We start from the raw sequence: 144,179 nt of genomic DNA, 5'->3' as shown, positions 1-144,179 counted from the left end.
GCAATTTTGAAAGAAAATGGTGTACTACAATAGTGAATAGTCAGAAAAAAAAAAAATTCTGGTTTAAAATAAAATTTGGTTTGAATTGACAATTTTCTCCGCCAAAAAATATAGCTGTACTTAATAGTATTGAAAATAGCATTTTTTTAATTAAATTATTTAGTTTTAAAACATAGTACTCCTCTGGTCCTTAATATAAGGCCTATTTAACTCCTTTGATTAATTAAAAAAGTTAGTTAAATGAGGTAATAATCATAAATATGACATATGTTTTCCAAAATACCCTTAGTTGAAACTTCTTTAAAAAACTGACATTTTAAAACATATTTTAAATTATTTTATTAAAATATAAAACGGTAGAGTTGATGTATGTGTGGGATTAATGAGTAATAAGTACTTACTCACTTTATAAAATATATAGGTGTGTTACTAATGAGTAATAAGTATTATTTTGCTATTTAATTATTCAATAGCAGTAATTTAGGTAAGAATTAGTAAATATGTGAAATAGGTCCTATATTTAGGACCAAGATCAATCTTCTAATTAGGTCTTATACTAAGGACCGGAGAGTAGTAATATGGAAATATTTTTTTACAAAATAATGTAATTTTAAATTATTTGATTATATTAACATTAATTTGATTTTTTATTTTGATATTTAATTTAATTTTAAACTTAATATATTTTTTGTATATGAGTAAGGATGTTTTAGTCATTTTGGTATTTGTTCTTTTTCTTTTCTCTATATTTTCTCTCAACCATTTAAATATGAGGAGTGATAAGATTTTCTCTCCAGTTGTCTCTTTCCTCTTAAATTTTTCTTCCCACCCAAAAGGAGCATTAGCCAAAAATTAGAAGACAAAATATAAATTTAGAATTTGGATTATAAAATAAATCTAGCAAAAGGGGATTATGTGTTCCATGGGAACCAGTTTTCATGTTGTGATGAGCACTATAATGTTTATCGAATCTCAACCATTTAAAGTTAAAATAGACTGCTAAGATTTAAATTTTTATATTTTTAAAAATATTTTTATTTAATATGTAGATAATTCAAAATAGATATAATCTTTTAACTGTGAGTTTTTTCAAAAACCATTTTTTTAAAACAAATCATTAGTTGAAAATTTTAAATTTAAGCCATTAAAACGTCTAAATAGTGTGGATTTCAATGAACATCACCACGGATGGTTTCGTGGTTGGTGGTTCCAAGTAGATGCAGAGAAAGGTGGAAGAGGAAAACTTGATTAAGGATGTATCAACCTTAATTTTAATATCATTTAGCTAAATATTAAAAAAAAAAACCTCTCCCTATATAAAAGAAGTATCCTTTCCAACCTTTTCAAAATCATACCAAACAAATTTATTCTGAACAACCTTTTCATTCTATACTATCCTACTTTATTTCTACGCTTTCTAATAAAGCTAAAAAGAAAATTAAAAATCTTAATAAAAAATGAATAATTGTGACTATGATCCATTAGAAAAATATATAATCAAAAGTTCAGAATCTTGATGCTCATATCCTTTAGATCAGCCTTAGTCAGTTACAAAACTTGGTTATGCCCCGGGAATTTAAATGTCACACACCTATAAATATTAATCCGTATCAGTATTAAAGAACAATAAACGATACAAAAATCAAACATCATTATTTAGGTAAAATAGACCATATGTTGATTATTAATTTATTATTTATTACCGTAAATGGACATTGAACACTTTGATATGGTCTGATGGGCCGGGACTTGGAGTATGAAAAATTAGTTCCAATTTGATTGAGGCTCGACAACCCTCAAAAGATCTGAATAAATGTTTTTGAGGATCATAGTGGGCAAAGAATGCAGGAGGATCGTAAATCAAAATTTCAGGATCAGCGGAACCTATTATTAGCCTGTATAAATGTGGCCGATTATTTGAATCATCGTGATTAAATTAATTTTAGAGTTTCAGTCGAAGATTGGCGAACACCATATGATTTCATAGTCCGAAATTGTAAGACACTTTGTTCCTGGATATCGACAACATATGTAGGGACTTTCCTTTCATTCTCCAAAGCCAATACGACTTCTATGGTTATTAACTTGTTTTCATAGTCCCTACAATTATGTAGGACTTTTGTTCACTTGCTTAAATACAAGTGTTCATATTTCTTGTAAATTGCTAAATTTTGGGTGTAAAATTACTGAATTTTTATTATAAGTAGTTGAATTTTACTTGTTTATTTATACCTAAAAACTTATATTTGGGGTTGTTAATTCCCTCATGTTTGTTGTAAATCACCAAGCCAACCAATCAACTTAATTATGTGCGATGCAAGCAAAAATATATATATATATTAAAACAAAAGGAAAATCTCAAAAATATATACAATAAAGTTTCATGTGATGCCCGACGTGGACGGGTTTTAATGGCTACTTACAGCGTGCCTCTGACCAGCCGCCGATATGTTAAGGTTTGAACAAGATAAACCCCTTCCAACCTACTTCGTCAACGAGTTATCTGCTTCTTCAACCCCCCCAACCATTTTTCTTTCTCTTATAGACATGTTTCCACTTTCTCTTGACTTCTCATTAGCTCCAACCACGTTTCCCCTCCCGGGGAGTATCTCGTCCCTGTCATCCACCTCCCACTTCATGTCTTTTGCTTCTATGCTTCTAGTTGTTCAACCGTTGCTCCTTTTTGGCTTGTTCATTGAAATTGCGGATCATATGCTAAAGAAACCAGACGCGTGCGGGGAGGAGGAGAAACAGGTAGCTCTTGAATTTGTGATTGTGGTGTTCTCACTTGCTGCATTCGTGCTCCCTTTTCGGGACATACATGCGGACCACCGAAGAGGCACGATCCATCATGGCATGGCAAGTTTGACAGGTATTTGGTTGATTTGCAAACCACGAATAGTAGTTCAAAATGCACAAAGGTACAAAATTGCTCTTAGAGACGTTTTGCACGCCTCTTTGTGCACCTTAATCTTCTTATCACTTTGCTTCTCTCATGCAAAGGTCACTCATTGTCTGTGTCCTAAAATAAAAGAGAACAAACTGGACTATTTGCCTCTATACGCTTACGGTATATCTATCCTCATCTTACTTATCTGCCCGGGCAAGAGGAGAAGAATTGTATTTCGCGCCACTGAGATGCAAGCAGTGACTCAAGGAATAGACGAAGCAGGGGAAGCTGTCATGTATCAAGCAGCAGGTGAAGGTGAAGGTGAAGGTGAAGGTGAAGCTGTAGTTGGTGTCAGTAGTGAAGTATAATAATATACTAAGTTGGTTGTATCAAAACAAAATAGTATATTAAGCTCGTAGAACAGGACATTATCGCAATGGCTTCTGGGTTTCAGTGACGTTAGTTTTTTTAGAATTAGTTGGAAGTTGTCTGTCTCATAGAATTTAATCGTATTTTGTTAGGCTGGCTCTGATACCACTGAGGGGTGTTAGCTTAAACAAGACCGAGCTAACATAGTCTGATACCCAAAGCTTTAGTCCTGGTAAAGCCATTCATTCTCAACTCATCAACGGGCCACATTAGGACTTTCAACTTTGAATATCATATCTAAGATAACTAGAAAAATTGTCACTAAGCACTCCTTTACTGACTGTGGTCAGATTCTATTTATGATGCACAGGATCCTCTTAAAGAGGCAAGTGCATAGCATACTCAGAATCTCTAGCTACAGAAGAAAGACATTATAAGTGAGGCTTTCAGAAGAAGAGAGAATTTATGAGGAAAGCACACTAGTATTATACAAGGAAGTCGATACAACTCTTTCTGCTTGTAACTGATGGCAGAGTGGGGTTTATATGGAGGCGTGGAGCCACTACATGACAAAGTCTTAATAGTATACACCATTATATTATGACGGGTAGATGTAATAGTAGACGTCATTATGACCTAACATTTAATAATGACAACGGCTCACAACTACTAACTACTCTCATAATGATACAACTACTCCACTGATTACAAAAAGACGAAATAGACTACAGAACAAACTACTTTAATAAAGCCAAAGTAGATGGCGACACGAAGTAGGATTCTGACAGATTCCCCTTATCTTCAGAGTACCACAAAAGGAGATTTTCTGATGATGGTGTTCCCTAGTCTTTGTAGATAGGTTCATGGCTAGAGGACAGGTTCATGATGCCTTCTGTCAGGATCATCTGAGTCATAGTGCCTCCTTGTACAGTAGAATTCTTCAAGTTTTGGATTAGGGTCATCTTGGTTAGGATCCTAGGATTCTCCTGTAAGGAATGGAAGCTGTAACTGGAGACTTGGCTGAGGGAGATGGAGTCCTTCAGGCTGAGTGAGTTGAATTTGTAACTCTCTTTGATAAGGGTCTTGGGATGCTTCTGCTGGTAGAGGGACTTGTGACCTATTTGGTGGAGCTCTGACAGCACTCACTATGAAATCTTTCTGGAATTCTTCAAGTGTAGTGCTGCTGGCTGACGGTGAACTTGGAGGGGAAGGTCCAAGAGGAAGACATGAAGTGTCTTCTCCTGTGTCTGATTGATTAAGTGCAGTTAATGTATTTCCAATTTTCTCCATTAATAACGTTTCCTTTTCTGGCTATGAGTGGGTGGTGACCTGGAGAAGCAAATGGTTGTCTGCCTTTGGTTGGCATCTGTACCATCTCTATTATGTAGATCGGTTGTATGAAGGAATCATTGACTTGCAGTCAAGGTATAATACCTACTGTATCATCTCTATTATAATTTTTATTGACTTCGAAACAATATCTTCCTGATTTTCCACATGTCTACGTCCTTGATGTATACGTTGATATATCTGACAACATCTTTATTCAGAATCATGGAGTCCTCCTTTCAAGGCCAGAACAAGCCCCGAAAGCAAATAAACAAGTCTGTGGAACATGAATCCTGGACTGCTGATGGCAGGAAAGCCCTAACAAAACGTGCTGGTGAATTTCTTCAAAGTATGGAGCAAAATCTAAATGTGATTGCTGAGGAGTATTCGTCTTTCCAGGAGGAATTTATTTCCCAGTTGCCCGTACAGCAGCATGTTGACCTTAAGTTCCTCTTTTTCCGTCTTGACTTCAATGAATTTTATGGGCGATTGCGGCCAAGCATATAGGAAGTATATGAACAGCTAGAGGTTCAATTCAGAACGCTGTTTCTATAAGAAGACGAGCCATGAAATATATGCTTTGCCGCCTGCTAGCCGCCATTGTGATTGACGGAACAACTGTATCAGTACTAACCCAAATTTTTATTGTTCGGTATCGGATTATAGGTATGGCGGATACTTCTCCTTTATAATATGCTAAATCCATTAGAACAATTTATATGTAGGATCTGACTCTCTCTTCCTGCAGATGGTTTTCACTCCTTTCTGTTGTTTGCGTGGTAGCTTGCACTGGATATGAATGTATCAGTATTCTGAGTTGGTGTGGGCGGCGGGCAGCAATATGCACACTATTATCTGATATTTTATGATTTATCTGGCATTTCCAGCGGGTTTTGCATGCCAGGCAATTCAGTGATTGTACATCTGTATCATAGTTTTTGGTTGATGAAAAGAATGCGGGAAAAAAGTCTATTCTTTGCATTACCTTCTCTCTCTCTCGTCGCGGTGGCACTAGCTCCCAGCTCTTCCAAGTGCTTGGGTTTTGCTGGGGGATTAAAAAGCAAGCTATATGTGGTGCAGAATCAAAGTTATTGCCTCGCACTGGCAGCACCTATTTGCGGAAAAAATGACCAGTTGTTTTTGAAGAAAACATGAATACGGTTGCAAGTCAAGGTGCTTCATGCATGTTTCTCAATATATTGACGGAAAATGTATTTGTATCGATGTAAGCTGAGGGAATCATAGAGCGGAATTCCCTGCCCTTTGGTCTTCTCAACCGCTGGCTTTCTGAAGAAACGGAGTAGTTTCATGCTGCCGCATTTCTTTTAACCGGGGATTAACGCCTCATTACATGGATTAAAAAACATAATTTCACAATTTCTTGTAAAATAAAGCTTGATATTTTTAAAATTGAAATTACAGGATAATATTATGACACGGTCATTTTTGGCCTCGTATGATAATGAAGAATAAATAATTCTAATAAACTTTGTTCTAATATATGTAGGATATAACGGATGCCGTGAAGAAAAACTAGCAGGGCATAGGAATACAGCGATGTACAGTGATTGTGTGGAGGGCTTGACTTTCTTCTGTGGAGGTTGTAAAAGTAGTTATCCCTTCAAGGACATTGTTGATAACGTTATACTCCTGTTTCACAGGGATTGGATAGTTATACTGATATATTCTCTCGAGAATTGTATCCTTATTGCTAATCACTTAGCTAAACTCTCCAATCATATGGAGAATAACTTTTGTATCCTAAATCCACCGCATTTTTTAAGTGAGGGGGACGTTATAAAGAAAACTTGATTTAGATGATGCTTCTTTGATGTAATCTTTGTACTCAGTCTTTGATTTTTTTAAAAAAATCAATAGAGGTTATTTGGGAAAACAAATTTTTATCCTCTATATTGTTAGGGTCTATTTGGATTAACGATCAGTTTAAAAAATTGAAACTTATTTGAGTGATTAATAAAAAATAAATTCAGTTGCAAAATGACTTAAAAAGACAAAAATTTTATGAAGTAATATATATAATGTGACTGTTTTAAAAGAAGTATTGAAAATAAAATTATTAAAAATAAAGAAATTTAATTTATTGTTAGGAAGAAATAAAAAAAACTAAAATACTTAATTAAATATATTTAATGGATAAATATATATTTATAACGGTGCTGTGCCTCTGTTCTTCTCGTTTTTTAAGACTTCCCAGCTGGAAAAAAAATAAAAACTTTGCGATCTTTTTTTATAATTCTTTATTATGATTTTTCTCCTTCATCCCTATTCAATAATGTTATATATAAAAAAGTAAGAAATATGTGAAAAATAAGAAACTTACTTCCTGTTCATGTTTCAGATAAATTTTAATGAATTTTAAGCTTTTCCTTGATTGTAATGGGCAATGTGGGAAAGTGGCTTATAGATGAAAGGAAATGGAGCATATTATTTATGGTCCCATTAATTGTATCTCAAAGTTGTGCTTCGCATGAAGCAATTGTATAGATTGTGGTGTGTATTGGTGCATTTATGTTAGCACTAATGAATATTGTAATCGCAAATCACTCACTGAGAGTGCCAACCTCCGGTTAATTGAGTGATTCACTAATTAGCCATAGGTTTCGAGGCGTATAATGATTAATTGCAGGGACTTTGACAGCTTTCAAAATTTCATTTTTCCTGTTCCTGTTCAGTATCACACGCACAAAACGTGCTATCTATAATCTATAATATAGGAAGAATACGATGTCCTACATAACTATTTACAAGATATATGCATGAAGAACTTAAGCTGAAGTTCCTTAAGTTGTTAAAATAATGAATAAGAGAGCAATAACGATAGGCCACGAACGATGGATATTCATTCTGCCAAAGTCAGTATCCCCAATCCCACAATAATAAAAATAAGTTTGAAAAAAATAAATAACCCTGTTAAGCCAGAAATGAAAAATAACTTGACAACCGATAACAGTGAAGGAAAAAAAACAGGAACATCAAACATAGGATCTAAACCGAAAATAGGCAGTTGAAGCTCAACATTATATAGTCCACAAAGTTTACTTAATTGAGACAAATTAGTTAACGATAACAATAAATTTCATCACAAATATGAGTGTCAAGTATCAACAATCAAAAAGATAAGGAGCAAAGTATCAAACCTTCTTTTTTCACTTTAGGAGACCTTTAGTGAAACATTTCATCCATTAGATCCTTTGCCTTATCATTCTCACCTTTTTCTAGAAGAGGTCTGATAATTGTATCAAAAGTTACAACATCAGGTAAGCATCCTTTCTCTTTCATCTTAATCAGCAAGGTCTTTACTTCATCAAACAAGTCCTCTTTACAGAGTCCATAGATTATTACATTATATGCTTGGACGTTCAAAGGATAGCCATTCACCAAAAGACACTGAAAGATTTGTCGTGCATCATTTAATCTACTAGCTTTGCACAAACCATCAATAGGTATGATACATGTGTAAATATTGGGCTGAATTCCTTGGTCAACAAGTTGCTGAAATAATGTAATAGCCCGATCAAGTTGATGACTTTTGCACAATCCATCTAACAAGATACTATAAAATATTATATGAGGCTTGACCTTTGTTATGCATCTCATAAATAATATCATGCACATAGGACATTTTTCCTGATTTGCACAAACTATCAATAATAGAGCTACAGGTGACAATATTGGGAGTCAACTTTTTGTGATGCATTTCTTCAAATAAATCCATGGCGTCATCCACCATGTTGATTTTGCAAAGTCCATTGATCAAAATACTATAACTAATAATATTAGGAGCCAAACCAACTTTGACCATCTTATTGAATAATTCTCTTGACTTAGCAACATTATTGACCAAACAATAGCCATCCAATAAAGTGTTGTAAGTTATTTCATCAGGTATTATACCAAACTTCATCATCATGGCGACAACAGCTTCACCTGTGGTGACACTTCCTTCTTTACAAAATGCATCAACCAATATATTAAAAGTATAAACATTAGGGTTGATGCCTTCAAGTCTCATTTGATTAAATAATCTTACAGCTTCTGGCAATTGATCCATAACGCCAAAACCAGGCATCATAGAGTTGTAGGTGACAACACTGGGAGATATTCCATGATGAATCATCTGATGAAATAAATCAAATGCTTCTGCTACAAGGCCTTCTTTGAAAAACCCATCAATAAGTGTATTATACATAACTAAATTAGGCTTAACTGGGCCTCTGACCATCTTTTGGAACAATATAACCGCAGTTCTTCTGTTTTCAGCCTTACATAGTCTAATGACAAGTGTGCCATAACTAACTACAGCCAGCTGAAACCCTCTTGCAATAAGTTCATCATGAAAATCTAGGGCCTTTCCAACGTCATTATTGATGCAAAGGCCCTTGATCAGCGTGGTCAAACCCATCTTAGAAATCTTGCCTAAGGGAGAGAAAGCAAAATCCATTCGACCCACATGGCAGTAACAATTAGTGTAACCAAAGATGGCACGAATCCCTTGGATTCCGCTTGTGCGAGAAGGGAGAAAACAGTTCGATGGTGTTTCAACTTTGCAACAGATCCTAAGATCTTATTAATTTGGATTATAGAGGGTGGGGGCCGCATATGAAGCAAGTGGTTAAAAGAAGAGAGAGCCTCTTTAATACTCTGAGGATTTGAGCCATAAGAAGAAAAGCTGAACTTGCGAGTAAAAAGCAAATGGAATTCGGAGAACGGGATACCGTGAAGCAGCTCTGCGAAACGACATCTTCAGTTGGATTCAACAACTCAGATCCTTCAACATTAGTTTGGGAGCGACCTTGGGGGCAAACGTCCACCCTCGCTTGCCTCTTGAGAGAGACTTATATTTATTAAGAAAATAAGATAATTATTTTAGTTTTATAATTTCGAATTCCGGTCAAAAAATAATTTCGAAGCCGTAAATAATTTTTATGTACTTTTTAAATTCATATACAGATACAATAATTCTTTTTCCGCAGAGATGAAGAATAGAAATTTTCAAGCAACAATATATTTTTTTATATGGCTTTACGTTACTAAATTGAAATGAACCTGTTTTTTTTTTTTCCTTTTTACTCTAATCTAATGGGGGTACAAATTAATAGAAGTTAAATACTGAGTAAATTTTATTTCGATAGTTTTACAACAAATAATAATGTTTGAATGATACAAAATGAATTTTATAAGTAAAGTAAATAAAAATAAATAGTTACAATTTCAAAAGTATAAATGACTAAATTTTTTTATATACTGAGCATAAATAAATATGAAAAAAAAATTAGCTATACTTTTTTTATGGGTGTGCATGTTTTTAATGTCCAGAACGAACAACATTTTATTTGACTTTAGAATTTTTTATCCATGGTTATACTTAAATATAAGAAATAATTTATTTTTTCCACAAACAACTTATTTTATTCTCATATAAATTACTTTCCAATTCGTTATTTCAAATAACAAAAAAAAATTATTCTGAACTTTCTTACCCATTGGAATTAAAATTTAAACAAGATATTCAATTTTAGAAATTGTCAGCAATAAAAAACTAATTATTTTATGTTACAATTTGTCTCCTTTAGGTAAGTTAAAAATCTAAATAACCAAAATAACACTCCATGTTGATTTGAATTCAAATGGTATAATTTAAAACAAGTTTAAAAATCAAATTAAAAGTTAAGTTGGTTTGGTAATACGAAATTTCGATATAACTAAAAAGTAATTCAACAAGTTTTTCAGTTTTTGAATTTTTGTATTAATCTTAGAAAATAATTATTGTATTTGAAAACTTTGCACTTCGAGTAAATTAAAAATCTAAGCAGTTAAAATGATATTTTATGTTGATTTAAAAGTTACATAAATAGAAATATATTAATTTCAAAAGCTGCCTACTTTCCATAGCCACTTGAGAGTTGAGACGCAGCAAACTTTATGAAAATATGAAAATTAGGATAAACATTTTGAGTAAATGACCTTCTTATGTTCCACAATATTTTATTAAATTATTTTGAGTAAATTAAAAATCTAAACAATTAAAATAATATTTTGGAAAAAGTTACTTTAAGCATGGAAATTGGAAAGTAGAATGCTAAAATTGTTGAACACAAAAAAAAAGTAATTACAAAAAATTTTTACTACTTTTTTGCTGAAACAGAAAGGACTTGATTAAGGGTGTGTTTGGGTTACACCCCAAACCATGGTTTGGGGACCCAAACCATGGTTTAGGGAATAATCTACCCAAACACCCCCTCCAAAAACCAAAACCATGGTTTTGGGTCAAAACCATGGTTTTGACTCCAAAACCATGGTTTTAGAAAAAGCAAAATTTTTTTGCTTTTGGAGAAAAAAGGGAGAGTGTGAGGGCCTATATGATATGTATCTTGTTATTTTTTTTATAAACATATTTTTTATAAATATATTTAATCTTATATTTTATAAATATATATACACATTAATTATTTATTAATTATATTATCTTATGTATTATTAATTATCTTGGTAAAAAACATATTATTAACAATTTTATTCATTCAAATTAAAATATATCATAAAATCTATTTTTTCTGTAATTATCATATTAACTTATGTCTTTGTTTTAGTAATTTGTATATATAAAAAGTGCTTCTGATAACAACTATCCAAACACTCTCACTTCTCAGAATCACTTTTTTACAAAATCTATTTTTCACAGAATCTATTTTCCCCAGAATCTATTCTCCAGAATCACTTTTTCAAACCACGGTTTGATTTCATCCAAACACACCCTAAGTACCAATAAAAAAGGAGCACTTTTTTTTTGGGAATGTGCGGAATGGTATTAATAAAGATATTTACAGGGTTTGGTTGAAGAAAAGAACAGAGTACAATAAAACAGCAAAACTCAAAGATCTCCAGTCGTTGTTTCTGAAGTCTTGCGTATGTGTTCGGCCAGAGCAATAACTTCATTCACAACATGGTAAGCTTGAAATTCTTCTTGAGCATGATTCAAAAAAAAAAAAAAAAGATTCAACAAAAAAGAAATTCTTCTTGAGCAAAAATCCTCTGGTTGCGGATAGACCACAATTTCCAACAGAGGAGGCCAAATGTATAGTAGTCTAAAAATTAGGATCCATAATAAAAGCTTCACACGTGGATGGGAAAAAGTTACTTGAACGTGGGAAGTACAATGCCAAAATTGTTAGACAAAAGAAAAGAAAACTATTCTTCCAGTCCTTAATATAGGATCCAATTGTTAAGTTAATTTTAGTCCTAAATATGAGACCCATTTCTTATAGTTATCAATTTTCTCTAAATTACCCTTATACCCTTAACCATAATCAAGTAGAAGAGAAATAGAGGGTATTAAGAAAAATGATTATGGTATTTTAGGAAAAACATGTCACATTTCTTATAATTAACTAACTTACTTAATTTTCTTAATCTAATCAAATTAGTTAAATGGATCTTATATTAAGGACCGGAAGAGTACATGCATAAAAGGAAAAATTATAATAAAGTCCTAAGGGAAAAAAAATTACAAAACAAATCCTAAAAATTATCATTGCCTAGTTTAGAATTTGTCACTATAGGTTATTTAGGTTGTTATAAAGATTTGTTGATAATTATTTTTCTTTCTTGAGACTTGATTGCATTTCTCCCTACATAAAAAGGTGACTTTTGAGGAATTTGACATGCGCTTTCACCTAAACTTTCTGCTAGCACTTGCATACTAAAATCTTTTAATTAATCTTCACTACTCTTTTATTTATATCTTCTCTTTATTAAAATTTTAAAATCCCACTTGTTCAACTTTTTAAATCGAGCTCATCAAAAATTTTCCTCTTCTCCCTTCTATTTTCTTCGTACCAAACAGGGCAGGACACAAACAAAAAGATCATCCTATTGACATATAGACACATTGCGCCAAGTTGAGGCATCTAACTTACAGTACTTGTTAGATTAACAATATGATGATCCTCGCTGCTATCATAGACAATTAGACTTGTAGATACATTCCTCAACCTTACCTAAACCAAGTCACCTATCAGAAGTTATGTAAAATCTGTAGCCACAGACTCTACAACTTGGCTCATGCACAAATAATTATGTCAACATGTCTAATGCAAGTATTAATGAATGACTTGGATCATTATACTACCTTCGGTCCTAATTATAAGACCTCGTTTATAGTCTTATAATTAGGACCGGACGACCGTAGGATGGTTGTAGACGTCAAGGACATGGTCTAAAATTAGGATCCTTAATCTTCTGAAGAAAAGGAAGGTTCTAACGGGACACAATGGATTGGAAAAAGTTACTTAAGCATGGAAAGTAGAATGCTAAAATTGTTGGACAAAACAAAAGCTAAAATTGTTGAAGACTTGTGTGCTGTCACAGAAAGGACTTGACCTAATCTCATGAAAACTTGGGTTCCAAAACACCCTTATTGCAGAAGCATATAAAATACTGATATAAGGCTGATCGTAAACAACACTGGCTGCAATGAATAAAAAGAAGGAAAACAACAAATATGAAAATACAGATATAACAGCAGAGTATGAGTCAACCATGATCTGTCTTCAGTAAAGCGAATTGAATCCCTAAGACCAGTTTTTGCATGTAAATGTAAGGCTGGTATTTAGTCCATGCCTTCGTAGCATAATATCCAAACAAAACATACCTTATTCTACTCATCCTACATAATAGATTGACTTAGACGGTTCAGTATAGAAGGAACCCACAAGCACATTCATGCATTACTACTTTAACCCATTTGAAAAACCTGAATAAAATTCAGAAAGGAAAGAAGATAAATAATAAAGTGGTTTCAAACCAGAACAAAGGCTTGGTCATGCTCTACTGTTTTCGTAGCAGTGAAGCCTTGATAAGGCTGTTCAACATTATGTAATCCTATTTAGAGGCCCAGAAGTCAGCTCCCTTATTAACCTCTCTATAGACATGAGCAATTTCAACGGACCAACAATTTTGATTCTCTGAGTTCCTTCCATAAGCAATCTTCCCATGTTGCATTACCAGACAAACACATTTTGCAATCCATACAATGACAAGAAGAATAAATTTACAGGAGAAACTATGAGTAATGATGGCACTAAATCCTCAAAGTGTCCAACAGAACAGTCTCACAAATAGGAAGATTAAAACTCCACATTTCACTCCAATGAGTCATGCAAGAAAAAGAAATGAACACCTTTCAAAGCACCAGCTCAAAAAAAGAAGGTTTCATGCAAAGTTTTGGCGCATCCATGTAGACTATCATCAACATGATATATGCACAAACCACAAATAAGAAAATTAATAACAAAAGTTCTTTCATAATTTTATTTGGTATCTTAAAATGCTACAGACCAAAAAAATATGGCCAATGAAAACAACAACTTCCTAGATTTTATTTTAATGTTAGGTTTAATCATCAACATTTCATAGAAGCAAAGTGCAAAATCTCTAGAAGTTACAGTTCAAAAACTAAAAAGTTTCTTCAGTTCAGATATTTATGGGAAGGGAAAATAAACTGAATATGAACGTGCCTGTGGCCCCTGAATAATCCCTTGTGTTGAGAAAAGATCACTGGTAATAAATTGACATAGACCGAGTGAACTCCGAGGATAAAACAACCAGGGCCAGAAAGAAATTGGATAGATTATATAACAATATTCAAGTTGAATTATATAAAGTGTTGTCATTACTTATGTTATCACAAGAAAGAAAGCTAATGCATAAATGAAAGGTTTGCTCCCAAGTTCTTTCAGTAATTCGATGATACTACTATTCACGTGCCACTAAGAAGGTCAGGCAATCTTTTTCACTGAAGCAGTCTAACCTAGCAAGATATCGTGGTGATATTTATAAAATGGTCATCGTTTTAGATCATGGAATCCAAACAACCGTCACCTTAGCCATAAATACCATAGGAAAAAAACCCAACCCATGAGCAAAAACAAATTAGATATGCCTAAGAATTGATAAATCAAATTAGTAACTAACCACAAAGAAAGAAGAAACAAAGTCAAGGCCAAAAAGAAAAAATGACAGCTAGTAACAACAAAAATTCAAAAGCAGATAAATATCGAACATAAGATTTCAACAGAGCATCTTAAATTACAGTCAGCCATTATATAGTCCGACAATGTTTAGTAAAAAGAAACCAGAATTTCACTGTTACAATAAAATTCATCACGAACATGAGTATCAACTATCAAATACATGTGGAGCAAAGTATTTATCCCTCTTTTATTGCTTTAGGATACCTCTAGTGAACATTTCATCTAGCAGATCCTTTGCCTTATCACTTTCACCTTTTTCCAAAAGAGGTCTAATAATTGTATCAAACATTACAAAATCAAGTGAGCACCCATTCTCTTTCATTTTATGAAGCAAGGCCTTGACCTCATCAAACAAGCCCTCTTTACAGAGTCCACTGATCATTGTAGTATATGCTTGGACATCCAAAGGATAGCCATTCACCAAAAGATACTGAAAGATTTGTCTTGCATCATTTAATCTACTAGCTTTGCACAAACCATCAATAAGTATAGTATATGTGCAAGTTGTAGGCCAAATTCCTTAGTTAACAATTTGCTGAAATAATGTAATAGCCTGATCAAGATGATGACTTTTGCACAATCCATCTATCAAGATATTATAAAATATTATATTTGGGGCCTGACCTCTATCATACATCTCATAAATAATATCCTGAACATGGGACATTTTTCCTGATTTGCACAAGCCATCAATAAGAGAGCCATATGTAACAATATCAGGAATCAAATTTTTGTGATGCATTTCTTTAAATAAATCCATGGCATCATCCACCATGTTGATTTTACAAAGCCCATTGATCAAAATACTATAACTAATAACATTAGGAGCCAAACCAGCCTTGACCATCTTTTTGAATAATTCTCTAGACTCACCAACATTATTGACCACACAATTCCCATCAATTAAAGTGTTGAATATCGATTCCCCATATGTTGCCTATTCCCTCAAAATGTGAAGAACAAAAGAAGTCTTTATGCAAAAGTGAGAAATAATAAAAAAGCTAGAACATAAAACATTTCAAGTTGTTCATATAATTAAAATGACGAGCACAAATGAAAATTCTTTAATTTGAAGACAACATAGCAATACGTGCAAAAACTACTAAAATCCAATTTCAATCCCAGAAATGAGAAAGTAGCTTTCACTTATTTGTAACAATACAAAAATAAATTTTAAGAAAATATGCTGTCCTCGGAATCAAAAGATTTATTCTTTTTTTTTTTCTTGAGAAATTGAGAGATGATCAAATGATGGCTTCTCTTGGGAACATAAGTGGCACAGATTTCTTTCTTATTTATTTTTTTCAAAAGAAAAAAATGTATTTTCTATTTTTAAAAGAAAATTTAGTTAGGAAAATATTGTAATTTTACATGTATATTTTGGTATTTGTTCGCCTCAAACAATTACAATTTTTATGGTCCTCCTTAATAAATATCATTTTATGTAGGCCCTTTAGTCTAATATTCCCTATATTTTTTAAAATAATTTTTTGTCTTTCTTATTTAAAATAATTAGAATTAGACTATATTAATAGTAGTACCGAATCTTATCATTCATTGACCATGATCATTTTGATCAGTAAACGAGTATCTCATTTAGTTCCATGGCTATCTGATTTTAAAGGCATAGCAGAAGTATCTCATTGACCATATATAGGCGTGCACGCATATATGGGTGTCTTTTTTTTTTGGATGAAAATACAGGGCCAACACCCAATCTATATACCATATTGCGTGGGTGTGCAATCCCCACAATATCAAAGAATAGGTACTTATACAACTCAGGAGGTGGTTGATCAAAAATAACAGACTCCTCCTCAAGCTCAAAATTGAGATTTGCTAAGAAATTAGCCTGAGAGTTCCTTTCCCTATACACGTCTTGAACTCTTGTATAAGAAAAAAGACTTAGCTCTCTCTTAATTATCTTTAACAGACTCGAGATTATGTCTAGATCATCATCTATATTCCTCAATATATTTACAACAGTACTGGAATCACATTCAACTATAAGCCTTTGTATACCTAACTCAAGGGCAATTTGTAGACCAGATAGGACTCCCTAAAGCTCAACTTTAGCAGCAACGGAACTTGCAAGCTTCCTCGCATACTCTCTTATCCATCTTCCATCACAGCTTTGTAAGAGCCCACCACATCCAGCTTTACCTTGCAGGCCCGTTGAAGCTCCCTCTAAATTCAACTTTACCCATCCTACCAAAAAAGGTTGCCAACTAATAAAGACTTCCTCTCTTCTCATTCCCAGTGTACCCTGTAAGCTGGTTATATTAAGAATCTCATTAACATGTTTCTCAATTACCAACTCTGGCTTTTCAAGATCAGCAAAATTCTCTTCAAATAGGCACTTGTTTCTCCAATTCCAAAGTTTCCAACATATCACACCATACTCCACTACTTCCTATAGTTTCTTTTACTTAAGTCCCATTTAAACCACTCAAAACCTTCTAATTCCAGAAACTTCCTATCCTGTAGCCATTTGTCACACCTTCTCCAAACTTCCTTTACAAACTGACAATTTCTTAAAACATACATGACTATCTCCAATTCACCAACACACTTTGAACACATAGGACTTCCCCTCATCATTCTGCTTCTTCTTTCAACTGTTAAAAATCTGTTATGTGTTGCTAACTATAAAAACACTTGAATTCTCTTCGGACCTTTCCATCTCCATATGTGGCTCCAGACAGCATCCCTCACACCATCATCATTCCTGAAGATTTCATACATTCAAACCAGTACCCTATTTGATAACATCATTTCCAAGATCAGAACTTGGAGAGGGTGTAGCCAGTTTAAGAATTTTAGAATTAATTGGCCTAAAGGTAATTAAAATAAAATAAGAAAAATTATAAAATATTATTTTAAAGGCTTAGAAAATTTATGGTATCAGAGCATTAATTCAATCTAGAACATTCGCTCTGATACCATAAATATAATACCTAACTTTCTTATATGCTAATTCCAAAAACTTTTAGCAACCCAAATAAGGGAATGGGAGTAAAATCTCTTCTACCCTCCCTCATACCAAACAAGCCCTTAAGGGGGAAGGTCCTAAACAATTAGGTGCAACTCCACAAATGCAAAAACCATGGACTAGGAAAAATTAAAGTGGGGACACATTTAGCAGAATATTTTGTAACCAAAAAGTAGTCCAGTTTATAACTTTCCAGAGTTCTTATCCTCTACAATGTTTAGATAACATCAAAACAATTTCGTAAGCAATGAAGATACAATTGATCAATATATGTATAAGTTATACATGTAATCAGGAGAAGAGGAAGAGTTAAGAAGTAGGGTACAGGATCAAAACTCCATGCTTAAAAGAACAAAGTGTTTGCAAAATTTCATAGAAGTAGACACAATTTAGTCATGGCCGGTTAATAATTTGATCTTGATGGCAAACAAAAGGAAAGATTTCAACAAGACTGGGAGGTACATAGTCAAGTTTAATTATAGGGATTTTCTCTTCACCCCAATGCTTCCATTCTTGATCTCTCTCTTCATCCTAACAAGCAAAACCTAGAACAAAAGTAGCCAATTCTTTATCAAGTGATACCAATGAATATACACCACAAATAACCCTTTATAAAATTCTACAGCCAATTCTATAGAAAAAGTATAAATATGACAAGAAAATTTGCGGAAGCATATGAAGTTGCAGGGTACAACAAAAGATGCAGTACTCAAATGCATGGTAGAACTTAAAACATTTCAAGTTGTTCATATAATCAAAATGACGAGTACAAATGAAAATTCTTTAATTTGAAGACAACATAGTAATACGTGTAAAAACTACTAAAATGTAATTTCAATCCCAGAAATTAGAAAGTAGCTTTCACTTATTTGTAGCAATACAAAAAAAAAAAAGAAAAGAAATAAGCCCTTGTCGGAATCAGAAGATTTATTCTTTTTTTTTTCTCCGAGAAATTGAGAGATGGTCAGATGATGGCTTCACTTGGGAACATAAGTGGCACAGATTTCTTTCTTATTTATTTTTTAAAAGAAAAAAATCTATTTTCTATTTTTAAAAGAAAATTTAGTTAGGAAAATATAGTAATTTTTCATATATATTTTGGTATTTGTTCGCCCCAAACAATTACAATTTTTATGGTCCTCTTTAATAAATATTATTTTATGTAGGCCCTTTACTCTAATTTTCCCTATATTTTTTTAAATAATTTTTTGTCTTTCTTATTTAAAATAATTAGTATTAGACTATATCTATAGTAGTATCGAATCTTATCATTCATTGACCTTGATCATTGTGGCTAGTAAACGAGTATCTCATTTAGTTCCATAGTTATCTGAGTTTACAAGCATAGCAAAAGTATGTCATTGACCATATATAGGCATACGCGCACATATACGGGTGTCTTTTTAAAATAAAAGAGGGGTGGGATATTAAAATCTCATAGGACGGACTAGACGAATAAACTCCTTGAGTCACATAAATTTCATGATCATAGCCTCTACAATTACGTACCTATCACCACACAAAAAACAAGCAATTAGCAAAAGAATTTTTATTTTGGCAACAGATTTGCAATGGAATCATATTAATGACAGAATTAGTGACGAAATTTATTCTGTTTCCGTCATTAATTTTTCTGTCACTAATTAGATTAACAACAGAATTTTAATTCCGTTGCTAATGAGCGACGGATTAGTGACGAAATTTTTCTGTTTTTAATTTTTTTTAATTAGTAATAAGCTGTTTTTTTACAGTGCATCTGAGTTGAACTTGAAATCAAAATCACCCCAGCAACAACTACAATGTTCCAATCACAGCTTAAGAATTAATAATAGTCCTTAATGAGTGAGAATGACCACAAGGAACCTTTGAAACTTGTAGGTTTCCATAGATTTGCATAGCTCATTAACACAACATGAACACCAAACAACTCCTGGGTCAAACGCATCAACAAAGAATAGAACCAAAGTTGGAAATCCAGCAAACGAGACATGAAGTTCCATGGAACAATTGAACAAACATATGGTTGCACTGTAGAAGAAGACATAAAATGCATCTTGATTTCCGACGTCACAGGTCGGTGCTCCTCCCTATATGGAGACATTGTCGGACGATGGTGACCCGGTGGAGCACGAGGCTTAATGGAACCACCTTCATCACAATGACCTGCAAATGAGAGCACTGATACAATACAAAATGCTACACAAATCAGCTAAAGACATAAAATGCGTCTTGAAGAAGACACAACAAACTCCACACCCCAACATAGACCCTAATGGCCATTTTTATACCTAAAGATGTCTCATAAGTCCAGTTGAAACCTTCGGCTCATTTCCCCACAAGCTGCCGCGTACATAGTCCAAGTCTATACCAAGATAAAGGCCATTCGTGACAAATTGACAAAGACATCATCCATCAATTCAAATTTCTTCACAACATCAAACACAGAGTTACTTTGATGCAAATGCAATAAATATAAAGGAGAAATTGAGAGTAATGAGAACATTAAATCCTGTAAACATCAATCAATCTTAAAACACAGGTTTCAAGCAGACCTCTACCCCTTAGATACAGCAGCCTACATTTAATTATCTTTAAGTTCTGGATTTTTTTTTTTTCTGGAACATACATAATACTCAAAACTGTGCATTACTTATGACATTTGTTGTCTTATTTTCTGCTAATGTCTTTCCACTAGACTTAATATCCCTAATGGCCAGTGAGAAGAAACCACAATTCAAACTTCATACACCTGCATTCCATTAAAATGATACATTTTAATAGCAGTGCGCCCACTAGTCCTATTTATAAGTCTCATTTTTCTCATGGCCTTTATTTCAAGTCTCTTTATAAAAAGGAAAAATTACTTTTAAAAAAAAACCATTGCAAAATTTATCACCCAAAGGTATCTAAGGACGAGTAGGCACAACATACCTTTAACTATATGCAAATGTATTCCATTTTGTACATAAAAAATAGGTTGTGCACAGTTAAAGAAGATTTGCATTTATTCAAGATAGGTTCTACCTAGGTCCTTAAACAAATTTCAAATACTTTTGGGCAATAACTTTCCCTTATAAAAGTTAAGGAAACTTTTGACTCACTTCTAGAAATATCCTTCTTTCACTCCTCTTATCATTTGTCTCATCACAGCTTGATTAAATGTGAAATCAGACTAAAGTCTTGTGTTACTATTTATGATAGGAACACAAACTAACGGATACATGAAAGGTCTATCGTCGAGTTCTTTAAGTAATTCAACAATGCTCATACTCTCATGTCCCTGAGAAGTTTGGGCATTCCTTTTCATCTAATCTTGCAAAATATCATTGCGAACCATACAAAAAGAAAATCATTTCATATGATGATATCCAATAATCATCCTGATAGCTACCGTTGACATTTAAAAAAAGCAAAAAAGACAATGCATGAGCTACAACAACTAAGATGTGTCTAGCAGTTGATAAACCAAATAAGTAATTGAGCATAAAGGAAGAAGGCATAAAGTCATGTTAAGCCCCAAAAAACTTGAAAACTAGTACTCCTCTGGTTCTTATTATAAGACCCCATTTGATTTTTTATTTGGTCCTAATTATAAGACCCCAATCCATTTTGTCTCTTATATTTATGCATTTTTTTCCAAGATAATCCTTCTAATAATGATAGTTTTAGCCAATATACTTAATTAATAAGGATATTTTAGGAATGACAACACTTATTTATTATAAATAACCAACTTAACTTACTTTCTTAATCTCCTCAAATAAGTCAATTGGGTCTTATAATTAGGACCGGAGGAGTAACATTAAAAAGTTTCAAACATGTGATTTGAAAAGAATATCTTAAATTACAGTTAGTCATCATATAGTACAACAATGTTTACTTTAAAGAAACCAGAATTTGTTAACTGTCACAACAACTTTCATCGTGAACGTAAATATCAATAAGTAGCAAAGTATCTAACCTTCTATTATTGTTTTAGGATACCTCTAGTGAACATTTCATCCAGTAGATGCTTTGCCCTATCATTCTCACTTTTTTTCCAAATGACGTCTAATAATTACTCCGAAAGTCACAAAATCAGGTGAGCGCACATTCTCTTGCATTTTATAAAACAAGGCTTTTGCCTCATCAAACAAGCCCCCTTTATAGAATCCATTGGTCATTGCATTATGTGCGTGCAAATTCAAAGGATAGTCATTGACCAAAAGACGCTAAAAAATCTGCCGTGCGTCATTTAATGTACTACCTTTAATCAAGCCACCAATGAGTATGGTAAATGTGTAAGGATTAGGTCAAATTCCTTGGTGACCAAGCAATATGTGTTTGTGTGTATATAATTCATAATGGGAAATATTTATATATCAATCTGAAAATGATTCTAATTTTTATGTTTTTGCCTTTAATCATACAAGAGAATTATTTTCATTTATGTCTCACTTTTATTTTTTAATAAAAATACTTCTCTTATTAAAGGCAAATTATATCTATTTTCCCGGCACTTTTATTTTTGACGGGGTAAAAAGGGAAAAAGAGAACTCAAGGTTTTATTTTAAAAAAAATATAAAATACTTGTCATGTCTTTAATATAAGACCTAATTAACTAATTTGAGTAAGCTAAACTATCCATTCAGTCCTTTAATTTAATAAAGAGTTTCAATTTAATCCCTTAACTTTAAAAAGTATACTTTTGATTTTTTTAATCCTAAAATTGTCAACAAAAAATACGATCCTGATATCTTAAATGTTGATAAAATATTCTCAAATGCTAGCATATGAATTTTAATTTTTAAAATAATCATGATTGTTACAAAAAAATACCATTTAAGCCTTAACCATCTTAAGACTAAAGGACCAACTGTATGCTTTTTAAAATTAAAGGATCAAATTAAAACATCATATAAAGTTAAAAGACCAAATGTATACTTTAACTGATTAGTTAATATGATATAGTTTTTGAAAAATATTCTAAGCATCTTCTTTAATTTCCTCCCTCCCTCTCCTACTAAATTATTGTTAAGAGAATATCAATAGAATTAATTTTAAAAAATTATAAAATATATAAAATAAGTCTTATACAAAGGACTAATATTTACTCTTCAAGGTCCTTCTATCTTTTCCGGTAAATATTATCCACAGTAAGTCCCTCTCTTTAATTCTCCCTCAACCAGTGATTGGAAGGATGGGCCATGCTAACGATCCGACCGTCAGCCTGCGTCTTTAACAGCTCATTTTACACGATCAGACTATTTGTCTGGTTGAGCCATTCTGGAGGGCGGGAATTTAAGCTGGAAGCCGTAATTAATTTGATATATTGGGGTGTTTTTAATACTTTGAGATTTTTTTTTTTAACCTATATATCATTATATATTTAATATTATTTTTAATTATTTATTATATTAAAAGTTCAATTGACAGCATAACTAATTAAGCTATAAGATATCTGCACAAATAACATTTTACCAGATTTGTACAAACCGTCAACAAAAGAGCTATAGATGATAATATTAGGAATCAAATTTTCACCCTTCATTTCTTTTAAAAAAATCCATGACCTCATTAACCATCTTGATTTTACATAATCCATTAATTAAAATGTTATAACTAAAAACATTACAAGCCAAATTACTCTTGACCATTTTATTGAATAATTTTCTCAACTCACCAATATTTACTTTTGAACAAACAGTAACCATCCATTAAAGTGTTATAAGTAATTTCATTAGGCTTTACACTCTCTTATTAAGCAACAACAGCTTCAGCTTTAGTGACATTTCCCTCCTTACAAAATGCATCAACCATTACAGTGAAAGTACGAGCATAAGGGTTGATGCCTTCAAATTAGCTGACAATTGTAATAAACTTTAGTTGAAATGAAGTTGTAATAAGGACCAGTGTGACAATTGTAATCTCGTTTAAATGTCTAAAGTAACAAGCATGAATCCTCTCCTTCTGTTTGAAATTTTATTAGAGCTGGTATGCTCCCTCTAATCTTCATTATAAAGCACATGCAACCAACTCATCAAAATCAATGGCAGGTGGTTAAATCATTAACTTCGTCTGAAAATAATATAAACTTTCAAATGCATTTAGTACTATAATTACATCCAAATAAGTCCTAAAAATTGCAATTAATGAGATTTTAAATACAAATAATCTTAAAAAATATAATCAGTACCTCACTTGATGATTTGTAATAAGGATAATCTATTTCTTCTAGAATCGAATCTAAACAATCCAAATTTGCTGTTCAGCTGCAGCAAACAACCCAGTTCCCTTCACCTCTTGAGTTCTATACTACTAAGTGCAACAAACTTCAAAAGCATAGGCCAGGGAAAATCAAAGTAGGGACGTGTTTAGCAGAATACTATACAACAACCAGTACAGTTTATGATGCATCAGGATGTGACAGAACTTTACAAGATGAGTTAATAGCCAGAGGAATGAATTACATAGCTGTTATAGCTATCTTCCTATTTAAGCAATGAAGATTCAAGCAACATGTTTGACAAGTTTTAGATATGGTGCTTAGCTGCCTCTTTTAACGAGAATCCATAAAAGAGATCTCATGGTAATTGGTAAGCTTCCTAAAAATGTCGCAACTTACAACCTTAAAGAGTAACAAGTGTAAGAGACAATTCATACAAATTGCTGCAAACTGGCTTCTCTATTCTTTCCGACTCCTCTGGCTTTGGACAAGCTAACAAGGCCTAATGCTTTACAATATTCAGATTAAAATCACATAGCAGCACAGACGCATGCCAAAGCCAAGTAAACCATCACAATCTCAGCCAAGAGAAAGAATTGAACTTTGCAGAAACACATTCAATTCAGATTAAAATCACATGCCATCGAGTATCCGAAAGCCTAGAAACATCATGATCCAGCTGAAATCCAGAATTACAACATTTGATGAGAAAGATGCCACAGACAACAAACTACCTTAGAAGTTGACTGTAGAACCCGATGAAGAAGCTATGCTTGATACCCTCCGTAGCATCACTGAGTAGAAACAAACATAAACATGCACGGACTACTGAGTTTTCTTGCAGTAGTCCAGCTCAGATACAGTTGAGTTCACTATTTTCTTTCCAAATCAGGGTATCAGCGATTGTTTGTTCAGGAGGGAAAAGAAGAAACTCAAAACTGTACATTACTTCTAATTTCTATTCCTTTGTTTACTGGCGATGCATTTCTCGTGACACAAACTTAAAAACTAAACTCCAGAATATGCTTTTACAAAGTTGACTATTCACCAACAAAATGGAAGATTGCAGCAAGGGGAAGGAATATACTCATGCTCAGCAATAAATAGGCGTCATTTTAGTGATAGATGTGGTATGACTCTTTGCCAATCTAATGAAAGCTGAAGAGTTTACTCTTCATATGCCCTCCTCTCCAATATTTCCATTCTCAATCTCTTCTTCACTGTAACACAGGCATAGCCACCAAAAGCATCCAATGAAGCATCAATGGTTCTCCCATATGCTACTTTGCTTTCAATGACTTGTCCGCTTCTCAAACAACTACCGGGCACATAACTGAACCGCAATGGCCATGCCTCCTCGCAACACAAACAAGCCCTGATAAAGGTTTTGCAAGACTCGTTCTAACATCGCCTTCATTTATGGCACATAATGCTATAATTCCTTCTTCTTCTTTTGTAAACCCAGTAATGTTGGCAACAATCATGGTTGATGCTGATATAAAAGAAAAATAATGTGAAAACAATGTTAGCATTCAAGAACACTAGGATATCGTATGATGGGTGAACAAAAGGGGAGGAGAGGGAAATCATTGCAGTTGCTTTCAATCCCAATTTGGATTTACCTATCAAAGATTCCAAAATGTTGGGTAGAAATATCAAGATAAAAAGAGAACAAAAAATTAATATCACACCGATATGCTACCCTTGTTAAAGAGGTTTCCCACCAATTTGGATTGGATTTACTTATCAAAGATTCCAAAATGTTGGGTGGAAATACCAAGATAAAAAGAGAACAAAAAATTAATATCACACTGATATGCTACTCTTGTTAAAGAGGTTTCCCACCAATTTGGATTGGATTTACTTATCAAGGATTCCGAAATGTTGGGTGGAAATACCAAAATAAAAAGAGAACAAAAAATTAATATCACACTGATATGCTACTCTTGTTAAAGAGGTTTCCCATCAACAGGCGTGGTTCACAATGTAGATTATTAAAGGGAATACTTTAGGGAAACTAACAAACACTTTTTACACCCAAAAAAAAAAAAAAATCTCAATATCTGTAAATTATTTATCTAACTTCTATATTTAGGATGGGAAGGATTAACTCAAAACTGTGCATTACTTGTAACATTTTGTGCTTTATTAAACGCAAACGTTCCCCAATGGCTAGTGAAAAGGGACCATAACTAAAACTTCCAGATACCTGCGTTCTCCCAAGAGACAACCAACTTTGATCAATAACAGTAATTCACAAAGCTCAATCCACCTTTTACTGAGCCGCCAAACTGTACGAGACTATTGAATAAGAAATCTTCATAATGTCCATAGGAAACTCTAACAGAGTAGTTTAAACTTCCTCCGACTCTTGTTAAGTATTCAAGAAGCATGGTAATATTTCATAATTCCATGGACTACACGGAGAAAGGAGTAACTCACAGCCCATATCTTTTAGAAATATGACGTGTGCTATAGCTCTCGCCAATCATACACACGTTCATTTATGTCCTCCCTTTTATTTTCCAATACAAGGGAAAGAAACAAAACAAAACAAGGCCAAAAAACAAACAAGCTAGGGTACTTCATTTATCTCTTATTCAACAATGTCAAATTTGCAAAAGACACACTCCATCAATAGAAAGGTTCAACATCTTAATTCAACAGGAGCGAAATCATGAATCGGCAAAATTCAGGATCAAGCTCACAGTGTTGCACAACTTCAAAGCTCAAATAACAACGTACAGCCAAAACCAACCCATGAGTAACATAATAGAATCTTTCCTCACACAATATTGATATGCTTAAGAGTCAATAAATCAAATCAAATTAACTAAAAGGAAAGAAGGAACAAAAAATGGTTAAATAAGACAACAAAAAATGAAAATACATCAAACATACCATGTAAACAGAACACAGGCTATTGCAGTCAGCTATTCTATAGTGCACAAAGTTTACCTTAAAAAAAGAAAAATCGTTAAACAACACAAAAAATTCCATCACAAAAGTGAGTATCAACCAAGAAAATGTGGGGCAAAGTGTCGAACCTTAACCTCCAGTGATCATTTCATCCAGTAGATCCTTTGCCTTGGCATTCTCACCTTTTTCCAAAAGAGGTCTAATAATTGCATCAAAAGTTACAAAATCAAGTGTGCATCCATTTTCTTTCATTTTATAAAGCAAGGCCTTTACCTCATCAAACAAGCCCTCTTTACAGAGTCCACTGATCATTGCAGTATATGCTTGGACATCCAAAGGATGGCCATTGACCAAAAGATCCTGAAAAATCTGTTGCGCATCATTTAATCTACCACCTTTGCACAAGCCATCAATGACTATGGTATATGTGCATGTATTAGGCCGAATTCCTTGGCCAACAATTTGCTGAAACAATGTAAGAGCTTGATTAAGATGGTGACTTTTGCACAATCCATCTAAAAAGACATTGTAAAATATTATATTTGGAGCATGACCATTATCATGCATCTCACAAATAATATCCTGCACACAGGACATTTTACCAGATTTGCACAAACCATCAACTAGAGAGCTATAGGTTACAACATCAGGAATCAGATTTTTGCGCTTCAATTCTAATAAGAGATCCATAGCCTCATCCACCATCTTGATTTTACAGAATCCATTGATCAAAATATTATAACTAACAATATTAGGAGCCAAACCAACCTTGACCATCTTATTGAATAATTCTCTTGACTTACCAACATTATTAACCAAAAAGCACCCATCCAATAAAGTGTTGTAAGTTATTCTATCAGGTTTTATACCAAACTTTATCATCATGGCAACAACAGCTTCAGCTTTGGTGACACTTCCTCCCTTACAAAATGCGTCAATAAAAATATTAAAAGTACAAACGTTAGCATTAATGCCTTCAAGTCTCATATCATTAAATAATTTTGCAGCTTCCGACAATTGATACATAACGCAAAAACCATGTATCATAGAGTTGTAGGTGACGACATTGGGAGATATTCCATGATCAATCATCTGATGAAATAAATCAAACGCTTCTGCCATGAGTCCCTCTTTAGAAAACCCATCTATAACTGTACTATACATAACTAAATTAGGTTTAACCACCCCTCTTGCCATCTTTTGGAGTAATTCAACCGCAGCTCTTGTTTTCCCAGTCTTACATAGTCCATTAATCAGTGTGCCATAGCTGACTGCATCTAACTGAAACCCTTTTGCTATCATATCATCATGAAAGTCTAAAGCCTCTCCAACGTCATTATTGAGGCAAAGGCCCTTCATTAGAGTAGTCAGGGTAATTGTATTTGGCTGACAGCCCATCTTAAGAATCTTGCCTAAGGCAGAGAATGCAAAAGTCATTTGTCCCACATGGCAGTAACAATTGATCAAAATACTCAGTGTAACCAAATCTGGCGTGAATCCCTTAGATTCCGCTCGTGCGAAAAGGGAAATAGTAGTTTGATAGTGTTTCAACTTTGCAATAGATCCCAGGATCTTATTAATTTGGATTATGGAGGGTGGGGGCCGCACATGAACCAAGCGATAAAAAGAAGAGAGAGCCTCTTCGATATTCTGAGGATTTGTGGAATGGGCATGGAAACAGAAGCGTAGAGTTAGGTTAAAGGTAGGAGGGGGAAAGAATAAAGATGGAGACGATGCAGGCAAGAAAGGAAATCTGGAGAAGGCATACCTTGAAGCTATACAAAACCCCATCTTTAGCTTTCAAGATCCTCTGACAAAGACTCGCGCTCGGCGGCGTGGAGGCCCATCGGAGGGAGAGGGATATGGAAATTGGAAAGCTTTCTTTTTATTTATTTATTTTTTTTTTTAGTAGAAAGGGCATATGGAAAGCTTCCCAGTCTGAGGAACCACCGCTTGTTCAAATTTTTATTGCCTCTCATTGGTTTTGTTAAATTTACAACAATGTTTTTATGTTTTTTTAAATGGATTAATGTAGTTTTTAGTTGCTCATATCCTTATTTTGATTTGGGTTAAGGTGCATCTAGTAATCTGAAATATCTTTTCAAAAACACCAAACATTTTTAAGTATTTTATGATAGACACAGCATCCTCAAATATCTTTTGTTTAAATCCGTCTAAAATCCTGAAGTATTTTTTTATGTATCTAATGTAAGACCCTTAACCTTTAAAACATTATAACCCGTCATAAAACCACTACTATGGTAGAAAAGGAAAGCTGTTACAATGAGCTACCATAGTAGAAGGAAAATTTCATATTTTTAGAAATTGACTTTCAAACTCGGGTCAACCCGTAAGACGTTGCATGCAACTGAAATAATCCATTCATATCCACTGGGCCTCCGAGCCTCCGGCCCGGGTAACACATACATCAAAATCAGCCCATCTAAATAGTTTTCAACCATATAATCCAGAGTTCATCAAACACTAGCAATGGCCTCCGGCCAACCAAAATAAGGAGATACATTCTCTCCAGTTTACAACAAGGCCGGGTAATCAAATATATCAAAAAGCAGTCCTAAATGTGGCAATATATACTAGTCATACATATACAAATGCTAGAGGCCTAAAGCTAACCAAGCTCAAGCCTCTGCGTCTCTTCCCGAAGGCGCACGCCCGGAACCTTTACCTGAAAACATTGTAAACCACGGGGTGAGACAAAGTCCCAGTAACCGACCTTTCCAATACTAGGTACTACTAAATAGGTGCTCGTGAGGTGTCAAGTGGGGCAGTTCACAAATAAGATATAACGATAGCCACAACAATTCATGTAAGTGCAATGATGCAATCCCATCAACCAAATCCCTCACTTTGGGGGATTTTCAGGAGCCGAAGCCGGCCTATCCCTCACTATGGGGGACGTAAGGAGCCATAAAAGGCCTATCCCTCACTCTGGGGGACGTAGGGAGCCAAAAGGCCTATCCCTCACTATGGGGGACGTACTAAGCCAACCATCATGCATTAATGGAGGCCTTACCACGTGGTAGTAACAGACAAACTCTCACCAAATTCCCAATCAATGCATCATGCTCAAATCATAATCAAAGAGTAATAATCATTTCACAATTAACCTCATTCAGTGGCATATCTTTCACAATTCCAAAATTCATTCATCATTAGTCAAAACCCCACAAGACGGTTTTCCGTTTTATACACAACATACGGTTTGAACATAATTACTACTTAGAGCACAAAGCATAAATCTACTCACAATACCACAGAAGCAAGTATTAAGGATTGGAAAGTGGTTACCTCTCGTCTGAGCAAGGAATAACAAACCAACAATGTGGCCCCGTGCACCACCGAGACGCACAACCGGTCTACACAAACACACAACCATCATATATTAGCTTTCAGACTAATAATGTGGCAAAAAACAACACTTAGGGACACAAAATTCCTATCTCCCATCAAAACTTTACCCAACTCAAAGGGTATATCTATCAAGGCAACACTCCAAAATCATACCAATCCATTAAAACCTCAATTCCTTTCCAAACATCAATTAAAATTCACAACCTCAAGGACCCACTATGGAATTCTACACCCAAACATTCCATTTGAGCAATTAAGGTTCCAACAACAATTCTAAACCGATTAAACATCCAATTTAACCCTCCTTAACATAACCCAATTCACAAAACTCAAAATCAATCTCTACATTATGATCCTCAATCCCAAATCATCCATCTCCATAAACCCTAGCTCCAAAAACTCAAGATTTTTTAAATCCAAGGAAACTACCCCGATTAAATACTTAAACTAACCCAATGCAATTAATTAAACTCAAAACAATCGGTCAAAAACCTCAGTTCTAACACAACCTAGAAAATCCTAGGATTTCACCATAAATCCTTATAAATTCCAATCAAGAAGATAGATTAGAGGTTAAAATCACTTACTTGAGGTAATGGATCCTTAGAAATGCCCCCTCCAAGCCAAAATACCGAAACCCTAGCAGAGCCTCTCTCTCTACCTCAGATTTTCTTATTTTTCGCACGCTGAACTGCTCCCGCGAATATATAGATTCGCGACCTTTCGCCACGGCGAACTCCATCTTCGCCGCGGCAAACTAATCCCGAGAGGGATTACTCGCCTGAAAACCTGACTTCGCCACGGCGAACCCCAATCTTCGCCGCGGCGAAAGCTTCCCGAGAGGAAACTCTCGCTCGCCCAGAAAACATTCGCCGTGGCATACCCCTACCTTCGCCGCGGCGAAACCTTCCCGAAAGGGAAGCCGCGCTCACCTGAACAACTTCGCCACGGCGTCCCCTAGACTTCGCCGCGGCCAAACCTTCCCGAGAAGACACTCCCCTCTGAAACTCCCGATGCGCCGCGGCGAACATACCCTGAGAGGGGTACGTTCACCTATTCCTCCAACATACCTCAAATTCAACCCAAACACCCAGATCAAGATTAAATTGCTAATCTATCATCAAAATCAACTCAAAAGAGGCTATTAAAACCTGATAAAACTCAGAATGTTACATCTAACATCCTAAAAAAAATTTTAGGCGTGTCTGACACCAAAAAGATTTTTTGATGCATCTAGCAACAAGATGTAAAAAAAAATATTTCAGAGTAGTGAATGTCTCTAATAAATACTTTAAGGTGCAAGATATACCACAAAATACTTCAAGGTATTGAATGTGCCTGAAAAAAATATTGCAAGTACCAGATACATTTTAACCTTTTTTATTTTGGTCTTTCAAGTTTTAAATCCTAGATTTTGGTTTTCCAAATTTTTTTATTAAATATTGATCCCTATAATAGTATAATTCAATAAAAATATGAATCATTTTATCTCTTGAAGGATCAAAAATTATGGTTTGAAACTTGAGAGGTGAAAACTAAAATGAAGAGAAACTAACCATTTTTAAATCTTCATTTTTATTTAATTTTTATTATCATTATAAAAATTCTTAATTATTATTTATTAAAAGTTCTATTAAAAATTTTAGAATACTTAATTTTATTATTCATAATTATGTTAAAAAATTTTAAATTATTATTTTTCCTTATAATATAACCGTGTACTGTCTCTCTAGTTTTTTTCAATTATAATTATAAATAATTAACTATAGTAGTATTTAATATAATAAAATTTAAAGAAAAATACACGTATACTATATTGAATTATTGACTGATTTATCCCCTATCCCGTTACATCCCTATCTCATGAAGTTTTTTAATACATGTTTCAAACATTATTTTATCCAATTTATATATTTAAACTTTACAAAAATCAATAAATAAATAAGTTTACATAACTAAAAAAACTTACAATTTGATGCCAATTCTCTTAAAAGATTAACTGTTAAAAAATTGATAATATTGTGATCTTCAATACTTTTTTTTTTGTATGAGAAAAATGGATGAGAGATCAAAATTTTAATGAGCTTGTTTTAAAAACCTGATAAAGTGGGACTTGTGAAGGAAGAAAATGAAAGACTTTATGAGAGTGTAGTTTTTCATTTTATTGGTTTCTAACAGACATAGCTTCATAAGTTCTGTGTAAAAATATTATCACTTCTCATTTTGAAATATTTTAAGATTTAGAAGCGCTTACTATATCAATATTATTTACCAACGGTTGACCGTTATTTATTCAGAATTTTAATTTATTTATTAACAAATTTATTCAAAGTAAGATACATTGCAAAGCACTTTGAAAAGTTGTGTATTAAATGATAATTTTGAGGGCCATGAAATGAATGAATTAGGGCTAAAGTATACATTTAACTTTTTGTCTTTAGACAAAGTTTTAATTTGGTTTTTTACCTGTAAAAAAACATATTTTTAGTTTTTTAATCTTAAAATCGTTATTTTTAAATGATAATTTTTTGTGGCAATCATAGTTATTTTAAAAATTAAACTTAATATCTTAGTATTTAAAAATATTTTATCAACATTTAATATCACAATAACATCATTTTTTATTAACAGTTTTAGAATTAAAAAACTAAAAATCTACTTTTTAAAATTAAAAGACTAAATTATGAACTACAAAATTTTGCGCATTAATTTTATAGCAATCATTTAGAATTGATGCTGGAAGTTGATTTTCGATGCTCCAAACTTCGATTAACCTTAAATAAATGCTAAAATATACAAAACCTCCTTAATTTTAGGTCAGTTACATATTACCCCTTATCTTTAAAAGTTTAAATTGAAGACTCTAATGTTTAATGTTTTGATTATCAATCTTCCTGCCTTAACAGTTTTGATCATGTCATTTAAAAGTAACACTTGTCATTTGACCAGTAATTTTAAGTAATTTACACTCTTTTATTTAAAAAGGATTAAATCAAATAAATGTTTTAAATAATTTTTTTGTAATTAAATATTTTATATTTTATAAAGTAATGAAGTATTTCATTTTAAGTATTTAAAAAAATAAAATTACATGTTCAATTGCAAGTGTTGTTTTTTTAAAATCATATAGCACATAATAAAAAAAAATATAAAAAGGTTGACATGACAAAAGTTAATACATGGCAAAAATCATTAACTTTAACAGTAATTTTAACTGTTGGGGTTGATAATCAAAACAGAAAATATTAAAGTTCGTCATTTAAACTTTTAAAGATACGAAAAGTTATGCACAACTGACCCAAAATTCAAGAAAATTTTAGGTATTTTAACCAGATTTAATTTGTAGTTCAAATTAAACTGCAAACTAGATATTATATTAAAAACCAAAGTAGTATATTATTTTCCTTTAATTTAATATAAATTAAGGACAGAAATTGATTATTAACGCAATTCTTTGGTTACATGCTACAAGATGGATAACAATGATTGCTTGGGGGTTAATCCCTTCTTGTGTCCTGTACCTCTTAAATTTGAAAAGTCTAGAGTTCAATTTAAACCGTTCAAATTTTCTGTTCAGCTGCAGCAAACTTCAGAAGCATAGACCAGAGAAAATTAAGGAGGGAACATGTTTTAGCAGAATGCTTTATAACAATCAGTACAGTTTATTTTATACAACAACCCTTCAAAGTTACAACCTTAAAGAAGGGTGACAAGTGAAAGAGACAATTTACACAATTTAACACATCAATTGCTACAAACTAGCTTCTCTATTCTTTCCCACTCCTCTGCCATTGGACAATCTAGATTCAGTTTTGACGGTCTAGACCTCTTTTTTTTTTTTTTAAAGTTCTGACATCCTTGTATGGGAGCATGTATAACAAAGAAAGAAAACCATTTGCCCACTGCCAATTTGGATTTTTTTTTTCTTGGGAAAAAAAGGAGTAGTGAAGTAATTGATGATGATCAATGGCATAAAGGAAGAGTAAAGAAATCAGTTCCCTACACATTCTGCAGAAAGTCACAGACTATAAATAACAAAGCAGAAGTATCCAAAAGCCACGTAAAGCATCACAAACTCACCCAAGAGGAAGAACTGAGTTTTCCAGAGACAAATTCACTCAGATTAAAATCACATAGCATCAAGCATCCGAAAGCCTAGTAACATCATGATCTAGCCAAAATCCAGAATTACGACATTTGACGAGAAGGACACCAAAGACAACAATTTACCTTAGAAGTTGACTGTAGAACCAGCTGAAGAAGCTTTGCTTGGCACCCCTGCACAGCATCATTGAGTAGAAATAGCAGATAAAAACAAGCATGGACTGCTGAGTTTTCTTGCAGTAGTCCAGCTCAGATACATTTGAGTTCACTATTTTCATTTCTGTTCGAGATATCGGCGGTGGTTTTTTGTTCTCGAGGGGAAAAGAAGTAACTCAAAGCAGTACTTTATTTGTAACTTCCTTTCCGTTATTAACTGCTAATGCATTTCTTGTAACATATAATGGCCAGTGAATTTGTAACCAACTAACCCTTACCTCAAAAGCTGGCTTCCTATGGCAACACAAGGGAACCATAGTTCTAACTTCATCTGTCTGGTTCCTACTAAAGAGACAGTCAACATTATAGTAAAATATATATTCTGACCACCAACAATAACATATATGGCTCCTTCCATTTTTCACTCAATGGTCAAACTCTATATAGAACTGCTGTGTTAGAAATCATCATGATGTCCAGACATAGGAAGCTTTACAGGGCAGCTTCCTCTGACCTTTTGATAAACATCATCATCGTGCATGTCAGCAGCTTCAGGAACCTTAATTTATATTTCATAATTGCGTGAAAACACAAAGGAAGGAGAAACTTGCAGCCTACATGTTTCAGAAATACGACATATGCATATCAATCAAATACATGTTAATCCATGTCTTCTCCAATAATGCCAACCATTCTAATAGGCAACCTTACATCTCACATGTTCCCTGCAAATTGTAATGACAGGAAGGTTAGGAAATATTGGGATTTCAAAAATTTAATCCTCCAAAAAGTTTAAGCATCTGAGTTCAAGAGAATAGAAAGAATAATGAGTCAGGAGGGTTCAGGACTGAAACCCTTTGCTTAGAAGAACAAAATCTACGCAAACTTTCGTAGAAACTAATACAAATTTAGTCCTGGCCTGTTAACAACTTGATTGAATGTCATCGTAATGTTACAAAATTGATTGATCAACAAGATGAAACACTTCAACGGGGAGGAGGTATATACTCATGCTCAATTATTGGCGTCGTTCGAGTGCCAGATGCTGTGGGAGCCCTAACATGGCCAACCATTGAAACCTGAAGGGCTTCCTCTTCATATGCCCTCCTCTCCAAAGCTTCCATTCTCGATCTCTTCTTTACTCTAACAAGCATGGCCACCAGAAGCAAACCGAGAAGAAAAGCACCCAGTGCAGCACCAATGGTACTCCCAACCGCCACTTTCCACTGACTAATTCGCTTTTTGAACTGCTCCGGAGGGGATGCAATAACCAAACCAAAATGGCCATGCCTCTTTGCAACACAAACATGTGGTGATGATGGTTTTGCCAATGTCATCCTTCCATCTCCTTCAAAACTCGCGCAGAAGGGTATAATTCCATCTGCATTTGTAAACCTAGTAATGTTGGTAAAATCAATTGTCAGGGGCTTTTCTCCAGCAACAATTCCGAGTTGAAAAGGGTTCATGGAATTTACATCTTCGTCAGCATTGTAAGCTAGGAGACCCACAACTGGCGAAACAAGCTCATATCCAGAGAGATCATAGTTAGCATAATAAATAGCAGACCAGTTATACCCCAAATTCTGCCTTATCAGCAGGACCCTCTCAATACATGGATGCACAACCACACCTGAACCCAGATGGAATTCCTTTAAGTGAGCACCATATCTCCGCAAACTGCCACACCGTAACCTTACTGTATCAACTCTGATGCCAGATAGGTTTGCAGGTAAATTCACCGATTGTATTACGCCTGTTCTGAAGTGTTTGTCCAATGACTTGAACGTGTAATCTCTGATGTAGAGATCAAGAAGATGAGCTGATTTGATACTCTGAGCTTTAGATCCCAGCAATGTTGATGACCCCAAGGTAACTACTATCAAAATCAGAGAAAAGATGGAGTCCATGAGATAAAGAAATGAACCTAGCCCACAACAAACTATCAAACAATGTGTCAAATTAAACGGCTTTTTTGGGTATTCCAAGGCTGCAACATCAAAAGAAGAACCTTGGTTTCTACATATTGAAGGAAAGATACCAAATCATGAGTCATAAGCTCTATTCTTCTATGGCATTGTGGTATCAAAGAAGATTTGAGACTTTAAGGCACTCAACAGATAAGAAAAGTCTGGGTGCGCACCAGATCAAGGAATTAGTTAAAAGGGGCAATGAGGTTTCTTGTGTTGCTCCTGTTGACTAGCTGTTCCTTTCAAAAGGATAGTTTGTGGTTGTAGAGGAGGCATCAAACATCAAAAAGTGAATGAAAAGAAGAAAAAACTGAAGCTTAAAGACAAGGGCAAGAACCTTTTTCATAACCTCCCACCGAAGGGAAAAAATTGAGACGGCAAAAGGGCTCGTTGCTCCATAAAGAACAATGAGGTGGAAGAAATGATTCTGGAGTGTGGACTGATGATGACACGTCATGGTGAAAGAAGAGTGAAAAAGAAAAGGGAAAGAGCTTAAGCGTGCTGGGGGAAAATATGAAAGAAAGAAAGAAAGCATACTTTTCAATGGGGTCCAATATACTAATTGTGTTTGTCATGTTAGGTCAATTACAATATGTCTCCCACTTGAAGCACTCATAAGAGGGTCATGTTGGTTACCAGCATGCATGACTTTCCCTTTTGTTACACCAAAATTAAAAAAAGAAAACGATAATTGATTAAGAAATACATCAAAGACAATAACTTTACCTTAAAAGTCACACATTGGAATGGAAACTTCCGACATCACATCATCGACCATAAACGGCGAAAGACAATGCATGGAGCTGTCTTCAGAGTCGAAAGTAACTAGGTAAGCTCTTCTCTTCTTATTCTGATTTGATTTTTTTAACCCATCAAGCTTAAGTAGCGAAATCAAAAGGGGCCGAACAGTTCGTCTTCATCAAACCGCGAAAGTTGATCACTTGAAATGCTAAAAGAGTTAATGAGAACATGAGGGTCAACAATGTCTGCGAAATTTTCCCAAAAAATCGAGAAGAAAGTGTTATTTGAAGTACTCTTTGGAGGTCATCGGTATTGGCGGGTTCCCGGGGGGGGGCACCCCTAGAACGCCTGTCGTTTTTAGTTTTTACCGAAAGATTCTTTTTTAGTGATGTTTTCCCTCGCCTAAACACAGAAAAGTACAAATTAATATAAGAAAAGGGGGAATCTCCAAACCAAAAAAAAAAAACTTTTAATTTTAAAATTTTAAATCAATCTTATTTACTATATTTTAATAATAATTGATAACATTTAAAAAGCAAATAACTAAATATTTTTACCATCATACTGATTTTAGGTTTTAAAATTTTTCCATAAATAAGATCTAATTAATTAATTTATCAACAAATTCAAGATTGATAAAACCCTTTTTTTTTTACCAAAGATTGATAAAACTGATAAAATTAATTTTTGCCATCAAATTAGTTATTTATTATTATATAAGAATGTGTGTCATTTTAGGTAAAATAATTATATTCTAATGAAACTATTAAATACGTGAAATAAAAAAGGTAAAAAACTATAAAAATAATTTGGATAATATGAATATACTAGCTCTTGTCCTTAATTTAAAACTCAGATAACTAATTTGAATATATTAAAAAAATTACTAAATTATTTAATTATAGCATATGTTATATAATCTCTTTAAAATACTTAAGTAAATCAATAGATCATATTACAATTTATAAGTGAGGCAAATTACTCTCAATAAAACTAATTAGCTAAAAGCTGGCAAAAAAATTAATTAGTGAGAAGAGTTTGGTTAATTAGAAAGAGATATTGTCTTCGATCCTTAATACAAGATCTTGTTTGATTTTTATTTTGATCTTAAACACAAGACCCCAATCCATTTTGTCTCTTATATTTATGCATTTTTTCTCAAAGTAGTCCTTCTAATAATGTTAGTTCTAGCCTATACACTTGATTAGTAAGGATATTTTAGGAAAGACAACACTTGTTTATTACAAATAACTAACTTAACTTCTTTCCTTAATCTCTTCAAATTAATTGACTAGCTCTTATAATTAGCACTGGAGATAGTATTAGGTGAAAAAAATTAATATATTGAAAAAAAACTACTCCCTCCTCTCTTTTTTAGTTTTTGCAAGAGTCAAATTTTTGAATGGGGGTATTTGGATAAAACCAAACCATGGTCTAAAAATAGATTTTTTGGAGAATAGATTTTATGAAAAATGGATTTTGTGAAAACGTAATTTTGACAAAATGAAAGTGTTTGGATAGTTGTTATTAGAAGCACTTTTTATATGTACAAATTACTAAAAAAGGCATAAGTTAATATAATAATTACATAAAAGATAGATTTTATAATATATTTTAATTTGAAGAAATAAAATTATTAATAATATATTTTTTACTAACATAATTAATAATATATAAGATAATGTAATTAATAAATAATTAATATGTGTATATATATTTATAAAATATAAGATTAAATATGTTTATAAAAAATAATTAAGAGGTGTTAAAGTCATATTATCATTGAGATATATTCTGACATGCACAATCACACTCTCCAATTTAAGCCAAAAGCAAAATAAATTCACTTTTTTTCTGAAACCATGGTTTTGAATCCAAAATCATGTTTTGGCCCAAAATCATAGTTTGTTAATTTTTCCCCCCTGTTTGGCAAATCTAGGACTCAAATTATGGTTTGGGTCCCAAAACCATGGTTTTTAATGTTACCCAAACAGACCCTTTAGTCCGATCCGTTTTACAAGATATGATCCGTGGTTGTTTGAAGATTAAATGTATTTTAACCAATTTTAGTTTTAATTACTTGCATTATATTTTTCTAATACATCTCCTTTCGTCTTTTTTCTCATTATTCCTCATCCTTGCTTCACCTTTTTATACTTGGACATGTTTGAAAAAAAAAGTACATCTTTTACATAAATATTACCTCCGTCTTTAATTATAAGACCTTGTTTGTAAATTACAAACAAGATCTTAAGGACCAAAAGTAATAATAATTATGTTAACAGATTTATTAAACCACACAATTTGAAAGGAATATGTTACAAAACACGTTGATAGTCATAGGAGAATAATTCATATGGTAATTTAGAACAACTACACTTTACAAGTCTAATAAATATCTAAGACGACATCAAGTCTAGCTGAAGAAATTAATCTTTCACAATATAATGAACTAAAATTTAAATTTTTGTTGAGAGATGTGTCTATATCCAATGCTCGTGTTTCAAATAAGATTACTTTTAATGAGAAAATATTATACATCGGGAAAAAAACTAAGACTATGCTGGGTAAATTGAAAAGAGCCTATCTCCATAAAGAATAGTCCAATTAGTAGAGACGTGATTCATACCCTACCAAATCATGAGCTCGGATCTCAATACTTATCTTAATATCTTATTAAAGGGCGGTGCCTAAGCATCTAATCCATGTGGAAGCTTTTGAGACGTTAAGGCATGTCTGCCCTTCATAAGTCCATAAAATAGAATTTATTTACGATTTTTTTTTGGGGGGGGGAGAGGGGAAAAGCAAAAATAATAATTAAAAAAAGCTTAATTATGAATAATTTGATATCACTCTCTCCTCGGTCGCTGACTTGTAATGCAGAGCCAAAAAAGAATTATGTGCTACGAAAATTTGAAGCCTGATTAAGAAAAGGCCTATAATGACAGACTTTAGTTGGCCTTTAGCAAGACAATTTTCTTGGAATTTGTTTTAAATTAGGGGTAGGTGCTAATAACTTAAGATTACAAATGAAACGGAACCTACAACTATTCGCTTATTGCGAATAATTTATACTACTAAATTACTACCTGTAGTCCTAAATATAAGAATTAGTTGACTAATTTGAATAAATTAAGAAAACAAATTAAGTTGTTGTCCTTCCTAAAATATCCTTGCTAATCAAGTGTAATAGCTAAAGCTACTATTATTAGAAGGACAACTTTAAAAAAATATAAATATGAAAAACAAAGTAGATTGAAATCTTATATTTAGGATCAAAATAAAAATCAAACAAAATCTTATATTAAACGCTAGAGGTAGTACAAGATTATTGACATTTTGTTAAAACTTTAATTAAAGAGTTTAAAGAATTTATCAACCCCATGTTGCATATAGAATGACTATTTATTATAACTAAGTATGATGATTCCAATAAGCATAATTATTAGCATCTCTAAACAAATAAGCAAAAGTAAGTTCCTAGTTGTATAATCAACTCTCTTATTTTAATGTTGATAATGATGAGTGGGTGAGAAGAAAACGAGAGAAAACAATTACTATGCAGTAATAGAATAGAATAAACGTTCGAAAGTACACTTGGTATGGATATTTTAATTATAGTATAGAAGTTTTAAGATATCAAAAGATAAAATCATCTTAGAAGGTATTTAAGGGGTGTTTGGATGGCAACCAAATCATGGTTTTATAAGTGTTTTTACGGTTTACAAAGTAAATATATGGAGGAGTTTACCTCATTTTGTAGAAAAGTGCTTCTGAGAAACACTTTTTGCGGTTGCCAAACATCCCCTTAGTCAGTTTAAAAAACTCTTCTTACTCACTTATTTTGTATGCTGTAAAATCATTTTTAAAATTATGATTTGAAAAGTATTTGGTATAATCTAAAAACACTTTTAAAAAGTACTTTTAAATAAGTCAAGACAAAACTTCTCCTACATACTTACTTTGTATACTATAAGATTGTTAAATTATGGTTTGGTTTACATCTAAACACCCTTTTAGTTTCCACCCAAACACTCTATTAATTGAAAATGATATAAAACCTGTTTGGAATAACCTGTAAGTAACTTTTTAATTATAATTTTTAAAATATGAGATAAGCAAGTAAAATAAGTTTTGTCTTAATTTATTTAAAACGTGTTTATAAGTTTTTTTTTCCAAATAAGCCCATAAAGTTGTCTTGTTAAAGAAAAACAAATCGCTCGTCTTTTTCTTCTTTTAACGCCAATTCCATACTCTTTGCCCTTTGGCAGTTGGCACAATGGTGACGACGTGTACGATTGTTGGGGGCATAGGCTTGGACAGAGACCATGTTTGGTAGGCTTCAAAAATAAAAACAACGGGCTTTGATTGCTAGTGGGCACTGATCGGCTTTAAGCTAGTTCATGTGGAAAAGAGGAAGGTGGGTATGGGCCGAAAATAGGGTTCAAAGTTAAGGGTATTTTAGTCACAAAGGATGGCTCACCAGTCAAAGTACAAAATCTGCAGCAAAGGCTTGATACAAATTTTTCCTTAAAAAAATGGGAAAAAATGTTGAAAATAAAAAAACTGTCAATAGAAATCCATTACAATATTAGCAAGGGTTTTAACAACAAAGCCAATTACAACAATTTTTGTGAATGGATCCCTATATATAATTTTTCAATTTTTTAAAGTTTTTTTTTGCGATTTTTTTAATTTTTTTGGCTTCAAGCTTGATACATGGACAGAGGAAATAAATAAATAGAACAACTAATACAGTGAGACTAACTAATGATTAATTGAGTGAAAAATAAAAAAACAAAACTAAAAAGTTTAGAAAGATTATTAACATTTCCTATAAATAAAAATATTCTTCTAATAAAAATTTCTTATGCATAGGATCGGAAAAATATATAAATATGCTCTCATGTGTGATTTGAGAACATGTACTCTCAACTTAATGGTTTTGTCAAAGATGGTTTCATGGAGACATGTTGTAGTTGTTTTTTAAATCTCTAATCTTTTTTTATGTTTTTTTTTATAAAAAGACAATTTGATTCAACATAAGTAAAATGATTACATAAAAAGGCTAACTAGTTATATCCAGTCAATTTGAACGAAACCCAAATGAACCAAATGTGAAGACCGGTCTAGAACATCTAAAACATGAAAATAGCAAACAAAGCAACCAACAAACAAAACCCAAACAGTCAAACAGAAAACAAATTTAAAAAAAAAAAAGTGCAACGACACATCCTGTAATAGCAACCTCATGATGCAAAGTCAGCAAAAATCTCCTATTTATGTTTTTTTGTTTCTCTTCTGAGAAAGTCCAAAAAAAAACTATTTGAATTTTAAAATCTCAAATCAATCTTATTTCTTATACTTTAATATCAATTAACTATACTTGAAAAGAAGATAACAATATATTGTTGTAGAAATTTTTGATTTGGAATTTGGAAATTTAGGTGTTATTTTCATTTCTTCAGAATTTTCCCTTTCTTTTTCATGTTTTTCTCATGCCGAATAAAAGTCAAACAAAATTTTATACTACCTCCGGTCCTTAATATAAGACCCTATTTGACTTTTTGTTTGGTCCTAATTATAAGACCCCAATCCATTTTATCTCTCATATTTATGCATTTTTTTTCAAGATAATCCTTCTAACAATAATAGTTCTAGCCAATACACTTAATTAGCAAGGATATTTTAAGAATGACAACACTTATTTATTACAAATAACTAACTTAATTTACTTTCTTAATCTTCTCAAATAAGTCAACTGGGTCTTATAATTAGGACCGGAGGTAGTATTTAGTATCGGAAATAGTGTGTCATAGGATGTGCCCGTGAGGTGGTTGGGATCTCCCTCAAAATAAATATCAACGAACTTCCACAAGATTCTACCAAATGCTTCTCGTTGTTGTCAACCAAAGCACAAAATGGAGAAGAAAACTGCACCAACTGCAGCGATGAACAGTCAATCCCAGAAATGGTTCCCCATCTATACACAGCGCATAGAGCTGACCCTTATGAATAATCATGTCATCATAATAGAAGGTCTCACCATTTATGATCAACAAATTTGGGAAATCCTATTTTTTCATTCCGGTGTACTGAAAAGAACACGCAGTTCTCTATCTTGGTACGAGCCAAACCGGGGACCGCTAATACTTTCCCACTCTCATGGAAATGAAACCTTTGACCAGAACCATGTAAAGAGATAGAACATGTTTTCATAAGTTCAGTGAACAGAAATTAAAGTTCAACAAATTCAGGACCTTAGGGAAAGAGTCTGAAGAGTACCTCGTATCAGAGCCCAAGAGTCTATCGATTGTAAAAAAGTTTAAGGTGTTTGGTAATCCAAAAAAATACTTTTGAAAAATATTTTTTTTCCGCAAACCGACACAAACTCTTTTATATATTTACTTCACATATTGTAAAAATATTTTTAAAACTATAGTTTTGTTTCTACTTAAACACTCCTAAAAAGAGGAATTCGGGTGCATTTGGATTCTTCATACTTGATCAACTAGGCTTTGGAGACGAGAGAGGAGTGCCTGCGGCCCTCCTTGCTTCTCCCTCATTTTTCCTTCCTTCTCAAATATCTTTTTCTTGTTTCTTTTGATTATTAGATTCTAGATTCAACGAATGACATTTTGATATCTTATAGGTAAAAAAACGGAGCTGTTTTCAATTATTTTTTTTATGATGTTTCAAAGATTTACATAAAAATCTGTGCTGTTTAGAGTATTTTTTTTCTTCCAAAATTCTTTGAAAAATCATAAAAAATTGAAAACAGCTCCATTTTTCGCTCATAAGACATTAATATGTCATTCATTGAATGTAGAATCTAGTAATCAAAAGAAACAAGAAAAAAATATTTGGAAAGGAAGAGAAAATGATGGGAAAGCAGTGAGGGCAGCAGGGAGGGGGCAGCAGACACCCTCTCCCGAGACGAGAGAGAAGAACTTAGAAGGGTTATAGCGTGATCAGAAGTTTCGAGTCGATAAATTGTGGAGCAGGTGAGGGGGCGTTTGCCAAAATGGGTGGTGATTCTTCCTGGGAACCTGGAAGAAATTGTACAGGAGGGAAAATCAGACCAATCTACACTCTCGTTCAGAAGACCTCCATGACTCGCAGATAGAGCGAAATCGGAGAACATCAATTTTACGTATCATCCGCCGTAGTTGCGGGGGAAGATCAGACCAATCTACACTCTCATCCATCGAAATTTCAGCAGCTGAATTGGATTCTCACACTCTCTGCTTGCGTTGCATCTGCTCTAAAGGATGATTCTCACAGACAGAGGCGCACACAGTTCTAAAATTATGCATACATATTTTTAACATGATGTTGTTACAATTACAATCTAATCCCATCAGAAGTTGCTGCGTAACTGTGTAACTGTCTTTTATATATATATATATATATATATATATATATATATATATATATTGGCCTGAGTCTCCTTATATTTCAAATGTCATCGTATCCATTAGTTGAAGAAGACTTTTTTTTTTTCCCTTATATTTGATGAGTATAGTCAAATACTAAACATGAACATTCTTTTTGGTGAAGATTATATTCAAATTTCACTTCGTCAGTCAGTCATAATAATGTGAGAAACTAACTCTTTTTATTAAAATAATTCCCATTATTGAGAATATCTTTTTTTTTAATGTGTGTAAATGTCTAGTAATGTTTAGTGTAATTTAATTTAAGGTGGTAACAAGAATAAAATGGAAATTATAATTTTTTGAATAAGTATGTTTCTATTTATAAGTTACCACTTGGAAATGTCTAAATATTTAATTTATTTTTTTATTTTTTCTAGACATTCTTTCTTATCTCTTTTTTTCATTCATTTTCTTCCATCCGCCTTTTTCATAACTAAGGGTGGTTTTGAAAAATAACTTGTATATTTTACATTTGTTACTTTTAAGCAATTTTAACTAACTTTTTTATCTTTATAATTTAATTAGTTATATGTTATAAAAAAAAGGATGGAGTAATTTTATTCCAAATAATATTTATACTATCTCCAGCTCTTAATATAAGACATCGTTTGACTTTTATTTTGGTTCTAAATATAAGAACATAATCCATTTTGTCTTTTATATTTATCTATTTTTTCTCAACATAGTTTTTCTAATAATGATAATTCTAGCTATTAAACTTGTTAATAAGAATATGTTAGGAAGATAATACATATTTATTACAAATAACTAAATTAATTTATTTTCTTAATTTACTCAATAATTAACTAACTCTTATATTTAGAATCGGAGGTTGTATAATCTTAGAACTTTTAAACATGTTAGCACATATTTTTATTCACATAACTACATAGGAGGCTTTAAAAGTGACCCATATTTGTAACATACTATAAAAAAAATTATAATTCTAAAAAATTGTTAACAATTTTAAAAATAAAAAATTTCAATTAAAACAATATTTTATTTTTTTTTTAAAAAGCCCCACCCCATCTTTTTTCACCGGCAGCAGAAAAAGGAGGGGGTGATTAATGAAGAAAAAACAAAAAGGGGAGGGCAATTGAAAAAGGAGGAGGTAATAAATGAAGAAGAAACAAAAAAGGGAGGGCAATTGAAAAAGGAGGGGGTAATAAATGAAGAAGAAACAAAAAAAAAAGAAGGGTGGGTGAAGAAGGGAATAGGATGAGATATAGGCAGTAGAAAATTGAGAAAGGGAATTAAATGCGAGAATACTAAATACCTACAACTTTTGTCTTCCTTTCATTACGTGTGAGAAGTAGAGAAAGAGAAAGCCAGAGGCAGAGAGGAAAAGAAAGCGAGTGAGTTGAGTTACAGAGGATATGACAGTTTTAGCGATCATTTAGGTACACAAGTATACTCTTTTTTTATCAAATTTTTGTTATAAATGTTTTCTTTATATTATCAATTTCATTATAATATTTAGAAAAAATGTTATTGTTTGAGTATAGAGTAAATATAGAGTTTTAATATTATATGACCGTAGAAATTTAAAGATATATTATTAAAAAATTTTAATCATTTTATATTTGTTTAATGATCATTTTGATAGTTTTAAATTAAAATTTTAGTTAAAAAATTTATTATTCAAAACATATAATATGTTTTTACTGATTAAATTTAAGTTAAATAATTTATTTAGATTATTTAATATATTATTAAGATTTTAATCAGTTTGAATATTAAATAGGTTAAATATATATTTTTGAAATAATTTTTGAAGGTTTGAAAAATTGTAAATTAAGAATTTTATGAAGTTAGTTAAAGTTATAGTTTATTTATAATTCAAAAGAGTTGTTTGGTTTGACAAAAATTTTAAATAAGACTATAATAAATAATTGAGATTTGAATATAAAAAATATTTAGATTTTTGGGTAATAAAAATATATTTACTTATGTTATTAAATTTAAATAGTCTTATGAAAATTTTATTGTCAAAATAATATTGTATCTATTATAAATAGCTAAATTTGGATGAGTTAATATATTTTTATAATTTTAGTTTAGAGGGTAGTCTTAGAATTTTAGAGTAGTTTTAATAATATTTTTGAGTTTTATATTAACAAATATTTATGTATAATTTTGGCAGAATCTTGAGAATTTTGAAATAATCATTCTATGATTATTTGTAAGCTAAAGGATAACAGATAACGCTGGAAATTCTTTCATGTACATGTGAATTGTGTATGATTATATTATGGATTTACTAATTTTCATATCCTACTTAAATATAATATTATGATTTTTTTAAATAAATGTTTTAATGTGTTGCTTTAATTTGTTAAAATTTATCGCTATCAATTATGATCAATATTTAAATATATTGATAGTTATTAAAAGAAATTTAATTTATTGCTATTTTATTTTTAATAATTTATTTGAGGACGTATTTCTGATCATTATTTGCATATAACATATACATTGTTGGGCTAAGGATACAAAGAGATTTGTAGGGATATAAATTACCATGTGGTATGTCATCACTCAGTGCATAGTGGATAGCACTTGTTAGGACCCCTTCTTCCATATTTTCCTTTGGCCGAGAATTCACTAGAGCTGTGAGACTTGTGATACTTCCTTATTTTATTTGCAAAGGCAGGGAGCCATAGTTTGAACTTGAGCTTTATATCTTTGACCAGATATATCTCCAGTATCAGTGATCTTGGAATAATTCAGTAAAATGGATTAGTTCCTATTGGACTATATGTTAGCCTATAGCTCTAGTCAGCGGTATAAAGGTGAACAACGATATAAGGGAGGCTGCATATTGCATTATTTTTGATATATTAGGAAAATGATGTTGGTATATTGTTGAATTAAAAATGAAATTGAGTTGAATGTATAAAATCCATAATTTTCATACATAAATATATACACACATATAAACGGATTTTTGTTTGTCATATATGGTTTGCTTGTATAGGTTAGAATTTCAGTAGTTATTGAGACGTTTGATCTTATCCCTTATATTGACATTTTCAGGTGAAGGATCTGGTAGGAATTAAAGGAAGGCACCGATAGAGTAAGCTGTGAAAGCTTCTATGCTCATCAAACACATGCTATGCTATATTTTTAATTACCATGATTATAAGACTTTAATGGTTTGTTTTGTTATGCCATAAAAATATTTTGAAATTGATCTGTTTTGAACGCTAAAAATATGTATGGACTTTTAAATGTATTTTATTGTGTATGTGCATATAATTACATGAGGTGTTACAATATTAATGAGCATGATTCGAAATTTTTGATTTTTTTCTATCGTCTCACAGTGAGGGTAAGAGGAGTAATTAATATTTTATTTAAAAGAAATTTAATAATTTTTTTGCAAGCCAAAGAAAATTAATAATTTTATGAGTTTGAACTCAATTATAGCTCAAATCTTTAACTTTAATTTAATGCAGTTCAATTCTTATAATTTTAACTCAATTGAAATTTACTCCCTAAATTTTAACTCATTGCAGCTTAAGATCTATAATTTTAACTATTTAAAATGTCGATTCCTCCATTTTAGAAAATTAAACTATAAGGATTGAAATTATTTTTTTAAAAATTTAGGAACTAATGTTTTAAATGCCTAAAACTACAAGAATAAATTTAAGGGCTAAATTTCAACTAAGTTAAATTTATAAAAACTAAAGTTCATCAAGTTAAAGTTTTGAGACTACGATATAATCTAAGCGAACATTTTAGGAACCGAATAATTAATTTATTTTTTTGCCAACAAAATAATTAATTTATTTTATTTAACATATAAGATGATTTCAAAGTGATTGCTGATTAACCAAGGAACAAAAAACCGGTCCGGACATTAAACCGGTCAAGACAGTGGGTCAAGGGTTACTGGTCGAACCGAGATCGAACCGGGGTCGGACCGGTTATATTAAAATAATACAATTTAATTCATATTTAACTAACTTACTTTTTATATTTAACTAACTTACTTAATTTTTTTAATCTAGTCGAATTAATTAAATAGATCTTATATTAAAGATTGGAGGAGTATGTTATATTGAATGAGATATGTTAATTTTGGATTCAAGAAAGAGAAGAATTAGCGAGGTCCATTATACAGATAGCAAGAACGGACAGTGAAGAATTATCTTGGCAGCAGCAGACTTGAGCGAATTGATCTTGAAGGCGCGCCTGTGACAGCAGCAAGAAATGTGGAGCAGAGCATATTATATGTTGCTAAGAGCAATCTAACCAGCGAGTGACCGTGAGCGTTAGGCTTCATGATTTTCCTCCCTTGAATCCAATTCAGGGATTTTCGGTTTCAGATCTACCGTAGACTGCGAGGACGTTGAGGAAGATCAGACTAGCTACGATTGCGATTTTGGAGCTCTGAGAAACAACGACCTCCGCCGGAGACTGTAGTGTCGTCGGCGATGCTAGGGAGTAGGGACTGATTTCAATTTGAGGGAGGGAGTCGTGTGAGCTGCCGCCAGGTTCAGTCTTCAGGGGAGGGAAAATGGGAATGGCCGACTCGCGAGCAGAAGGGAACCAAACCACCGAAGAAGAGAAAATTTGTTGTTCTTTAATAAATAAAACGACAGCGTTTTGGGGTGCTGACAGGCAAAAAAAAAAAAAAGGCCAACCGGCCAACCGGGAAATACCCAGTTCAATTCGGTTATGACCGGTTGGACCGGTTTTTTCCCGGTTCGATGGTTTCCCGGTCAAGCAGCTCATCCGAACCAGACTGGAGACCGGTTCACCGGTTTTCCGATCGAACCGGCCGGTCCAGTCCGGTTTTTTTTTCCTTGCGATTAACACTTATCTCAACGTAAAGTCAAATTGCATTATAATCATTGAAACATTACATAATCATCACATTTTTAATTTTTTACCAGTCTACAAAATCATTGCATTTTTTTTGGACGATACAAAACCATTACATGATCCTGTCATAATTTCAATATGAAAATAAAATTATCGCCAATCAATGCCAAAAAATTGTTGTGTATATAAAGGGGTGTGTTAAAAGTGGAGTCCCACATTGTCTAAGAAAGAGGGAGCTCAGGTGTATAAATCTTATCATATATTAGTGGGTTAGTGAATAGGCTTAGAGGAGAAGGAAGATCTCGTGCACACGACAATGGCCCACCGGAGGGAAACACAGTTGAAAACTGGTGACTTCTCCCCTTGCACGTGAATTAGAACAATATCGGGCACCTTTTAAAAACACTTTTGCAAAATTAAATTATAAAATGGTGTTAGGAGAGCTTATCAGAAAATCCTTCTTTTGACCGTTTATTTTTTGTAACAGCTGAAGGTTACTAAATGTTGGGAGTTTTTCAAACCGTGATTAACCCTCCATTAATCCTTAAACCGTTTTTCGTGGATTAATGTCTAGTAACGTCTGGAATTTATTTCTTAAACGTGCCCAACATTCATAACTGAAGGTATGATTACATATTATTGCAGTAACGTATGAAACTGACTGACTAATTGTGTTTATGGTGGTGCCCAACCGTCAGGTCCCGAGGCCTATATAAAGCGGTCCAGGACAGTATGTTCTGCACCTCGCTCTTGAGTTTTCAAGCATCTATTCTTCCTCTACTTCTCTTCTTCCCTCTCTGTGTTTTTGTGCTGCTGGGGTTATATTTTTCTGCTGTTCTATCACCATGTTTTCTGTAGGAAGGGTTCGTTTAATCCTAGAGAGTGCCGCATTCACGTTTACCTACGATGGTGGAATAATTCTTAAGGACAGTGTCTATCAGCACTACTCGGACCAAGCTGATATAGACTTCCAGTTTCCTCAACAAACAATGCTATTTGAAAATTTTAACTTATTTATCTTAGGGACAGTTTCAATTAGCCCTCACTAGCACAACATTATGATAAATAAGGACCAAAAGATTATGAAAGTAAATTGCATCGGGGACCAAAGTGAATTAATAATTTGGTGGTAAATGACCAAAATCGATTGATTTTATAAGCATACACATACACTTCAACCAATAACTATACATAAGCACAAATATCTATATGAAAATTTAGAAGTCCTTATTTTGCATTATAACAGTTAATACAAAAATTTACAATTATTTATGAGTGAATTTACAGATAAATATATGCATTTTAACAATTGATGATAGCAAAATAACAAGTATCTATATAAAACACCAAAATGACCAACTTTTTTTTTCTGACATCGAAATTGACCAACTATGAAATATGTCTAATTTAAAACACACGTAGAAAAAGTATTTTATTAATTACTAAAATATGTATCTGCACTTATAAATTTATTTATATACAATTTTTTTTTGCCAGAAAGGCAGAAAGTTATATACACATTGTTATTTTCCTATTATACAAAATGCAAACATAACACATGTCTAAATTAGAAATGTAACATATTTGCATTTTATATTATTTTTTTGCGTGTGTTTTAATATTTAGGGTGTGTTTGGCTCAAAAGAGAGAAGGGGGGAGAAGAATTTTAATGGAGGGGATGGAAGATAATGGAGGAGGGAGGTTTTAATATTATCTTATTTGGATTAATAAGGAAAATAAGAGGAGAGAAATTTTTTATGATTTGATAAGAGTGCAACAGTTATTATCCTTTTCTCATGTGATGTAAGATCAAAAGGGTAATATAAGGATATTGAAAACAATTTATAAGAATATTAGTCAGAACAAGCTAAAATGCTATTATTTCCTCCAAATCCCCCAATTTGGGTGAGGAGGGTTACGAGGAGAGAAGAGAAAAAATCTTAAAAAATTTTCCTCCATTGCTAAAAATTTTAGCAAAGCAAATAAGGGGAGGGGGGCAAAATCCCTTCCCTCCTACGCCCTCCCTCCTCTCCCCTTATATCAAACGAACCCTAAATGAAAGTAGAGTTAGCCATGTATAAAACTGTATGAGACAAAATATAATTTAAAATAAATTCTATTATTTACAATTTATAAATAGTATATTAATTATAAATATAGACTTGAATGAACTTTAATGATGATTTGATATCAATGTTTTAGTTATTGAGGAATTACAAAGATGAACATTCTCAACATTATTATACTTTATTAATGTTACAATCAAACTATTATTGTATTTTCTTACATTTTGTTATTAGTGATTAGTGATTATTAATTAGAACTGTCAATAAGGGCTAGCCCGGCCCTAAAAAGCTAGCCCTTGAAGGGCCAGGGCCTAAAAAGACCGGCCCTTTAAAGCCCACATACCTTAAAATTATCTAATTAATTAAATACCAATAAACTATTGTTTGAAAAAAAAAATCAAAATCTAACAAAACATGAAAAACAGAAAGATGAAAACCTAGCAGTTAAAGATTAACATTATCAACATCATTATTATCTCTATCTTTATTTTCACCAGTATCATCAAGATTAGCAATATTTGATTGTTCTTTACTACTAGTGAGCTCTTCTTCAGTCATAAAAATATTAAGGTTTTTGGTCTTCATCTATCTTATCTAAAATAAACCTATGCAGTAGTTATAAGTACAAGAGCCTAAACATTTGTTTCGATAATAAAAAGTTTTACACTTTGTTAAGATATGTAAACCGATAGTAAATGAAGATTTACTAACTATTGTAGTGATTAGAATGTTAAGAATATCAATTGTCATTCTTGAAAGAATTGAAAATTGATTTTAATTGTTCTTTCACAAATCCAAGACATCTAATTCTTTTAAATTATTTGACTTGAGTATTGGCTCTTCTAAATATTTTTTAATTCAAACTTGTTCATAAAAGACTAATCCATAACTTTATAAATATATTGATGATAATAATAAAAAAACAGGTGGGCTTAAAAGGGCTGGCTTTTGACCTTAACGGGCTGGTCCTTTTATTTCTAAATCTTATAGAGCTAGTCCTTTTAAACCCAATTTTTTTTAAACCACCTAAAATACAAGCCCGGCCCCCCACATAAAAGAGCTTAAAAAGGATGGCCCGATGGGGTTGGCCCGTTTTGACGGCTATGTTATTAATATTGTTATATTTTATTACTTTTAATAAAATTATATTATTTTAATATGATTGGTTTGACACAAATTAACCCAGATTTGATCAACTAACTCTTAAACCCCTAACCCCACTAATTTAGTATCTTGTCCGATTGTTTGTATTTTGTTTCGAAGTAATTATAATTTATCTTTCATATGGAGAATTTTATAACGAATTTATATTATTGTACTGAACTGCTGATTTGAAAAGAAAATGAATACGGAAAAGCTTATATATTTTATATACTGCGCATTAATCACAATTCACAGTCCAACCACAATTCAGAAACGATATTACTAGTGTTTGAGTAAAAACTAAACCATAATTTTAAAAATAATTATATGGTATACGAAGTAAATATGCGAAGGATTTTATCTCGATTTGCAGAAAAATATTTTTCAAAAGCACTCTTATAGTTTGCCGAAGTCTCCTCATTTTGTTCTATTTATAAGATAAAGAGAAAAAAAATTTTTTGATCTTATTTATAAGTTATTTCATTAAATTTTTAACATGAATATATTATTTTATTATTTATTTATTATAATGTAAATAGTTATTATTCTTAAAAGGTGTGCATTTATTAAATAGAGATAAAATTAAAAAGTTATTACATTTTAATTAACCACTTTGGTCCTTTTTAATTGTCACTTATAAGAGGAGATTTATCCTTTTATATTTGTCACTTGTATCCTTTTTGATGCTTCATTTTTAATTCTGTCTCTATTTATTAAGGGAGACAAATGTAAAGGTGAAGAGAAAAGGAAGGAGTGAGAAAAATATACTAACTATTTAATAAGAATAAAAATAAATTTTTTTATGTATTTAATGATCTCCTTGATATGTGAAAAATTACTGCAACAGAGTGGTGCATTTTAATATTTTTCTTAATTTATATAAAATATACTGAAAATAAGTTATAAATAGGATTAAGGAACCACACAACCAAATGATTACGTGACCTCCGAGAACTCGCTCTAGGCTTTTACACGGTTTGTTTTTATATAATTGTAAACAATTATTTAGCGTATCACTACTCCTTCCTTTATTATATTTAGAAATCAAAGGAAAAATATTTGACTATGTCTAAAAATATTAAAAAAAATTAAAATGTACCCATACTTAATTGTATGAATTAATTTAAAAATGAAAAAAATTATAATTGATGAGATTTTAAATAAAAATAATCTTAAAAAGATTTAATACTCCCCATCCTTTATTATCTGAAAAATTTGAATCCTCCGAGTCTTTTTTTTTTAAGACTTACTTTAGAGTTTTTTATACTTGACTAAGGGTATCTATTTTCTAGATTTAGAACGTTGCCTTTATCAGAATTTGAATTTGTGTTCTTCTTGGTTGCTTACCACTTCTAACAATATCTTGTCAGTGAGATTTACTTTAAAGTTGTTTCAGCATTAAATATGTTATTTTTTACTATTATACAATTTGATTATTTATGTCACATCATAAAAGCGGGAGGGTGCCCTTCTTATCAATGGCTTTTTTACCGACACGCTATAAACAGTCAAAGTAATTGCTAAGAAGCTTTGATTTTTGGCTATCTTTTATTTTAATTTTTTGTTCTTCGTATTAATTGAAATTTTTAAGATCCGTCTTAATAAATATTATTTTTCTTAAAATTAAAATATATATTATATAAATCTCTCTAATTATTATTGTATTATTGGTATATTGATCATGTCTTGTACAAGATGGGATGAAGATAAATACAAAATGGTTCATCAAAATAAAATTATTTTAGGGAGAAGAGAACAGGGGCGCGTTTTCTGGAAATCAATTAATAACCCAAAAATATATATAAAAAAAAAGGTGGAGAACGTAGAGGATAAAGGGTACAAGAAAAAAAGGAAAAATTATAATAAAGTATCAAATAGGGGGAAAAATAATTATAAAAATAAATCTTAGAAGTTTTCATTTTTTATTTTAAAATTTTCTATTACAAACTATTAAATTATTATTAAGATCTTTTAATAATTATTTTTTAAAAAATATAATTGTAATTCTCCCTGAGAAAAATGTGGGAGATGGCAATGACAGTAGGTGAGAGCTGAAGAACGATTTTAATTTTTTATTTTATTAAGAAAATAAATGTCAAATCACATGAGGCAAATTCATCTTCACTGAACGATTTCTCCTGCAGCATTTTGATAAAAAAAAATTTATATTATAATTTCTTGGTAATTACTTTTACTGTTTATAGCACATAGGTAAAAGGAGGAAAACAAAAAAAGAGCCTCTTATCAACTCTTTCCAGAAAACAATGAACAAATCATTGAATGGCCAAGAGAGCGAAACATTTCACCAAACCTTTTTGTTTTCTTCTGATTTTTCTTGTTCCTACGGAGATTCTTCTGCAGATGCCAATTATCTAATCCATCAGTCTCAAGCTTTAATTTTTTCATTCTTAATTACTAATCAGATAATATTCCTTTTTCAGTTGACGATTTTAATTAATTAGGTTTTTTTTTTGTCTGGTTTACTTGCATTGGGTTTTTGTCTTATATGCTTCTATTAAATAATTAATAGATCGATGAGAAGCAAAGTCATCCTACTCCTTTGATTACTTACTGTATTGGGATTTTTGTATTTTGCGATTATCGTTACTGGGCCTATTATTATTACTAGGTTACTGCTACTATTATTATTTCTAATTCTCAATATAAAAACTAGATAACTAATTTATAAATATTAAAAAATTAATTAAGTTAGTTATTTATAATAAATTAGCGTTGTTTTTTTTAAAATACAAAAATATAAATGTAAATAATTTTACTACTAATTATAGTTATACTATAATACTTATAAATTTTCTTTTTCCAGCCTTCAATACTTATAAAATCTCAATACACACCATCTTTTTCAAATTTTTAAAATTTACTGTTAAAAAAGAAATCATATATAGTCTTTAAATTTTATCATCATCATCATTATTATATATAATTTTTTAAGAAGCCAGTAGTTTATAAACTATAAATAATGGTAGGTTATGATAAATATAACTTATTTTTGGGTTTCCTACTTATTCATTCGTGTTCTTTATTTAAAATATTTATTTTGTTGACAGTTATGATTTGTCATCTCTTTTTTTTTTTTTGGCTTCTATGATTTGTCATCTAACTCCGGTTGGGATAATAATTTATCTTTCCTAAAGAATAATTTGTCATCTCAATTAGTCAAAGATCGATGGTTGGTTTTATTAGTGTACATACATTTTGATGGCTATGACCGCGCCCTTTTTTTTCATACCAAGTCAAGAAAAAGCAGGACACTAAAAATTAAATTGGCGAATAAACCGAGCGATTTAAGAGTTAACAAGTGACTAAATCAATGTCAATCCAATCCAGTGATAATTAAAATACACACAAAAGTATATATTTGATGATTTAATTTTTTATAAAGTTTTATTTTAATCTTTTAACTTTAAAAAAGTATATTTAATCTTTTCATCTTAAAATTTTTAGTCTTAAATTTTGATTTTTTTAACAATCATAATAGTTTTAAATATTAAACTCAATGTGTTAGTATATAAGAATGTTTTATCAATCATCAAGATCTCAATATCATTATTTTTTTCTCAACAATTTTATGATTAAAGAATTAAAAATATCTTTTTTCTGTCCCTTTTTACGAAAAACATTTGATTAAATCATGTAGATAAAAAAGTTAATTATAATTTTTTGAATACAATAAAAATGTAAAATTTTTTAGTTTTTTTAGATACCTTATTTATGAGGTAGTAAGAGTATAATAGAAGGAAGGAAGAAAATATTACTATGTAATAAAGAGAATTATAGAAAAGAGAAAATGTGTGATACAGAGAGATAATGATTTGAAAAATAAAATAATAAATATATTGAGTATTAAAATAAGTAACTAATGGGTCAAAATAGGAAATTAGCCAAGAAAATTTGAAACATCTTGCAGATGTTTCTTGGAAATAGGGACTAAGCGGAATTGGTTGTTGTTTCTTATAAAAGTTCTACAATATAAGTCATTTTTTACTAAGCATAAATATTGTCTTATTAAGGTGATACTGTTTCAAAACATTGTTTAGCAATAAATGTGTATATCTTTTTTAATGGGAATTCAAATTTTAATTCGTCATATTGTGAGGAACCAATTTTTTACGCTAGACCCAACCTCTACAATATAAGTTATTTTAGCAAATTAATCAATATTAGAAAATGATAGTTAATTCATTAAATATGTTTCAAATTAAATGAGGTTATGAAGAAGAGAGAGAAAATACAAGGAGTTACATTTAAGTATTAATTGTGGAGGCAATTTTTTTTCCTTTTGCTAACAGTTGAGAGGGAAAAATTGACAAATAAATATTAATTATTCTTCAAATGACTAATATTTTGAAACAAACCATTCTTTTTTGAAAGTAACTTGTGTATTGCAGATAGAAGGAAATATCATTTTCCTTTTTACGCATTGACGTAGATATAACAATATATTAATGATACATGATTTGACAAAAATGTTAACATACTGGCTACTATCTGAAGTGGCGGCTAGCAAGTTCTTTTTTGGGGATTATTAGGATGTCTTATAAAAGAGATTTGATCCATTCGTCATGGAAACAGATGGTTTTTCTCTTGAGATGGGATTGTTATGAACTTATGATGGCTTTTTGATTTCCCATCCTTTGTTTCCGACCACGTTATCAGAGTTTCTTCGCTTTTTAGCCATGATGACAGCGACGGCTTATGGGGTTCTCTGATTTTGACTTGGGCTTAGGTTTGTAATGGTGGCATCATTTTATTAGACCAGGTTTTTTTTTTTGGGTTCTGGTCCTTTTGTTTTATTGGGTCTTCCTTGAAAATGTTATGGATGTTTAGCATTTTAATAAAATACATTTTCTGGGGAAGAAAAAATCACTCAGTAATCTAGTATAAAAATTATATTTAGGACTGGAGAAGTAATAATTGAAGAATATTTTTTAGTATAAGAAATAATAACAGGTTCTGATGTTCATATGTTCGTTTATTATTGAGGTTTTTTAAGTAATTAAATTATTATTTTTTGAGACTCAGTAATTTTCCTTTTTTTTTTGAATTGTGAAAAATATGAGTACCTCATGAAGATTAATTTAAAGCGTTCTGTTCATAGTTTGTTAATAATTCATTAAAAGTACGGAAGTCAAAATAAAATTTGGGAATTTTAAAAGAGAAAAGAAATGATATTCCAATCTTGAATAAATTATCTACGACATTTTCTTAATATTCTAATCTAATGTCACCTTTTTGTAATTATATGCATTTAAATACCTTTTGATAGGAACTTTTTGTAATCAATACGGATTTTTTAAAAAAAAACTAAAATGAAGTCTTATATTATGATCAAATCTAACTTGCATTAACTCTTATATTAAAAACAAGAGATATTGAGATAATAAATACACGTAGATATATTTTAAATGAATATTATATATATTTTTGCCAACCAATGTTATTTGTGTGTATATATATTAATATATATATATGATAATCATAATGAACTGCTCTATTAAAAATAGGCATGTCTTCTTCCGGCGAAAATCTAAATCCTAGCTTCTCATGCTTTAGGGACTGACCTCTTCTCCCATTTTATCCTTTGAATAAAATTTTCTCTTGTTTTTTTTTAAATTATGAATAATGAAATACTAGTATATAATTTTTTTTCAAATGTTGATGTGATTTTATCATTTTTAACAGAATGTTAAGTGCTAGTTTAAAAAACAGACTATACTAGGTATTTTATTTACCCAAATTAAATATAACTCAATCGAACCATAAGCCCACAATCCTTAGGCTTACTATAAATACAATCACCTCACTAGAATTTAAAAAAAAAACGCGACTAACTTGTTAATTTTGTTTGAAAATATTTTGTTTTAACATTTACTCATATTTAAAATCACGAACCTTAGAGTCATATTGGAAGATCATATCAAATTTTTAAAGGTTAAGTTGCATTCTCAGATGTGTTTGGTATCACGAAATATTTTGTAATGCATTTAGCATCTCAAAATAATTTTCAGGAACATTCAATAGTCAGGAGTATTTTTTTCTTTGATACTAGATGCACTAAATATTTTAGGGTGTTGTCAGCACCAAAAAATATCTTATTTTTGCTCAAAAAAACTTAAGGGAGCAGATGCATCGCAGAATATTTTTACCTGAAAAAATATTTTGGATTGTTAGATGCATTATAACCCAATTTTTAATTACAACTCACTCAAAAACCAAAAACAATTTACTAAGAACTAAACTAAAACTCTTGATATGGCCGAGGCTCCCGAGTTCCAAAGGCTTCAAAAAGAACAATATTTATATTAATTTTTTATATTTATTATATTAAATTATTTAATTATGTATGATTACGTGTTTTAAATTCTTTTTATATAAACCTATAATTAAAATATTATTAAATATTAATATTTTAAAATAATATATAGCTATATGTAATTAAAAAATCTAACATAATAAATACAACAAACTGGAAAACTTTTTCCTTTTAAAAGCAACAACTTCTTTCTCACCCAATCAATCAATGTCAACTTTAATACACTGGCAAAGCTCTTCTAGTCCTGTAGATGACATTAATAAGCATGAGTGAAAGATTTGGAAAAAAGAAGAAGTCTCTTTCTTGTTTTTGATGAGTGAAAGAGAAGTCTGTATGCCGAAAATGGTTACGTAAAGCCACGTTCTTCATCAATTATAAATTTATACGGAAGGTCTATACTCCTTTTGATTATTTAATTCTCTTCCGCTTTTTAATATAAGATTTATTTAATTAATTTAATTAGATTAAAAAGATTAGATAAGTTAGTTAATTATTAAAAATATAATATATTTTTTTTAAAATACCATAATCATCTTTCTTAAGATCATTCCTCCTCCTCCTACTTGATTATAATTGAGGGAGTGTTTACAGAAGTAATTTAAAAAAATTGATAAATATGAAAAATATGTCTTATATTTAAGATCAAAATCAACTTAACAATTAGTTCCTATATTAATAAGTATAAAACCTAATTGATTAATTTTAAAAAATTATTAAATTACTTTAAACTATTTATATTTATCTTTTTTTAATTAATTTATCTTATTTTTAAATTAATATATAATCTAATGATATATATAAATATTTTACGACTATAATTAAAAAATTTAATAATTTCTTAATTTTTTAAAATTAGTTAATTAAATTTTATATTAAGTAATACTAATAGGGGCAATATTAATGTGGCTATTTAACGTATTCAAACTATCAAGGAACGACAAAAATCATAACGTGTGAGAAATAAAAGAGGAGGGAGAGAGGTGGGACAGACAAAATCACGTGTTTTAGTTCATCTTGGCCTTCTCTTCCTATTTTGATGAGTTTGGGTACAAATGGATACACCGAAATAATACATACTCTTCCGCTTTTTATTATAAAATCTTTTTAACTAATTTAATTAGATTAAAAAAATTAAGTAAATAAATTAATTATAAAAAATATAATATGTTTTTCTTAAAATATTATAATCATCTTTTTTAATATTTTTTCTTTCTCTTCTATTTAATTATGATTGTGGGAGTATCTACTGGGCTAATTTAAAAAAATGATAAATATAAAAAATTAATTTTATATTTAGAACCAAAATCAGTTTCATAATTAGGTCTCATATTAAGTAGGGAAAGAGTACATATATTTACCCACACGTGTGTGAGTGTAGATTCATGTACGTTTGGCAATTGGATCGTGACGGCTCGACGCCTGGACAAACATGTCAGTCTGAGCGTGAAATTGTATAAAAAAGTCGCCATCTTTGAACGTGATTCCGCCAATCGCCTTCGTTATCGTATTTCCTGTTCATCTTCAATTCTGATCTCATTTTTTTCCTTCACAATTTCTCCCTGTTCTTTTTCCCTCTCCACAAAAATTATATTACGAAAATGACCCGCATGAAGTTTCCTATTGTGTTTCTTCCCACAAGGCCTCCAACTCAATGCCGGTTTACTTTATGACGTGTGCAATGATGCTCTCTGGTAGCGTCTTCGTCCTTTTATAAAGGCCCGTGTCTGTAGCTGTTTGTTCTTCACTCCTTCGTATCTCTTTTCCGTTTCTCACCCTCAGGTCTTCTCCAGGAATTTGATTGTAAGTTTGCGTGTCTGTCTCAAGTCTTGATTCTTCTCTTCTGGGTTTTCAAAACAAGAAGTTCTGGTCTTTGACCTCTGATTCTGATTTTATTTTCTGGGTTTTGTGTTGTCTGAACGGAAGTACGTAAAGGGTTTATTAGGAAGGAGAATCTTGGGGTAGACAAACATGGCTTCCAGCAACGACGACACCAACAATGTCAATAACGATAATGATAATAAGGACAACGGCAATAGAGAGCCATTGCTGAAGAAGCATTACTATGAGAACTGTCCTGGTTGTAAGGTGGATCGAGCCAAAGAAATGACCCAAGGCGTACCTGTAAAGCATCTTATCAACATTTGGTTGATAACACTGTGCAGCTGTAAGTTTTTATTTTCTTCTCATGATTTTTTTTGAGTAGTAATTCATGAAACTTTTAATGGGTTATTTTATTTTGAAAGTGCTTGGATGATTAGTTCTGAGAGATTCATGCTAAATTGAGAGCTTAATTTTAATGAGTAGTAGAAGTACGATGGGTTTTGTATCCATCGTTAATTTTTCTTCCTGGGGAGCTTATTTCGTTTGAACTGTTCGAACAAACCATCGAATTTTCAACCGGATATATTTTGTTTAGCATCAGACAGAAATAGGTCCTTATGGAAGGAAATGAGCCAACTTGCCTCTGTTATTTAGTTGAAATTTTTTTTTTCCGTCCCTAAGACTAATCATTCTCAAAGACATCTTAGAATTGTAAAATATTGTTTCTTTCAAGTTCAACATGTCCTTTCTGGCTCTGGGCGGAATATTCTCTGTTCTGATTATAGTTGGAAAGCCCAAAATTAATCTAAATTACTGTTCTTTTTTTTTTCTTTTCTGGGTAGAAGAGCATACTCGGTGAATGATTCAGTCGTGGTCTCAAAAGACAAACATAAACTTCATGTTTTGTGGATGCAATTTAATGTATTTAAATGAGTGGTTGTCACCAAATCTTTATGTTACTTGTTTGTTTTTTTTGTTTTTGGAAAGTAGCTGATTTTACTTTCTCGTGCTTTGTGCAGCGCTGCCTATATCATCTCTCTTTCCGTTCCTTTATTTTATGGTGAGTTTGGTTTTCCACTTGCCTATGCTGTTACTTACCTTCTTCTAAGGGAATATTTTATTTGGATATTCCAAGTTATTAATCTCAAAAGAATAATTTTGTCGGAAATAAGTTTTAATGTCCGCATCTGGCCCTGAAAACGACTGCCACTTAATTCAAGATTAGAACTGAAACTCATATGGAGTTGGTTAAATTAATTTTCTTCAGGTTGATATTCTTTTATTTTCCTAATTAATTTGATCTCTTAATTATCCGCTTTTCTTTGAAATATATATTTTAAAAAATTGGTTCTGTTTTGTAGGTCTACAGTTGAAGAAACTTGTGCTCTTAATTCTTGTTCCAACATTGAAGTAATTTATTTCCCAAAAATAATGAACTTTAAATTCACATATCCGACTCTTTCTTCTTTTCCCTTTATTTCCTCTGCGACAAGATGAAAAGGTTTTTACTCAATTAGAAAGTAACTTTCTTTTCAAATGAGAAAGACTGCAGTAAACCTCAATTCAGGCTTACAAATAGTTGATAGTCTAACTAATCACTGACATGAAAGATGATTGTCTCACCTTCTGCTTTCTCATTCATTATGAAATAACTCAAGAAATTAAACCTTTGATAAATCTTCAACTTTATTACTGCTTCTAACTTTCTTAGCATCTAAGAGCATCCTCTATAATTCAAGCTTGTAAAATGACACAAGTTTTTACTTGCAGATTCGAGATTTTGGTATTGCAAAAACAGAAGCAGATATAAGTTACTATGCTGGTTATGTGGGTAAAGTTCCTCTTATTCCATCCATTCCACTGATGAGTATGATAACAATTTACTGACTTTTAAGTTAAGTTACTGACCTGATGAAATTACGTTGTAGGATCTGCATTCATGTTTGGCAGAGGATTGACATCTGTGCCATGGGGAATAGTGGCTGATCGATATGGTCGAAAACCTGTTGCAATTTTGGGAATTATTGCAGTGTAAGCAATTCTTTCACTGATTTGGATGGTCTCTTTAAGCTTTAAGATAATGTTTTTAATATTGATATCACTTCTTATTTGAATTCAGCATTGTGTTCAACACTCTATTTGGCTTTAGCACCAGTTTTTGGATGGCTGTCACCACAAGATTTTTTCTTGGTGGCTTAAATGGATTGCTTGGACCTATGAAGGTACCATTTATAGATGCACTGGTACTTATTCAAAAGTGAGTGAACTGATATTGTGGTCTTTCAAAAGTACACTCTGGCTCAATTTGGTCCTCCAAAGTTTTAATGGATCAATATTTGTCTTTAATACTGGTTTTTATGTAAAGCCTCTTCATAGAAAATTCATAAAGAGGTGTGAAATGGCTTGATGTAAAGCTGATGTGATCGCAAGGTGCCTACTGTTCATCATAAGATATGCTATGACAGGCGCCATCCTGTTTTTGCCATGGCAAATTTGAATGATCAAGGGGCGATATTAACTTTGTATTGGTCCATGTTACCCATGTTTAATAGTTATTTATTAATGGGCTTAAGGCGAGGCAGATATTGAAGATGAAATACTCTTTGGAAGACTTAAATTGAAAGTTCCATCTGAAGTTGAGGAGATCGAAATGAGACGACATTTTTAGTTGTCTTAAGTATCAATTTACTCTATAAATATTTCATCTACCAGGACCAGGGCACAATCAGAAGTTTGAATTGGTGTACTTGATGAGAAGTTAATCTTTTTGTTTGTTCTTTACAAGACTTATTTCTATTTGATTGTGACCTCCCCTGACATATTCACATTTCACTAGGCTTATGCTGTTGAAATTTTTCGAGATGAATACCAAGCTATAGGACTCTCAACTGTAAGTCTAATTTACTTTGATCTACGCTAAGTGTTTAGTAGCACATCTTCTTCATGGTAATTTGTTGGTGTGATTTGTTTTCAGATCAGTGCAGCCTGGGGAATTGGTTTAGTCATTGGCCCAGCACTGGGAGGCTATTTGGCTCAGGTACTTTTTTCTTTGCACTGGGCAGTAAACTATATGTTTAAAATAGGCTTTGGCATTTGCACATCATAAGATAATTTGTTTCATCCTCGTGAGAAAGCCATCTAAGTGGAACTCCTGATAGACCTGGTGTTTATCTTTATCTTTAAGGGTCGTTTGACTTACAAAAAGTAATAAAAATAAAAGGAATAGACAAATCTTTTGAGGATGAAAATGGTGTATGTACCTTACTTGAAAAAAATAATAACCTCGACTCTTTTTGTCCTATCTAGAATGGAAGGAGAAAACGATTTTGAGGAGAAACCTGACTCTTCTTTAAATTTTACATTTTGAAAGCTATTTGTTGCCGTTCCATGTAAATAGGCATATTTAGACAGCTGATCGCCTGAATCTCTGTATTTTCCAATAAAGAAAGGGATGGTATGTCAGATTTTCCTGGCACAATTAAACAAATACTCCTTAGGTGTTCCACGTATTTCAAATATGGAAGTTTTTGTGCCTATGTGTTTTTGCGGGAGGAGCATACTTATCGCTTGTTCCTCTACTAATTTGGGAAATTATGTATTGCAGCCAGTAGAGAAATATCCACATATATTCTCGAAAGGTTCATTTTTTGACAAGTAAGTGCACTTTTCCTACTTCTGGATAATGGTAATATAAAGTGTTCCAATTTTGGCTTCCATTGTTTTGTATTTTCCTTTATTTTTTTGTTGAGATGCTTATAAAGTTCCCTTGTGAAAATACACGACCTGCAGGTTTCCATACTCCTTGCCCAGCTTGATAATATCAATCTTTGCGGTTGTCGTATTAGTTTCCTGCATCTGGCTTCCGGTATGTATAGCAAAGCAACCTGCGTACCTATCAATAAGTGTAAACTATATTTATACTAAGGGTATCACAATTCCAAGCTCAAACTGATTAATTCTTAGCACATTTAATTTGACTATCACAAACCCACTATTCTGATACTAGGCTTCAAAGGTTCTTGATCTGCCTTGTATAAATATGTCCTCTTGATATTTTGAGACTACTAGTGTCCTTCAATTAAAAAATATGATTCCTATCTGGTTGTGGCATACTGTTTCTTGTTAAGTGAATTAGTGAATCTGCTGAGATATCTTTTTGTGTACAGAGCCTCATAGTTGTTAAAGCATTGAAATCTGTCTATACATTTTTAGCTTTTTCTATTGCTTATTTATTTTACAGGTCTTCACATGATTTACTATATTAGGCAGAGAATTACATATACTATATTTTGAACTGTTTCTTTTTGACAAATAAGAACCATTTTCAGATATCATAATACTATTTTATAAAATCTGTGATGCTGCAGGAAACATTGCACAAACACAACGATAGCAATGAGTCCCATCAGGATGTAGAAGCTTTAGAAAATGAAGACACGGTAAAGAGAGTTCAGAAAGATGAAAACCTCCTATTGAATTGGCCCTTGATGTCATCCATTATTGTTTATTGTGTTTTCGCACTACATGATATGGCTTATCAAGAGGTATGTTCCCTGCTTAATGACAACGCTACTTGTTTTTATGCATTTCCTATCAAACATGTGCCGTTTTGGACTCTTCTTTATTTTCTATCTTGTTATTTGTACCTATACCCTATTTTGATACTTGAACAATGCTGTGTTTAAATATGAAGTTAATTCACTGATGATTTTTTGTGTTACTTTAGTTTTATCATATTGCTCTTATTTCATTCTTCCAAAGGCAGTATCATACCTAAACAATACTATCCAATATTTCAAGGATCAAATATCTTATAGGGTTGAAATAAATCATATTCTTAGGTACTAAAGTGATGCCAAACATTCTTGGAATATTGAATTGAATATCTTTCAAGGAACATGGGGTTTCTATTATTTCTTTCTCCCTGTATGCTGAGTTACCACTATTTTACTTTCTGCAGGTTTTCTCGCTATGGGCTGTCAGTCCTCTAAGGTTGGGGGGTTTGAACTTTACAACTAATGATGTTGGTAACGTTCTTTCAATATCAGGTACATTCTTGACGGCTATGAATTTGTACATATAGATTAATGTTGTAAATTATGTGGTTCCTTTCTAAACTTTCATCCCTAGTTATTATATAAATTTGACTGCATTACATTAGGTCATATACTAACTTCCACTCAAGCTTATTCTATCAACCGGTCTTGTTAAGTAATTTGGGCAAAACTCTTGATAGGCACCTAGATGATTTCTGTTACTTGGTTTTGTGTTGGGGAAACTTAGATGAAGTCTTCTCAGTGTTTGTTTTCAATTTCTCCTTCGAAAACATAATTTGCGGAGTAAGTTTTTCAATTACTTAATTCTGCACTATGAAGACAGTAAGCTTTTGTTGGAGAACTTGATAGCAAACATAGAAAGACTGCACCTAAGTTCTGTCCTTTTTTATTCCGGGTTATGCATTTATTTATATGGAGTCTTACTCTGTTCGGTCGCCTAGTTACTGCTTCTGTAACCTTATACTGTTGTATGTTGGCATGCTTATCCCCACGTATCATCCCCCCATTTTAATAAAGTCTCTTTCACGTGCCAAGTTTTTTTGAGTCTCAAAGAATTTACTATTATTTCCATAATCATTTGATATCTGTTGAATGAAGTTGTTTAATAAAACGATTTTGTATTGGACTTCTTATATGAATTTAGATTTATTTAGTCTTCCTTGTTGTTCATGCAAGTAAAATAGCCAAGCACTAAGTAAATGAAATTTTCAGTTAGTTTTAAGACAGAACAGATGTGCATGGCAGAGATACAGCATTATGTCATTTTCTATGCATCAGTCTACCTCTCTGTGCTCAGCGATTATGCTGATTAATACTGACTTTGCTCAATTGGTTAGGTTTTGCCCTTTTGATGTACCAACTTTCCCTTTATCCTACGGTGGAGAAAGCTTGTGGAACTGTTAGACTTGCTCACATTTCGGGGGTCAGCTTTTGCTCTCAAGCAACAGTTCTATGATCTGGCATTTTCAGTGTTTGTTATTTTAACCATTCTGTTTTTTTGGTTACCATTTGCAGGCTATCTCCATACCCCTCTTGCAAAGTTACCCTTTCATAGCATTGTTATCAGGCTTCACACTGCATCTATTGATCACTAGTGCTTCTGTCCTCAAATATTGTCTCTCTGTGAGTGCATCTGTTTTTCAACCTTACCATTTGCGATAGTAACAAGGCAAAAGTATATTTTTTGATCTTTTAACTTTTTATAAGATTTCAGTTTGATCCCGCAACTTTAAAAAGTATTTTTTTAGTCTTTTAACTCCTAACATCGGTTGGTCTCAAATGATGATTTTTCATAACAATTTATTATTATTTTGAAAATTAAACTTAATACCTAAGCATTTGAGAATGTTTTGTCAACATTAAAATTTCAACATCAGAATTTTTTATTAATGACCATGAGGGGTAAAGGACTGAAAAGATGTTTTATAAAATTAAGGAACCAAAACAAAGTTTTGTGTGAAGTTAAAGGGCTAAAGGTATAATTTTGCCTAGTAACAGTGGGGGGTTAAGGTGAAGTAGAACAGCTGGAAAACTTTATTCTGTTAGATATGAATAGTAGCAATTGTCCCCATAACAAAATTATTGCAGAATAGTAGCTCAAATGTACCTTTTTTTCTCAACAGGCCAACAAGCTTTCTTTTCTGTTTTCTTGCATTAAACAAACACACTTTTAAGTTTCCACATTTAAATGCTGGAAACAGTAAACAGTAAACTCCATCATCTCCTTCATGTATTATGAGCTTGCCTGATTGTAATGTTTTTGGTTTTTGGCTGGTCCCAGGCAACCATTATTACTGGATTATTTCTTCTGCAAAACAGAGCAGTGGTAATTTTTTCCCCCCAGTTCAGTTCATTATTTATTACTCCATCCGTTCTTTTTTATATGTTAGTACAATGTTTTGAATATGTTTGGTCCTTAACGTACATTTTAGAGATGTCTAAAATTTTAATGCACTTTTTCCGTTTTTTCTGTTTTTGCCCCTAATTAATTTTATGTCTCTGCATTAATTAATTATAACGGTTTCCCACTCATTCTCTCCCTCACCCACCTTTTATATTTGGAAAAACAAATAGTACATTTGTTACTCATTTACTGCCTATCAATTTTAACTAACTTCTTAATCTATGTAATACGGTTATTTGAAACCTGTAAAAAGGACTGGAGAGAGTATTAGTTTGTTCTTTTTTAGTTGTGAGATTATCAATATTTTTTGGGCTAATACGGCATGTTGTTTTGGAAAAACAGGAACAACACCAAAGGGGAGCAGCTAATGGAATTGCTATGACTGCTATGTCAATATTTAAAGCAGTTGGCCCTGCTGGAGGTGGTGCAATGTAAGTGTGCCTGTGATTTTTTTTTTTTTTTAATTTTCTTTTGCATGACCTATCATTTTTTAATGAAAAATATTGCCTACAAACTTAGCTTAAATGATTGGATTGAACTTCATTGACTCTCTGAGTTCAATTTCTGCCATGTGATCCGTTGTTGCTACAATAATTTATCTAACTCCTAACTTTTTAAATTTTTTAAGGAAGAATTTCACAAGGTGATGTACATGTTTACAAGTTGTAAACATGCCTTGGTTTAATATGCTTGTTTACCAGAAATATTGTTAAACTGCAGTCCACTGATTTTGAACTTGACCAATGCAGATTAACTTGGTCCCAGAAGAGGTTAAATGCTTCTTTCCTCCCAGGTATGAACCTGTTTATGTCAAGTTCTGTTTCATATGAAGGGTGGCAACTAAGTAACTGATAAGGCTATGATGGATTCAAGTTTATTTTAAGAGATTTGTGCCATCCAAGATAAATGCGAGAAGAGTTTTATCTCGTAAAATGCAAAAGTAATCTTTTGAAGGGGCGCCAAACACCAAACGAAAATCAGAACATCCATCCCATGTGTTTCTAATACCTAGATGGATTTTCGTTTTAAGGCAGAGTTTGACGTGTAAATTGCACTGCTTATGACCTGTGAAAAATGTGACTTGGTATAGACTTTTTAATGTTTTACTTCAATGACCTCACTAACTATGGGAAATGTAACTGCAGGATCTCACTTGGTGTTCTTCGTCCTGAACCTAGTAGAAGCACTTGGAGTGTTGATGATGTTCAAACCATTTCTGGCCGAGAAAAAGACAGCCCCATTAGAACAGTTACAATGATATCAGTGATGACATAATGTTGCTGCTGAAACCTCAAGTGATGAATAATGAAAGCAACATCCATTAATTTTTGAGATGCTTTCGTGAAGGAGGCGACGATGACGACGATAATGATGCTTCGGCTGATAGCAGCCAGCAAGATCAGTGAGTAGACGAACATAACTTTGTCCAGCCTGCAGGCTTTCCTTCTTACCCTTCACAGACTTCTCTCTCAGAAGCCGGGAACAAGAAAACTAACTAAAAAGAGGGAGAGAAAAGTGGAAAGAGCAAGAAAATTAGATTCTTCATGTGGATTCTTGTGTTAGAATGGAATCATTTAACTCAGAAATGTTTGTGATAAGTTCATTGTATTGTTGTCTATTTAATTGTAATTTTTTTTCCCGTGGGCAAGGTAATGGTTATTTAATATTTATTATGGAAACAAGGTGGTCATTGTAGTATTTATCGTCTTAATATTATATTGAATGGAATTTGAGTCTCAGGCTAGCAATCTCCTCAAAGACCAAGTTATTTACCATAAATGAAGTAATTTAAGTCCCATTCCGTGCGTATGGTAATGTTTTGATAGATTAAATTATCTAGTTGAAAAAATGACAAAATTACTTACTAAATTTAAAACAAATAGATTATGCTGATTATTTTTGTAGTAGTTTGACATGTCAAAATTACTTATTTGTAGGTATATTTTTGGTTATTTTCCTTATTTAGCTACATGTCATTTAAATTTAAGATGAAATGAAGTACTATAAAATTTTGATAAATTAGAAGAATTAACTTTCAATAAAGTGAAAATTTGAAAGGCGAATAATTAGCTTTAAAAATATACCGAACTACCTATTATTCCTACGCAATATATATATATATATATATATGAAAGTTAATAATTAAAATATTTTTTTAAAAAACATTGCACAATTATATAATATAATTATTTTATTTAATTTATTTAGACTTCAAAAATATAAATCTCATCTAATGTCTCTGTAGGAGCACAACCTGATCATATGAGTGGCCCCGAAGCTATAACTTTGGTTAAGTGTTTTTTTCCAGGTAAGAACTTTGGCTAAGTTGATACTCCTTCCGTTCTTAATATAGAATCTAATTATTGAGTTAGTTTTGGTTCTAAATATAAGACTCATTTCTCATATTTATCAATTTTCTCTAAATTACCCATATGGATACTCCTTCAAACACAATCAAATAGAAGAGGGAGATGTGGTATTAAAAAAGATGATTATGATGTTTTAGGAAAAATATGTCACTTTTTTTATAATTAACTAACTTACCTAACTTTCTTAATCAATCAAATTAGTTAAATGGGTTTTATATCAAGGATACAATAACTTCTTACCATGGTTTGTTACTCTTCTTTATTTGCTTGTCGTCTTTTTCTTGTATAGAATGTGCGTTTCGTTTGATTTGGCAATAGTAGATGTTTGTTTGGGGGAAAAAAAATTCTGATAAGTGAGAAGTGACAATAAAAACCTTCTTATGAGTGAAAGACCGCGGATTCGATTCCGTTTATAATTTCAAGTTACTTTCTCAATCCTTATTTATATGTCCTCTTTTGATTTCTAATTTGTCTCCAAATGTAAATTTCAAAACCAATTTCTAAGAATAATAAATATTTATTTTAAAAAATCATTCTTAAAATATAAAAAATAGTTCAAGTTTAAAATATGGTGTCATTGAATAGAGAATGAAAATTTAAAAAAAATCTTTAAACGTAAATTTTTGATATTTTTGCTGAGTAAAATACAAGTTTTCTCCTTTTAATTTATATGAAGTTTTAGTTTAGTCTCTAGAATTGAAAAAGTTTTTTTTTTGATAATTAAGAATTTAAAAATATGTTTTAAAAATTTAGTTTATCAGTATTTTTTTGGGTGAAGTATCTCTTAACACCCTGAATTTATTTTATAAGTGCATTTAACACCCTAATCTTTTAAAGGATGCAATTTTACCCTTCATTTTTTAAATTTGGAGCAATTTTTGACAGATGCCTAACACTACTTCATCCTATTTTTTTCATATCAAGAGTCCATTTAAGACTTTACCTTGCGGCACCGGAGGAAAGAGAATAAGGTCACGTGTTTTCCTTTTATTTTAGCTGTTCAGTCATCACTTGACCTTGGCCTCTGATGCATTTACGACTTCGCGCGCCCGCAGACGTGAAGATGATATACACTAATTCTGATATTAAATATAAGAATTAATTAATTAATTTAAATAGATTAAAAAATAAATTAAATTAAATTAATTATTTACAATAAATTGATTTTGTTTTTTTAAATATTTTTTATTAGTTAGAAATATCATTATTAGAAAAATTATTTAAAAGAATAGATAAATATAATAAATAAAATAAAATAAAATCTTATAGTTATAATTAAAATAAAATTCAAACGAGATTTTATATTAATAATAATAATAAGTAATATATATTTCTATAATATACGTATTTTATTCAAATACGTATATTATAGAAATATGTATGTATATATCAAGCTTTCATTTATGTATGTATATATCTATTAACTATAAATTATTATCTACGCCTTCTATTAACTCTTGGTTTTTCCTATGACTTTCAAAACAGTAGAATAATGATGCACCTTAATTTTTAATTTCTGTAATTATTTTGAGCCTTTATATTTTTTAATAATTATTCCTTCTTTATTTTCCTATATTTCCAACTCAAAAATAAACTTTTATAGAAAAATTCTTTTTCTCGAAATATAAACTAAATATTTAAGTCTTTTTGGACTTCTTCAATTTATATCTTCAAAATTAGGAATATTACAAGAAATGTCGTCAAAGTTGAGGCCATCATTTGTTTGATGGTTGGATGACAAAGAGCGGTATAAAATTCAATAAATTTACCTATAGTTCTCTAGTGGCCGGTCACTACTTGATAAACAAAATTAGTGAGTTGAGAAAATTAAACTTAACATAGTTTGGCTTTTGATATTTTTTCTATTATACCATTTTGATTAATATACTATGTAAAATAAAGATGATTGATAAGACACTTCAACAACTCTCAATTCAAGTTTAAAAGTAGGATTAGATGGTTGAATGGTCTTGATGTATGATGATAGTATTAAACTAGGAAAATTAAAAGTAAGTTTGAGAATTTCAGATTTCATTAACAAAAACTAATTGAAGCAAAATGGAGAAAATTATGTAATATTATTTTGAGGGCTTAAAAATTCTATGGTATCAGAGTATTAGTTCATTCCAAAACCTTCTTCCTGATACCACAAATGTAACATCTAATTCTTTTATATATTAATCTTCCAGTCATACTAAACTATCTCCAAATACTTCTTCTTATGAAGGAACATACAGTTATATCAACGATTACATTTACCTTGATAAGGTGACGAGTTATGTGAAGCGTAATCATATTACGTGTAGTTCTTTGGGTGGCTACTACTTGATACACAATATCAGTGAGTGCATTAAAGTCTTTTTTAAGATGGTTAAGTGTGGTTTGTCTCTTGATATTTTTAGTCATAGAATTTTGATTGATATAATATGTAAAATAAAGATTGTTGAAGTGACTATAGATCTTTTTATGGAAATGAAGGGCAAGGATTTGACTCCTAATATTGTTATATAATTTTCTGTCAAATAACAAGTAGGATGTGAAATATATTTTTATATTCATATAATTATTATCTATTATCCCCTCTAATCTTAGCATAATTAAACTTAGCATGGTTTGGCTTTTGATATTGTTTTTGATTATAGCATTTTGATTAATATACTATGTAAAACAAAGATGATTGATAAGGCACTTCAACAACTCCCAATTCAAGTTTAAAAGTAGGATTAAATGCTTGAATGGTCTTGATGTATGATGATAGTATTAAACTAGGAAAATTAAAAGTAAGTTTGAGATTTTCAGATTTCATTAACAAAAACTAATTGAAGCTGTAATATCCTTTAAAAAAAAAAATTCAAAAAAAAAAGTAATTGAAAAATAATATAATATAATAATATTTTATTATAATTAAAAAAAAAAAAAACAAAAGGTCCAACTTTCCACCGAAATATCGGTGGAAAGTTGGAGGGAGGCATGGAAATTTTGGGGAGGGGGCGTGGAAAATTGGGGGTTGGGTTTGAAAAAACCCCCTCCCCCAATAATTGTGTGGGGGTGTTAAATACCCCCCACAATTCATTTTCCCCCCCCACGGCAAACAGAAGAAAGAGAGAAAGAGAAGAAGAAAAGAGAGAAAGAGAGGGCCGAAGTGTGTGTGAGAGATAGAAGCATACCGGTGAAGCAGAGGGCAAGCTTTGCAGATATTTTAGGTACATGAAACTATCTCTTTTCATCAAACTTTCTTCATAAATATTTCATATATATTTTATGCTTCATAATAGTAGTATTACCCTAGTGATTAAAGAAAATTTTGAGACTTATATATGATATAAGTATTGAGTTTTGACAAAAGATGACTATAGAAATTTAGAAATAAATAAGTTGTTAATTTTAATCGGTTTAGATTTCTCTATTTGCTAGTTTTAGTATTTAAAATTAATTTATTTAGTGGAAAATCTGTTATGTATGAGATATGCCATATTTTTACCGATTAAATTTAAGTTAAATAATTTATTTGGGTTGTTTGATATATTATTGAGATTTTAATCTGTTTGGATTGGTCCATTTGTTGGTTTTAGTGCTTAAATGGATTTTTCTAGTTGAAAAATATGTGATATATGATTTATATCATATTTTACCGGTTAAAATTAAGTTGAATAATTTAATTGAGGTGTTTAACATATTATTAAGATTTTAATCGGTTTATTTTTATTTATTGGGTGACTGGAGGTTTTAAAATAATTATTGTAGCTAAAAAGTTTATTATTTATGGAAATATATATGGTAGTTATACCATTAAAGTTTTGATTAGATTATTTATTTATAAATATTTGAAATATTATTGAATTTTTGATAGTTTGATTTTGAGGTTTAAACTTAAATGAGGATTTTTAGAGTTTATAATATAATAATTTTATATTTAGAAATTGTTGAAAATCCTTTTTATTAAGGTAAATAATTTGGAGGTGGTAAATAAATAATTTGGGGTTGTTAGAAATTTTAAATTGTTGCTAAAATACTTAATAATTTTTGGGTTATGAGAGTTGTGGGAATTTAGAGTAAAAATTTAAATAATATAGAGAAGTTTAATTAATTAATTAATTTATATTAATATGTGGTTATATTAATTGTGTAGATTAATTATTGGTTGAGCAAAGGATTGACCTTGTGGTAATCCTTAGTATTGCTTTGGCGAGAGGTAACCACTTTCCACTTGTTATATGTGCTAATATGTTGTTTGTGAGTATTTTGCTATTTTTAGAATAATATTTGATATTTGGAACTTGAGTAGATATGTTATATCTTTTGAGCTATGAAAATTGTCTTGTGGGATTTTTGGAATTGTGATTGAGAAGTTTGGAAAAGATATATGATTTATATCTTATGGATTATACTGAGAAAAGATTGAGACATTTTTATTATATTGTGAATGATTGGTTGTTATTTGGATTTTGGATTGAGTCCTATCCTACCACGTGGTAAGGCCGCCATTGGTGCACATTGGTTGGCTTCTTCTTTCGTCCCCCATAGTGAGGGATAGGCCTTTGTGGCTTCTTATTCGTCCCCCAAAGTGAGGGATAGGCCCATATGTTTGATTGATCCCCCAGAGTGAGGGATAGACTTATGTGGCTTGTGTGTTGGCCCCCATAGTGAGGGTTTGGATGATTGAAATTATATTTCTATGGATATATCTATAGTTCTCGAGAATTTATAACTGTCCCACTTGACACCTCACGAGCACGTGTTAGTATGTATGATGAGTTGGAAAGTTGGTTACTGAGGCATTTGTCTCACCCCGTGGTTTAACATTTTCAGGCGATAGTTCAGGTGGTGGCCCATCAGGGAAGGCTCCGGAGGCATAGTGTGCTGATTAGCTTGTATAGCCTCCCTGCTTTTGTTCTATGTGCTGACTTGTTATATATTGCCACATAGGGCTCATCTACTATCATGATGTAAAATAATACTTTTAATTACTACTATCTGGTATGATAGGGCCGTGAGGAGGTCCGAGACATTTTAGACTTTGCGTATTACACTGATTTGATAGTGTTGATTTTTCACTAATGGGCTCTATGACTTATATTAAAATGTTTTATCAGTTCGTGTGTTTAAAAGTTTAAGTTTGGTTTGGGCTAACGGTTGAATGATATTTCTGGACTTTGAAAGTCCAAGGCCCAAGTGAACGATTGATGTGGCTCGTAATATAAGTTTATTTCTTTTAACCATGATAGCGATTTTAAAATTTTAAGGTTTCTTCTTTTCTATCATGGTTAATCATTCAAATAAATTGTTGGATTTAATCTAAAATGGTTTTGAAAGAGCGGTTGTCACAATTTGGTATCAGAGCCATAAAGTGAAAAGAGCCTCTGTTCTTGAGGATCTCCGTAGGGGATGCCTGGGTAACCAGGTGGCATAGCTATTGTGATATGGGGACCTAGCACTGGGGATAGTGGGGCTGTACCGTAGTCTCGTCACAATTTGGTATCAGAGCCAAAGATTCTGTGAAGCGGGTTGCATTACATTGCATTTAGTGGCAATATATAATAATCTCACATAACCTTCCCTGTTACTTTGTGTCTGTGCTTGTCCTTACTTTGTGTTTCTTTTGGTGGGTTCCATCCTTAGGTGGGGAGGATGGTACGGACACGATCCCGACAAACTGATCAGGGTGGAGATGAATCCACAAACCCACCTAATCAACCACCGAATCCTTTGCAGTTTAACCAGGAGACTTTACTGCAACAGTTAAGGGAAGTGGTAGTTACGGTGGTAGATGAGAGAGTAAGGAAGATGGAGGAAGATTTGAGAGTCAAGAAAGCTGTGGAAGAGTTTGAAGGGAGTGGGCTTCCTGGACCGTCTGTGGGAAATTCTGTCACCCACAGGGGTTCTATTGAAGGAACCAGAGAAGAGAGTAGTTCACAAAGGCGACCAGGAAAAGAAGAAGCGGTGAACCTTAAAAGTGTATGGAAGGATATAGAGCGGCATCACCCAAAGACTTTTGATGGGGGTATGGATCCTGACAAAGCTGAGGCTTGGATCGATGATATGGAGACAATATTTAAAGCTTGTGGCTGTAATACCTACCAAAAGGTACAAGCAGCGGTAGTTTTATTGAGGGATCGAGCTAAGAGGTGGTGGAGGAGCGTAAGCGGCATAGATGACTCGGGGATTACTTGGAACGAATTCAAACAGATGTTCTTTGATCACTACTTTCCCCCAGCCATGAGACAAGAAAAAGAAACAGCTTTTTATGCTCTTCGACAAGAGAACATGCATGAGGATGAGTTTATTGCCAAGTATATTGACCTCTCCAAGCATGTTACCTACCTGCAGCAGAATGATGATCCAGAATGGATGGCCCGACAATTGATAGAACGGGCGAGGCCAGAGTTGAAGCAGCAAATGGCCTTATATGAGTTTAAGAGTTTCGAGGATGCCTGCACGAAACTCAGGATGACAGCTCGTAGAACCCGAGAGGTAGAAGAGAGCCGACGTCGGGATAATCAGGGCAGATTCTCTGGTTTTATGAGGCCAATGGGAGGAATCAATAAAAAGAATAACTACAGTTATGGGAGCTCGGGTAACTCAAGCAGAGGCAAGAGCCAGAATCAAAAGAATTCAGCCCGTGGAGGCTTTATGCAAAGGAGACAGCCTCAGGGGAGCCGTATAGGGGGAGATCGGAGTGTCCACCATGAGCCTGCCAGATCTACACCAAGTGTTAGTGGTCCTTGCATGAGATGTGGGAGAAATCACCCAGGACAGTGTTGGGAATGCTACCGATGCCATAAGTTCGGACATATAGCTCGCAATTGTCCAGAGATGCAGCAGCAAACTCCTAGTTTCAGATCCACGGTGCCAGGGAGAGTTTTTGCTTTGACTAGAGAGGAAGCTGGTATGTCTCCTAATCTGATTAGAGGTACTGTCTCTCTTCAAGGACATGATATACCTGTGTTGTTTGATTCTGGTGCCACTCATTCTTTTATTGCTGCGGAATGTGCTCAAAAGTTTAAATTTCCAATGCATGATTTGTCTTACATGTTGAAAGTGTCAACTCCAGCGGGAGCCACTGTGTTAACCACACAGGCATGTTTAAGTCTTGTGCTTAAATTTGAGAATCGTGAGTCTGTGATTGATTTGATTTGTCTACCCCTCAAGGGTATTGATGTGATTATTGGTATGGATTGGCTATCAGCAAATAATGCCATTCTGGATTGTAAAAGGAAGATAGTAACTCTTCCTTTGTGCACTACGATAGTTGAGGCTATTAATGGTCGTTTGTGGTTGTCTGCTACTCAAGCAACTAAGTGTATTCAGAAGGGTTGTCAGGCGTATGCTGTTTTCTTTTCCGTTAGTACGGATAAAGAAGTTGGTATAGACCAAATCGAGGTAGTAAAGGAGTTTCCTGAGGTATTTCCTGAGGAAATATCCGGTTTACCTCCTGAAAGGGAAGTTGAATTCTCCATTGAGCTAGTACCAGGGACAGCTCCAATTTCTAAAGCACCGTACAGAATGTCACCTTCTGAATTGGCAGAGCTGAAAAAGCAAATCGAAGAGTTACTTGAAAAAGGATTTATTAGACCAAGTGTCTCACCGTGGGGATCACCAGTACTGTTTGTGAGAAAGAAGGATGGGAGCTTGAGATTGTGTATAGATTACAGGCAGTTGAACAAAGTGACTATCAAGAACAAATATCCTTTGCCTAGGATTGATGACTTGCTAGATCAATTAATGGGGTCAGCAGTGTTTTCCAAGATTGACTTAAGGTCGGGATATCATCAATTAAGAGTTAGAGCAGAGGACATCCGAAGACGGCCTTTCGTACCAGATACGGACATTACGAGTTTCTAGTAATGCCTTTTGGTTTGACGAATGCTCCAGCGGTGTTTATGGACTATATGAACCGGATCTTTAGGCCGTACTTGGACAAGTTTATTGTGGTGTTTATAGATGATATCCTGATATACTCTAAGAATGAGGAAGAACACCGAGAGCATCTTTACATTGCATTGCGAATATTGAGGGATCATCAGTTATATGCTAAGTTAAGCAAGTGCGAGTTCTGGCTTAGAGAAGTGAAGTTCTTAGGCCATGTAGTATCTGCCGAGGGAGTAGCTGTTGATCCTAGCAAGGTCGATGCCGTATTGAAATGGGAAACACCAAAATCTGTGACGGAGGTAAGAAGTTTTGTGGGCTTAGCTGGGTATTACCGAAGATTCATCAAGGGATTTTCTCAGATCGCCATGCCTCTAACTAAGTTGACCAAGAAAGACCAACCGTTTATCTGGAGTGAAAAGTGTGAGGCGGCTTTCCAAGAACTGAAGGCTAAGTTGACCACGGCTCCAGTGTTGACTATTCCAGATCCTAGTAAACCGTACACCCTTTACACTGATGCTTCACTTAAGGGTTTAGGGTGTGTCCTGATGCAGGAAGGAAAGTGGTTGCCTATGCATCTAGGCAATTAAGGCCACATGAGGAAAATTATCCTACACATGACCTGGAATTAGCGGCGGTGGTTTTTGCATTGAAGATCTGGAGGCACTACTTATATGGATCACAGTTTGAAGTCTTCAGCGATCACAAGAGCTTGAAGTATTTAATAGATCAGAAGGAACTGAATAATAGACAACGCCGGTGGATGGAATTCATCAAGGACTATGACTTTGAGCTTAAGTATCATCCGGGTAAAGCCAATGTGGTTGCAGACGCTTTGAGTAGGAAAACGGTACATGTGTTTCACATGAGTTTGGAGGAACACTACTGCTTAGAGAGATTGAGAGATCTCCAAGTGGTGCATGAGGCTCCAGCCACTCTACAATCAATTTTGGGTGATTATGAGTTTTTTCGAGACTTGAAGGTTGCACAGATGGAGGATGACCGGTTACTAAGCATCCGAGAGGAAGTGGAGACCATGGTATGCCTGATTATGAAATTGGTGAAGAAGGAATCCTGAGGTACAAGAAGAGGATTTGTGTCCCTAATAATGAGGAAATCAAAAGGACTATTCTAGAGGAGGCGCATCGAAGTAATTACACGATACATCCAGGGATAACCAAGATGTACCAAGACCTGAAAAGGAACTACTGGTGGCCAAAAATGAAGAGGGATGTCACGGACTTTGTAATGAAATGTCTGACATGTCAAAAGGTCAAGATAGAACATCAGAGACCTCCAGGACTATTAAAGAATCTTGATATTCCCCAATGGAAATGGGATAGTATTTCTATGGATTTCATTACTGGTATGCCAAGAACCCCGGCTGGCTATGATGCGATATGGGTAATTGTAGATAGATTGACTAAGTCAGCGCACTTCCTGCCTATCAAGAGTACTTACTCTTTAGAACGATTGACAAAGCTGTATATAGATGAGATTGTTCGACTTCATGGAGTGCCGGAGTCTATCATTTCAGATAGGGACCCGAGGTTTACATCGAACTTCTGGCAGTCATTACATGAAGCCATGGGCACCAAGCTCAAGTTTAGTACTGCTTATCATCCTCAGACTGATGGACAGACTGAGAGGACGATTCAGACTCTCGAGGACATGTTGAGGGCTTGCGCTATAGAGCTAAAGGGTAGTTGGGACACTCACTTGTCATTAGCTGAGTTTGCCTATAACAACAGCTATCACGCTAGCATTCAGATGGCACCATATGAAGCTTTGTACGGGAGGAAGTGTAGATCTCCACTTTGTTGGACTGAATTAAGTGAAAGAACAATTATTGGCCCAGATTTAGTGGACATCACAACCAGAAAGATTGAGCTGATCAAGCAGAAGTTGTTGATGGCCCAAAGTCGACAGAAGAGTTATGCGGATCGTCGAAGGAGACCTTTAGAATTTGAAGTGGGTGATCATGTATTTCTGAAGGTTTCACCGGTCACTGGTGTTGGTAGATCCATCAAAGCCAAAAAGCTTACACCCCGATTTATGGGTCCTTATGAGATTTTGGAGCGGATTGGACCTGTTGCATATCGAATTGCGCTGCCGCCACATCTTTCCAGTTTACACGACGTGTTCCACGTGTCACAGTTGAAAAAGTATCATCCCGATCCGTCTCATGTTATTGAACCCGAAGAGGTCGAGTTGCGAGATAATTTGACCTATCCAACAGAACCAGAGCGGATTTTGGACGTTAAGGATAAACAATTAAGGAACAAAACTATCCGTCTTGTTAAAGTCTTTTGGAAGGGCATGAGTCCTGGTGATGCTACTTGGGAGACAGAGGAACGGATGCGTTATGAGTACCCTTACCTGTTTTCTTAGTAAGCACTTTGAGTTACTTTTGTTTTTATTTCTTGTGTGTGGTTGTTTGAATTTTGGGGACAAAATTCTTATTAGGTGGGGAGAATTGTAATATCCTTTAAAAAAAAAATTCAAAAAAAAAAGTAATTGAAAAATAATATAATATAATAATATTTTATTATAATTAAAATTAAAAAAAAAAAACAAAGGTCCAACTTTCCACCGAAATATCGGTGGAAAGTTGGAGGGAGGCATGGAAATTTTGGGGAGGGGGCGTGGAAAATTGGGGGTTTGGGTTTGAAAAAACCCCCTCCCCCAATAATTGTGTGGGGGTGTTAAATACCCCCCACAATTCATTTTCCCCCCCCCCCCACGGCAAACAAGAAGAAAGAGAGAAAGAGAAGAAGAAAGAGAGAAAGAGAGGGCCGAAGTGTGTGTGAGAGAGAGAAGCATACCGGTGAAGCAGAGGGCAAGCTTTGCAGATATTTTAGGTACATGAAACTATCTCTTTTCATCAAACTTTCTTCATAAATATTTCATATATATTTTATGCTTCATAATAGTAGTATTACCCTAGTGATTAGAGAAAATTTTGAGACTTATATATGATATAAGTATTGAGTTTTGACAAAAGATGACTATAGAAATTTAGAAATAAATAAGTTGTTAATTTTAATCGGTTTAGATTTCTCTATTTGCTAGTTTTAGTATTTAAAATTAATTTATTTAGTGGAAAATCTGTTATGTATGAGATATGCCATATTTTTACCGATTAAATTTAAGTTAAATAATTTATTTGGGTTGTTTGATATATTATTGAGATTTTAATCTGTTTGGATTGGTCCATTTGTTGGTTTTAGTGCTTAAATGGATTTTTCTAGTTGAAAAATATGTGATATATGATTTATATCATATTTTACCGGTTAAAATTAAGTTGAATAATTTAATTGAGGTGTTTAACATATTATTAAGATTTTAATCGGTTTATTTTTATTTATTGGGTGACTGGAGGTTTTAAAATAATTATTGTAGCTAAAAAGTTTATTATTTATGGAAATATATATGGTAGTTATACCATTAAAGTTTTGATTAGATTATTTATTTATAAATATTTGAAATATTATTGAATTTTTGATAGTTTGATTTTGAGGTTTAAACTTAAATGAGGATTTTTAGAGTTTATAATATAATAATTTTATATTTAGAAATTGTTGAAAATCCTTTTTATTAAGGTAAATAATTTGGAGGTGGTAAATAAATAATTTGGGGTTGTTAGAAATTTTAAATTGTTGCTAAAATACTTAATAATTTTTGGGTTATGAGAGTTTGGGAATTTAGAGTAAAAATTTAAATAATATAGAGAAGTTTAATTAATTAATTAATTATATTAATATGTGGTTATATTAATTGTGTAGATTAATTATTGGTTGAGCAAAGGATTGACCTTGTGGTAATCCTTAGTATTGCTTTGGCGAGAGGTAACCACTTTCCACTTGTTATATGTGCTAATATGTTGTTTGTGAGTATTTTGCTATTTTTAGAATAATATTTGATATTTGGAACTTGAGTAGATATGTTATATCTTTTGAGCTATGAAAATTGTCTTGTGGGATTTTTGGAATTGTGATTGAGAAGTTTGGAAAAGATATATGATTTATATCTTATGGATTATACTGAGAAAAGATTGAGACATTTTTATTATATTGTGAATGATTGGTTGTTATTTGGATTTTGGATTGAGTCCTATCCTACCACGTGGTAAGGCCGCCATTGGTGCACATTGGTTGGCTTCTTCTTTCGTCCCCCATAGTGAGGGATAGGCCTTTGTGGCTTCTTATTCGTCCCCCAAAGTGAGGGATAGGCCCATATGTTTGATTGATCCCCCAGAGTGAGGGATAGACTTATGTGGCTTGTGTGTTGGCCCCCATAGTGAGGGTTTGGATGATTGAAATTATATTTCTATGGATATATCTATAGTTCTCGAGAATTATAACTGTCCCACTTGACACCTCACGAGCACGTGTTAGTATGTATGATGAGTTGGAAAGTTGGTTACTGAGGCGTTTGTCTCACCCCGTGGTTTAACATTTTCAGGCGATAGTTCAGGTGGTGGCCCATCAGGGAAGGCTCCGGAGGCATAGTGTGCTGATTAGCTTGTATAGCCTCCCTGCTTTTGTTCTATGTGCTGACTTGTTATATATTGCCACATAGGGCTCATCTACTATCATGATGTAAAATAATACTTTTAATTACTACTATCTGGTATGATAGGGCCGTGAGGAGGTCCGAGACATTTTAGACTTTGCGTATTACACTGATTTGATAGTGTTGATTTTTCACTAATGGGCTCTATGACTTATATTAAAATGTTTTATCAGTTCGTGTGTTTAAAGTTTAAGTTTGGTTTGGGCTAACGGTTGAATGATATTTCTGGACTTTGAAAGTCCAAGGCCCAAGTGAACTATTGATGTGGCTCGTAATATAAGTTTATTTCTTTTAACCATGATAGCGATTTTAAAATTTTAAGGTTTCTTCTTTTCTATCATGGTTAATCATTCAAATAAATTGTTGGATTTAATCTAAAATGGTTTTGAAAGAGCGGTTGTCACAGAAGCAAAATGGAGAAAATTATGTAATATTATTTTGAGGGCTTAAAAATTCTATGGTATCAGAGTATTAGTTCATTCCAAAACCTTCTTCCTGATACCACAAATGTAACATCTAATTCTTTTATATATTAATCTTCCAGTCATACTAAACTATCTCCAAATACTTCTTCTTATGAAGGAACATACAGTTATATCAACGATTACATTTACCTTGATAAGGTGACGAGTTATGTGAAGCGTAATCATATTACGTGTAGTTCTTTGGGTGGCTACTACTTGATACACAATATCAGTGAGTGCATTAAAGTCTTTTTTAAGATGGTTAAGTGTGGTTTGTCTCTTGATATTTTTAGTCATAGAATTTTGATTGATATAATATGTAAAATAAAGATTGTTGAAGTGACTATAGATCTTTTTATGGAAATGAAGGGCAAGGATTTGACTCCTAATATTGTTATATAATTTTCTGTCAAATAACAAGTAGGATGTGAAATATATTTTTATATTCATATAATTATTATCTATTATCCCCTCTAATTTTATACTCGTGATTATTTGCTCCTAAATATAAATAACACATTTATTATTTCCATTATTCCATCATTAATTATATGAAATGATCAAGTTGGTAGATCAATGTCAAATATTTAATACGGACATTTCTTGAAAGAATTTTAAATCTGAATCATACTCCCTTTTATTTTATGTATAAGATACAAATAAAGGAAATAAAAAAATTGATTAAAGATAATAAAATATAAAATGTGTTTTCAAATAAAACTTGAGAGTGAGTGAAAGAATTACTAAAAGAAAAAAAAAGGTGGGCTTGAGAGAGGATTTGATTAATTAATTAATATAATAATATGATATGAAATTATTCATAAGGGCAAAAAATGAGAAAAAATAGTTAAAATATCATGCAGTGTTTGATCACCCGTTTACAAATTATGAATTAGTACTCCTCCAGTCCTAATTATAAGACCCAATTGACTTATTTGAGGAGATTAAGGAAGTAAGTTAAGTTGGTTATTTATAATAAATAAGTGTTGTCATTCCTAAAATATCCTTGCTAATTAAGTATATTGGCTAAAACTATCATTATTAGAAGGATTATCTTAAAAAAAATGCATAAATATAAGCGACAAAATGGATTGGGGTCTTATAATTAGGACTAAATAAAAAGTCAAATGGGGTCTTATAATAAGGACCGGAGGAGTATATGATTTGTTTTGACTCTTACCATTACAAATGCGCCCAGTATAGCTTTATTTAAAACAGAAAAAAAAAAAGTTAAAGAAAATTCTTGTGAAATATAAGAAACTCTTGTAATGATAAAAGGGAGAATTATTAAGATTTGGTGCATATATTAAAAAAAAAACTTATTGTGCTCATCTTTAAAATAAAATTTAGACTACCTACGATTCATATTTCTATTCTTATTATCAACATTTAAATATTACTTTAGAGAAAATTAAAGTCGCACTGCATTTAAGTTCTAATTCTAAACCTTCTATAATTTTATAGGCCACACAATCATTGATTATATTGGAAAAAAAAAACTCATTTTTTTTCTATTTACAACTGTACGTTTATAACGATTTAAATTTATACTTAGATTGATAACATGATGGCAACTTTTAATGATAAGATTATTACAATTCAATTCCTTGCTCAAGTGAAATAGGTTTCCACAAACTAATGACAAATGGGTTCAATGGGTTCATTGGTTGGAGAATGAAGATATGGAAAATAAGGGTTTTTTTCCCGCAAATATCTTTTATCCCAAAAATATCCTCAACTTCAAACTTACTACCCCAAACTCCATTTGACCTACAAGTTTTCTAAAATCTAATGTACTCGTCTTCCCGTCTCGTCGAACGTCAAATTTTCAGTAGAAGGATCTGAACTTCTGAATCCAACTGCAGATGTCATTTTGCAGAGCTCCTTCGCAGTATGTCTTCTCCCAATTTCCTTTGTTTGCTACAGCATCTACGTCTCCCTTACTTCTTTCTCTCCACTTCTGTTCACATTCCAATCCCACAAATCCTCAGAATATTGAAAAGGCTCCCTCTTCTTTTAATCGCTTGCTTTATGCTCGCCCCCAACCCTCTATAACCCAAAATAATCAGATCTTAGGAGCTCTTGCGAAGTTGAATCATCATCGCACTGTTATTTCCCTTTACGCTACACTAGTGAACATCTTTGGTTACCCTGAACATTTTGATTAATTGTTACTGCCATTTGGGTCAAATGACTTTTGCAATGATGATGACATTGGAAAGGCCTTGGATTTTCATGATGATCTGATAGCAAGAGGGTTTCAGTTAGATAAGTTAGCTACAACACACTCATTAATGAACTATGTAAGGCCGCAAAAACAAGAGGTGCGGTTAAATCTAAAGATGGGGAGAGGGCCCGTTAAGCCTAGTTTAGTTTCTTATAACACGATTATTGATGGCTTTTGCAGAGAAAGGCTCATAATTGAAGCCTGTGATGATTGATATCTATGGTTTTTGTGTGATGGATTCAAGCTTTGGTATGATTAAGAATAAGAATGTCAACATAAATCAGAACATCCATCCCATTTGTTTGTATAATCATATTGTTTTTTCTGTATTACACGGAGTATGCGAAAGGTGTTTTACTGTTCATGGCTTATGAATAACGCGACTTGCTACATATTTTAAATTTTTCTGTACCTCGCCAACTTTGGTAAATGTAACCGCAGGTTCTTACTTGGTGTTCTTCATCCTCAACCTAAGAGCCCCATCTAAACAGTTACAGTGATACCAGTAATAACATAGTGTTGCTGCTGGAGCCTGGAGTGATGATGAATGAAGCGTCATTCATTAATTTTGAGATATTTTTGTGGAGATGATGATGATGCTTTGGCTGATTGATGCGGCAAAGATAAATAAGTAAACTCAATAAGGCTTTGGTTCCTACCATTCATAGACTTTTGTCCCAGGAGTAGGGAACAAGAAAACTAACCAAAAAAGAGAAAGAAAAACGGAAAGGGCAAGAAAATTATTTTCTTTAGGTAGATTCTTGTGTTAGAGTCGAATCATGGTTACGGTGAGAAATGTGTGTGATGAATTCATTGTATTGTTGACTACTGGGCAAGTAAATGGTTGTTTATGATTGAAACAGGTCCGTCATTTTATTATTATTGACATCTAATTTTATCTTTGTGTTATCTATTGAATGCCGCCGGATTCATCTGAACAAGATATTATGCTGATTTTAATTAGTGGAGAGTAACTCCACTGGTCGATATCATGATACTGTTGGTTCCTATTCTACTTTTCTTCATTCAATTTATTCAGAGTTTGATTCTGCTAAATTTTCTTTCAAATCCCAATTGATGTGACGGGTATGTTTAGATTGCCATTTGTTTTGAAAATGGTGAAATTAAAGTTGTAAATTGAGTTGGACAAAAAACATTGTTTGGTCAGCTAACTTTTCCAACTAATTTCTGGTCTTCAATCTCAGTTAGACTCAACTGAGGAAAATCTGACTTTTTAAATTACAGTTTCAAATGGTGATAATTAAAAATAAGCATTCCAGATTTATCCTTGCATTTTCCCTTCTGTCTCATCTCTTTTGTTAGCATAATGAGTTTTTATTTAGACTAAATGAATTTTAATTTATATTCATGTTTATCCATTATATATATTTAATTAATTATCTACATTGCGTCTTCAAATTTATCTACATTGTGTTTTCAAATTTTTCTCCGTAACAAATGCTTTTATTTTATAATTTCACAAATAAACTATTTATATTTTATCACAATAATTTTATGTATTTTTTTAAACTATTATCACATTAAAAACATAAAATTTCAAACACTACTATTCAATAAAATCTATGTCTTTTTTAGTCAATTTACAACTAAACTAATTTTTTTACTAATTATCTAAACAACTTTTAACTTTTTCAACTGACTTTTCAAAAACACCTATTCAAATATATCCTAACTGATTTTTATCCTAATTTCAGTTACAAAAGTCAATTGGGTTATAAGTTAGTTTTGTCTAACGTCAATCTAAACATACCCATCGTCTCCATGAATCCTTAAACTTGTTTCATTGTTTTTAATCATGATTTTTCTGTTTGCTGATTCCTTTCAGTGATAAACGAGAGGTTGATGACTTTGCAATTTTTTTCCCCAATTCATATTTTTTATTCAATTATTGCTTTGCTTGGTAACTTATTTTATATAATAAGGCGAATACTTTTTCCCAGTAATTTCTATGCTGAGTGGAATATGTAATGAGCGATAGGAACTGAATAAGCAACATAAATTCAAGTGATAGTAAACACTTTGGGGATTATGGTTGACTGACATTAAGTTCTTAGTGAATTATAACCTATGAATTTCTGGCCACTAGCCTGAGGATGATGAAATTCATTCCTGGTGGTTCACAAACATGATAATAGAAGGTGAATGTGAATGCTGCCAACAAACAAGGGCTACGGGAGGTGGGGACCCGGTTTGGGTCCCATCACAATGACCACCTAGTGCTTTGAATGGATTAGGATTAAAATTTTTAATTAATTATTTTTTTGAATTTTTTTTTCAAAAAGTGATAATTTACTCATTAAAATAATTATAATAAAATAAAAATAGAAAAGAAATTATATTTAGACTCTTCAGATCTGATCAGGAGGTGTAAATACAATGAATTTGGAAGTAATACTAGCTTTTTTTTCTTCCTATCTTCTCTTTGGTATGGGTCGTTGGTGTGGTGATGATAATTCTGAAAATGCCAAGAACAAAATGGTATTAGTATTTTTTTTTATTTATTTATATAAGAATGCCTGTGGTCTATCCGATTCATAGGTATGGGAATCTGATTCGTATTCCCCACTCCCCAGTAAACTTCTTCACGCCCTCCTTCTTCCGGATATGTTCACGCGTCTCCTTCTCGTTCCTTTTCTCTATAAATTTTGGGGGAAAAAAAAGGGACCGCGAAAAAGTGGTTATTAGTTGAACCGAGGCAATGGGCAAAAAAAAGGTGAACTAATTGAAATTTAAATATTATCTTAGTTTATATGTAAAAAATGGGCAAAAAATCATGCATTTAAATTTAAACAAAATGAAATCCTAACAAGCTCATTAGATCTTAAATAAAATGTCAAAATCTTAATATATCCGTGTATCCATATAATTTTTTTAAAAAGTTTTACGGATATAAAATTTTTAAATATTTGCTTTATCGAGATTTCAAAATGTTGTCATCAGACTAATTGGATCTTAAACCCAAAAAAAAAACAAATGTTTGGCTCCTGAGATAATGGGGGAATTTGCAATACATTATTGGTTTGATTTATTTATGTGCAAAAATATATAAAATCAATCATCCTAATATTAAAACTGAAATTTCGTTCTCATAAGCTTTTATCTAGTTATTTATGAAGGCTTTTACTAATCATATAATGATTGCTAAATTGAGGAATGATCACTAACTACTTCAATGTGAATCATATTGGTTGCACAATCTGGGACTTATGTACTTATGCATCCAGTGTCATTGAATAGGGAATGAAAATAAATTTCAAGTTACTTTCTCTATGCTTATTTATAAGTGTTTTTTTTAATTTTTAATTTATCTCCAAATATAAATTTCAACACAAATTTTTAAGTATAATTAATATTTATTTAAAAAAATACTCTTACTTAAAATATAAAAAAAATAGTTCAAGTTTAAAATATGGTGTCATTGAACAGAGAATGAAAATAAAAAAAATACTTTAAATATAAATTTTTGGTATTTTTATTAAGTAAAGTACAAGTTTAGTTCTTTTAATTTACATGAAATTTCAGCTTAGTCTCTTGAATTGAAAAAGTATTTTTTTAATCACTTGATCATAACATCATCAATTTCATTTGACAGAAAAATGCTTGGCTCTATAATTAATGCTAACAAAATATATTTAAATTTCAAATATATAAAATGATTATATCAAACATAGAGCATAGTTTGTGAGTATTGAATTGTAAGATTATTATTTTAAATTTGTTGAGTTAATAATATTAAAAATTAAGAAACTAAAAATATATTTTATAAATTTAATTTATTAATATATTTTTCATATCAAGAGACAGGAGTCCATTCAAGACGTTACTTTAGACTTTGTTTGGTTCAACGTTGGGAGGAAAGGAAGGGAGGTTAATTAAAGGAATGGGAAAAGAGAGAAAGAAGGTCATGAGTTTTGTTTGGTCAGAGGAGAGGAGAAGAGATGAGAGATTTTTTGTTTGGTTCATAAGGAAAGAGAAGGGGAGGTAATTATGAATTGACATATATACCCTTATCTATATATCTAGACTACTTTATTTTTTTATTACGGTATTTATATCAAAATTCTTATTTCTTAATAAATTTAAAAAAGCCAATTACCTTACTTATATATGATAAAAAAATTATGATAAAACTAAAAAAAATTAGTTAATAAAACTAAAGAAGTTGCAAACAAAGTGCTCAAAGAACGTACAAAGAAAAGAGTGCAGCTTTGCTACCCACATGGGACAAAGACCTGCAATTTTATATTCAACATATCTTATGTGCTTAATTAACTCTTAATATTATTATAACAATTTAGCAATAGACCCAGACTTTTCCAAAGTTAGAGTCAACTTCACTGTTCATAGCTTGCTCAATTTAGTTCAATCGGTGAACATGAAAAATAATTTAATTGCTCAATACATAATATTTTTATTAGTTTCATTTTCAAAAACTGATTAAAATTATTTTCAATTTGAGTATTTTCTTCCTATTAGTTTTTTATTTGTGGAAAATACAAGCTAGGATATACTATTATATCAACACAACAAAGTTGGAATTTGGAACTTAATAAAAAACAAGCATACAGCTTGTGAAGCCTATATATATAAATTAAGTATGCAGGCATATTGATGATGACAAAAACTTTGACTTTTCAAACAACTAAGTGGTAAGTCGGTAATCTCCCTTATAGTATAATAATATTGGCTGAAAAGAGAAAGAAGGGAGAAAAGGATTTTTAATAAGAGGGGCAAGCTTAAAATATTAAAAAGTTAATATGAGTAGTTTAGTCAATATTAGAATAATATTTTTTTTCCCAAAAAACCTCAAATTTCGAGGGGAGTAGAAAGGAAAAAAAGCACTAAAAAATAAATTTCTTTCTTCTCTCTCTTTTATTTTTTCCAATCAAATACACTTATCTCTCCTCTTCTCTCTCCTCCCCTCAACAACTTTGGAGGGGAGCAGAAGAAAGAAAAGAGGAGAGTACTAAAAAGCAAATTTCCTTCCTTTATTTTTTTTTTTGATTTTTTCCAATCAATCGCACTTATCTTATCTTCTTCTCATCTCTCAACAACCCTCTAACTAAATAGAGCTTACAGGAGGAAAGAGAATAAAGTCACGTCTTTTCCTTTTACAACTAGCTCATCAGTCGTCACTTGATCTTGGCCTCTGGTGAGCTCACGAGTCACGACTTTGCATGCGCGCAGACATAAAGATAATAGTAGGATCTTAAAAATATAGTGTTATTTTATAATATAATTTATATTGTACAAAATGAGTCCTATATTTATATTTATATTCGGGACGTGAGCAAGTGTGTGTATATATATGTTTATACCATATATGTTTGATTGTTGATCGTGACGACTCGACGCCGGCACATCGCCTCTGTTTGTGCTTGAATGGAGTCACCATCTTTGAATTTGAACCTATTTCTCTTTATCTTCAATTCTTATCTCCTTTTTCCCGTAATTTCTTTCTGCTTTTTTTTTTGTCCCCACCCACATGTATTACGAAGATAACCCGCGCGAAGTATCCGATTCTTTCCCACCACACCTCACTGCCGTTTTACTGAATGACGCGTGTACTGATGCTCGCTGGTAGCATCTTGTTCGTTTTATTTTCCATTTCTTCATCTTTTGCATTTCTCACCCTCAAGATTTTCTCCAGATATCTGATTTTGGGTGTGTGTTTCTGATTCTGATTTCTATTTTCTCGGTTTTATGTTTTCTGAACAGAGAAACTTGATTGGGTAAATTAGCTAGGAAGGAGAATCTTGCGGTGAACAAACATGGCGGACAACTACAGTAACATCGATGATAATGACGATAATAAGGACAAGGGCAATAGAGAGCCGTTGCTGAAGAAACATTACTATGAGAACTGTCCTGGGTGCAAGGTGGATCGAGCCAAAGAAATGACCCAAAGCGTACCTATAAAGCTTCTTCTCAACATATGGTTGATAACATTGTGCAGCTGTAAGTTTTCTTCTTTAGTTTCTTCTCATTTTGGAGTAACTTTTAATGGGTTTGTTATGTTGAAACTTCAAAGTACTTGAATGATTAGTTTTGGGAAATTAATGCGAGAGCTCGATTTGCTGAGGTTAGCATATTCAACCCATAGTGAATAGTAGAAGTACGATGGGGTCGCAACTTTCATTACTTAATTTTTGTTGTTGTGGGCCTTTTTTTGTTTGAACTTTTCAAATAAACCATCGAAATTTTGACTTGATATATCTTGTTTAGCATTAGACAGAAAGGGGTGTGTATGGAGATAAATGAGCCAACCGGTAACGATTGTTCAGTGAAAATTTTAGGAAAACTCCCCCCCCCCCAAAAAAAAAAAACCAAAGATTAATCATCCTTAAAAGTATCTTGGGATTGTAAAGTGTTGTTTCTCTGGCCAAAAAAAAAATTGTTTCTTTAAATTCAATGCGCTCCTTGGAGCTCTAGCTGACGTATTTAGTTCTAATTCTTGTGGGAAAACCCAAAATTACAGTTCGTCATTCTTTCTTTTCTGGGGAGAGGAGCCAAACATGGGGAATGATTCATTAATGGTTTAAAAAACAAACATAGATTTAATTTTTTTTGTTTGCGATCGAATCTATTTAAATGAGCGGTTATTGCCTTTTTTTTTTTTTTGGGAAAGTATCTTATTTGTACTTTCTTGTGCTTTGTACAGCGCTGCCTATATCATCTCTCTTTCCGTTCCTTTATTTCATGGTGAGTTTGATTTTTCACTTATCTTTACTGTTTCCTTCTTCTTGGTGCATTTTTGTTTAGATATTCCATATTATCAATTTCAATACCATACTTCTATTGAAAATAGGAAATGACTAGTCTTTTTTAACGTGCACATTTGGGTTTGAAAGCGACTGCCACTTGATTCAGAATGGGATTTGAAACTAATACATAGCTGGTTTAATTAATTTTCTTCAGGTTGATATCCTTTTATTTTCCTTATTAACTCGAGCACTTTATTAAATGAATTTGAGTGACAATTTGCAGTTATATCCTCTTAAATATATATTTTTAAAAAAAGTTGGTTTCATTTTGTAGTTTATAGTTGAAGAAACTTCTGAATTTGGTCCTTATTTTAAAGTTGAAATATTTTCTTTCACAGAAAATAATGAACTATAAGCACACATAATGGAAGCATTAGTATTTTAACATGAAGTGAAGTTACATTTCCTTCTCTTTCTTCTTTTTCCTTCATTTCTTTGTTACAAGAAGGAAAAAAATTTTTGGCAAGCAGAAAAAAACTTTTTTTCTAATGAGATTACTTCAACACATCCCAATTCTCTTAAAAATAGTCTGACTAATCAATTTAACATGAAAGATTATTGTTTTATCTTCCGCTTTCTCATTTGTTATGAAATAACGCAAGAATTAAAACCTTTGGTAACTCTTCAACTTTATTACTACTTCCAGGTTAGAGATTTTGGTATTGCAAAAACAGAGGCAGATATAAGTTCCTATGCTGGTTATGTGGGTAAGGTTCCTTTTAGTCCTTCCATTCCATTGATGTACATGAGCATAATTTATAGACTTCTAAATTTTAAATTAAATTACCGATCCCCTATGAAATTTTGTTGCAGGATCTGCATTCATGTTTGGCAGAGGATTGACATCTGTACCATGGGGAATGGTTGCTGATCGATATGGTAGAAAACCTGTTGCAATTTTGGGAATTATTGCAGTGTAAGCAAGCCTGCCACTGATTTGGATGGTTTCTTCTAAGCCTTAAGATAAGGTTTTCAAAACTGATACTGCTTCTTATTTAACTTCAGCATTGTGTTCAACACCCTATTCGGCCTTAGCTCAAGTTTTTGGATGGCTGTTACCACAAGATTTCTTCTTGGGGCCTTAAATGGATTGATTGGACCAATGAAGGTAACATTTATAGACACACCAGATGGTAGTTATTTAAAATTGAATGAATTGATATTTTGGTCTTTAAAAAGTTCACTTTGGCTCAATTTGGTACACCAAAGTTTTAATTTCTCCTTTTAGATTTTCAAAGAATGTTTGTCTTCAATAGTGTTTTTATGTAAAGCTTGTTCATAAAAAGTTCATATAGATGGGTGAAATGGTTTAATTTAAAGTTGATGTGATCGCTAAATGCCCAGTGGTCATTATAAGATATACCATTGCAGGGCCCCATTCTATTTCAGTGCTTTGCCACAGCAAATTTAAATGATAAGGGGGCATATATATGCCCTATGGACTTTGTATTTGTTAATGGGTTTAAGGCGAGGGAGATCTTGAAAAGTAAATACTCTTTGAAGACTTAAAATGAGACATCCATCCCAACTTAACAGACCAAGCTGAGGCACAACTAGAAGTTTGAATTCGTGTAATTAATCATCAGTCTGTCTTTTTTGGGTTCTTATTAAGACTTGTTCTTATCTGATTGTAACCTCCATCAACATATCATCCACTATCACTAGGCTTATACTGTCGAAATTGTTCGGGAAGAATACCATGCGATAGGACTCTCAACTGTAAGTCTAATCTACTTTGATCTACATTTGGTTCTCAGTAGCCTATTTTCTTCATGGTAATTTGTTAGTGTGATCTGTTTTCAGGTCAGTGCAGCTTGGGGCATTGGTTTAGTTGTTGGCCCAGCACTGGGAGGCTATTTGGCTCAGGTACTTTCTTTGTGCAGTAAGCTATATGCTTTGAATAGGCTTTGAGATTTGCACATGGTCATAAGATAATTTGTTTCATCAGTGGAACTCCTTATAGATTAAGTGTTTATTTTTATCTAGAGTCTTATGTGTCGTTTGGTGTACAAAAAGTAATAAAATAAATTGAATAGATAAATGAATTTGAGGATGAAATGACTTGTATGCCTGTACTTTGAAACAGTGGACTCTTGTGCCCTATCTAGAACGGAATGAGAAAAAAGATTTCTTTAGATTCTACATTTTAAAAGTCTTTTGTTGCCATTCCATATTGGGACAGCTGATAGCCTGAATCTCTGTATTTTGAAATAAAGGCAAGGGTAGCATATCAGAATTTCTTCGGGCACAAATAAACAATTACTCCTTTGAACCAGACGCATTTCTATATACCAACAATATCTTCCAACCTAGCAGGATCTGAAGTATCCGCCTTATTAGGTTGAATGCCATGTTCTACTTATTTCCAAAATTGAAGTTGTCATTCCTATGTGTGTGTGGAGCCGTACTCATAAGCATACTCATCAATTGTTCGTCTGCTAATTTGGGGAATTTTGTATTGCAGCCAGTAGAGAAATATCCGCATATATTCTCTAAAGGTTCATTTTTTGATAAGTAAGTTCCCTTGTCCTACTTATTATTAATAATAATAGAAGTGTTGCAATTTTGGCTTCCCTTTTTTTTTTTTTTTGGTATTTTTCATTTCCCTTTATTTGTTCAGGTACTTACATTCCTTTGTGAAAAAACATGACCTGCAGGTTTCCATACTCCTTGCCCAGCATAATAATATCGGTCTTTGCACTTTTTGTGTTAGCTTCCTGCCTGTGGCTTCCGGTATGTGTAGCCAAACAACCTGCGTATCCTCAATAATTGATAATCATATTTAGTACCAACAGTATTGCAAATCCAGGCCCAAACCCTGTAATCCTCAACACATTTTTTTTTTCTTAACTATCACAAGCTCACTATTCAAACACATCCTCCAAAATTTCTTGGTCAGCCTTATATGACTCTGTCCTCTTGATGATTTGAGACTACTGTTATCCTTCAATTCAAAAATATAATTCATATCAGGATTGTTGGTATTTTGTTTCCTTTCAAGGGAATTGGTGAATCCATTGAGTTCTGTCTTAGCGTTTCTATCTTTTATTCATTTTATTGGTCTCCACATGATTTAAACATATACTATCTTAGGGGAGAGAATTAGATATACCATATTTTAGACTGTTTCTTTTTGACAAATAAAGACTCCCTTCAGATATTAGGGTGATGTAAGTAATGTTTTATAAAATCTGTGTTGCTGCAGGAAACATTGCACAAACACTGTGACAGCAGCGAGTCCCATCAGGATATAGAAGCTTCCGATAACAGAAACATGGAAAAGATAGTTCAGAAAGATGAAAACCTCTTACTTAACTGGCCCTTGATGTCATCCATTATTGCTTATTGTGTTTTCGCGCTGCATAATATTGCTTATCAAGAGGTATGCTTCCTACTTTATTATGAACGACTAGTTTATATACATTTCCTATTATTTTTGTGCTGTTTCAGGCTCTCTTTCGCTTTCTAGTTATCCACACCTGTATTTCTTTTTTTTCAATCCTTGAATAATGCTTTAGCATCGAGTTCATACACTAATAATTTTTGTGTGACTTTAGTTCGTGAAAGTGGCATTGGTCTTACTTCATCCTTCCAGATTTAGCAGTAGTATCATACTGAAATGATACTTTACAATTTTTTTTGGTGGCCAAAATACTATACAATATTTGAAGAATCAAATATGCCATAGAGTTGAAATAAATCATATTCTTAGGTACTAAAGTGATACAGAACATTCTTGGAGTATTAAATTGAATGTCTTTCATGGATCAACGTGATGTTTTTGTCATTGTTTTTCTTTTTCTAGGTCGTGAGTTACCACTACTTTATTTTCTGCAGGTTTTCTCATTATGGGCTGTGAGTCCTCTGAGGTTGGGGGGTTTGAACTTTACAACCAATGACGTTGGTAATGTTCTTTCAATATCAGGTGTGTTTTCAAGGGCTATGAATTTCTGCGCATAGATTAATGTTGTAATTTGTAAATTATGTGTTTTCCTTTTTTTTTTTTCCTTTTTGAATTAAAACACTGGATAACATTACTTAAAACAACCAAACATTACATTTGGTCTCCCTCATCACTTTCCTCCTCTGGGCATAGAGGTGGAAGTTGATCAATGATACAAAAATTGCTGTCAATACTATACGAGAGTTCAGCAAGAAACTCTAATTATCACATAAACTTAACTGCATTACATGATGAAGTTATATACTAACTTCCTCACAAGTTTATTCTGTAACAAGTCTTGTAATAGTAAAATTGTGATAATTTAACTGTCGGGGCTGTTAAGTTTTTCAATTAGTTAGTTCTGCACTTGAAATATTCATATGTCGAGTTTTTATTTGAGAACTCGACAGCAAACATGAAAAACTGCATTAAGGTCTGCCCATTTTGACTTGCGTTTATGCATTCATTTATCTGGAGCCATGTTCTCCGCGTTTAGTTTAGCCTTATAACCTCAGATCGATGTGTGCTGGCATGCTTAGCCCCAAGTGTTGCCTTTTTTTCTCCTTTTCTTATAATGGCATGCCCACTTGTTTGGAGTCGAAGAGCAGTTACAATTATCTCCATAATCTTTTGAAACCTTTTGAAGTTGTTTGATAAAATTATTCTGGACTGGACTTCCTATATGAATGTTCATTTATCAACTCTTATTATTCATGCAAGCAAAATAGGCAAGCACTACATACCTGTCCGTTTTCTATGCATTGATCTGTCTTTTTAGTTGGCCATTATGCTGATTAATACTGACTTTTTCTTAATTTGTTAGGTTTCGTTCTCTTGATTTACCAAGTTTTCCTTTATCCTGCGATGGAGAAAATTTGTGGACCTATTAGACTTTCTCACATTTCTGGGGTCAGATTTTGCTCTCATGCAACAGTGCTATGATTCTGCGTTTCCTGTGTTCATTATTTTAACTGTACTGTTTTTTGGGTGCCGTGATCAGGCTATCACCATACCTCTCTTGCAAAGTTACCCTTTCATGGCATTGTTATCTGGCTTCACACTGCATCTATTGTTAACTAGTGCTTCTGTCCTCAAGTATTGTCTCTCTGTAAGTGCGTCTATTTTTTAACCTTACCGAGCACGGTAGTAATAATGAGGGGTTGGGGTGAAGTAGAATAGCTGAAATGGAGAGTATTTTTCTAAGTATCTTCATTCTGTTAAATATGAATAGTAGCAATTACCCTTGTAACGAAAGTAAATGCAATCTAGTGTCAATGAAACTGTTTTTTCTCTTTCGAATATTACATTAAAGCAATGGATAACACTAACCCACATGACTCATTTTATCTGAAATTTAGAGCTAAATTGTAATAATAAATAGACTAAAATGGCCTAAAGATGCAATTAAGCCTTCAACTTATTTAAATGCTGAAAACCGTAAGCTCCATCTCCTTCATGCAGTATGAGCTTACCTGATTGTAATATTTTTCTGTTTTTGGCTGGACCCAGCAAACCATTATTACTGGATTGTTGCTTCTGCAAAACAAAGCAGTGGTAATTCTTTTTCTGTCAGTTCATTTTTTTATTGCTAATTTTTTCTTTTCAATTTTTGGGATTATCAATATTGAGTTGGGCTAATATGGCGTGTTGATTTGATAAAAAACAGGATCAACATCAAAGAGGAGCAGCTAATGGTATTGCTATGACTGCTATGTCAATATGCAAATCAGTTGGCCCTGCTGGGGGTGGCGCAGTGTGAGTGCACATACCTTTTTTTTTTTAAAAAAAAAAGAAAAAAAAATCTTTTTGCATGACTTATCATTTTTAGTGAAAAGCATTGCCAGACAAAGTTGAACTCAAATGGTTGCATTGAAATCGGATGGCCATATGGTCTTTGGCTTCCAAGGATCTGTGATTTTTGATCCTTTGTTCGTAGCAGTAGTTTACCAAGCTTGAAGCTAGAATAACTTATCTAAATCATAATTTTTTTAATTTATTAAAGAAAATATTACGGTGAAAAGTCATCAATCTGGATTGCTTAGAGGATTTCATTTATCAACGTAAACTTGCCAGAGGATTTTAACTGCACAAGCCTCTACATATTAGCTCTACATATTAGCTTTCCTGTTCTCCGTATCATCCATTTGCATGTCCCGAAGGTCATGCTAATGTTGTAACTATGCCTCAGTTTGACATGCTTGTTTACGTGTAATATAATATTTCAAAACCTATCTACAGTTCACTGATTATAATCTTGATCAATGCAGATTAGCTTGGTCCCAGAAGCGGTTAAATGCTTCTTTCCTTCCAGGTACGATGATTGGTGAAATCTATTTGTGTTGAATTCTGCATCATATTAAGGGTGGGAACAAAGATAGTGTCTCATAAGGCTATGATGGATTCAAGCTTTAGCATGATTAAGAATAAGAATGTCAACATTAACCAGAACACGCATCCCATTTGTTTATATAATCATATTGATTTCTGTGCATTACACGGAGCATATATGAAACGTGTTATACTGTTCATGACTTGTAAATACCACAACTTGCTATAGATTCTAAATTTTTCTGTAACCTCGCCAACTTTGGTTAATGTAACCACAGGTTCTCACTTGGTGTTCTTCATCCTTAACCTGATAGAAGCACTTGGAGTGCTGATGATGTTCAAACCATTCCTGGCTGAGAAAAAGACAACCCCATCTGAACAGTTACAGTGAGACCAATAATAACACAATGTTGCTACTGAAGTATGAAGTGATGATGAACGAAGCATCATTCATTAGTTTTGAGATGTTTTTGTGGAGATGATGACGATGATGCTTTGGCTGATTGATGCAGCAAAGATATAAGTAAAGACCATAATTTGTCTTTCTCAGCCACAGCCTGCAACTCGAACAAGGCTTTCTTCCTACCATTCACAGACTTCTCTCCCGGGAACTGGGAACAAGAAAACTAACCAGAAAGAGAAGTGGAAAGAGCAAGGAAATTATATTCTTTAGGTAGATTCTTGTGTTAGAGTGGAGTCATGGTGACTGTGGGAACTGAGAAATGTTTGTGATCATTGTATTGTTGTCTACTTATATGTAATTCTTCTGGGCAAGTCAATGGTTATTTATGATTGAAACAAGTTGGTCATTTTAGTATTATTGACACCTAATTTTATTTGATGCCCCGTTTGGTGGGAGTGAAGTGGGGAGAGAGAAGTGGAAGTGGAATCTATTATTTTGTGTGTTTGGTATGTGTGAAATGCGTGGTCTGGGGAATTGAATTCCACCAAATTTGATGGAACTGGGTTCTTAGGCAGACTGGGGAACTGAGATGGGTTCCGTGGGAGTGGGATTTTCTGACCATTGTACTCAGTTATTTTATCAATTGACCAATTTGCCCATCCCTTCTCCCTCAAACCTGACGCCATCCTCCTCCGGCGTCCATCTCTATCATTGACCGTATCCCCCCTCTGGCATCCCCTTCGATCTCATCTTCTCCCTTCTCGCTTCCTCCTCCACCTTCGACAACGCTGACCTCGTGAGGACGATGAAGACGAGGCAAGGTTGGCCTTGTGACGATGATGATTGCAGCGGTTTCAACCTTTGATTTTCGTTTTGGGTGCTCACGATCTTTCATCCTCTTCAACTATTTCTTCCATCAACGACAGTGGAGAGATCGACATTCGGGACTCTCCAAAGAGTGTGGTTTCTACCATCGAGAGGGAGAGATTTCTCCAGATCTGCGAGTCTTCTTCTCCGGAGACGATGGTGCTTAGTTTTTTTTTTTTTAAAGCTGAAATTTCTGTTACAATTCGCAGCCCATTTTCATTTCTAACAGAGGCGGTTCTTTGCTTCGATGCTGCGACAATGGAAGTATTCTCTTGTCAGATTTTCTGCTATTATTTTTTTTTCCTTCGATTTTGGTTCTTGGCTTTGATAGCTGCAACCATCTTTGTAATTTTTTTTTCCAGTTCTTATGCTAATTTTCTGCAAGATTTCTTGTTTAAATCCTATGTTAATAGCCACCACTTATAGCAGCGTAGCTGGATTGTGGGAACCCGTATGTGGAGTATGAGAAGAAGCAAAGCTAACTTCAAGTTATGAGTGTTTTGAGTGGATTAATTGCTATATGAAAGTGGTTTGATCAGATTTGCAATTGAAAGAATCCTATCACAACAGTTCTAATTCCTGAATAGTTTCCTCCTTAGGAGGAGGAGAATGATTTTTTTTCAATAAAGATATAAAATCTATTTAATAAATTTAATTAGATTAAAGAAGTGAGATAAGTCAGTTAATTATAATAAATATGACATGTCTTTTTTAAAATACTTCAATCATCTTCATTTTATTCTCCTTTCTTTTTATACTTGATTATGATTGAAAGAATATTAATAGGATGATTTGGAAAAAGTAAACATATATAGGAAATATATCATATATTTATGATCTAAATTAACTCTACAATTAGGTTTTATATTAAAGTATTTTCATATTATTAATACATATTTCAATTAAAATTTAAATTCCACCTCCATGTTACGCCAAACACACTTTCAATCTCACTTTCTCTTCCATTTTCACTTTCATTTAATCATTTCTACTTTTATTTCCATTTTCAATTCCATTAAAGACTCTTCCAGCCTACCAAACGAGACATTAGTATTATACTCTTTTAAACTAATTTGATTAGATTAAAAAAGTTAGGTAAGTTAATTAATAATAAAAAATATGACATGTTTTTCTTAAAATATTATAATTATTTTTCTTAATATTCTTCCTCTTTCTCTTAATTATAGTTGAGAAAACACCCTAGAAATAATTTTAAAAAATTAATAAATATAAAAATAGATCTTATATTTAGCATAAAAATTAACTTAATAACTACATCATAAAAAAAAGACCGGAGGGGTTTATTGAATGCTAAAATCCATGTGAACAAGATGTTATGCTGATTTTGAATTAGTGGAGAGCAACTCCGCTGGTCGTGATAGTGTTGGTTTTTATTCTACTTTTCTTCATTCAATTTAATTTATTCAGAGTTTGATTCTGATAAATTTTCTTTTTTAAATCCCAACTAATATCATCTGCATGGATCCTTAAATTTGTTCCATTGTTTTTAATTATCATTTTTCTGTTTGCTGATTCCTTTCGGTGATAAATGAGAAGTTGATGACTTTGTAATTTTTTTTATCCAATTTATATTTTTATACAATTATTGCTTTATTTGGTAACTTACTGGGGATTTTAATTCCCTAAAAGTATGCTCTTAGTGGATTATAACCTATTGCTAATTCTTTATAATTATCAAAAAAATCGGCAAAAAAATCATGCAGTTAAATTTAAACAAAATGAGATCCTAACAAACTCATTAGATCTTAAATCATAATCTCAAAATCTTCAATATAACCGTAAATCTGTATAATTTTTTAAATAATTTTTACGGATTTTTAGGGATACAAAATTTGAAATAATTGTTTTATCGAAATTTAAAAATGTTATTTTTTTTTGGGCCAGCGAGTTATCAGATTAATTGGATCTTAAACAATAATTTCAAATATGAAATATATTCTCATAAATATAAGAATATAACTTCCTTTCAATTTATAGGAATAACCATACATTTAAATCAAAGTATTAATTTCTGACCAAAAAAATCAAATTATTAATTTAATTTGAAATAAACGTATGACTAAAGTTTAGAGTCCGTTTGGTTTAAGTCGATTTCAGACCTGTAATAATAATCAAGATTGCATTAACAAAATAATGGTGTTTGTTTGCTTTTTAATTTGATAATAAAATTTATCATTATAATGAAGGTTACCAAAAATTTGGTAATCCCTATTCAGAGATCTTCCCATGTAAATGGATATTACCAATTTACCACCTGTTACATTGTTTAGAATGTCTTTTTTACCCTTAAAATCTAACATGAAAAGACATGAAATTACCCAAATCAAATCCCATCTTTCCTACCATGTCTTCATCTCTGCGTCGTCTCGCTCCCTAAACTCCTCATCTTTTTGAACCGTGATGGCTACTCATCAACGTCCTTAAAGTGTATCATTTCAGTAAGGTTTTCATTCCTTTTGCTTTCTTTTAATTATTGTTATTTTCTATTTATTTTTATAAAAAAATTAATCAATTTTCTTTTCTACTTTTTTATTCTCTACATCACGTTTTTTTTAATTAAAAAGGTTTTTAAAATTTTAATGAAGCTCCTAATAGAGAGAGACGATTTACGTTGACTTTTATATTATATAAGGTTAATTTAGTTAATTAATTTGAGAGCTTACACGACAGGACAATCATGAAGCATAATGAAGTCATGCATGGTGCTTTAATAGGTGGTCACTATTTAATCAATAATGTTCGTAAGTCAAGAAAATTGTTAAATAAGATGGTCAAGAGTGGTTTGGCTCCTAATGTTTTTAATTGTAACATTTTGATTAGTAGATGATGTAAAATCAAGATGGTTGATGAGGCTATAGATCTTTTTATAGAAATGAAGGGAACATTTTGACTCTTGATATTATCATCTATTGCTCTCTTGTTGCAAATCCGGTAAAATGTTACTTGTGTAGGATATTATTCATGAGATACATTATAGAGGTCAGGCCCCTAATATAATATTTTACAGTATCTTATTAGATGGATTATGCAAAAGTCACCATCTTGACCAGGAAATTAGATTATTTCAGCAAATTGTTGACAAAGGAATTCGGCCTGATAATTACACATATACTATACTTATTGATGGTTTGTGCAAGGCTAACAGATAGGACGATGCACGGCGTATTTTTCAACATTCTTTGATCAATGGCCATCATCTGAATGTCCAAACATATAATCTCATGATTGAATGACTCTGTAAAGAGTGTTTGTTTGATGATGAGGCAAAGGCCTCTCTTTCCCATTGTATATACGCTTGTGTTGCAAGTGTTTGCCCTAAGGGCATTTTGGAAAGCAAAATAGCAGGTGGGAGAACAACTGATGCCTCCTTGGATGCTTTTAGGAGGGATTGAGAATGGAAATGTTGGACAGGAAGGCACATGAAGAGTAGACCTTTCAGGTTTGATTATTGTTGAGCGTGAGTAAATTCTTTCCTTTCATTTTGTTCATCGGTTAATTTTGTAGAAGTATTCGGGCGAAAAAAAAAAATTTGTAGAAGTATATTCTAGACTTAAATTTTCTAATTAAATGATTTATCTTCCAATATTACATGATATACTACATTCGTCTCTAAATATAAAACCTAATGGAGATTTTCTTTACTTCTAAATATAATATTTCAATTTACTTTTTATTTTTTAAATTTATAATTATTTTTCCAAACTCTCTTACGCACATAAGGTATTTTTCAGGAGGAAGTTTCCAATTAAATGATCATATGGGTACTTTGAAAATATCAACAAACATTTTTTTTTATGAATAATTAATTTACCTAATTTTTTTAACCTTTATAAATTAGCTTTTATAGTAGAAATCAATGCAAGACTCTCATGCACATAGATGTTGGAGTTGAGGCTTATTTATTTGTTATCACCCGCATGGAAATTGTTTCTGAGACTGTGCCTAACCTAATAAGTGTCAATCCCGTTTGGTTACTTAAAATAACGTACTCTTTCAGTCCTAAATATAAAACCCTTATACTAGTGTGTATAAGGGTCTTATATTTAAGACCAAAGAAGTAATATTTTTCAATCAGAGGACAAATAAGAAATAAAATATCCACTTCCTACGATTTTTCCATCAAAAGAGAAATAATTAATTATATTCTTATTCTGGCCGTGAATATAGAATCATTTCACTTTAATTCACAAAGATTATGGAAAGGAATTAAACTGGTTTCTCGCAATCAATGTGACAAAATTTGCAGTAATTTTCTGTCAAATAACAAATAGGATGTGAAATATCTCTTTATATTCATATAATTATTATTTATTATCCCGTCTAATCTTATACTCCTGCTTATTTCTTCCTAGGTATAAAGAACACATTACCATTATTTATTGGATATGTTGTATTATTTTCATTATCCCACCATTAATTATATGAAATGATCAAGTTAGTAGACCCATGTCAAATATTTAATACATGCATTTGTTGAAAGAATTTTAAATCTGAATCCTATTCCCTTCTCTTTTATATATAAGATCCAAATAACAAAAATAAAATTTTTTTGATTAAAATTGATTAAAAATAATAAATGTATAAAAATGTGTTTTCAAATAAAGCCTAAGAGTGAGTAAGAGAATCAGTAAGAAAAAGAAAGGTCAGTGTGAGAGAGCATTTGGTTAATTAATATAGTGATATAATATGAAATTATTAGTAAGGGAAAAAATGAAAAAAAAAAAGTTAGAATTTCATGCATTGTTTGATCACCCATTTACAAATTATGAATTAGTATGTGATTTGTTTTGACTCTTACCATTACAAATGCGCCGAATATTGCTTTACTTAAAATGGTTAAAGCATATTTTTGGTCTCTTGATTTTATTTAAGATTTTATCTTGGTATTTTAATTTTAAAAAGTAAATTTTTAGTCTTCTAATCTTAGAACAATAAACAAAAAAATAATAATATTAAACTTTTGAATGCTGATAAAGTATTACTAAATACTATAATACTAAGTTTAATTTTTTAAAATAACCATTATTATTATAAAAAATCATTATTTAAGACTAATAATTTTAAAATTAAAGAACTAAAAGTATACTTTTCAAAGTTAATAGACTAAATTGAAACTTTATATAAAGTTAAAGGATCAAATAAATACTTTAACCTAGAAAAACCTTTAAAAAAATTCTTGTGAAATGTAAGAAACTTTTGCAATGACAAAATGGAGAATTATTAAGATTTGGTGCTCATGTGAGACAACAAATTTATTTTGCTCATCTTTGAAATCAAATTAAAAAAAAAAAACTTAATACCCCAAACTACCATTGACCTACAAATTCCATAGAATCTTACACTCGTCTTCCCGTCTCGTCGAACGCCAAATTTTCAGTAGAAGGATCTGCACTTCTGAATCCAACTGAAGACGTCATTTTGCAGAGCTCCTTCGTGGTATGTCTCCTTTCATTTTTCATTGATCAGCTCTAGCCTGCAGTTCAAATGAGGCTTTGTTCCTACTATTCACAGACTTCTGTCCCAGGACCAGGGAACAAGAAAACCAACCAGAAAAGAGAATGAAAAGTGGAAAGAGCAGGAAAATTATTTTCTTTAGGTAGATTGTGTTAGAGTGGAATCATGGTGACTGGGAAATGTTTGTGATGAATTCATTGTTTTTTTGTCTACTTATATGTAATTCTTCTGGTTGATATGTATATGATGATGGCTTTGGTTCTTATTCTACTTTTCTTTATTCAGTTTAATTTATTCAGATTTTGATTCTGATAAAGTTTGTTTTAAATCCCAGTTGACGTGATATTGTTTTTTCCCAATCTCCTGTTGTAGTACTCAACTTCATGGTCACTTCAATTTGTTTCGTGGTTTTCAATCATTTTTTTTTTTCTGTTTGCCGATTCCTTTTAGTGATAAACGAGAAGTTGATGACTTTGCCACTCTCTTTTTTTTTTCCAATCTATATTTTTATATAGTTATTGCTTTATTTGGTAACTTATTTTCTTGGATTGAGGGTAATTTGCCTCATTCGGTGATAGGGATGGCCATCAAATGGATGTGTATTGCCTATTGCCTTGTTCTGCATTTAATGGTTGATATTCACAGTACAGGGAGGTTTTGGGGCAGGGGTCTTTGAAGAAGGCGAATACTTTTTCCCAGTAATTTCTATGCTGAGTGGAATATGTAATGAGCGATAGCAACTGAATAAGTAACATAAATTCATGTGATACTAAACACTTTGGGGATTATGATTCACTAACATTACGTTCTTAGTGAAATTACTGCCTCTGGAGTTTAATATAAAAATTAGTTGATTAATTTAAATAGATTAAAAAAACTAGTTAAGTTAATTATTGATATGAAATAGGTGTTGATTTTTCTAAAATATTCTTACTGATTAAGTGTATTGGCTAGAACTATAATTATTATAAAAACTGTTTTAAAAAAAAAAATAAATATGAGAGACAAAATATATTAAAATCTTATATATAAAATCAAAATAAAAGTCAAATAAATTCTTATATTGATAATCAAACCTAGCACAATTTATTAATTTCTGGCCGCTAGCTTGAAGATGATGAAATTCACTCCTGGGAGTCCCCAAACATGTTGGGTGGATGTGAATGCCGCCAACAAACTAGGGCTAGTGAGGTTGGGACCCGGTTTAAGTGTTCAATGACTTGGATGACCACCTAATGCTTTGAATGGTTTAAAATTAAAATTTTCAATTAATCTTTTTTTGAATAATTTTTTTTCAAAAAATGATAATTAAGATATTATCTTTATTTTATCTTTTATACTCATTAAAATAGTTTTAATAAAAATAAAAAAGAAATTACGTTTGGACTTTTAAATACAATGAATTTGGGAGTAATACTACTTTTTTTTGTGTGCACATTTTGTCTCTTTGGTGTGGCCGCGTGGATCGTTGCTGTGGTGATGATAATTCTGAAAATACCAAGAACAAAATAGCATTTTATTTATTTATTTATATAAGAATGCTTGTGGTCAACTCAATTCATAGCTATGGGAAGCTGATTCTTAATTATTCCCCAGTACCCTCTTCAGGCTGCTTCTTCAAGCCCTCCATCTTCCGCACAGGTTCACGCATCTCCTTCTCATTCCTTTTCTCTGTAAAATTTTTTTTTGGGGGGGGGTTGACCGCAAAAAAATTATTATTAGTTGAACGGAGAAAAGGGGAAAAAGAAGTTAAAGTGAACTAATTTCTTTCCTTTGGACTCATAAATGAAGTAATTAAAATTTAAATATTATCTTACTTTATACGAGTAATCTTTATAATTATGTAAAAAATCGGCAAATAACCATGCATTTAAATTTCAACAAAATGAAATCCTAAGTAACTCATTAGATCTTAAGTAATAATATCAAAATCTAATATATCCATATAAATTGGTTTAAAGTTTTTAAGGATATAAAATTTTGAAATATTTGCTTTATCGAAGTTTCAAAAGTTGTCATAAGAGTAATTGGATCTTAAACAATAATCTCAAATCTTGAATATATCCTCATAACCATATAATTTCAAATCTTAAATAATCTTAGATTTAAATCAAATTAATTTAATTTGAAATAAACGTATGGCTAAAATATAAATGCGTTGGAAAATTTGAAGCCGACGTCCCGAACACCTTAAGACTCGCTGCCTTTGCTGTCTCTCCCATTGACCTTCTCACCTCAAAGGATGTTGTTCTTCAGAAGAGCTTCAAGGTATGCCTTGCTCAGATTGCCTCTGTTTTCTGCATCGTCTCTATCTTTATCCCTTCGTTCTCCTTCATACGCCCTAACTCTCCACTTTTGTTTCCATTCCAATTCCAAACATCCTCAGAATATTGAAGAGGCTCTCTCTTCTTTTAATCGCTTGCTTCATAGGCATCCCCCACCCTCTATAATCCAAATCAACAAGATCTTAGGATGTGTCTCAAAGTTGAGACATCATCGAACTGTTATCTCCCTTTTCGGACAAGCACAAACTAAGGGATTCGTGCCAGATTTGGCTACATTGAACATCTTGATCAATTGTTACTACCATGCGGGTCAAACGACTGCTGCTTTCTCTGCCTTAGGTAAGATTCTTAAGATGGGCTTTCAGCCAGATAAGATTACTTTGACTACTCTTATGAAGTGCTTTTGCATCAATAATGACATTGGGAAGGCTTTGGATTTTCATGATGATCTGATAGCAAGAGGGGTTCAGTTGGATGCATTTAGTTACGGCACGCTGATCAATGTACTGTGTAAGAGTGGAAAAACAGGAGCTGCAATTAAATTGGTCCAAAAGATGGCGGATGGGCTAGTTAAGCCTAATTTAATCATATATAATACAATTATTGATGGCTTTTGCAAAGAAAGACTCATTAGTGAAGCCTATGATTTATATCATGAAATGATTGATCAAGGAATATTTCCTGATGTTGTGACCTACAGCTCCCTAATACATGGTTTTTGTGTCATGAATAAATGGTCGGAAGCTGCAAAATTATTTAGTAAAATGAAACTTGAAGGCATCAATGCTAATGTTCGTACTTTTAGTGTAATGATCGATGCATTTTGTAAGGAAGGAAATGTCATCAAAGCTGAAGCTATTGTTGGTTTGATGATGAAGAGTGGTGTGAAGCCTAATGAAGTTACATACAGTGCTTTAATGGGTGGTTATTGCTTAATCAATAATATTGGGGAGTCAATGAAATTATTCAATAAAATGGTCAAGAGTGGTTTAACTCCTGATGTTTTTAATTATAGTATTTTGATTAATGGACTATGCAAAATCAAGATGATTGATGAGGCCATGGATCTTTTTTTAGAAATGAAGGGCAAAAATTTGAATCCTGATATTGTTACTTATAGCTCTCTTGTTGATGGTTTCTGCAAATCTGGTAAAATGTCACGTGTGCAGGATATTATTCATGAGATGCATTATAGAGTTCGGGCCCCTAATATAATATTTTATAGTATCTTATTAGATGGATTGTGCAAAAGTCACCATCTTGACCAAGCAATCAGATTATTTCAGCAAATTGTTGATCAAGGAATTCAGCCTGATAGTTACACATATACTATACTGATTGATGCTTTGTGCAAGGGTAACAGATTAGATGATGCACGACGGATTTTTCAGCATTCTTTGATGAATGGCCATCATCTGAATGTCCAAGCATATAATGCCATGATTGAATGACTCTATAAAGAGAGTGCCTTTGATAAGACAAAGGCCCCTCTTTACCATTGTATGCATGTTTGTGCTGCAAGTATTCGCCCTAAAAGCATTTTGGAAAGCGAGAACAACTGACGCTTCCCTGGATGCACTTGGAAGAGATTGAGAATGAAAATGTTGGACAGGAAGGCATATGAAGAGTAGACCTTTCAGGTTTGATTATTGTTGAGCATGAGTATATTCTTTCCTTTCTTTTTTTGGATCAGTTAATTTTCTAGAAATATATTCTAGGCTTTAGTTTTCTTAATTAAATGATTTATCTTCTAATATTACATGATATACTACCTTCGTCTCTAAATATAAAAACTAGTAGATAAATTTTTTTAAGTATAAATATAACATCTCAATTTATGTTTTGTTTTTCAAATTTATAATTAATTTTCCGTACCCTCTTTCACACATTAAGGGATATTAATCAGGAGGGAGTTTCTAATTAAATGATCATACGAGTACTTTAGAAATATCAATACGCATTTTTTAACAAATAATTAAATTATCTATTTTTTTTAATCTTTATAAATTAGCTTTTATGGTAGAAATCAATGCAAGACAAAAAATTGCTATTTATGAGCGTTAATCCCGAACACTCATGCACATAGATGTTGGAGTTGAAGCTTATTAATAAGCGTCAACCCCGTTTGGTTGCTTAAAATAAAGTAACCTTTTTCAATCAAAGGAAACAAAATACTCCTCTGGTCCTAATATAAGACCTACTTTATAGTATAATTTATATTATAAAATGAATCTTATAATTAAGACCGAAGAGTATCTATTTTCTATGATACTTCCATCAAAAGACAAATACTAGTTATTGCTAATTATATTCTTATTCTGCCCGTGAATATAGAATCATTTCACTGTAATTCACAAAGATTATGGAAAGGAATTAAATTGGTTATTCGCAATTAATGTGACAAAAGTTGTAGTAATTTTCTGTCAAATAAAAAATAGGATGCGAAGTATCTTTTTATATTCATATAATTATTATTTATTATCCCCTCTAATCTTATACTTCTACTTATTTGTCCTAAATATAAACAACACATTACCATTATTTATTGTATATGTTGTATTATTTCTATTATCCCACCATTAATTGTATAAAATGATCAAGTTAGTTGATCCATGTCAAATATTTAATACGGGCATTTCTTGAAAGAGTTTTAAATCTGAATCATACTCCCTTCTCTTTTATATATAAGATACAGATAATGGAAAAAATTGATTATAAATGTATAAAAATATGTTTTCAAATGAAACCTGCAAGTGGGTGAGAGAATTAGTAAGAAGAAGAAAGATGGGTGTGAGGGACTATTTGATTAATAAATAGTACTACTTAACTTTTTAATATAAAAGCTAGTTGACTAATTTAAGTATGTTAAAAAAATTAGTTAAGTTAGTTATTTATAATAAATAGATGTTGTCTTCATTAAAATACCCTTACTCATTATATGTCTTAATTAAAAACCCTTAAGATGTGCAATTATTATAAAGTTATCTTAAAAAAAAAATAAATATAAAAAAAAGTTGATTCGGGTCTTATATCTAAAATTAAATTAAAAATCAAATAAGCTTTTATATTAAGAATTAGAAGTAGTAATATAATATGAAATTATTAGTAAGGAAAAAATGAAAAAAAAAACTTAGAATTTCATTCACCGTTTGATCATCAGTTAGAATGTGATTTGTTTTTAGAGGTGGGAATCAGGATCGGCCTTTTAGGGCTGGCGGGCTTAAAAGAGCCAGCCCTCCAGGGCTCAAATTTCAAAAATACCCCAATTTGTTAGGCCCGGCCAGTGGGCTTTTGGCCCGTTTAAGAAAAAAAATACTATTTTTTATATTTCTCATATATTTTTATAAAAAATAAAAACAAACCAATGAAATTGTTAATAGAAAACATAAATATGAACAAAATTAAGTCACAAATACAAAATATCCTCATATATAAATATCCATCAACATCCAAGAACATCTAAAATATTTATTAACAAAATAACAACATCCAAAAGTTTTATCTATAGTGCGATTGTATAATAAATTAACACTATCATTAATATTCAGCGGAGGTCTAATGAAATGATAAAAGAAGGCTAGTCTCTACTTCGTATTTTGTGCTACTTGTCACTACAAAAAAATTGACTTTCAGCAGCGACTTTATAAAAGTCGCTGCTGAAAGTTTTTAGTGGCGACAAGTCGTCGCTAAAAAGTCATTGCCGTAGCAGCCGTGACTAAAAACTTTCAGTGGCGACTAAAAAAGTTGCCGCTGAAAGATACTTTCAATGATGACTCTTAGAAGTTTCGGCGGTGACATTTGTCGCCGTTGAAAACACTTTCGGTAGCGACATTTGTCGCTGCTGAAAAACCTTTTAGCTGCGATAAGAATGTTGCCGCTGAAAGACACTTTTAGCGGCAACATTAAAAGACTTTTCAGTGGCGACAATTGTCGCTGTCGAAAGGTATGTTTAGTAACGACTTTTTTGTTGCCGCTGAAAGTAATGCCTAAGAACAGTTGGCTTTACCAACACCACGTCATCACCGCCGGCCGCCACGTCATTGTTGCCGGCGGCCACATCATCACCGCCAACCGCCACATCATCACTAGCCACTTCCACGTCATTGCCACATCACTCCTTCCCACCACGTCATCGTCCAAATATTTTCACCTTAAATGTGTCTTCTTCAAGGTTCGAACTCGTGACCGTCTCCTTTCGTGTCCAATCTACTTGCAGCTGAGCCAGATTGAATTTGTTTATTAATATTGTAAAATAAAATATATATTATTATATTACACTTTTAGCGGCGACACTTTTGTTGCAGCTGAAAGTCTTAGTTTTAGTAGCGAACTTTCAGGGGCGACCAAAAAAGTTGCCGTTGAAGGTCTTAGTTTCAGCAACGAACTTTCAGCGAAGACTTCTTTTGTCGCTGCTGAAAGTCGTCGCCTAAAGTCTGTTTTTTTGTAGTGTGTGTTTGTGATGAAAAAAGTTGACAAATTTGTTTTTTTGGATAAACGTTTTGGTTGTACCGTCTGACTGCAATTTATTTATTTATTTTTTTTGGGTCATGTGTTTCATATATATTTACTTCTTACTCTTGTAACTGTTATGATCAAAGTACTTTGTAAAGAGCCTTTGTATGATGAGGCAAAGGCTTGCTTTATAAGGTGAAAGAGAATCGCCTGAATTTGTAACTTTTGAAACAGTTATTGTACCAATTTTGAAAAAAGGTGGCAATGATGCGGCAACGAATCTTGTTCGCAAAATGTTCACTGGAGGTCTAATGAAATGATAAAAGAAGGTTAGCCACTCTACTCCAAATTTTATGTGATACTTGTATTCACAATGCTTTTTCTTTTTCCTTTTTTATTAAGATGGTTTCACTGTTGTGGCTGATCGCAGTTGGATTTTTTTTTTTTTTTTGAGTAATATGTTTCATACATGTACTTTTTTACTTTTGTTGTAGCTAGCGGTTTCTTTTTGTTTCTATAGCTTGACATGAGTTTGATGCAACACACGGACACACACATTTGTTCTCACAGAAATAGAGAAGATTCAGGGAAAATAGATTGAAACAGAGGAGGTGGAAGAAGAAACAGAGAAGGGACGGGGAACAAAATGGAATTGAGGGGGAAAATAGAGCAATGATGAAGGAAACATTTTCATTCATCCAAAAAGAGTTTCCATGCATATGCTGTCTAACCTATACTTATAGAAACATAATCAACCCACTTGTGAGATTTCCCTCCCTTGAAGGAATCAAAAAGCAAAAGAAAAAGAATATTAAAATAAAAATCAACAACTTGCCTAGGTTTCCTCTGTACGAAGGAAACATCTGTGATACAATAGGACATAGAACATAAGCCACTTGTAAGATAGAATAAGACATAAAAACAAGGTTTCTTTCATTTCTGATGCATGTGTACTTGAGTAGAGCATTATTTGTTGTACCCTGCCACTTGCATTTGCCTCTGCAATTTTCCTTGCCATATCTATACTTTTCCCTTGATGAAAGCCATGGAAGGGCTCCTTATGAGAAGAAAGGTGTTGTATTTGTATAGCATATCAATGTGATATTAACGTTTTGTTCTTTTTTATCATGATATTTCCACCCAACATTTTGGAATCTGTGATAAGTAAATCCAAATTGGGATTGAAAAGCAACTCCATTGATTTCCCTCTCCTTCCCTTTTTCACCCATCATATTTTATCCTAGTGTTCTTGAATGCTGACATTATTTTTTGTCATTATTTTTCTTTTGCACCAGCATCAGCCCTTATCACGGCATGTCTGTGTTGCAAGGAGGCATGTCCATTTTACTCGGTTATTTCCCACAAGAGCAGTATGGAAAGCAGACAAGTCAGTGGAAAGCAAAGTAGCATTTGGGAAGAACAATTGATGTTCCGGTGGATGCTTTTCTACTCAGCTTGCTTTTGATAGCTATGCTTATTATGGTGAAGATGATGTTGAGAATTGAAATGTTGGGGAGGAGGGCATATGAAGAGTAAACCCTTCGGATTTCATTAGACGGGCGAAATAAGGCTCCGACAGCATCTATAACTAAAATGATGCCTATTTTTGTTGAGCATGATTATATTCCTTCCCTTTGATGATCTTTCAATTTTGTAAAAGTATATTCTAGAGTTTTGTAATAATATGACGTGTTGATTTCACGAAAAAAAGGAACAACATCAAAGAGGAGCAGCAAATGGTACTGCTATGACTGCTATGTCAATATGCACAGCAGTTGGCCCTGCTGGGGGTGGTGCAGTGTAAGTATACCTATGTTTTTTTCCAAAGAAAAATAATTATTGTTTTTTGGCATAACTCATCATTTTTAGTGAAAAGCATTGCCAGACAAAGTTGAGCTCAAATGGTTGCATTGAACTCCGATGACCGAATGGTCTTTAACTCCATTGCTGCCTATGATCTGTGATTTTTGATCCTTTGTGCATATCAGTTTACCTAGCTTGAAGCCAGAATAACTTATCTAACTCATAATTTTTTTTTATTTTATTAAAGAAAAATTTTACATTGAAAATCATAAGTCTGGATTGGTTAGAGGATTCCATTTATGAATTGAGATTTTCCCGAGTATTTTGGCTCCATAAGCCTCTGCATATTAGCTTTCCTGTTCTCTGTATCATCCATTTGTGTGTCCCCAAGGTCATCCTTTTGTTGTAACAACGCCTCAGTTTAACATGCTTATCCATGTGTAATGTAAAATTTCAAAACCTGTCTGCAATTTGCTGATTATAATCTTGATCCTTGCGGATTAACTTGGTCCCAGGAAGGTGAGGGAAGCTGTCCTTATCTCAACAATAATGCCACTGCCCAAGGATCGCTTTTGAAATCTCTGTGAAGCACATCTCTCTCTACCAAAATGCAGCTGTTTGCTCCATAAAGCCCCTCTGCCACTCGATCTTCTCTCATCATCATCCTCCTCCTCTTCATTCTTATCATCCAAGCATCTCAGAAACTTGTTCCGTTGGCTGTGACTGTGCAGAAATCCCGCACCATCTGTTTGTTGAATGTCCTTATACTTGTGCATTTAGTTTGGGTGTCTATCATTACGTCTCAATCACACAAATTTCAATGAACATAAAGTTTGGTTCATGACCATATTGCAACAACTGCATAAGGACAGATATTCTCACCAAATACGTGGTATTATTATTATTATTATTATTATTATTCAACATCCTCTGGATGAGAAGAAACCATTCTATGCATGAAGGACAGGTTAAGAAGCCTCAACAGGCCATGGAAGAATTCTTTTGCGCATCTTCCTCATCAAATCTAGCCTTCCAATCCCTTCCCCTCCCCACAAGGCAGACGCAACACTAATGAAGCAGAGTGGCTACTAATTTTGCAAAGGATCAAGCAACATAACGGTACTTTTTGTCATGCTTGGATTGTTTGTCTCAGGCAATGCCTTGTGCTCTTCAGTTGGGGGAAATATGCTAAGGGTAGTGGAAACTTCGTCCTTAAATGCATCAGATTGTGAAGTCTGAATCATTTTCTGTGCAAGGTGGAGCAGAGCTATGTTTGGCATGTATGTGTAAACGGTTCCTAAGGCTCTCCAGCTCTGGAACTAATAGTCTCGACACAGTGGTAGCTGATATCCATAATTTGTTATCTTTGTATCCTATTTACTACTTACCTCTGTAATCTTGTTCTTTTTACTGAATTTAAGTTGATTATCTTACCAAAAAAAAAAGAATAAAATAAATGAAATTACACAATCTAGAATGAAATCACATACATACATGTTATCAATGGGGAGAATATATATATATATATATATATATTTTACTGCTCATGGAGCATGAATGCGTATATTTGTTTGTTTTATGTTGGCCAAAATATGTTTGTTTCATAGAAAAAACAAAAACCCACATCAAACTAACCAAAAAAACAAACCTCTAGTTAAAATAATCAAAACCAAAATCATAAGTTTGCGCAGCTTTAATTTTTCCTCTTAACTATGAAGGGGACATTTTAGTCATTGAAAAATTGTTTCATAAAAAAAAAAACAAAAACAGACATCAAACTAACCCAAAAAAAAAATCTCTAGTTAAAATAATCAAAACCAAAAGCAGAAGTATACGTAGCTTTAATTCTCCTTCTTAACTATAAAAAGGACATTTTAGTCATTGACAAATCTCTAATTAGGTTTTTTGCCTAACTATGGGCTTGTTGAAAGTGTAGGCTTGAATTTAGATTTTAGTATTTTGACAAGATCTAATTAATATTTTTCTTTATGAACAATCTTGATCTTTTATAGTCCTTTTTCCTTAAAAATTCAAGTCTAAAAATTACTTACGTCAAAAAATTAAACAAACAAAAAAGCAGTTGCCTAAATAAAAAATAAACAAGTTCTCCGGAAAATGAATACTTCGTTTATATCAATGCCCGGCTCTGCTTGCCTCTTTTAAAATCGAAACATTCCTTTTGGTTCGGGAAAAACTATTTACCCCTAAAATGTGATAATTAAAAGAAATTAGTAATAAAAAAGTGGTCAGGATTCTGAATTTTCGTACGGTAGAACCAATCTGAAGAAAATTTTCGTCCTCCTATCACGACGAACGCCAAGTTCTCAATTGAAGTCTTGGTTGAAGGATCTGAACTTCTGAATCCAACTGAAGATGCCATTTTGCAGAGCTCCTTCGAGGTATGTCTTCTCCCAGTTTCCTTTGTTTTCTACCGCGTCTACGTCTCCCTTCCTTCTTTCTCTCCACTTCTGTTCCCATTCCAATCCCAGAAATCCTCAGAATATTGAAGAGGCTCTTTCTTCTTTTAATCGCTTGCTTCATTTACGCCCTCCACCCTCTATAATCCAAATTACTAAGATATTAGGATCCGTGGCAAAGTTGAAACATCATCGAACTGTTATCTCCCTTTTCGCACAAGCGGAGTCTAAGGGATTCACGCCTGATTGCGTTACACTGAGCATCTTGATTAATTGTTACTGCCATTTGGGTCAAATGACTTTTGCTTTCTCTTCCTTAGGCAAGATTCTTAAGATGGGCTATCAGCCAAGTACGATTACTTTGAACACACTAATGAACGGCCTTTGCATCAATAATGACGTTGGAAAAGCCTTGGATTTTCATGATGATGTGATAGCAAAGGGTTTTCAGTTAAATGCAGTTAGCTACGGAACACTGATCCATGGACTATGCAAGATTGGGAAAACTAGAGCTGCGGTTAAGTTGCTCCAGAAAATGGCGAGAGGGCTGATTAAGCCTGATTTAGTCATGTATAATGCAATTGTTGATGGCTTTTGCAGAGAAGGTCTCATATCTAAAGCCTGTGATTTATTTCATGAGATGATTAATCATGGAATATCTCCTGATGTTGTGACCTATAACTCTTTGATATATGGTTTTTGTGTCATGGATAAAGGGCCAGAAGCTGCAAGATTGTTTAATCAAATGAGACTTGAAGGCATCAACGCTGATGTTCTTACTTTTAATATATTGGTTGATGCATTTTGTAATGATGGAAGTGTCACCAAAGCTGAAGCCGTAGTTGCCATGATGTTGAAGAGCCGCAAAAGTGCTGATGTTGTAACTTATAACACTTTAATGAAAGGGTACTGTTTGATTAATAATGTTAGAGAGTCACAAACACTATTCAACAAGATGGTCAAGAGTGGTTTGACTCCTAGTATTTTTAGTTATAACATTTTGATTAATGGACTTTGTAAAATCAAGATGGTGGATGAGGCCATGAATCTCTTTAAAGAAATGCGCTGTAAATGCTTTATTCCTGACATTTTCACTTACAATTCCCTTGTCCACGGTTTGTTCAAGTCAGGTAGAATCTCTGATGTGCAAGATATTATCTATGAGATGCATGATAGAGGTTGTGCCCCAAATATAGTATTTTATAGTACCTTGTTAGATGGATTGTGCAAAAGTCACCATCTTGACCAGGCAATTTCATTATTCAGGCAAATTGTTAACCAAGGAATTCAGCCTGATACATACACATATACCATACTTATTGATGGTTTGTGCCAGGGTAACAAATTAAATGATGCACGACAGATTTTCCAACATCTTTTGGTTAGTGGTCATCCTTTGAATGTCCAAGCATATACTGCTATGATCAAAGGACTTTGTAAAGAGTGTTTGTATGACGAAGCGAAGGCTTTGCTTTATAAAATGCAAGAGAATGGATGCTCGCCTAATTTTGTAACTTTTGAAACACTCATTATACCTCTTTTGGAAAAAAGTGACAATGACGAGGCCAAGAATCTTGTTGGCGAAATTATTCAGTGGAGGTCTAATGAAATGATAAAAGAAGGTTAGTCACTCTGCTTCAAATTTTATGTGATACTTGTGTTGATGGAAAAAGGTGACAAATGCACTGACTATATTTATTTTTTACTTCTGTTGTTTTGTTTTGTATTTTTTGCTTGATATGAGTTTGATACAAAACACAGACTTGTTCCTATGGAGATAGAGAAGATTTAGGTGAGAATTGAACGTTGGAGAGGAGGGCATATGAAGAGTAAATCCTTCAGGTCTCATTAGATGGGCATAGTAAGGTTCCTAAAATGATGCCTATTTATTGTGGAGCATGAGTATATTACTTCCCTTGTTGCAGTGTTTGATATTGTAAAAGCATATTCTAGAGTTTATGTTTCTTAAGTAAATGATTTATCTTCCACTGTTTTTTTTTTTTTTGTTTCTAAGGCTCCCATGAAGATTGTTTCTGTGACTGTACCTGATGAAATTTATGAGCAAAGAAGCTATTATATTGGACGTGGGTTTTGTTATTGAGTCACGCATAACAATTGGCTGTAGAATTTTGTAAGTGGTTATTTGTAGTGGTGTCTATTCATTGATCACTTGATGAAGCACTGGCTGCTTTTGTTTTTGGCTTTGCTTGTTGGGATGAGAAAAAAGATCGATAATGGAATAATTAGAGATGAGGACATATTAAGAGAAATCCTATCATGTAAGGAAAATTATAAATAAAAAAAATATTGAATTTGATATAAATGAAATTTAATTATAAGTTATATAGTAGGATGTGAATATATTAGGATGTTTAGAGGATATTTAGATAAGCTCATGGTATTAAGATTTATTTTCATTAAGATTTTTACTTATAAGTAAAGTTTCTATGCTCCTTTGTAACTCACTTTTGTGATTTGATTAGAAGTTATTTATTTTTTCTAAGCTTCGCTATAATTGAACCTTTGAAAACTTAACTTGCAGAGTTTTTCATTTATTTAGTTCTTTACTTCCAAATATTCATATGTCATGTTTTTATTGGAGAACTTGACAACAAACAAAAATGCTGCAACTCAAATGAGGCTTTCTTCCTATCCTTCTTAGACTCCCGTCCCACAAGTCACACACTCATGTTGTGAAAATAGCAACAAAAAAAAAATCCATAATCAAACTAAACTATCAAACAGAAATAGAATGGGCTAAAAATCTAAGACCCAAATGTTTCATTTTGTGTTGAAAAACTAGTTAGTCAGTTTTTGTGAATCCAATTCATAGAAATTCCGTCTAGTAAAATGGAAGAATTATAAATTTTTAGAATAATAGATAGAAATATTACAAATAGAGCAATTGCAAAACCTATCAAAGGAATAGTTTCCCAATCAAGAACTATTTTACCATATTCCGAACTCAAAGATTTTAATAAATTCCCTGGTATTCTCACCAAGTACATGGTATTGTTATTATTATTATTCTTCTTCTTCTCAATATCATCTGGATGAGAAGAAACCACTCTGCATGAAGGACAGGTTAAGAAGCCTCAACAGGCCATAGAAGAATTCTTTTGCACATCTTCCTCATCAAATCTAGCCTTCCAATCCCTTCCCCTCCCCACAAGGCAGACGCAACACACTAATGAAGCAGAATGGCTACTAATTTTGCACAGAATCAAGCAACATAGAGGCATTTCCTGTCATGCTTGGATTATTTGTCTAAACTTTGTCCTTAAATGCATCAGATTGTGGAATCTGAATCATTTTCTGTGCAAGGTAGAGCAGAGCTATGGTTGGCATGTATGTGGAAACGGTTTCTAAGGCTCTCCAGCTCTGGAACTAACAGTCTTGACAGTGGTAGCTGATATCCAAAATTTGTTATCTTTGTATCCTATTTACTACTTAACTCTGTAATCTTGTTCTTTTAACTTAATTTAAGTTGATTATCTTACCCAAAAAAAAAAACAGTATAAAATAAGTGAAATTGCACAATCTAGAATGAAATTACATGCATACAAGTTATAAATGGGGAGGATATATATATATATATATATATATATATATTACATTTATATATATTTTACTGCTCATGGAGAATGACTGCGTATATTTGTTTGTTTTATGTTGGCGAAAATATGTTTGTTTCATAAAACAAAAACAAAAACCTACACCAAACTGACAAAAAGAAAATCTCTAGTTAAAATAATCAAAACCAAAATCAGCAGTATACGTAGCTTTAATTTTTCCTCTTGACTATAATAAGAATATTTTAGTCATTGATAAATCTCTAATTAGGATTTTTGCCTAACTATAGGTTTGTTGAAAGTGTAGGTTTGAATTTGAATTTTAGTATTTTGACAAGATTTAATTGATATTTTTCTTTATAAATAATCTTGATCTTTTATAGTCCTTTTTTCTTAAAAATTCAAGTTTAAAAATTACTTACCTAAAAAAAATAAACAAATAAAAAGGCAGTTGCCTAAATAAAAAATAAACAAGTTCTCCGGAAAATAAACACTTCGTTCATATCAATACCCGGCTCTGCTTGCCTCTTTTAAAATCGAAACAAAATAAGAATATTATTCAGAAATTAGTAATAAAAAAGTGATCAGGATTCTGAATTTTCGTCCAGCAGAACCAATCTGAAGAAAATTGTCGTCTTCCTAACGGGACGAACGCCAGGTTCTCAATTGAAGTCTTGGTTGAAGGATCTGAACTTCTGAATCCAACTGAAGATGTCATTTTGCAGAGCTCCTTCGCGGTATGTCTTCTCCCAGTTTCCTTTGTTCCCTAGGGCATCTACGTCTCCCTTCCTTCTTTCTCTCCACTTCTGTTCCCATTCCAATCCCGCAAATCCTCAGAATATCGAAGAGGCTCTCTCTTCTTTTAATCGCTTGCTTTATTTACGCCCTCCACCCTCTATAATACAAGTTAATAAGATATTAGGATCTGTGGCAAAGTTGAAACATCATCGAACTGTTATCTCCCTTTTCGCACAAGCGGAGTCTCAGGGATTCACGCCGTCTGTGGTAACACTCAGCATTTTGATTAATTGTTACTGCCATTTGGGTCAAATGACTTTTGCTTTCTCTGCCTTAGGCAAGATTCTTAAGATGGGCTATCAGCCAAGTACGATTACTTTGACCACACTAATGAAGGGCTTTTGCATCAATAATGACGTTGGAAAAGCCTTGGATTTTCATGATGATGTGATAGCAAAGGGTTTTCAGTTAAATGCAGTTAGCTACGGAACACTGATCAATGGACTATGCAAGATTGGGAAAACTAGAGCTGCGGTTAAGTTGCTCCAGAAAATGGCGAGAGGGCTGATTAAGCCTGATTTAGTCATGTATAATGCAATTGTTGACGGCTTTTGCAGAGAAGGTCTCATATCTAAAGCCTGTGATTTATTTCATGAGATGATTAATCATGGAATATCTCCTGATGTTGTGACCTATAACTCTTTGATATATGGTTTTTGTGTCATGGATAAAGGGCCAGAAGCTGCAAGATTGTTTAATCAAATGAGACTTGAAGGCATCAACGCTGATGTTCGTACTTTTAATATATTGGTTGATGCATTTTGTAATGATGGAAGTGTCACCAAAGCTGAAGCCGTAGTTGCCATGATGTTGAAGAGCCGCAAAAGTGCTGATGTTGTAACTTATAACACTTTAATGAAAGGGTACTGTTTGATTAATAATGTTAGAGAGTCACAAACACTATTCAACAAGATGGTCAAGAGTGGTTTGACTCCTAGTATTTTTAGTTATAACATTTTGATTAATGGACTTTGTAAAATCAAGATGGTGGATGAGGCCATGAATCTCTTTAAAGAAATGCGCTGTAAATGCTTTATTCCTGACATTTTCACTTACAATTCCCTTGTCCACGGTTTGTTCAAGTCAGGTAGAATCTCTGATGTGCAAGATATTATCTATGAGATGCATGATAGAGGTTGTGCCCCAAATATAGTATTTTATAGTACCTTGTTAGATGGATTGTGCAAAAGTCACCATCTTGACCAGGCAATTTCATTATTCAGGCAAATTGTTAACCAAGGAATTCAGCCTGATATTTACACATATACCATACTTGTTGATGGTTTGTGCCAGGGTAACAAATTAAATGATGCACGACAGATTTTCCAACATCTTTTGGTTAGTGGTCATCCTTTGAATGTCCAAGCATATACTGCTATGATCAAAGGACTTTGTAAAGAGTGTTTGTATGACGAAGCAAAGGCTTTGCTTTATAAAATGCAAGAGAATGGATGCTCGCCTGATTTTGTAACTTTTGAAACACTCATTATACCTCTTTTGGAAAAAAGTGACAATGACGAGGCCAAGAATCTTGTTGGCGAAATTATTCACTGGAGGTCTAATGAAATGATAAAAGAAGGTTAGTCACTCTGCTCCAAATTTTATGTGATACTTGTGTTGATGGAAAAAGGTGACAAATGCACTGACTATATTTATTTTTTACTTCTGTTGTTTGTTTTGTATTTTTGGCTTGATATGAGTTTGATACAAAACACAGACTTGTTCCTATGGAGATAGAGAAGATTTAGGTGAGAATTGAACGTTGGAGAGGAGGGCATATGAAGAGTAAATCCCTCAGGTCTCATTAGATGGGCATAGTAAGGTTCCTAAAATGATGCCTATTTATTGTGGAGCATGAGTATATTACTTCCCCTGTTGCAGTGTTTGATATTGTAAAAGCATATTCTAGAGTTTATGTTTCTTAAGTAAATGATTTATCTTCCACTGTTTTTTTTTTTTTTGGTTTCTAAGGCTCCCATGGAGATTGTTTCTGTGACTGTACCTGATGAAATTTATGAGCAAAGACGCTATTATATTGGACGTGGGTTTTGTTATTGAGTCACGCATAACAATTGGCTGTAGAATTTTGTAAGTGGTTATTTGTAGTGGTGTCTATTCATTGATCACTTGATGAAGCACTGGCTGCTTTTGTTTTTGGCTTTGCTTGTTGGGATGAGAAAAAAGATCGATAATGGAATAATTAGAGATGAGGACATATTAAGAGAAATCCTATCATGTAAGGAAAATTATAAATAAAAAAAATATTGAATTTGATATAAATGAAATTTAATTATAAGTTATATAGTAGGATGTGAATATATTAGGATGTTTAGAGGATATTTAGATAAGCTCATGGTATTAAGATTTATTTTCATTAAGATTTTTACTTATAAGTAAAGTTTCTATGCTCCTTTGTAACTCACTACTATTTAGTTTCTCTCAGCTTCACTATAATTGAACCTTTGAAAACTTAACTTGCAGAGTTTTTCATTTATTTAGTTCTTTACTTCCAAATATTCATATGTCATGTTTTTATTGGAGAACTTGACAACAAACAAAAATGCTGCAACTCAAATGAGGCTTTCTTCCTATCCTTCTTAGACTCCCGTCCCACAAGTCACACACTCATGTTGTGAAAATAGCAACAAAAAAAAAAAATCCATAATCAAACTAAACTATCAAACAGAAATAGAATGGGCTAAAAATCTAAGACCCAAATGTTTCATTTTGTATTGAAAAACTAGTTAGTCGGTTTTTGTGAATCCAATTCATAGAAATTCCGTCTAGTAAAATGGAAGAATTATAAATTTTTAGAACAATACATAGAAATATTACAAATAGAAATATTACAAATAGAGCAATTGCAAAACCTATCAAAGGAATAGTTTCCCAATCAAGAACTATTTTACCATATTCCGAATTCAAAGATTTTAATAAATTCCCTGTAATAATTCGTTTCGGACCAGATCTAAATTGGTTCTAGTGGAGAAGAAAAAAAGGGGTTAAATTAAAAATCTTTTCTGGAGCAAGAAAATTATATTCTTTGGTTTGATTCTTGCGCTAGAGTAGAATCATGGTGACTTAGAGAAATGTTTTTGTGATCAGTTTATTATAATATTGACATCTTATCTTACATTAATATTATGTGTTGAATGAAATTTGGGTCTCAGGTTGGCAATCTCCTTCTTAGTGCCCGTTTGGATTAGCGGTGAACAACTGTGATTTTAGATAATCGTGAATTTTATAAGTGATACTGGCTATAAGTGACACTAGTTAATCGTGATTTATGTTTGGATATTTTTTTTATAAGTGATTTTAAGAATTGTTATTATGTTTGGTTTTTATTTATTAAAATCACTTATGAGTGTATAATTACTAAAAAGGACATGAAGTTAATAAAGTTGTTTACATTTTCATAATTATTATATTTAATAATAAATTTTATTAAATATAATTTAATAAATGACATGAATATTTAAATATTATTTTTATTTTAAAATTATTATTATTTAAAATCACTTACAAAATTTATGTGTAGTACAAATATTAAATAAAAGACCCCATATAAATTAGAGATGAATGAAAATATAAAAAAAAATTAAAATAATTACTATTAGAATGAGGGGTAGATTAGAGAAAATTTAGTTACTGAAGATTCATCGGGATTTTTCAAACGTAAAAGCTACTTCTTATTGCTTATCCTAAAAGTGCGGTGGAAGGTTAAAATCACGATTCATCGGGATTTTATAAAAATCATCCAAACACCCTAAACATGCTTCATAAGCACTTATTTGAATTTAAACGGGCTTATTTAAGATCCCACCGCTTAACCAAACAGGCTCTTAAAGACCAAATTATCTGAGTAGATTTAGTGTCATTGATTTTATATATTACTGGATTTTGTATAGTTAGTTATTTGAAGATTCATACAACGTCGGATATTTAAAATACATATATCAAATATGTGAATTTATATAGAAAAATAGAATAAAAAATAAAATTGCCCCATTTGAAATGAAATTAGACTATACTTGTTATAAATAGTCATGACATTTTTCATAATCCCTTTTTCATGATCAAGATTCAATTTCAAACATTGCTGAAGTGAAATAGAGAAATGGAAGAAGGCATTTGCCCCAGTTAAAGAAAGTGAGAGAATGTGGTGCGTTAGTAGATATGAGAGAGAGAGACTAAATATAATGAGCTAGATGAATTTTATAAAATGTTATGAATTACTATTATTATATTTTCCTTGAAACCTAAAAGATGGACTTTCCTTTAGCTCAAAAAAACAATGGACTTACTAATTTATTCATTTAGACGCAAGAATTGAAATAGGTTGCGAAAACAAAAGGTTTTTTGGGCAACTAAAACGGAACTTTTGGATCATGGACAAAAACTAATTAATCTTGATCAATACATCAATCAATGTCAATGTACATAATAAAATTTATAACAAAGTATATTATTTTTTGGCCAAGAAAATATTATCAATAAATCATACTATTTTATAATTTCATACAATACGTTTTAAAAAACATCATCCATCGATAACATCCCACATCCCGGTACGTTATAATAATGTACCCATCCTTTTTATAATATAAATAACTGAATTATATCCTTGAAAATTCATAAAATCATAACTTTTCTTTTAAAAACAACAATGAAGGGAAAGTGAGTCAGTTGATAATTAATATAATGAGACTAACCGATACTTAATGAGGATAAGAATAAAAAATATAATAAAAATTTTAAATAGATTATTAACATTTCTTCAACTTGTAACTTTTTTGGGAGAAATTTATATATAAGACATGAAGAATTAATTAATTACAGGCGTAGAACAAGAACAATAGTCGGGACAATTCTAGTAGGGGTAGTAACGACAATTGACCACCTGCGTTTATTATGGCAATGGGAGTCGCCTTTTCCCTCTCGGAAAGAAAATAAACGCTTCTTGCAGTTTCTGGAGCACTCGAGGACCTTCATTGGCTGATCCCCACTTCGTAATTTATCCTTCCACACATCATTTCTTGTTGTCTTGTGATAAAAGCTTTGGTCTTTCTTCTTCTTGCTCATCTTCGCTGCTTTCACGCCCACATTTACATCCTCAAAAGATGAGGTTAGCATGCAAATCCCAGTACCAGCATTGCTTGCTTGCTTGCTTCCATATCTTCCTTTACTTTTTCCATTTTGTCTTTGACATGAGTGATGGTAATTCTGCTAATGCCAAGAACAAAACGGCATTTGTATTCATTTGTTTATTTGCATATTTATATATGAATGCTCGTGGTCAATCTGATTCATAGGTATGGGAGTCTGATTCTTATTCCCTAGTTTCCAGTATTTGCTTGTTCACATGCACTATAGTGGGTACATTTTTTTTTGGGAAGCAAAAGGAAAAAGATGTCTGTTACTGGCATCCTTTTCATTTCGCTGCGTTAGAAATTCATTTGAGACTTTTGTTTTCCGGTTCCTTTCATATCAAGTTTGGCATTGGGGCCTATTCCATGCAGTCTAGTGGCTAATAACTCTCAGTTATTGGGTTCCCTCTGATTGTAGGCAATGATATTATAAATACATTGTTTCCGTAGGAAGATTTAGATCAGAAGCATAATAGGCACACTTTTTGACTTGGTCCTTGAGATTATTACACGTTTATTTCCATTTATGATCTATGATTATTGTGATCTATCTAGCTTTGATGCAGTTGGTCTTTTTGTCTTTGTTTTATTGTATCAACAATTGAATGCTGAGGAACTAAACTATAATCATGGGTGTTGGTGGGAGCTTGAAACTTGTTTGAAATCTAGAGAATGAGGGCCTTGTCAGTGTTTCTAATTAATTTTTGTGGTCGAACCTCCATTAATCCAGAGTTAAATTTTAACCTACATCCTGCTAATTGATGAATATTCTTTCTTTTATAGCCGACACCCGATTGTGAAGTGGGCTCAGAGATCAGACAAGGTGTATGTGACTGTTGATTTGCCTGATGCTAAAGACGTAAAGCTCCAGCTGGAACCAGATGGAAGATTTAATTTCTCTGCACACAAAGACGAAATTCCCTATGAAGTTGACCTGGATCTATTTGATAAGGTCAATGTTGAGGTACAAATAATCAATTCTCCAGAGTACTTGAGAATTTGACCCCTTTTAGCTACAAATTGATGGTTGATGGCATTTTGCAGGAGAGCAAATACAATATTGGTGTAAGAAACATAGTTTATGTTATAAAGAAAGCAGAGAAGAAATGGTGGGATAGGTTGATCAAGCAGGAAGGAAAGCCTCCTGTGTTCGTCAAAGTTGATTGGGATAAATGGGTTGATGAAGAAGAAGAAAACGGTAGGCATTGTAATTATGACTTTGTGTTAATTTATTGTTGTGTTACATGTGGTTCAGTATAGTGATATAGTTCCTTGAATTTACAGAGAGAGCAGGAATGGACTTTGATGACATGGATTTCTCGGTAAGTTCAAAGTTTTCTAACACAGGGAACAAGTTGTAAATAATTTCATTAACTTAAGCTATGAACAAGTCCAGTGATTTTGGGGACAATGTGCAATAAGACTACTGCCAAATGGAAGGTTGACTTTTAGGTGGTTATACTGTTCTATTGAATGTATGTTTTCTTGTGGAGGGTCATTTTGGTGTAACCCCAAATGTTATTAGCCCTGTAAGAGTACAATGGAGGATGAGTTATGTACTTTAAAGTAGCTTTATGTGGGACAAGGACCTTTGCGAAGGCTAGTTAGTGTTCTCAGGATATGTTAACCGGGAATCCAAACAAGAGCTTGGTTTAAATTTTAGAATATAAGTCAAGAGGCCTCTTAACTTTGCTTGATAATGGCTACATCATCTGAGTTTTATGTGGGATGTTAATAGCTTTGGAAAGTTGTGTTTTTAGTCTTTCCAAAACTCCTTTTGAATTTGTTGCTAACTGAAAGCATATTGTGCAGAAATTAGACATGGTTGGGGATGATTTTGATATGGATGATTCCAAGGAAGAGGAAGGTTAGAGCTTTTGTGAACTTTCTACATAACTTGTGAAGGAAATTTTCTGCCAAAACTTTTTAAATTTCCATGGGGGGCTGAGTTACCTAGTGACTTACCATGCCTGCTTGTTGTAGAAGAACTTGTTAAGATATGGTTTTTGTAATTCTTAACATTGGAGTACTTTCTGATTCACACTGTACAGAAGAAATCGAAACGAAAGAAGAGGACAGGCAGAAAGAGGCAGGAGAAACGGCTGCACCGGTGGCTGAGGAAGCTAAGGCTTGACTGCCTTGGAAAGACAGAAAGTTGAGACTCTTATCGTTGACAAGAGCTGTGTGAAAGTGAGGTTTTCTAAACTCAAAATTGCTGAAATTGTGTGCCGTTTTCTTAGGTCTGGGCATTCTCAAATTGTGTCTTGTCTTAGTTAGGTACAGGCATTTTCGCATCAGCTTGTATGCTATGCCTTCCGAAGCAGGTCCTAACATTAAGGACCCGTTCTGTTTAAAAAAACACTTTCTAGGGTCATGATATTATGATATATCTTGTTTAGCCTGTAAACTCTTCTTTTTTTCTTTTTTTTTTTAAACTGGGAAATTTGTATTAAGTTTGCAGCCTTTTGGAAACAAACATCATGTTGTGGTGAATGGACTCAACGAATTCCCCATCTATGAAAAATGAAAAGGCAAAAAAAAAAAAAAAAAAGGTTGATTCAAACTGAGCTTATTATAAAGTTGAAGATGAAGAATTGAAAAATGGAAAAGAAGCTTTATTGCCCGAAATATTTGAGTTTTTCAGGTGTTCAGTAATTTATGTATGAGCTTGCCTATGACAAATATGAAAATACTTGATGCTGTACCTAAAAAAATTTAGATTGTTGCTCGATCTGCAAATCTCTATCTTTTGGAGTATTATTTTGGGAGGAGTTTTTCTTTTTCTTGCTTGGGAGCATGACAAAAAGCCCCTAGAAATTAATAAATTTCAAATTTGGCTTATTTTTTTTATACTTCGACAGATTTTGATTGAAAAGGCGAATTTATTTATTATGATATCAAAAAAGAGAAATATAACAAAATGTCCGTATAAAATGATGCGAAAATAATCATACTCTTAGTAACTTCAATGTTGACTGTTTCAATAAAAAATTTGATGAAAAAATGCTGATATAGCTTCCCATGTGGAATAATACCCTAACTGAAAATAGCAACAACAAAAAAAATATTTGCCTTTGCACCATTATCCAACCAAGCTGCCTTGTTTGTTCAAGTCCCGATCATTTTGGGACGGGATGAGAGGGGAAAAAAAAAATTTGTGAAACAGGACAAGAAAAACAGAAACCCCAAAATCTTGTCCACTAAATTTTCAAAAGCCCAAACTTATCGATATTTATTTTTTTATTGCAAAGCCTGCCCAGCATTAATGTTAGCCCCCAAAAAAAGAAGAATAAATGTTAAGCACTTTTCAATATAGGCCCAATCCAAAAACTAAATTTTTTTCTCAAAAAAAAGACAGGACATCCCGAGATATGAGACAAAATTCCCCTCCTGTTATTGTTCATCAGGATAGGACAGGGATGTGGTCACATGAACATCCTGAATTATTGATCTCATCTAAATCAAACTCAAGTAATCATTCATAGTCTATATCACAAAGTACAAGCCTTTGAAAATGATGAGAAAGTGTCTATTTAATATAAAAAAAATCTAGATGTTTCGAATCACAAATCGAATCAATCAGAAGAACATGGATGACTTCAAAAATTTGATTCAATATAATGAGTTTCATTAATGCAATGACCAAGTCGGTTCAATCATAAACATCCATCAGCTAGCGCCAAAATACATACATAGACGATACATTGGATTCATCACAAATGTTACCGACTCACCACGATTTCACTGCTACACAGGAAAGCATATGGCTCTTGCTCTTTCCATTCCCCTCTGGCTAGGTTTCTTTCTCTATTCCTCTGAGAGGGGCCTCAGAAGGCACGAGAGCAGAGAGACAATATATTGAATCATGTTAATTAGCCAGCAACATCACCTTCAGAAAAATCATCTCAAGGCTGATGGCTGCTTTATCACTACATGCTTAAGCAACATGTTATTGATGTGATGGGGTTTTCTTCTTCTCAGCCAGGAATGGTTTGAACATCATGAGCAGTCCCAGTGCTTCTACTAGGTTCAGCACAAAAAACACTAAATGTGTACTTGCAGTTCAATGCCCATCACTTAGTGAGCTTCTAGAATTGCAACTGCTGAGCTACTGAGATGCAACAGTACATGAAGCAGAATGCATAACAAAAAGATTAGCTGACCTGGAAGGAAGGAAGCATTTAATCGCTTCTGCGACCAGGATAATCTGCGTCGACCAACATCATAATTAGTAAACCGCAGATAGGTTTCAAAGTATTACATGTTATAGAAAATGCATGCTAAGCAGTGCGCTCATGTTAGGAAGCATATTATATAGACTAGAACATAAACTTGCATGGATAGCCTTTACAGGTGGGATGTGTATTAGTTCTTTAGACTAAGGCCCACAACACAAGTACATCAGTTTTGGAGAACACATGACAACCTCAAATTAAACGAGACTTTGTTCTACGTTTCCTTCAAAGAACAGAAGGGTAGTTTGTTATACTTTAGATGTTTGTGCGCTAAAGTCATCGTTAGGCCCTTGATGGAAGATTTGAAATGCACTTTCTCCTTTTCATTAGAGCACTTAAAAGTCTCCAAGGAATTGCTCCTTTTATATCTCTAAGCAATTTTTGGTTTTTTTTTTGGGTTAAAAAATGATATTCCAAAATGGAAACATGAAAAAAGAATCAAATGTGCACTTACATTGCACCACCTCCAGCAGGGCCAACTGCTTTGAAAAGTGACATAGCAATCATGACAATACCATTAGCTGCTCCCCTTTGGTGTTGTTCTTGTTTGTCCCAATCAACATGCCATGTTAACCCAACCCAATCATGATAACCTCAAACTACTGTAAGGAAAGAGAAAAGTAAAATGAAACAATGAACTGAACTTAAAAAGAATTTACCACTGCTCTGTTTTCCAAAAGGAATAAACCCGCATCAATTATTGTCAGGCAAAGAAAGATTCACAAACAGGAAGATCATTATGTAGATATACACTTCGTGAAGGAAATAATTAATTGTCTTATGAAGGGTGAGCACTTGAAAAAGGGAGTTGTGTCCTGGTCAGACTGTTAGACACTTGTATTAGACACTGTATGATATTATATAGTACTTTAAATTATATATGAGCAACTAGAATTTACTATGTCTCCATATTTGTGTTAATGTTCATGCAACCTACATTTCAACAAGGAAATTCAGCAAATTGCGTTTACTTTTGTTAGAAAAGCATTACCATCCATATATAATAGATTGAATGATCCCTAAAAAAAAATGTTATACCAGTCATTTTACTTCAACTTAATCCCTCAATGTTACCATTGTGGTTGGTAAAATCAAGAAACAAATGCACTTACTGGAAAACATAACATAAAGACAGAAGCAATAGTTATCAGCAGGTGCAGTGCGAAGCCAGACAACATCGCTATGAAAGGGTAACTTTACAAGAGAGGTATGGATAAACCCTGCACACGGTATCCAAATAATGGTACAGATTTAAAAACAACTGATCGTGAAAATACTGAATCATAATAATTATAGCATGAAAGTGAAAGCTAACCGCTGCAATGCGAGCAAGATTAATAGGTCCAAATGCTTTCTCCAAAGGTGGATAAAGGAAGATTTGGCTGAGTAAAAGAGCAAATCCTAACCAGAGCGAAGTTCAGAGCTAATCAGCATAATCTCCTTTCACTGTTGTGGTTGATCATTTTTTAAGTAATGTGCTGAAACTATTATTGGTTTGATAATAAAAAGCAATATGAAACCTAATAAAATCACGCACAACGTTTTGATGAATTATTAGTATTTGATTAATGATGTTGATGAGGACGCTAAATTAAAAAAACTGAAAGTAAGTTCAACAATTCTAGAATTAATTGGCCTAAAGCTAATTAAAGTAAAGTGAAAAAATTATAGAATATTATTTTCAGGGCTTTGAAATTCTATGGTATTAGAATGTTATTTCAATCTAGAACATTCTCTCTGATAGCATAAAGGTAACACCTAACTTTTTAAGAATATTATAGAATATTCTGTAAGAGAATAAAACTTAAAGGCATCGACCCTAACGTCCACACATACACCGTTGTGGTTGATGCCTTTTATAAGGAATGTGCTGAAACTGTTATTGGTTTAATAATAAAAAGCAATATGAAGCCTAATAAAATTACGCACAGTGTTTTGATGAATTATTAATATTTGATTGATGATGTTGATGATGACGCTAAATTAAAAAAACTGAAAGTAAGTTCGACAATTCTAGAATTAATTGGCCTAAAGCTAATCAAAGTAAAATGAAAAAAATTATAGAATATTATTTTCAGGGCTTTGAAATTCTATGGTATTAGAATGTTATTTCAATCTAGAACATTCTCTCTGATAGCATAAAGGTAACACCTAATTTTTTAAGAATATTATAGAATATTCTGTAAGAGAATAAAACTTAAAGGCATCGACCCTAACGTCCACACATACACCGTTGTGGTTGATGCCTTTTATAAGGAATGTGCTAAAACTGTTATTGGTTTAATAATAAAAAGCAATATGAAGCCTAATAAAATTACGCACAGTGTTTTGATGAATTATTAGTATTTGATCGATGATGTTGATGATGACGCTAAATTAAAAAAACTGAAAGTAAGTTCGACAATTCTAGAATTAATTGGCCTAAAGATAATTAAAGTAAAATGAAAAAAATTATAGAATATTATTTTCAGGGCTTTGAAATTCTATGGTATCAGAGTATTAGTTCAATCTAGAACATTCCCTCTGATAGCATAATGGTAACACCTAATTTTTTTAGAATATTATAGAATATTCTGTAAGAGAATAAAACTTAAAGGCATTGACCCTAACGTCCACACATACACCGTTGTGGTTGATGCCTTTTATAAGGAATGTGCTGAAATTCTTATTGGTTTGATAATAAAAAGCAATATGAAACCTAATAAAATCACGCACAGTGTTTTGATGAATTATTAGTATTTGATCGATAATGTTGATAATGACGCTAAATTAAAAAAACTGAAAGTAAGTTCGACAAGTCTAGAATTAATTTGCCTAAAGCTAATCAAAGTAAAATGAAAAAAATTATAGAATATTATTTTCAGGGCTTTGAAATTCTATGGTATTAGAATGTTATTTCAATCTAGAACATTCTCTCTGATAGCATAAAGGTAACACCTAATTTTTTAAGAATATTATAGAATATTCTGTAAGAGAATAAAACTTAAAGGCATCGACCCTAACGTCCACACATACACCGTTGTGGTTGATGCCTTTTATAAGGAATGTGCTAAAACTGTTATTGGTTTAATAATAAAAAGCAATATGAAGCCTAATAAAATTACGCACAGTGTTTTGATGAATTATTAGTATTTGATCGATGATGTTGATGATGACGCTAAATTAAAAAAACTGAAAGTAAGTTCGACAATTCTAGAATTAATTGACCTAAAGCTAATTAAATTAAAGTGAGAAAAATTATAGAATATTATTTTCAGGGCTTTGAAATTCTATGATATTAGAATGTTATTTCAATCTAGAACATTCCCTCTGATACCATAAACGTAACACCTAATTTTTTTAATTAAAGTAAAATAGAAAAAAATTATAAAATATTATTTTGAGGGTTTTAAAATTTTATTGTATCAGAGTATTAGTTCAATCTAGAACATTCTCTCTGATAGCATAAAAGTAACACCTAATTTTTTTAGAATATTATAGAATATTCTGTAAGAGAATAAAACTTAAAGGCATCGACCCTAACGTCCACACATACACCGTTGTGGTTGATGCCCTTTATAAGGAATGTGCTGAAATTATTATTGGTTTGATAATAAAAAGCAATATGAAGCCTAATAAAATTACGCACAACATTTTGATAAATTATTAGTATTTGATCGATGATGTTGATGATGACGCTAAATTAAAAAAACTGAAAGTAAGTTCGACAATTCTAGAATTAATTGGCCTAAAGCTAATCAAAGTAAAATGAAAAAAATTATAGAATATTATTTTCAGGGCTTTGAAATTCTATGGTATTAGAATGTTATTTCAATCTAGAACATTCTCTCTGATAGCATAAAGGTAACACCTAATTTTTTTAGAATATTATAGAATATTCTGTAAGAGAATAAAACTTAAAGGCATCGACCCTAACTTCCACATACACCGTTGTGGTTGATGCCTTTTATAAGGAATGTGCTAAAATTATTATTGGTTTAATAATAAAAAGCAATATGAAGCTTAATAAAATTACGCACAGTGTTTTGATGAATTATTAGTATTTGATCGATGATGTTGATGATGACGCTAAATTAAAAAAACTGAAAATAAGTTCGATAATTCTAGAATTAATTGACCTAAAGCTAATTAAATTAAAGTGAGAAAAATTATAGAATATTATTTTCAAGGCTTTGAAATTCTATGATATTAGAATGTTATTTCAATCTAGAACATTCCCTCTGATACCATAAACGTAACACCTAATTTTTTTAATTAAAGTAAAATAGAAAAAAATTATAAAATATTATTTTGAGGGTTTTAAAATTTTATTGTATCAGAGTATTAGTTCAATCTAGAACATTCTCTCTGATAGCATAAAAGTAACACCTAATTTTTTTAGAATATTATATAATATTCTGTAAGAGAATAAAACTTAAAGGTATCGACCCTAACGTCGACACATACACCGTTGTGGTTGATGTCTTTTATAAGGAATGTGCTGAAACTATTATTGGTTTGATAATAAAAAGCAATATGAAGCCTAATAAAATTACGCACAGTGTTTTGATGAATTGTTAGTATTTGATTGATGATGTTGATGATGACGCTAAATTAAAAAAACTGAAAGTAAGTTCAACAATTTTAAAATTAATTGGCCTAAAGCTAATTAAAGTAAAATGAAAAAAATTATAGAATATTATTTTCAGGGCTTTGAAATTCTATGGTATTAGAATGTTATTTGAATCTAGAACATTCCCTCTGATACCATAAACGTAACACCTAATTTTTTTAATTAAAGTAAAATAGAAAAAAATTATAAAATATTATTTTAAGGGTTTTAAAATTTTATTGTATTAGAGTGTTAGTTCAATATAGAATATTCCCTCTAATACCATAAACATAACACTTAATTTTTTTTTTACTAATCTCCCAATCATGCTAAACTACCTATAATTATTCCTTCATATATATAGTCATATCAATAATCACATTTGCCTTACTCAAATGATATTTTAACTCAAAATTGTCTTTTAACAACTTCATCTATCTTATTTGTCTCATATTTAGCTTTTTTTTAAAGATATTTGAGACTTTTATGATCACACTATAATTTACTAAATTTCAAATAGTTATCTGGTACATCTATAAATGATACTTTGATAATTCCAAGTGAATCATTTAAGCTTCCAAAAAGAAATCTTGTGATAACAGCTATCCAAAACTTGTGCCTAGGACAAATAGTGTGTTAAACACAATACTAGAGTCAAATTATAATCAACATCAATATGGATAATGACGTAGTACTGTAGAGAAGAAGAAAAAGGTCGGAGATAAAGAAAGAAAAAAAGTATAAGGAAGGAAAGAAATAAACCAGATAACTAGTCTCAAAAAACTAACATATAATTAGTGAAAGCACTATTTATGAGGAGCATATTATGAAAAAGTAAAATAAACAAATAAACAGATAAACAAATATAGCCAGAAGCTATATATGTGCATATATATATATATGTATGTGTGTATGAAACAAAGTTCCAACATACACTAAATAATCACTAATTTCTAAAATATTTAATTCTATTTAATCACAGCAAGTCCTCCAAAATTTGATTTCTCCATATATTATTATCTTATTCTCTATTATAATTTAGAGCTTAAAAGAAATCATCAACTGTCAGATACTGCTCCCATGTTGAAGCAAGTGGCAGATGCTTTCAAAATTTAATTTTCACTTTAAAAATAAAATATTTGCCAAAAAAAGAAAATAAAACATGGAAAGTTTGAAGTTGAAATTGTAAATCTAGAATATGCAAAAGTGGGAAAGTCTCGTCTACGTATCAAACAATGGATCAAGAAGCAGTCGCTTTTTAAATTTAATAAAGTGACTTATGAATAGGGTCAAGAAAAATTCTCTCTGCCTTATAAATAGTACTAAGGAGTAAGTATTTATATATATGGTTTTTTAAACTATTTTGCATTACTTATAAATTGAAATATAATCTAATGATATATTACTTCCAATCTTTAATATAAGAATTTGTTTGACTTTTATATTGATCCTAAATATAAGACTCTAATTCATTTTGTCTCTTATATCTATCTAGTTTCTTCAAGTAGTCCTTATAATAATGGTAGCTTAACCAATATATTTGATTAGTAAGGATATTTTAAAAAAAATAACACATTTATTAGAAATAACTAACTTAACTAATTTTCTTAATCTACTCAAATTAGTCAACTAACTCTTATATTATGGACCAGAGGTAGTATATAAATACTTTAAAAAGATCATGTAACGCATGTTATAATTAAATAATTCAGTAACTTTTTTTAATTTTTTTCAAATTAGTTAATTGAATTTTATATTAAAAACTGAAAGTAATATTATTTTCTTAAAATAAATATATATTAAGTAGAGATAAAATTTTAAAAACTTATCAAATTTTAAAATAAAATTAATGAAATTAAGGTGTTTTTTTTTTTTTGAAATATGGTGAAGGTATCTTACAAGTATGAATAGATGAGCATTAAGATTTGTTTAGTATGACCAAAAGGGAAGGGGTGGGAGGGGAGGAAAAATTTTAACAATAAATTTGATTAAAACAATTTAAAATTTTTTTGAGAGCCTTTAATAATTTTTTTCACTCTTTCATCTGACTTCTCTGATTTTATAAATCCAACTCATCAAAAAATTTTGAAAGATCTATTTCTTTTGTACCAAAGATAAAGTTAAGGGTAGGACAAACTCAATGTTCAAGAGCATTGTTAAAGATACTTACAAATTATTTATTAAAAAAGTTGGTTTAAAATATAAAAATTTAAAGATAAAGAAATAATTTTAAATGTCTGAAATTTTATTTATAATTAGAAACATATTTTGGTCAAGTTACTTATATTCATTGTGCAAGTTTTCTAATCACACATAATTATGTATTTTTTTCATGTGGGTTTATAAATAGATGCTAATATTTAAAAAATGAAACACATGACTATGTGTGATTAGAGAACTTAATATAATAGATATATGAAACTTGACCTAAGTATAATCCTTAAAAGTAAAATTTGTATTATGCTGGCAGAGACTTAATGTTCAAAAATAAATAAGAAGGTAGCATTATTTATCAACTTTAATTTTTAAAAAAAAAAGTTAATTAAGCAAGACCATCATTTGAAATTTGAAGTGCTAAAGGGGATTTGAGGGGGGAAGCTGAAAAGTAAACGGACAGAGTATACTTTGCTGCTTTAATAGTGAGATTAATTAATTAAAACAGAGCGGTAGTTAAATTTGAACATTAATGAAATAGTATAAATTTGACATTGAGGGGGGGGGGAAACAGTGAGTAGAGCTTTACAGCATTATCAATGAAAATTATTGAAAAAATATTATTTTAAGTTTTTAATATAAGATTTAAATGATTAATTTAGAAAAAGTTAAAAAATTTTAAATTATTTTAAAATATTTATATTTATCATCTTTTCAAACTAATTTAATTTACTTATAAATTAATATATATAATTTAATAATTTATATATATTTTTAAAAATTATGTAATATATACAATAATTAAATAATTAAATAATTTAATACTTTTTTAAATTAATTAATTAAATTTTAGATTAAAAAATGGAGAACAGAGTTAGTAATTAAATTTGAACATTAATAGATTTGGTCAGAGGAAAAAAATGATAAAGTAGATTTGGTCAAGGGAAAAAGAAAAAAACAAAAGAGTGATAAAGTAGATATTGATCTGTTACTTGAAAATGGATATGCGTCGATTTGAAGCGAGAAATAAAGTCGCAGTCATCGACAAACAAACGGATTGATTAAGTACTTAAAAGATTGATTAAAAAAAAGTAGGAAAGATTGATTAAAAAAAAATTAGGACATCTTTATTGCATTATTAAGAGACCAAACCTTGCTTCTCTCCATTTTTTTTTCCTTTTTTGATTTAATACAATTTAATTGTAGGGATACAAATATGTTAATATTGAACTCGAATTCAAAACCTTATTAAAGTGGAGGTATATTTGTCATTATGACAACCAGCTGTTGACCTTCTTCATCTTTTTTCTCCCTTTTCTCTTTTTACTTCCCATTTTAACTTTTGCATCAGATTTTAAATAGTTAGAATTTAATTTTTAAGCTCATCCAAATAAAGCAAGAGTCATTTTGGTAATTTGAATAAATTAAAAAAATTAAATAAATTGTTTAGTTTTAATAAATATGACATGATCTTTCTAAAACATCACTATACAAAATTAGATTATATTTCAGTTTATAAGATAGACATATTAATTTAAAGAAAAATGATAAAAAAAAAATTTTTAACAGCCCAGTGTTCAAAACGTCCAGCATAAATTGACTTTTAATTTACGTTGGGTCTGGAGAAGGGCCGGATCCCATAAGATTTGATATAGATAGCTTTGCTTTGAAAATTAATTTCAGAGGCTGATTCCACGACTTCAACCATTTAGGAAAAAAAAAAAAAATCAAGTCTCTCAAGTCTCAATGACTTTTAAATTTGGAATTAGAAAAGAACAGTGAATGGCTAATTGCCCCAACGGCTCGGTGACCCTTGACTGAGGTTCCGAATTTGAGCACAGTGAGAGAAGAGGCAGAAAGCAAAGGAAAAAGATGGAGAGAAGGCAAGCGGGCGTAGGGAGAAAGAATATTATATTTCGATACTCAAGAAAAACTATCAAGGGGGCATTTGGGTAGGGGGAAAAAATCATGTTTTTAAAAATATTTTTACAGTATACAAAGTAAATATATAAAAAAATTTATTTTGATTTAAAAAAAATACTTTTTAAAAATATTTTTTAGATTATCCAACCCCCCTACATCATGAAAGGCAAGTGTAAAAGAATAAAAATAATTTGTTCTTAGAACTTTGTATATTTGTGCGACATGTGCTGTGATTTGTGAATGTGTGCGGATGCTCAGGTTTAAATGTGACTCACGTGGTTTATCCCCCCTTTAATATAGTTATACAAGATACAAGCTAAAATCAATTGACAAATGGCTCCCGATGTAAAATAGAATATGCTATTTTTGGTTTTTAATATAAATTTTTTTTAAATTTTATTTTCATTCTAAATATAATATTTTAATCTACTTTGTCTTTTAAATTTATCTATTTTTTTTCAAAAAATAGTCCTTATAATAATAGTAGTTTTAGTCAACTGACTTGATTAGTAAGAATATTTTAAGAAAGATAACACTTATCTATTACAAATAACTAATTTAAGTAATTTTCTTAATCTATTCAAATTAATTAACTAACTTTTGTATTAAAAATAAAAATAATATATTATAAAATAGACTTTACGACGAGGAGCAATTTAATGTCATTAGCCCGTAGGAAATGAATCTCGATCTCTACGCGCGCGCGCGCGCACAAAAATAGCCCCTTAATATGCAACAACAGATGGGACTCATGACAAAAATTACTGTAGTTGGTTTCACTGCAACACATGAAAGCATATGGGTCTTGTTCTTTCCACTTTCTTCCCCTCTTTCCCCCTTCACTTTTCTTTCTGCTTTTCAGCTTGGTTTCTTTCTCTGTTCTAGGAGAGGGTATCAAAAAGGCAGGACAGTAGAGAGAGAGAGAGAGAGAGAGTCAATATATATATTATATTGCTCATATCAATCAGCCAATAGCATCCCCTCACAAAAATATCTCATAACTGATGATTGCTTCATCACTTCACGTTTAAACATTTATTGACATCATTGTAACTGTTCTTTTCTCTCAGCCAGGAATGGTTTGAACATCATCAGAACTCCAAGTGCTTCTACTAGGTTCAGCATAAAAAACACCAAATTTGTGCCTGTAGTTAAGTGTCCCAAAGTTAGTGAGCTTGCCTAATTGCAGCTACTGATATACTGATATGAAGCATTAAGGGACGGATATTCTAATACATGCAGTCATGACAGAGCATTCAGTTGTAGAAAGTATGTTTTATATTTTTATTCAATAACTATGTCACAAACATCAAAAGCAGTAGCAACAACAACAACAAGCCTGATCCCATCAGATGGGGCCAGTTACATGGATTGCACAATGCTATTATGCTCTATCAACAACCAAGTCTTTAAACAAAATATGAGAAATAGAATACAGCTCAAACATATTAGCTGAGCATTATACCTGGGAGGAAAGAAGCATTTAACCGCTTTTGTGACCAACTTAATCTGCAGGGACCAAGAGCATAATTAGTGAACAGCTGATAAGTTTGAAAATGTCGCACATTGTGAAAGAAGCATGTTAATCAATGTGTTCATTTGAGGAAGCATGCTAGAGATTACAGCAAAAATTTGCATAGATAGTTTCTATATGGAAAATTCATGTTACTTCTTCAAACTAAGGCTGGCTTACAACACAAGAACATCAACTGTGGAGAATACAAAACACCCACCAGTAACAGATGATAGAGAGAACATAAAAACTAAAATGTAGAGACTGATGGAGTTACAAACATCCTGACAGTCTCAGTGAATAAATGAAAACATCCTGCCAATTCAAACTTACATTTCTTTTTAATGTAACACAAACCACTGACCATTTGGCCAATGTAGCTTGATCCAACCAATTAACCTAACTCTTGCAATCAAATTTTTGCTAAAATGATCATTTATGCAAAAACCAAAACAGGGAAAAAGGGAAAAAAATTGAAAGGTGCACTTACACTACACCACCTAAAGCAGGGCCACCTGCTTTGAAGAGTGACATAGCTGTCATAGCAATACCATTAGCTGCTCCCCTTTGGTGTTGTTCCTGTTTTTCCCAATCAACATGCCATATTAGCCCAATTCAATCACGACAATCTCACAACTACTTTAAGGAAAAAGTAAAAATAACTAACGAATTGAAATTAAAGAATTCGTAACTTACCACTGCTCTATTTTGCAAAAGGAATAAACAGGTATCAATTATTGCCTGACACAAGAAAAATTTATAATCAGGAAGCTCATCATGTAGATATACGTTTTGTGAAGGAAAGTTATTTTTCGCATTCTAACATGTAAGACAACAATAGCCTCTTTTCTCTTCTATGTTTTCCTCTTGTAAAGGACAGCTTATGAAGCATGAACACAGCAAAAAAGGAGCTGCGTCCTTGTCACACAGTTATACACTTCTATTAGATATGACAAGACATTACATGATACTTTAAATTATCTATGAGCCCCTACAATTTATTGTGTCACCATATTTGTGTGTCGAAGTTTATGCCACCTAAATTTCATCGAGGAAATTCTGCAAATTGCATTTACTTTTGTCCGTATCTAACAGATTACAAATATCTATAAAAATTACTAGATTCCAGCCATTTTCCTTCACCTTTAACCCCTCAATGCTACCATTTCAGTCAGTAAAATAAAAAAACAATGCACTTACAGGGATACATAACATAAGGACTGAAGCAATAGTTATCACTAGGTGCAGTGGAAAGCCAGATAGCATCGCTATGAAAGGGTAACTTTGCAAGAGAGGTATGGTTAAAGCCTGCACGTGATACCAAAATAATGGTACAGATTAGAAGCAACTGACAATGGAAATCCTGAATCATAGTAATTATTGTATGAAAGTGAAAGCTAACCGCTGCTATGCGAGCAAGATTAATGGTTCCACATACTTTCTCCATAGTCGGATAAAGGAAGATTTGGTAAAGCAAAAGAGCAAATCCTAACCAGATGAGCAGAGGTCAGTGCTAATCAGCATAATATCTAAGTGATACATGCATGAAGACAATGTAAACAAGAAAACGCATCTTTGTAATGCATCTCAATCTTACCAATGCTTGGAACTTTAATTAACTGAAATTTACTCAACAAGATTTGGTTACATAATATGCCTAGGAGCAGGTTAGTATAAATGACCTCATAAAGGCAGTTACATTTATGCATAATACTGGGGATAAAAGGTTACGAAGAAAGTCCAATTTGATAAATGCATCTAATCTTACCAATGTTTGGAAATTAAATTAACTGAAATTTACTCAACAGGATTTAATTACATAACACGCCTAGGGATAAAAGGTTAGGAAGAAAGTCCAATTTCATACATCCAGAAACTCATAGCCATCAATGATATACCTGATATTGAAAGAACATTGCCGACATCATCCGTTGTAAAATTTAAACCCCCCAGCTCTAAAGGACTGACAGCCCATAATGAGAAAACCTGCAGAAAGTAAAGCATTGCCGACATATAGCCTCAAAGAAGAAAGGCAAGAACCTATTCTGCTCCAAACATGATGGGATCGTTAACAGTTCAATGCTACATGAATTTTTTAAAAATGATGTCAAGCAGTATCAATTTAATAATTATCCACAGCATTTTTCAAGGATCAAAATATGATTCTTTTTTCCTTTATAAATTTATGTTTTTACATTTTACCACCAACTAGAGATGGTCCAATGCATTTGCCTGGAACCAAGATGAAACGGATTATTCATAACTTGCGACCAATGCAGCTCTTTGCACTTCTTATATTTTATATTGATAGATGATAGACTAACTTAAGAAACAAGACTTCCGTTCCAGAGAGCTAATTTAGATTATGCTGGGATAGTTTACAACAGAGGCTATTTATCTTCAACATGGGTTGAAAGAAGATAACAGAGCAGAGAGAGACTCTTACATATGGTTTTCATTGACCTAGGAAAAGCTTATGATTGATTATTAAGTAAGAAGCATACCTCTGCATAGGTTATATCATGCAGTGAGAAAACACAATAAACAATGATTGATGACATGAGGGGCCAATTCAGGAAGAGGTTTTCATCTTTCTGAACTGTTTTCTCCGTGATTTCATTTTCAAAAGCCTCCGCATCCTTATTGGACTCATTGCTAACATTGTGTTTGTGCAATGTTTCCTGCATATTTTATAGAGAACAAGTCTGATATCAGAAGGCTGCCTTTCATCAAAGAGAAACAGCCCAAGATACAATATGTGCATTACACCCACACACACACACACAACTCTGGGGTTCTACTTTCAGTATTTATACATCTAAGTCATGTAGAGAACTATCAAACAAATAGAGAATGAAAAGGCAAAAAAACTATCAATAAATTTTCAGGCTTCACCAAGTACGAGACTCTAAACTCAAGAACAGAACTCATCAGTTTCACTAATTAGGAGAACCATAATAGAACTATGCCTTTAACCCAGAGAGGGATATATTAGGAAAATCAACAGATATGTTGTTGGAGCTTAAAATATGTTACAACAGTGAGTGGTTAAGGATCAAGTTTCCAAAAATATGTCAAGGATTTATGGACTTAGGATTGAACTTTGGCATACACTGTTTATATTACCCTTTATATTTAATACTCTTCCGGTTCTAAATATAATACCCAAATTTTATTATAAATTACACTACAAAATGGGTCTTATATTTAGGATTGGAGGAGTATAATTCACAATAATGATTATTAACTAAATCATAGGCCTTGTGCATTGCATGTAACCCAAAGAGAAAGGTGCGTTGTTAATGGCTTGTGAACAGCAAGTTTTGCAAGAGCCATTAATTACCGGGAGCCAGATGCACGCAACTAATACAGCAAGTGCAAAGGCTGATATTACAAAGCAGGGCAGGAAGTATGGAAACCTGAAAACCATTTGAATGGGACAGACAAATATCAGCATACCGTAATAGAAAATGAATATGAACAATGAAAGTAAAGCTTTAGAAAGGGAAGCCAAAGCTACTGTTATTTAAAATTTCAGGTATACTCACTTATCAAATAAGGATCCTTTTGGAAATATATGTGGATATTTCTCTACTGGCTGCAATACCAAAATTCCCAAATTATTAGAAGGAGAATTGATCCACGTTTGATAGGTGTGCTCCTGGACATGTTTCCACACGCATGCAACGGAAAATAGAGGTAGGATATTTATTCAATTTTTCTAAAAATTATTATGGTACGGTGATGTTTAAAATTTTTGACATGGAATTCTCATTTTTCCAAAAATATATTTAATCTTATATTTTATATATACACACACATATTAATTATTAATTAATTATTATTTTTCATATACCATTTATTACATTAGTAAAAAAAAAAAAATATTATTTACTGATTTATTAGTTTGAAAAAATATAAATTAAAATCTGTTGTGATTATCATATTAGCTTATATCCTTAATTTGCATATAAAAAAAGTGATTCTAATAACAAATATTAAAATATTCTCATTTTATCAAAATCACTTTTTTCACAAAATTTATTATTAAGATAACTTTTTTCTCCAAAAGCTATTCTCCAAACCATATTTTAGTTCCCACCCAAAAATCCCAAAAATAAACACCTACTCCATGGAAATTCGCTTAGATGGGTTTCTTAGCACAAAATAATTATTCCTCTGGTTTTTAATACATGAACCAATTGTTAAGTTAATTTTAATCCTAAATATAAGACATATTTTTCATATTTATCAATTTTTTCTAAATTACTCATATGGATACTCCCTCAATCATA

The 144,179-nt window shown here is 32.2% G+C and overlaps 7 protein-coding genes across 22 annotated transcripts in view; 4 read left to right on the top strand and 3 right to left on the bottom strand.

The window, feature by feature from the left end:
• Positions 1–7,792: 7,792 nt before the first annotated feature.
• LOC114758462 (putative pentatricopeptide repeat-containing protein At1g12700, mitochondrial) lies at positions 7,793–28,570 on the bottom strand. Of its 10 annotated transcripts, XR_003741800.1 has the most exons (4): positions 27,030–28,516; positions 26,885–26,938; positions 26,739–26,795; positions 24,278–25,329 (listed from the first exon to the last, which is right to left on the bottom strand). XR_003741800.1 is itself a non-coding variant. In XM_028947506.1 (3 exons), the coding sequence occupies exons 1-2, from the start codon at positions 28,191–28,193 to the stop codon at positions 26,900–26,902; spliced, it is 1,203 nt and encodes a 400-aa protein (XP_028803339.1). In that variant the 5' UTR covers positions 28,194–28,516; the 3' UTR covers positions 24,278–25,329; positions 26,885–26,899. The 10 variants fall into 10 exon arrangements, 4 of the variants coding, with proteins under 4 accessions (XP_028803340.1, XP_028803339.1, XP_028803338.1 ...); XR_003741802.1 differs by adding an exon at positions 28,525–28,570 and having other exon boundaries at positions 26,739–27,221; XR_003741798.1 differs by having other exon boundaries at positions 26,885–28,516.
• Positions 28,571–34,108: 5,538 nt separating this feature from the next.
• Positions 34,109–36,609, bottom strand: LOC114758474 (uncharacterized). The gene is made up of 2 exons (XM_028947525.1): positions 34,359–36,609; positions 34,109–34,136 (listed from the first exon to the last, which is right to left on the bottom strand). The coding sequence occupies exon 1, from the start codon at positions 36,293–36,295 to the stop codon at positions 35,375–35,377; it is 921 nt and encodes a 306-aa protein (XP_028803358.1). The 5' UTR covers positions 36,296–36,609; the 3' UTR covers positions 34,109–34,136; positions 34,359–35,374.
• Positions 36,610–60,556: 23,947 nt separating this feature from the next.
• LOC114758469 (protein ZINC INDUCED FACILITATOR-LIKE 1-like) lies at positions 60,557–98,766 on the top strand. Of its 4 annotated transcripts, none has more exons than XM_028947519.1 (18): positions 60,557–60,711; positions 60,844–61,075; positions 91,876–91,916; positions 92,625–92,685; positions 92,792–92,894; positions 92,984–93,086; positions 93,644–93,697; positions 93,782–93,844; positions 94,443–94,492; positions 94,636–94,711; positions 95,184–95,360; positions 95,816–95,903; positions 96,745–96,830; positions 96,922–97,029; positions 97,431–97,475; positions 97,588–97,676; positions 98,189–98,232; positions 98,528–98,766. In XM_028947519.1, the coding sequence occupies exons 2-18, from the start codon at positions 60,880–60,882 to the stop codon at positions 98,638–98,640; spliced, it is 1,497 nt and encodes a 498-aa protein (XP_028803352.1). In that variant the 5' UTR covers positions 60,557–60,711; positions 60,844–60,879; the 3' UTR covers positions 98,641–98,766. The 4 variants fall into 4 exon arrangements, with proteins under 4 accessions (XP_028803352.1, XP_028803351.1, XP_028803350.1 ...); XM_028947518.1 differs by lacking the exons at positions 91,876–91,916; positions 92,625–92,685 and adding exons at positions 61,752–61,792; positions 62,503–62,563; XM_028947517.1 differs by lacking the exons at positions 91,876–91,916; positions 92,625–92,685; positions 92,792–92,894; ... (11 more) ...; positions 98,189–98,232; positions 98,528–98,766 and adding exons at positions 61,752–61,792; positions 62,503–62,563; positions 62,661–62,763; ... (11 more) ...; positions 68,442–68,485; positions 68,838–69,431 and having other exon boundaries at positions 60,568–60,711.
• Positions 98,767–107,236: 8,470 nt separating this feature from the next.
• On the top strand, positions 107,237–108,730 carry LOC114758438 (pentatricopeptide repeat-containing protein At1g62930, chloroplastic-like). The gene has a single exon (XM_028947470.1). It carries the CDS (start codon positions 107,237–107,239, stop codon positions 108,728–108,730), a length of 1,494 nt encoding a protein of 497 aa, XP_028803303.1.
• A 7,120-nt stretch (positions 108,731–115,850) lies between these two features.
• Positions 115,851–127,994, top strand: LOC114758471 (co-chaperone protein p23-1-like). Of its 2 annotated transcripts, none has more exons than XM_028947522.1 (6): positions 115,851–115,933; positions 126,252–126,432; positions 126,513–126,666; positions 126,753–126,790; positions 127,281–127,335; positions 127,520–127,994. In XM_028947522.1, exons 1-6 carry the CDS (start codon positions 115,908–115,910, stop codon positions 127,600–127,602), a joined length of 537 nt encoding a protein of 178 aa, XP_028803355.1. In that variant the 5' UTR covers positions 115,851–115,907; the 3' UTR covers positions 127,603–127,994. The 2 variants fall into 2 exon arrangements, with proteins under 2 accessions (XP_028803355.1, XP_028803356.1); XM_028947523.1 differs by lacking the exon at positions 115,851–115,933 and adding an exon at positions 125,369–125,446.
• On the top strand, positions 116,093–117,877 carry LOC114758470 (pentatricopeptide repeat-containing protein At1g62590-like). Its single transcript, XM_028947521.1, has 2 exons — positions 116,093–116,556; positions 116,668–117,877. The coding sequence occupies exons 1-2, from the start codon at positions 116,247–116,249 to the stop codon at positions 117,576–117,578; spliced, it is 1,221 nt and encodes a 406-aa protein (XP_028803354.1). The 5' UTR covers positions 116,093–116,246; the 3' UTR covers positions 117,579–117,877.
• An 11,290-nt stretch (positions 127,995–139,284) lies between the features above and the next one.
• The window catches only part of LOC114758468 (protein ZINC INDUCED FACILITATOR-LIKE 1), a 13,514-nt gene continuing 8,619 nt past the window's right edge, over positions 139,285–144,179 (bottom strand). For 2 of the 3 annotated variants that reach the window (XM_028947514.1, XM_028947516.1), the window contains 10 exons: positions 143,433–143,545; positions 143,228–143,303; positions 142,389–142,565; positions 141,783–141,870; positions 141,287–141,372; positions 141,085–141,192; positions 140,581–140,625; positions 140,375–140,463; positions 139,837–139,880; positions 139,285–139,516 (listed from right to left, as the gene is read on the bottom strand). In XM_028947514.1, coding sequence (XP_028803347.1) covers positions 139,416–139,516; positions 139,837–139,880; positions 140,375–140,463; positions 140,581–140,625; positions 141,085–141,192; positions 141,287–141,372; positions 141,783–141,870; positions 142,389–142,565; positions 143,228–143,303; positions 143,433–143,545 — 927 coding nt within the window. In that variant the 3' untranslated portion in view covers positions 139,285–139,415. The remainder of the gene's footprint in view (positions 139,517–139,836; positions 139,881–140,374; positions 140,464–140,580; positions 140,626–141,084; positions 141,193–141,286; positions 141,373–141,782; positions 141,871–142,388; positions 142,566–143,227; positions 143,304–143,432; positions 143,546–144,179) is intronic. The other variant, XM_028947515.1, reaches the window with a different exon arrangement.

This window comes from Neltuma alba, unplaced genomic scaffold, assembly GCF_004799145.2.
Source record: "Neltuma alba isolate B1F8T4 unplaced genomic scaffold, ASM479914v2 tig00010701_pilon, whole genome shotgun sequence".
Taxonomy (NCBI): Eukaryota; Viridiplantae; Streptophyta; class Magnoliopsida; order Fabales; family Fabaceae; genus Neltuma; species Neltuma alba.
This window is presented reverse-complemented; position numbering and strand designations above follow the sequence as displayed.

Coding starts and splice junctions, on each gene's coding strand:
- LOC114758469 (XM_028947519.1), top strand. CDS start 60,880: ATGGCTTCCAGCAACGACGACACCAACAATGTCAATAACGATAATGAT. Junction 93,087..93,643: donor GATTGATTGGACCAATGAAG/GTAACATTTATA, acceptor CACTATCACTAG/GCTTATACTGTCGAAATTGT. Junction 97,677..98,188: donor CCTGCTGGGGGTGGCGCAGT/GTGAGTGCACAT, acceptor TGATCAATGCAG/ATTAGCTTGGTCCCAGAAGC.
- LOC114758471 (XM_028947522.1), top strand. CDS start 115,908: ATGCCATTTTGCAGAGCTCCTTCGAG. Junction 126,433..126,512: donor TTGATAAGGTCAATGTTGAG/GTACAAATAATC, acceptor GGCATTTTGCAG/GAGAGCAAATACAATATTGG. Junction 126,667..126,752: donor TGATGAAGAAGAAGAAAACG/GTAGGCATTGTA, acceptor TTGAATTTACAG/AGAGAGCAGGAATGGACTTT.
- LOC114758438 (XM_028947470.1), top strand. CDS start 107,237: ATGTTGTTCTTCAGAAGAGCTTCAAGGTATGCCTTGCTCAGATTGCCT.
- LOC114758462 (XM_028947505.1), bottom strand. CDS start 28,193: ATGACTTTTGCATTCTCTGCCTTAGGCAAGATTCTTAAGATGGGCTGT.
- LOC114758470 (XM_028947521.1), top strand. CDS start 116,247: ATGACTTTTGCTTTCTCTTCCTTAGGCAAGATTCTTAAGATGGGCTAT. Junction 116,557..116,667: donor TGATGGCTTTTGCAGAGAAG/GTCTCATATCTA, acceptor TCATGGATAAAG/GGCCAGAAGCTGCAAGATTG.
- LOC114758474 (XM_028947525.1), bottom strand. CDS start 36,295: ATGGACTCCATCTTTTCTCTGATTTTGATAGTAGTTACCTTGGGGTCA.